At 34.7% G+C, this 116,120-nt stretch overlaps 5 protein-coding genes and 1 long non-coding RNA gene across 6 annotated transcripts; 2 read left to right on the top strand and 4 right to left on the bottom strand.

Moving 5' to 3' along the window:
• Positions 1-1,992: 1,992 nt before the first annotated feature.
• Positions 1,993-25,113, bottom strand: LOC127851144 (uracil phosphoribosyltransferase homolog). Its single transcript, XM_052384723.1, has 7 exons — positions 24,920-25,113; positions 18,802-18,844; positions 17,656-17,725; positions 16,105-16,167; positions 15,003-15,164; positions 5,036-5,134; positions 1,993-4,245 (listed from the first exon to the last, which is right to left on the bottom strand). The coding sequence occupies exons 1-7, from the start codon at positions 25,045-25,047 to the stop codon at positions 4,139-4,141; spliced, it is 672 nt and encodes a 223-aa protein (XP_052240683.1). The 5' UTR covers positions 25,048-25,113; the 3' UTR covers positions 1,993-4,138.
• Positions 25,114-25,318: 205 nt separating this feature from the next.
• On the top strand, positions 25,319-75,059 carry LOC127850661 (iron-sulfur clusters transporter ABCB7, mitochondrial-like). Its single transcript, XM_052383832.1, has 15 exons — positions 25,319-25,491; positions 27,400-27,453; positions 29,567-29,767; positions 32,095-32,224; positions 33,535-33,721; positions 48,530-48,611; positions 50,405-50,493; positions 53,196-53,283; positions 55,336-55,510; positions 55,941-56,098; positions 63,399-63,562; positions 68,906-69,035; positions 70,406-70,580; positions 72,045-72,148; positions 73,776-75,059. Exons 1-15 carry the CDS (start codon positions 25,336-25,338, stop codon positions 74,007-74,009), a joined length of 2,127 nt encoding a protein of 708 aa, XP_052239792.1. The 5' UTR covers positions 25,319-25,335; the 3' UTR covers positions 74,010-75,059.
• LOC127850660 (uncharacterized) lies at positions 57,012-61,772 on the top strand. The gene is made up of 6 exons (XM_052383831.1): positions 57,012-57,084; positions 57,735-59,627; positions 60,250-60,371; positions 60,781-60,885; positions 61,144-61,218; positions 61,325-61,772. Exons 2-6 carry the CDS (start codon positions 57,740-57,742, stop codon positions 61,622-61,624), a joined length of 2,490 nt encoding a protein of 829 aa, XP_052239791.1. The 5' UTR covers positions 57,012-57,084; positions 57,735-57,739; the 3' UTR covers positions 61,625-61,772.
• Positions 75,060-81,981: 6,922 nt separating the features above from the next.
• LOC127851642 (furin-like) lies at positions 81,982-94,591 on the bottom strand. Its single transcript, XM_052385464.1, has 13 exons — positions 94,319-94,591; positions 93,483-93,581; positions 93,198-93,311; positions 92,636-92,779; positions 92,426-92,517; positions 90,199-90,299; positions 89,230-89,414; positions 88,699-88,902; positions 85,661-85,767; positions 84,569-84,675; positions 84,215-84,329; positions 83,591-83,853; positions 81,982-83,157 (listed from the first exon to the last, which is right to left on the bottom strand). Exons 1-13 carry the CDS (start codon positions 94,484-94,486, stop codon positions 82,820-82,822), a joined length of 2,037 nt encoding a protein of 678 aa, XP_052241424.1. The 5' UTR covers positions 94,487-94,591; the 3' UTR covers positions 81,982-82,819.
• Positions 94,592-95,318: 727 nt separating this feature from the next.
• LOC127851643 (endoprotease aex-5-like) lies at positions 95,319-104,014 on the bottom strand. The gene is made up of 13 exons (XM_052385465.1): positions 103,825-104,014; positions 103,459-103,551; positions 102,856-102,957; positions 102,363-102,488; positions 102,081-102,142; positions 101,758-101,858; positions 101,303-101,481; positions 100,727-100,924; positions 100,081-100,184; positions 99,638-99,744; positions 99,429-99,543; positions 98,825-99,135; positions 95,319-98,466 (listed from the first exon to the last, which is right to left on the bottom strand). Exons 1-13 carry the CDS (start codon positions 103,978-103,980, stop codon positions 98,213-98,215), a joined length of 1,908 nt encoding a protein of 635 aa, XP_052241425.1. The 5' UTR covers positions 103,981-104,014; the 3' UTR covers positions 95,319-98,212.
• Positions 104,015-113,234: 9,220 nt separating this feature from the next.
• Positions 113,235-115,134, bottom strand: LOC127850328 (uncharacterized). Its single transcript, XR_008035210.1, has 4 exons — positions 115,040-115,134; positions 114,222-114,335; positions 113,580-113,721; positions 113,235-113,323 (listed from the first exon to the last, which is right to left on the bottom strand). It is a non-coding gene; the product is annotated as an uncharacterized LOC127850328 (long non-coding RNA).
• Between the last annotated feature and the right edge of the window lie 986 nt (positions 115,135-116,120).

The raw sequence follows: 116,120 nt of genomic DNA, 5'->3' as shown, positions 1-116,120 counted from the left end.
TTTTTATGATTGCCTCATTTATATCTACACACTTATGAGCCTTGAAAAGTTACATCATACAGAAACAACAAAGGGAAATAACTCTTATTTAAGAAAGTGAAGTGGTATGGTTATTAAGCATGGCACTTCTCATTATTATCAATACACCCATGAAGTTTCATTTTGAACACTTGCATGGTATACGAGATATGGCCCTGAAAAGTTTCTTCCTACAAAAACAAACAAACAGAGGACAATAATTCTTATTAAACAAAGTGCAGTGTTATGGTTCTTGTGCATGACACTTCTCCTCATTGATATCTATCTACCTATTAAGTTTCATGTTCATATCTTATATTGTTTCTGAGATAGAGCCCTGTTACATTTTGTGACAGACAGACGGACGGACAAAGCCAATTCTATATCCATCTGCTTTTGGCATAAAGTGTCGTCCCTGATAAGCCTGTGCAATCTGCACAAGCTAATTAGGGACGATACTTAATCCACATGCAATAAGCGCTTTTTTCCAGAGCACGGCTCATATGTTTTATAACCAGATTTATCCACAAGGTCTTGCATAATACATCTATAATTCCATCATAATCATCTACAAATGGTGAAGTAACAAATACTTTCATGATCGTACTTATTATCAGCTTAAAAATAAAAACAAACAAAGAAACAACATTATATATTTTTATTGCTTTTCATACAAAAATCTATTTTCGTAGATAGTATGAATAAAATCCTAAGACAAATTGTAAGTGAACCCTCATGTAAAAAGATCAATTTTGAAGAATAAATGACCATAAAATCTGGACATTAAAAGCACACAAACAATCTTTGAACACATTCTTTGTGTATAGCAAAAAAATACATAAATTATTTTAAACATAAAATATTTTAAACCAACACTATTTAAAATGATACCTGCACAGTTTATATCAGATCAACCAACATTCTTTTTTTAAACATTAAACACCTTGTTACCCTAAAATAAATCTTTACTTACACATGCACAGTATGAAAAAACAGAACTCTAAAAACAGCAGTTCATTTAAGCAACCTTGAATGCCCCAAAAACATTACAGCAAAAAATGTATCAATAGATACAATGTAATTTGTGTCCATCATTTACGTCATAGAATGTGTTTTTACAATAAATTGAATGTGCTACGCATCACATTTCCAAATATTCTTTCACAACAATCATTAACCAATGTTCTGCAAATTTTACGGCCCAATGACATATTTTATGTTCTATGACATTGTGGAAATACACATCATCAAAATTTAATGTTAAAAAAACAGTAGACTCATATTAAGTGTCTTTATAATTTTAAACGATGATTAATATGTTTCAGAATTACAGCCTCTTGAGAGAATTATATAAAAAAGGTGATAAAATACTTAATATGATTCCAAATTATAGCCCTGAGCGAATTGTTAACAAGGGACAAAATTGTCACAAAACCAGGTTTTCATTGTGAAAAAAAAATCTGATAAAGGGAGAAAACTCAAACTGAACTTTTGAAATGAACAAAAAAAATTAACCCCCTTTGTAAGTTTTTTTTTTTTTTTTAATCTATTTTTAGTCGTGGCGACCTTGACATTGGAGATATTGACGTGATTCTTTCGTGCGACACACCGTCCCATGATGGTGAACAAATGTGCCAAATGATTTTAAAATCTCACAATGAATGACATAGTTATGGCCAGGACAAGCTAATTTATGGCAATTTTTGACCTTTGAACTCAAAGTGTGACCTTGACCTTGGAGATATCGACGTAATTATTTCGCGCGACACACCGTCCAATGATGGTGAACAAATGTGCCAAATGATTTTAAAATCTGACAATGAACGACATAGTTATGGCCCGGACAAGCTTGTTCCGCCAGCCCGCCAGCCAGCCAGCCAGCCAGCCAGCCCGCCAGCCAGCCAGCCAGCCAGCCAGCCCGCCCGCATTCGCCAATCTAATAACCAGTTTTTTCCTTCGGAAAACCTGGTTAAAAATGTCATAAAATACTTAATATGTATTGGAATGTAAGCCTAGAGTGCATCGTACATGTAAATGAAATACAATATAGTAATATAAAACTGACTTATATGGTAGTTCACAATACATTAAAATATGTACAATATTAATATGTAATTACTTAATACTTCATAAAGTTAAAGTTTTTTAATAACAATAAAAAGCAATGCAGAAAAAGGAGAAAATCCTATTGTTATCATATTACATCCCACAAGCAGCAAGAACTAGAGACATAAAACCATCATAATACACAGTTATTTCACATTTTAAAGAACAAAAAACATATTTAAGTGCCCCATAAAATACAAAGCTCTTTGACAACACACTAGAGTAAACACAGACACTTTGTTTCCATCACAAATTGAAAGTTAAATCACAAAAAGAAAACAAGTATGGTCATTATAATTTCACAACCACCTCATATGATCATTACTTTGATTATATTACAGAAATTTAAGCACAACTGATGTTTTTGAGATTATTTCCAATGGAATACTTAAACAGGTAATGTATTTCTGGAAAAGGTTTCTTCAACAAATATTAACTCTTTTTTTATATGCAACAGTTCAATATTATGAGACAAATTACCTTGTACAGACATATTAAAACACACCAACATTCAAGCAGACATAACTTCCACAATCTTTCCCCTGAAATTCACTCATGACATCAGCTTTACAACTGCAAGCATCATTTAAATCCAATTAATTGGAATGGTCCTACCGGAACTATATACAAGATACATTGACGATATTCCAGAAGCATCTTAAGTTTTACTTAAACCAGAACTGGCACTTTCATGCCTGAAAAACCCTCTGTATCAATAATTAAGAAAATGTGAAAATTACAGAATACTGACATTGTAAGAACCAGCAGGCTAAATGTTATTGCTGTATGATGAGCAACAGTATTTAACCCTTTGCTTGCTGGGAAATTTGTCTTCTGCTAAAATGTCGTCTGCTGAATTTCTAAAATTAGCATTTTCTTCGATTTTTTTCAAACAATACTATCAGAATAGCAAACAGTTTGGATCCTGATGAGACGCCACGATCTGTGGCGTCTCATCTGGATCCAAACTGTTTGCAAAGGCCTTCAAAATTCGGTTCCCGCACTGAAAGGGTTAAGGTGGCCATTCATTTAATTCATTTGCTCATTACTTATGTGTCTGTGGTTTTAGAGGACAATTTAATGTCATAAGAAGTAAGTATGTAAAAGGCCATCTAAAAGAAGTCTCAAATATGTAAACAGAGTTGTCATTTCATAAGTTGTGTGTTCACCACAATGAATCTAAGCATTAAGTGAAGATGATACGTATCAAAACATTATTCCATGTAAGTTGTCTTGTCAGATGGCATATGCAATTAAGGTTTCCCAACAATGAAAGCTTCACACCTATGAAATTTTGACTCAATACTTCCTTATATTATAAAAATATGCCCTAGACAATATTTCATATATTGAGGCAAGTACAGGGAATTTATGAACGCATGAGATAAGGCACTCATGCAGTTCCCATATTGAGATCTATCAGTATCTAGCTATGAACTCTTAACTTGATATATTGTATCGTTAGCAAGATATGCCCCATTCACAATTTAAATGTAAAAAAATAAGAAAAGGTCATAACTCTAAAAATATTGAAGCAAGAGTTAAGGTTCTTGTGCATATCAATTCAGGAGATCTTCCTACCTATTTAGATTCAAGATCATACCCATTACAGTTTTCAAAATATGTTCCACATAAGATTTAAATTCAAAATAAATGGGAATAATTCCAAAAATATGGAAGCAAGAATAATGGGTCTTGTTAACTCCACATCCCACTCCGTCTTTTGTTTAGTTTTTGCTCCAGACAAAATTTTACAAAAATTAAATCATACATTAACATTTAACAAATGCAAGCCATAATTTCATTTAAACATGGAAGACTACAGTTGTATGTCTCAGACCAATGAAAAACTTAAATTATAATTTCAATACCGGTACTATGTTTAACATGTTTCTGGAATAGAATGAAAATGTAATTTAATTAAAACATGGAATTCATTGCCCTTAAAAAATGGCAATTTTAAGGCTACAGGTAAGATATTTCTGGATAGGAGATCCACATCGCTGCTGCAGGTCTAGGAAGTTCCAAAGTACTTCTGACCAAAATGGTGTGGTGCAATTGGATGGACTTCTGATGTTAGGATTGTCAGCTCTGGGAATGTCTCTATTAATGTCTTGGCAGCTGAAAACACGATTACCTTTTACTCTACATTTTAACAATGGGTATAATTATTAACCTTTTCTCACTTAGATACATATTTTGACGCATTTGTAGTCCCTTAGAATGTTATACAAGTGCTAATTGAAACAGTATCCAGTTTTTTGCACAAAACCATTACTTTGTATCAAATGATCATTAAAACCTCTCTGAACTCTCTAACACCAAAGCAACTAAAATTATAGAGTATATAAAATGTGTGTTTTAATGAATATTCACCTTAATACCATGTTATAAAATAGCCCTAAATACAAATGTACATCAACTTATCTTAGATATAAACTTCAAATATATTCGCACCTCATCTCAGATTAGCCTGTGCAGTCCCCTTAAGCTGATCAGGGATCACACTTTCTGCTTTTATGATATTTTTCCATTTAAAAGAAAGTCTTTTTTAAGTGAAAATCCAGTTTAGGCGGACAGTGTCATCCCTGATTAGTCCAGGTGGACAGCATTGGTTAATCTGGGACAAAACTTTTCACATGCATTAAGCACCGTTTTCCCAGAGTGTGGTAAATTAGTTTAACCATTTGCATGCTGGGAAATTTGTTGTCTTCTAAAATGTTGTCTGCTGAATTCCTAAAATTAGCCTTTTCTTCCATTTTTTTTCAAAGAATACTGTAAGAATAGCAAACAGTTTGGATCCTGATGAGACGCCACGTTCTGTGGCGTCTCATCTGGATTCAAACTGTTTGCAAAGGTCTTCAAAATTCAGTTCCAGCACTGAAAGAGTTAACACAGGTCACATACATACCTTGAGGGGTGATAAACAGGTTGAGTAGTACTACATTCTTCTCAGGTACTTTGTTCTCTTTGAGGACATGCATAGCTTTGATCACTGTGTTACCTGTGCCTAGAAAAAGGACATGCTTTCCTTTCAAATCTTTCATGTCAAATAAACTTTGAACTTTCGAAACAACAAAAAACACAGCCTTGCCATGAAACCATACTTATAGCAATCTATTTTAATAATTGTGAAATAACAAAATAATTGTGCATGTTAGCTTCCTCCACTCCAAATGTCAGCACTACACCTCCAACCAAACTTATGTTTTTGAATGGAAACATTTATTTATTTATTTTTTGATAATGATTCATATTTAATTAGAAAATATACTTATTTAATAATTTGAAAACAAATCGAAAGTATTTAAAGTCATAAGTGATTTGGATCATAGAAAGTTCACATCAAATTAAATCTTCTACCTTTACTTATCATTCATTAATCTGTAGTACTACCTACACCAAGAATTGACACCATGAGAAATATTTATCAACAATTTTATGACTTCATTTTGGCAGGCCCAAGCATAAGCTACTGTAATTGTTAAGACATATGCATTTGGATTTAAATTGATAGATAGATTTTAATTTAAAAATTCATGAAATTAACATGTGCCAGGCAAAGCAAATTGATCTTTTTAAATCACAAATAGACTTTAAAACAATATAACACTGGTAGAGTGTATGCCCAACAAATATGTTTACTGAAAAGTAAATTTTGGCTTGATGCCTCTATTCTTATAATCATAATTTTAAAAATTAAAAATTAACAAAGTCATTTACCGGTACATGAAGTCTATATGAAAGTGGTATTCGTTTTGTAGGATATTATGATACAAAAAGAATCTTTATTTCCAAAGAATCTTTGGAATTAATATGTTGGACAAAATTTAAATCACCAATTGTAACAAAGATTAATTAACATAAAATGAAATGTACCAATAAATTTCCATGTCAAACTTTGATGATAAAACTCAATAGCCTTTATTATCAACTTACAAAAAGAAAGTAGTAACCAGCCCAAAAGAAGGAGAGCACATAAATAAAATATAACGGGCAAAAGCACGCGAAGCCGGCGTTGACCGTTCATACATATGGAAATTTAGACATAAAATTACATAAGAATACCACATAGGGATGGGTCTAAAAAAATTTGCCACGCGACACATATTTTCGCGATGCTATTTATGACCTTGAACAAATCAAAAACACTTTGACATCCGCTAAATCACATGTAAATAAATACCTCAGGAAAAATTATATCAATGACATCATAATTGTGTAGCTAATTGCACTAAATATTCTCGCATTATTTGTTTTTCTTCGCAACCGTTCCAGAATTAAGTCCTTACTCATTTATCTCCCCTGAATACTCATCTTCAGTGGGTATAATAAGCAGAAGACTGGTTCACTACATATAGTAACAGTCTTTACCAAACACAATTTACGTGAACATAACCCGTCTTAAATATATTGCCGAATCTCAGATTTCTGTCAATTTATTTGCTTTGATCTTTTCAATATCTTATTGATATTATTATCCTGACAAATCACAAACGCTTATTAAACAAGCAAATTTGTTAAATTGATATCCCCCCCCAATATGCTTCTGGACACAAAAGTGTTATATTTGACACTCAAAAAAGCATTTTTTCAAGATACAAAGGGCCATAACTCCTTAATTATCCAATGGTGTACAACGCCATTTGGGGTGCATCATCCTCTTATCCATATATATATACGCATACCAAGATTCAATGAAATCCGCCAAAGCACTTCTAGGATATGGCTCCGGACACAAAAAAGCATTTTTCCAAGATACAAAGGGCCATAACTCTGTTATTAACAGATGGTGTACAATGCCATTAGGCGTGCATCATCCTTTTATCCATATATATATATACACATACCAAGTTTCATTGAAATCCGCCAAAGCACTTCCAAGATATGGCTCCGGACACAAAAGTGCCGGCCGGAGGGACGGAAAGACGGACGGACAACGCCAAAACAATATCCCTCCGCCTATAGCGGGGGATAAAAATTATTTGTTTTAAACATTATAATTGGCATCTCTATTCTTCCAGTATTCTCGCGGTATTTCAATACCGACACCCTACTGTTTATTTGTCAGAATTCGTGAGGCATTTTCCATTCGCTCTCAGAAAGAAGTTTTACGTGTGATCATGAGCAATATTCTGGTAAGTTGTCGTTGTTATCCATCAGAAACACATTTATTCACAAAATTTAAAGATATTCCAATCTAACTTTTTAGTCTTTAGCTTTAATTTGTAACGTATTTACACCTCGTCTGCTCGCACTTTACCGATATCCCGAAAGGTCACATATCACTATAATAAGTTTAGGCCACAAAATCAGATACCGTTGGATTTTCGTACCACAATCTTACGTAAAAATCGTCCAGATTCTAAATCAACAAAAAAACAAGACATTTATAAATTGTCTGCATTATTGATCAAATTTTAAGATATTTGTTGGTTTTCCGTTGTTAGAAGCTGTTCTGCCAAGGCAAGAGCTGGGCATCACACAAGCCATTCTACCCAGCAAAACTGACAGTTTTGGTTTACAGAAATCGACAAAGGAGGGATTCCTGAAATATCAAAATTTCCAAGCTATACACACAGTTATTATCTGTGGTGATGTTTATTGGTTCTGTTGGTTTACTTGGATGGAACATGTGTGAACTGTTATAGAACTTTGAAAAGTCTTTATCTGTCTATCTATAAACAACAAGGGACAAAATTGTCACAAAACCATGTTTTCATTGTGAAAAAAAAAATCTGATAAAGGGAGACAACTCAAACTGAACTTTTGAAATGAACAAACAAAATTAACCCCCTTTGTAAGTTTGTTTTAAAATAAATCTATTTTTAGTCGTGGCGACCTTGACATTGGAGATATTGACGTGATTCTTTCGTGCGACACACCGTCCCATGATGGTGAACAAATGTGCCAAATGATTTTAAAATGTCATAATGAATGACATAGTTATAGCCCAGACAAGCTCATTAATGGCTATTTTTTACCTTTGAACTCAAAGTGTGACCTTGACCTTGGAGATATTGACGTAATTTTTCGCGCGACACACCGTCTAATGATGGTTAACAAATGTGCCAAATGATTTTAAAATCTCACAATGAACGACAAAGTTATAGCCCGGACAAGCTTGTTCCGCCCGCCTGCCAGCCCACCAGCCAGCCACCAAGCCCGCATTCGCCAATCTAATAAGCAGTTTTTTCCTTCGGAAAACCTGGTTAAAAATCAGCTATGGTATAATACGATCAGATGTGCAAACAATGTCAAAGGGTTGTTAAATTAACAATATGAAGGCAAATATGCTGAAAAAATATGAAAGTTCCCATGCAATTTTAGTCTGTATATCGACAAGTGTCTGCCAATAAATGTCAAACTAGTAATACAAAACTTAATACAAGTATGTAAAACACTAAGTACCTGTTGTGATCATTTTTAGTAAGATAGTGTAATTCTAAGCAGTAGCAAATAGCTTGTTTAGTAAATGCATAATGCAATTAATATGATTTCCTTTCGATTGTGTACTGTGAAACCATTATTATTCGTCCGACATTAATTTTCGCCTTTTTCGTCCTTCAACCGATGGACGAATTCAAGATCCTAACGAACAATCATGTCCCATATTTGAAACAAATAAGACTGAATTACCGTAGGCATGAGGCATTTAAATCCAGCGTAATCCACGCATATACACAGGACTCGAAATTAACACTCACACACTCGCAAAATGCGAGAAAAAAAGATTGCAAGGTAAGTTATAAGCCACTAGTATTTTTTGCAAGTAAAGAAATAGTGAAAAAAACGAGTTATATTGCTTAATGCGTTCGACGGCACGAACGCTAAACCGTAGGTCAATTTTTTGATCGTCCGAATACCCATATGCGGAAGCGCGCACCTTGTTTGTTGACTGGTATACTTATAATACAGATACACAGATGGTAGTGATACAAAGAACATGAAACAGTCGACTATTCACACTCAAGTTAAATCCGGTTTTGACACAAAGGGGTGTTCATTATACAGTGTACTGACAACTGACATTTCCTGTACAACGCGAATGCAATAAGGCTGTATCGAATGCGTCGACTTCGTTTAGGTATAATAGTGTTGATTAGCGCCAATTGTTAACAACTTTATTACCCATTGTGTGTATTGTGTTTTTCAGGGGTGTAACAGATTATACAGCCTACAGGAGGCGAATCCGGATTAAAGACAATACTATTAAACCCAATTAAAATATGACAATGTGTGATCAACACCTGCCTGAAATATATTCTGCGCTTTGTTACAAATTAATAAAGAACATTTTGATTTGTGTTTGGTTTTAACTGCATCTACTATTTTTGTACATATACATAAAAACCCGTACCTTTGTTTTTTTTATAACAAAAACATTTTTTATAGATTTAATACGTTTTTTTTTTTCAAAACCAGAAATGGACGAATTTAAGAGCGGACGAAATAGTCATTTTTATGAAAAGGGCGAAATTTTGTGCCGACGAAAATAAATGGTTTCACAGTAATTAATAAATTGGTTGTTACTTGTTAATCCATGATAAATGTTTTATGGCTAGTACAAAACCAGCATTGTTAATTTTGTAAAAGGTTATAAACATACACCACTTTGTAATTTCATATATGTAAATATTCTTGTACTGTAGGTTGATGACAGTGTTTTAGTATTACTTATTTTGTAACTATTTATGTGCAAATAAATGATGTGAAGTGTTTTGTATCTCCAGACAATACCACATACCTTTTTATATATGTACTGTGTTATGTGTTATTTGAATGTTTAAATAAAAAAATATGGATGATATAACATGATGCATTCTAATATTTGCATTCAAATTGTAAATATAGAGCTAAATGTATGCAGTTTAGACTGTGATTTAAGAATTGCTACAAAATGGCTAGTTTTTTAGTGGCGACAAAATTTAAACTATTCAGCAATAGTTTGGGAAAGAAAATTAGAAACCTGCAAGATACCTGTATTTATTAAATATTTTAATTGCGAAACAAGTATGTTGTTATGCTGTTACACATAATTATACATTGATAATACATAAGAAGACAATTAGTGGTGTTAACGTTACCCAACAGTAGAAATCATTCTTCTGATGAAGTCAGTGATATACAGAAGAAAGCTCCAGGTATGGCTTTCAATATGTAGTGTGTGTTATTTGACAGTCTAAAACTTATTGGATTAAAAAATATCCTGTCAAATTTGTCAATCAAAATTGATTTGACACATCACATGATTTTGATTATGTTAAATCAGTGTACTGTATGCTAAATGCAACTGCTTTAGCAAACTGTCAAGTTGAATTGAGACATTTGATGAAACAAACTGTTTCCTGGGTAGGACCAGTACTTAGTGTCTATATGATGTACCATGACGTCGAAAGTCTACAAGACCTACTAGGTAGAACGAGAAATGTACTTCGACGTACAATTATCACCGACCCTTGAGTGTTAGCCAATCAGAAGACACCTTATATCTGTTGCTTTAAGAGATATTTGACATTGAACATTATTATTATTTATACCAAATTATGCAACTATCGACCGCTTACACATAGATATTGTGTGTATTTATTAAACATTATTATTATCATAATTTTTACAAAATTATGCGACTATCGACCGCTAACTCATAGATATTGTGCGTATTTATTGACCTGGCGTGGCGGAACTAACCTCTGACTTATGCAAGTTATGGTTATCACAAAATATGACCAACGGGGAGGTTATTATAAATTATTTATCCTGTTAATGTTTGGTAACTGTTTGGTTACCGTTAGGAATTTCCTACACAGTAATGCGCTGGAAGGTCGTGATACTCCGCCCTGCATGATCAATAAATACTCACAATATGCTGAATAATTTTAATTTTAAAAAGGTAACAATTGAATCCTCTTCAAATTTGTATATAATCTATTTCAATGCATTAAATACTTGAAACTTCTGTGTTGTTGTTTTTTTGCCATTCTGATATTTTTATTCATTTTGTCCTCAATCAAAAAAGAGATTTTAAACATTTATTCTGAATAAATCTGAAGGAAAAGTGGCTCTAGAGACAAGTGTTTTGATTGGCTGTTCAGAAAATGTGTACATCAAAGTACAAACATACATGTCAAAGTACAAATAGTACTTTGACGTACAAATATATACTTCGAAGTGTATTTTATATTTGTTTGTCGACGTACAATTATTGTACTTCGACGTACATTTGTCTTTTTACCTTGTAGGTCTTCTTGACTTTCAACCCAAATGGTACGCCATAGTATGTCTTTAGGGTTATCTAAAGAAAGCTCCCACTTAAGGGATCAATACAGAGACCTCCCAGTGACTAAGCCAGTTAGCAGACACCCCATCCACTATACCACAGCCACCGAACCAGCTTTAAATTCCTGTGGCTAGAAAACAAAACAAGAGTGCCGCCTTGCTCATCCATTTTTCTTTTTAAAGGTGCAGGGATCTATCTCAATTTCATTCACAAAGGATGGAGGGGTGGAGTGTAGGGGGGTGTTTGGTGTGGGGGTGTGGTCATTTATTACATTATCTTCCAAAAATGCAAAAAAAAAAGAAAAAAAATTTTTTTTTGGGGGGGGGGGGGGACTTGGGTTGGACGGTATTTCAAAGATAAAATAATAAAAATTAATATTTGTGTTTTTAAACCATGTTTGAAAAAAACAAGAGATGTGTTTGTCAGAAACACAATGCCCCCTATTGCGCCGCTTTGAAATTATTATTATTATTTATTTTTTTACCTTTGACCTTGAAGGATGACCTTGACCTTGAACTTCCACGACTCAAAATGTGCAGCTTTATGAGAAGGCCGCTTGGAATTATTTATTTTTTTGACCTTTGACCTTGAAGGATGACCTTGACCTTGAAGGATGACCTTGAACTTCCACCACTCAAAATGTGCAGCTTCATGATAACGCCACTTTGAATTTTTTTTTTTTTTACCTTTGACCTTGAAGGATGACCTTGACTTTGAAGAATGACCTTGACCTTGAACTTTCAACACTCAAAATGTGCAGATTCATGAGAACGTCGCTTTGAATGTTGTTTTTTTTACCTTTGACCTTGAAGGATGACCTTGACCTTGAAGGATGACCTTGACCTTGAACTTCCACCACTCAAAATGTGCAGCTTCATGAGAACGTTGCTTTGAATTTTTTATATTTTTTTTTTACCTTGAAGGATGACCTTGACCTTGAACTTCCACCACTAAAAATGTGCAGCTTCATGATAATGCCGCTTTGATTTTTTTTATATTTTGTTTGACCTTTTACCTTGAAGGATGACCTTGACCTTGAAGGATGACCTTGACCTTGAACCTACACCACTCAAAATGTGCAGCTTTATGATAACGCCGCTTCGAATTATTTTTTTGACCTTTGACCTTGAAGGATGACCTTGACCTTGAACAATGACCTTGAACTTCCACCACTCAAAATGTGCAGCTTTGTGATAATGCCACTTTGAAAATTTTTATTTGTTTTTTGGTCTTTGACCTTCAAGGATGACCTTGACCTTGGAGGATGACCTTGAACTTCCACCACTCAAAATGTGCAGCTTCATGAGAACGCCACTTTGAATTTATTTTATTTTTTGACCTTGAAGGATGACCTTGAAGGATGACCTTGACCTTGAACTTCCACCACTCAAAATGTGCAGCTTCATGAGATACACATGCATGCCAAATATCAAGTTGCTATCTTAAATATTAAAAAAGTTATGGCCTATGTTAAATTTTTCGGACAGACAGACGTCATATATTTGAAATTTGACCTTGAAGGATGACCTTGACCTTTCACCACTCAAAATGTTCAGCTCCATGAGATACACATGCATGCCAAATATCAAGTTGCTATCTTCAATATTGAAAAAGTTATAGCCAATGTTAAAGTTTTCGCACGGACAGACATCATAAATTTGACATTTGACCTTGAAGGATGACCTTGACGGATGACCTTGACCTTTCACCACTCAAAATGTGCAGCTCCATGAGATACACATGCATGCCAAATTTCAAGTTGCTATCTTAAAAAGTGAAAAAGTTATGGCCAATATTAAAGTTTTTTTCGGACTGAGAGACAGACTGACTGACATACTGACGGACATGTCAACTGCTATATGCCACCCTACCGGGGGCATAATAATTATTTTATTGGGGTTGGGGTGGGGGGAGGGGAAAGGTGTATAGTGTGGTGGTCATTTATTAGATGATTTGAGAGTCACGGTCATTCAAAGGTCAAGGTAAAATTCAACTTGCCAGGTACAGTACCCTCATGATAGCATGAAAGCATTTAAAGTTTAAAAGCAATGGCCTTGATACTTTACAAGTAAAGTGAATCTAAACACAAAATGTAACCGTATATTCAAAGTTACTAAGTCAAAAAAGGGCCATAATTCGGTAAAAATGACAACCAGAGTTATGCAACTTGTCCTTTACTGTCCCCTTATGATAGTTTGCGAGTGTTCCAAGTATGAAAGCAATATCTATGATACTTTAGGGGTAAAGTGGACCATAACACAAAACTTAACCAAATTTTCAATTTTCTAAGTATAAAGGGCCCATAATTCTGTCAAAATACCAGTCAGAGTTACATAACTTTGCCTGCACAGTCCCCTTACGATAGTTAGTAAGTGTTGCAAGTATGAAAGCAATGGCTTTGATACTTTAGGAAAAAAGTGGATCTAAACACAAAACTTAACAAAATTTTCAATTTTCTAAGTATAAAAAGGGCACATAATTCCGTCAAAATGCCAGTCAGAGTTACATAACTTTGCCTGCACAGTCCCCTTACGATTGTTAGTAAGTGTTGCAAGTATGACAGCAATGGCTTTGATACTTAAGGAAAGAAGTGGACCTCAACACAAAACTAAACCAAATTTTCAATCTTCTAAGTATAAAAAGGGCACATAATTCTGTCAAAATGCAAGCCAGAATTATCTTACTTTGCCTGCCCAGTCCCCTCATGATAGTAAGTGTACCAAGTTTGAATGCAATAGCATTGATACTTTATGAGAAAAGTGTACCTAAATGCAAAACTTAACCAGACGCAGATGCCGACACTGACGCTGAGGCCAAGGTGATGACAATAGCTCATAATTTTTTAAAAAAAATAGATGAGCTAAAAGTTATAAGATGCTAGATCTTTAAGCTAGGAACATGTAACTTGTTTTAAGATTAATTTTTTGGATGCATTACTTAATTATTGCAACAATTATAATATTTTGAACACAATCATGTCCATATATTTATTAAAAATAAATGGTTATCAAATAAATTAAAAAGCTTTTGCCCGTACATTAGGTAGCACCTTGATCATATTAATTCTAAACAGTGACATTCAAACTAGTCAAACAAAATGGAATAAATAATTGTTCAATATTAAGATTTTAAACGAAAATGCACTTATGTTCAATATAGCTAAGGATACATATATCAGATGGTTCCAGTGTACAATAAGCCACAGAATCTTGCAGGGAACAGAATCTTTTAAGTTCTTGGTGAAAATTGAAGAAAACATAACACAGTTGTTCTGGTACTATCCATATACCCAAGTAATTGTAAAATGTTGTTACTGTCAAGATAATCCATCACAGAAGACCATGCTTACCTATTCAGCTGACATGCCCAGATCTAATACTTGTAATTACACATTCAAAGCACAATTATAAAACTTTGTGAATTATAATTTAAATGGTATATCTTTAATTGTAAGAGGAATAACAGAGGTCTTTCCAAAATTGGACTTGTAAATAGTATGATGCAAATGTTTGAAATATATAAAACAGAAAACTAAAAACAGATTACGAAAGTCATCAACTGCATATTGCGAACGGGAAGAATGAGATCATGTACTCACTTCCAATGGGGTAGAGCAGGAGCACCTTCCTGTTGGCAATGTCAGGTGGCAGCTTGGAGTAGACGACCTTGGCATCGTGTGTGTCCTCATCACTGTAAATGAGGATCTTCCCGATACGTATTGAGCGGCAGCAGTCACGCAGGGCCTGTTCCATAGCCTCACCTAGCAACGAGATATATATATGAGCCATGTTAAGCGAAAACTTAACTATGCAAGCTCGGAAAGTGTCGTCTCAGATAACTGTGCAGTCCGCATTACCTTATCAGGGACAGCACTTTCTGCCTAGGCAAGATTTTTGTTTGTAAGAAACATCCTTTAAAAGAAAAATACAATAAAAGTGCAAAGTATTGTCCCTGATTAGCCTGTGCAGACCTCAATGGCAAACTTTCACATTTTCACCTGATCACTGGGTTATAAGTCATCGTTTAACACTGGTATAAATCTGTTATAAGTCATTTGATAACACTGGGCACGGTCTGAAGCCACATACTGACTATATCTCCCTTCACACGTAACCATTTCTTAACCTGGGTGGACAGGTGCAAGCACGGGATAAGTTTTTGCTCAGGAAAAATCAAGTGGTGTCAGCAATACATTGAAACCAGTGACCTTACGGATTCCTAGGCCAGCATTGCACCAATAAACCACAGTTAATTGTGACCATTAAAAATTAACAATCAGTCAGAAAATAATTGCTCTGCAGTTTCTCCAAAGGTTTGCAGAAAATTTAACTGGATTATGCAACCTTGTTTACTACTACAAACTTAATGGAGAGCTTTTATGCATCAATTTACCCCTGAATAACTTGTATTTTCTACTCAACTGTGTAAATCATAAAATGTCACATTTGTGTGGTATTAGAGTTTGTTTTTTTTCATTGTATTTACTTTCTTGTCTCTGTTTATATATCACATAATTAACTTTTAGGCTCAAACCTCTACACCAAAATATGTGAGACTTAATGATCAAATTTAAAACGTTACATTTGAGATTGTTAAGATTTGTCAAAAAATGTGCAACACTGGAAGCATGAATGCCGGTTGTAACTTAATGAAGCATGCAGAAATCCCCTATCTTAATCATGACTACATGTTGTACATACCACTTCTCATGATGCTAACACAGCAATTCCCTTTCTCATACATCAGACCTTTGTACTTGCAGCCTGAAATTGACATACAACAGTATACATGTACAAACATGAACACTTAAATTCTAATTAACCAATGACAAACCATTACCAGGACTATCTAAGGTACACATGTAGTCATGTGTTTAACATTCAATAAAATCAAAAGTAGACATAAATGATAATAAACTTATCATTGTTCCTGATTTAGCATTTTATACTTACAAGCCATGACTTTAAAACTCAAGAAAACTAGAGCTTTGTCACAGACGTGACGAATACCCCCACATTCACAAAAAACAGCGGACACCATGCTCAATTTTTAAAACGCACTAAGTGACCCCTTGACCTAGTTTTTGACCCAGAAAGGCCCATGTTCTAACTTGGCCTTAAGATCATCTCCATAAAACTTCTGACCAAGTTTGGTGAAATCGGATGTAAACTACTTGAATAAGAGAGCGGACACCATGCTGAATGTTAAAAAACGCACAAAGTGACCCGTGACCTTGTTTTAGGCCCGGAATGGCCCATGTTCAAACTTGTCCTAGAGATCATTTAGATAAACTTGTGACCAAGTTTGGTGAGGATTGGATGAAAACTTCTTGAATTAGAGAGCGGACAACATGGTGAGGTTTAAAACGCACTAAGATACCCAGTGACCTAGTTTTTGACCCGCCATGACCCATATTCAAACTTGACCTAGACATCATCTAGATACAACTTCTGACCAAGTTTGGTGATGATTGGATGAAAACTACTTGAATTAGAGAGCGGACAACATTGTGACGTTTAAAACGCACTAAGTGACCCTGTGACCTTGTTTTTGACCCGGCATGACCCATATTCAAACTTGCCCTAGACATATCAAGATACAACTTCTGACCAATTTTGGTGAAGATTGGATAAAAACTACTTGAATTAGAGAGCGGACAACATGGTGAGGTTTGAAACACACTAAGTGACCCAGTGACCTAGTTTTTGACCCGGCATGGCCCATGTTTGAACTTGACCTACACATCATCTAGTCACAACTTCTGACCACGTGTGGTGAAGATCGGATTTAATTTACTTGAAATAGAGAGCGGACACCATGCTCAATGTGTAAAACATACTAAGTGACCCTGTGACCTAGCTTTTGATCTGGCATGGCCCATGTTAGAACTTGGCCTTCAGATCATCTAGATAAAACTTCTCACCAAGTTTGGTGAAGATCGGATGAAAACTACTTGAATAAGAGAGGACACCATGCTGAATGTTAAAAAACGCACTCAGGTTTTCTCCAAAACAGCCGAGCTAAAAAATGAATTCCAAGCAAAGTGAATATTTGTAGAAAAGTATGGGGATTTAGCAATGTTGCCCAATAATTGTACTTAAATAACAAATGTTTAACAGTTTGACAATTACATACACAAGAATGCATGCAAGATATTTGTGATATTCAAGGCAGAATTTAGAAATGCATAATAATAGAAATATAATTCCACTACAATAGTTGGTGAGTAGACGAAACTCTTCATTATATACCTGTTGGAGTGGTGACTTCTTTTTCCCTGTATGGCAACTGATTTAAGCCATCTTCCACAACCAAGCGAATCTGAATGACAATACTTCCGTTCAACATTCTGGCTGCTTACCAGTCAATGCCCAGGCTTAACACATTTATCATGAAAGGCCCTTTATTTATTTGGTATGAAATCATAGACAAAACACTATTCCTTTTCTTGTCAATAGCAAACATACATTTTCTGTTTATTCTACATCAATTGCATAGAGTATTTTTATAATGAGAAAAAAAAACCAACCAAATTTCTATCATTTTGAAATTATTCATTTAATTATTATGCACATATTATAATATAAACAATTATTTAAAAATATACTGTGTACTGATATTATAAACTATTTCATCAATGTATGGTTTTAGTTAAATTGATATGCTTATACAATATAGTAATGTGACTTTTACACAAGTTCCAAATATTAGCTAACAAACAAAATAAAACAAATCATACATTATTTGTTGAAACTGCACCAACTTGTGAAAGTTTGAAAAAGCGGACCGGTTATTGAAAAAAAACAAAACAGAAAAACTATAAGTTCTGCCAATAATTACTTTTTATTTAATGTACAATCAATATAACTTTTGTGGAAAACAAACTATATGTACTTAATTACCAGGATTACATGTACAGTTTTGGAATAACATATATAACGGTAATACTGAAAGAGTGAAAAAAACATTATTTTACAAACATATTTTATAGCCAACTATATCATCTTTTTTCCACGATGGCTTCTTTTTACAGAGGGAAAATTGTTTTATAAAGAAGTGTTTTAGAAAGTTAATATTAAACAAAATAAAAATGAAAAGGTTAGTATGTACACTATTTTAGATTTAAAAACAACAGCTGTTAACTCTCTCACATCCCAGCTTGGACTAAATTGTTTGTCTTTTTGAAAGGTTGTTTTGTTTTAAATGTTAAATGATGTGTTTATATCCTACTAAGGTGACCTGCAGTAAACGGAAAACTGTATCACATGTATGGCAATGCATAATGATTACGTATTAATCCCGCAATATATTTCAACTTCATGAGGTGAATTGTAACATAAATTTGTTAGGCCTGTCTGTACTCAATTAGTGTTTATACTATTCACTAATTCCCTTACCAGTCTGTCTGCATAGAAGACAAAATCACTTCTTGATGTAGATCTGAAACAAAACAAGAGAACCGCATAACGGGTGCCACGCTCGGCTGCGAAAGCTTGTCAGAATTTTTTTTCTTCTTTTTTAAGAGGTCACAGTGACCTTGACCTTTGACCTAGTGACCCAAAAATGGGCGTGGCGTGTAGAACTCATCAAGGTGCATGTACATATGAAGTTTCAAAGTTGTAGGTGGAAGCACTTTGATTTTAGAGCGAATGTAGAGGTTTATGTTAAAGTTTTATATTAGAGGTCACAGTGACCTTGACCTTTGACCTAGTGACCCAAAAATGGGCGTGGCGTGTAGAACTCATCAAGATGCATCTACATATGAAGTTTCAAAGTTGTAGGTGGAAGCACTTTGATTTTAGAGCCTATGTTAAAGTTTTATATTAGAGGTCACAGTGACCTTGACCTAGTGACCCAAAAATGGGTGTGGCGAGTAGAACTCATCAAGGTGCATCTATGAAGTTTCAATGTTGTAGGTGGAAGCACTTTGATTTTAGAGGCAATGTTAAGGTTTTAGCACGACGCCTACGGCGGACGTCAGACGTCGGACGACATGCTGGCTACGACAATACCTCGGGTTTTCTCCGAAAACAGCCGAGCTAATAGAATTGAGAGATGTGAAACAAAGTAATAACTCGAAAAGTTTCTGTTGTCTTGGCAACATAAGATTGGTTGGATAAGACAATATACTTATCTAAACAATATCGTTTAGCTATGTATTATATATTATATAGCTGAAAGACATAGTTCAGATCAGTCGGACACAGATCTAGAGATCATATTTGGACAATTATGCAACAAAGCCTTGCAGCTGTTTTTCAACTTGATAGTTAACCCTTTACCATTTAGATACGTATTTTCATGCATTTGTAGTCCCTTAGAAAGTTATATTTAATTTAAGACCTTTCTTACCATATACAAGTTTTAAAGGCTTTATTTCCAACCCTTAGATACTGATGAGCAGCAAACAGCATAAAACCTGAACAGTCTGTGAGTTACTCGAAGGCTGTTCTGGGGTCATGCTGTTTGCACATTGCCATTTTCACTTTGCTTCCGAGTGGGAAAGGGTTAAGCTTAATTGTTACAACGGCTAAGCAGTATTTCCACACTGTGGTTCAGCAAGTGTTTAACACAGTAGCTCAGCTCTGCTGATATTAAATAAGGCAACTTTGAGCTTGTGTGTTAATGTGTCTTGTTTAACTTTAATACATCTACCAATTTTGCGATAACTTGACATTTATTTATTAATATACATTGTTTTTTTATACCCTATTTCAAATGTTGCATCATCTGCGTGGAAAGCATGCAATGGTATCAAATGTTGTAGATCTAACAGGCCAGAGCTCCAGATAAGGTTTTGTGAAATTCTTACCGTTACTACCAGATTTTCATAAAGAATTCTTAAATCTGAAATTTTTTTCTTAACGTTACTACTAAGTTTTGGAAAATAATTCTTAACTTTTCTAAATGACCTAAAAATGGTTATTTTCATGAAAAAAATCAAAATAAACATACTAGCAACTTTATTTATACGAGTTCAACAGTGTCTATTCAGTATTATACAACTTTATTCTTCAAATACCTTCATATGCCCAAACTGTGCTTAGATTGCATGCCTTCCATGAATGTTTACATATTTCACAATTAAAACGGGTCTCCCCTTCATTCTTTTCAACGATTAGCCACGGGAATTGTCTCTTCCACTCATTGAATGCTTTTTTTGTTTAAGTTTGGACCCGTCGTGTCGCGTTTTTTAGCTTTTGATAACGTTTAATGACATTCAGGCATTTGATCATCCACAAACAGCAAGCTACTTGTCTCAAAAACACATGACGCACACATTATTTTGTGGCATCTAAGAATACATAATATTTGAAAATCATAAAAGAACAGATAGTGGAAATAGCAAACAAAATGGAAGAAAATGGTGTTGACACAGAATAAAAGTATGTTCAATATTTTAGTTACTTGTTGATGATTTTCACATTTTTCGCGCTATGTTTATTGCTTCATTATGACGTGAAAGATTGACAGAATGTTTACTCTTCCGAAAAAATTGTACCCCCGTATCATTCCCGTGCGGTAGATGAAATTTTCTTCGTAACGGTGTCGACTTGAAAAATTACGGACAGAGCCATAACTGACCATTAAAAATTATTCTGCATATAATGCTACTAAATGTAACTGTTATTAAGTTAAAATTAAATATATTTAGCTCCACATCGTAAGTTTATTTTATTTTCGTTTAACTTTTTTTTTATATAAACAATCAAGAAAATTACCTTTTAAGAATTCGGACAACACACCATTACTAAAATACATGGGGTTAGTTGCTTCGACAAAGCATAAAACTGCTTTAAGTGTATGATCTGCTAAGAACTCTTATCTAATATTTTTAACATATTATTTAACATTGTAATAATGAAAATAATCTCCGTTAATTTCTACCATTTAGATAATTGTTGAATATGGACAGCAAATGAAACCTAATCAAATATTCACCCAAATAAGGAAAATGTTGGTTTTATACACTTCACATGTCTTATTGAATTAATGTGATTCTACTGAGCTCAGGCCTGGGATTGAACCCACGACCTCCAGAGTGGTAGTCAGACACTTTAACCACGTCGCTAAAGAGCTAGCCCAACAGCAAGGCTGTTGGAAGTGACCTTATTTCACTACACTCCTCCTCCTTTTAATGTTTCAAGGCCCAGACGCGCCCGCTACAGCATGTCTTGCATCCGCATGGCCTTCCCAGAAACCATTAAACAGCTCAGACCCATTCCCGCATTCACAGTTCTTTTTTTGCCTCGTCGCCATTAATGTGATTCTACTGAGCTCAGGCCGGGGATTGAACCCATGACCTCCAGAGTGGTAGTCAGACACTTTAACCACGTCGCTAAAGAGCTAGCCCAACAGCAGGGCTGTTGGAAGTGACCTTATTTCACTACACTGAACAGAAACCACTTATCCGTTAAGTTGCTGCAAAATATACGTAAAACTAAGATCTATGACGCAAATGTACCATTTCTCCCACAAATGTTACCAATTCTCCCTATTTTGGCTTTAGAGAGAAGTGACTTCTCCCTAAATTTTGAGCCTAGCTAGACCCCTGCTTAAGTCAACAAATAAATATTGGCGATTCCCTGAATCTTCATGACCAGTCAATAGCTGTAGCGGTCAAGCCCGACTCAGTAGATTTGACCCTCATTCGACCGAGTTATAGGTGAATATTGACAGAATAATGTACAACTCTAAACAAAGACCTATAGATAACACAGATTGGAAACTCTTGTCTTCGCGATAGCGATATGCGATAATATCTAACGGCGGACGCGGGTCACGTGACATTGATTTTGGAGATGCCGGTGTACCTGTAGATTCTTCCCTGTTCCAGCTACTGTCGGCCATTTTGTTATAAAGCAATCAATTATTCTTCGTAATTAGTCGTTAATATTTGTTGTCGTAGGATATTCTGAGCATGATCTGTTCTGTTTATATTATTTTGATATTGTTATTAACAATCTTAATGTGTTAATTAGTGTTTTTAGCGCTCGGTTGTCAGTTTGCAGAGCAACGAATGTCTGAAAGCGCAACGTTACAAACCTTACGTAGTGAGCAAAGTCGGTCGCCGAAAAAAGACATTGAATATTTTTGTGTGTGAATAAAAATAAGTATTTATTTTCTGTGTTGATAATTCTTTAGGTTTTGCAGGGTTTTTTCCCCACTTTTTGGGAAGATAGCCCATGGCTTTGGAATTGGGAATTTTATCGGCATTTCATGAAATTGGGAAAATAAAATTCATTAGCCTTTTTATTCCAAACAAAAAGTCCACTGATAAGGGAAATACTAAATTTGATATAACTTTTTATAATCATTCAAATTAAAAGAACACTATCATATAATACTTTGTTAGATGTAATTGAATTAAAATTGAGATAAAATACGCATTAGACACCTCTTTAAAAAAAAAAATTTTTTTTTTTTGAAATTGGGAATTTTTGGTCACATTTTGGGAAAAAAGTATACTTTTTGGGATTGGGAACATAGCCGAATTTCGGCTTTAAAATTGGGCCAAAAAAAACCCTGTTTTGGTAGTAATTATTCTAATTAATTATTAATTTATCGGAATTTGAAAGAGAACACTGGATTCGTTCATTTTCGATAATTTTTTAAAAATTGAAAGGCCTGAAGCATTTTTTAAAAAACATCTTCAATAAGCATCACATATTGATAACGTAAGATTTTTATGCTAGGTGAGATGTTATTCTATGTATGATTAATAAAAAGTAGACGAAAATGAGGTATTTTTAAGGATTTTGCCTTTGTACAATTTGTACTATTTTATACTGTTATTCCATTCAATCATTTTTCACACCTGTCGCCAAAGTGGTTTGTTTCTTTTTGAAAAACTTTTCTATTTCTCATCCCATATCGTTGAAGTAAGATTTTTATGCAAGGCAAATGTTAATCGAAGTATAGATTTAAACAAACTAGAAGAAAATATTCAATTTAAAGTATTTGGCCTTATACAATGTTGGTACAATTTTAAGCTCTTTTCTTCTGTTGTACAAGATTGCTGTCAAACGTGTTTTTGTTCTTTTTGATAAACTTTTTCATTTTTCATCCCAAATAGATTAAGTCAGATTTTTATGCTTGGTGATATGTTAATCTAGGTATGAATTAACTAAACTGGAGGAAAATGTTCATTTTAAAGGATTTTGGCCTTGTACAAAGATGGTACAATTTTAAGCTCTTTTACCCTATTATACACACATGTCGTCAAACATGCTTTGGTTCATTGTGAAAAACTTCGTCATTATTCACCTCAAATTGAAGAAATAAGATTTTTATTCTGGGTAATATGTTTATCTTAGTATGAATAAAAAAATTAGATGAAAGTACAATGTATGGGTTTAAATTCTCATTTAATATCTTCTTTTATTAGTATTACCAGTTTTCCTGTCAATGTTACACATGCAAGTTAATATACAAACATATTTTAACAGATAGCTGTGAGATTACTATTAAAACAAACAAAAGCTGTGAGATGACTATAATTCGCCGGCCGCGGCCACTGATCACACAATTAAAATCAATCAACAACGCAAACTGATAATTAAAGTTAGGATCCCTTCTTTTAATTAATTCTCAATAATAAAGAAAAAACACACAAAGCATCTTCTTCAGTTCGCTAATTGATACGACGATTAACACGCGCGTGAAATGTTGTTTTTTTCTTTTCGCGAAATCCTAGCCCACGATACTGAAAGCTTAATTTAATTACCAAAAGAAAAAAAAACTATGTTACAAACAAAACTTTAATAACCTATATCTCATGAATAAGATCAAAATAAAAAGAGAATTAAACAATTGAAAAAATCTACACAATCAATATTGAAATAAGTCTAACTGAAACCGTTTATGGATCGAACGATCATAGCATGTATTATACTGTAATGTTGTTTTAATCAGAGACCTAGATCTATGTGTCCACATATATCTATCCTTTTTGAAATAATAATATTTTATAAGGTTTTAACTGTTTGAAATACCAAATTATTCAATAATATTTTATCAGCAAAAGCCTTTCAAATAAACTATTCAACAGCATTCTCGCCGCGATTTGGAATTTCTTAGCGCTATTTCTTCAACGATCGCGGCATTATAAATTCTTATAGTAGGTAAATAAAATCGAGATTTTATAAAAACATAATTACTCATGTTTCTATGAAACTTTATTTTATAAAAATCGGATCATTATTGACCAAGTTACAGCTGCCTTTCTATAGCGCCGTAACATTTTCGCATAACTTTGCTCGATAATCGTAGCCATTGCTACTGACGCGTCGCTATCTGATCGCAATCGTGATACACCGGCTATCTCCGGACTACTCCGATTGATTCATGGAATAAATCGTCTGCTGATCCTAAGTGTTCTTATCGGTTTCTCGACCACGTGACCCCGCCGCGAGATAGCCCGATAAGGCCGAAGTTTCCAATCTGTGTTATCTATAGGTCTTTGCTCTAAACAATTATTTCCCAAAGTCTCGAACAACAACAACTGAAAATTACCTGTCTCTTAATACCGTTTGAAGTTCTCTGATATTGTCAGTTATCTGCATCCGTTTAAAACGAGGTCCCAAGTCTAAATCTTCATAATTATCTTTCCTTAGGGAGTCTTGAATAACATCTGGGTCCATTTGTGTGCCTTAGTTTTAACACAGCAGCCTGTCTTTAACAAAGCATGAGTTTTTAAGAGCCTTACAACACCCGGAAGTTGATTAAATGCTCAGAAATATAGTTATTAATTTACGTGAGTTTTTTTTTCATAATTTAATCTCACATATTAAAACACATATCTTTAAATTAACACATATTAATTAAACAGCAAGCGCCATTTATTTGTAAATTTATGCGACTTTTATAATTACTGCGCAACATGTTTAAAGTAGTTTCACTTCAAGGGAGGTTACTGTCAACAAACAATTATGGCACTGACATTTCTCCTGAAATATCAACGTGCACCTTTTACTTCCATTGACTTTTGCCTAATTAAAAATCAATGTTACTTGGGTAAAACATTCAGATGCATATCAACGAGTCATTTTGCTCAGAATTATGCAAAATGCTCGAGCTGTCATTGGGTAAGTATAAATGAATGACAGTGTTATTGCCTTCACTACCAATATATCAGGTGACAGTACTTGTTTGATTTCACGTCTGTGTATTCTTGTTTTCAATCATTAATATTAATGCCGCTCTTCGAAGAAGAGGGGGTATATTGTTTTGCACATTTCCGTCGGTCGGTCCGTCCACCAGATCATGGTTTGAGGATGATAACTCGCGAACGCATAGGCCTAGGATCATGAAACTTCATAGACATAGGTACATTGATCATGATTGGCAGATGACCCCTATTGATTATCAGGTGACTAGGTCAAAGGTCAAGGTCACAGTGACTCGAAGTAGTAAAATGGTTTCCGGATGATAATTCAAGAATGCTTAGGCCAAGGATCATGAAACTTCATAGGTACATTGATCATGACTGGCAGATGACCCCTATTGATTTTCATGTCACTAGGTCAAAGGTCAAGGTCACAGTGACTCGAAATAGTAAAATGGTTTCCGGATGATAATTCAAGAATGCTTACGCCTAGGATCGTGAAACTTCATAGGTAGATTGATCATGACTGGCAGATTACCCCTATTGATTTTCATGTCACTAGGTCAAAGGTCAAGGTCACAGTGACTCGAAATAGTAAAATGGTTTCCGGATGATAATTCAAGAATGCTTACGCCTAGGATCGTGAAACTTCATAGGTAGATTGATCATGACTGGCAGATGACCCCTATTAATTTTCAGATCAGTAGGTCAAAGGTCAAGATCACAGTGACTCACAACAGTAAAATGGTTTCCTGATGATAACTCAAGAATAATTAGGCCTAGGATCATGAAACTTAATAGGTACATTGATCATGACTGGCAGATGACCCCTATTGATTTTCAGGTCACTAGGTCAAAGGTCAAGGTCACAGTGACAAAAAACGTATTCACACAATGGCTGCCACTACAACTGACAGCCCATATTTTAATTTGGATAGCAACTTAGTATATATTATCGTTCTTAATATCACACTTTTTAATAATGTCATTTCAAAGATCTTACAGCAAGTTTAAGTTACAGCTGAACTCTGTAGTTTTTGAAAATAGAAACTTGTGATCAATATCATATTGTGCCTTAAAGGAAATACATCAAGAAAAATGAATACAAATTATCTAAATAACAATAGATGTTGGCGAAAATATTTTTTATAGTTATAATTCTATTGAGGAGGAGCAAGAGTTAAAAAACACAGACAACAGCTGACAATTTGCAAATTTCATAGATATAGCATGTCTATCCATAGTATCGGCCCTCTTAACGAATACATAACAATTTTGGAAGTGAACAAATACAAAAACATGCATGTCAATCTAGAGTTAAATGTGTATTCTTGGACAACAAAATTTTAATCGAAATTGTTTTGATAAAATACTAGCTAGATTTTAACCCCCGTATTAATCTGTATCATGTAGAATGGTTCTGATAATATCAGCCATTCTGATTGGTTGCTAAGATTTGTTACTATTCGCATGTGCTTGTTCTAAAAATAGTATCTTAATGGAAAAATGAAACCCTTGCTTTTGTTGTTCTTCATTTTTTTTTGTACATTTTATTCAAAAATAAGTGGCATATAAAACATTTGATAAAGCAACTATCAATTCATAAACAAACTAAATTAACATAATTGTGTGTTACTTAATTAAAAAATCAAATCATCACCCTGGAAAAAACATGACCTATTTTCCAAAGAACACCGGAAATCATGAGAATGATCTTCGTAATAGTCGTGGATAACCATCAAATAAATTACAACTTGTAAAAATTGAAAGTATTAACTTTCTGATACTATTAGAATAAGGTTTAGTCTTGTTTACAATTTCTATCCTAGATATGAGACACTCAACTATGCAATTATAAATGGTTTCTTTCATTTTTGTTTCTCTGCAGGTAAATCAAAAGAAAAATGTCAATGGACAGAGACAGTCATTGTTCTTGAACAGGGTAAGATTTTAATATCCTAAACTTACAGCCTGTTTTTTAATACGTCCCTGCAAAGCTGTTAGAGGTATTATAAGAATTATAATTGTCTTTCTGTTAGTCAGTGAGTCATTTCATCAGTCTGTCTGTAACCTTTCTTGTCCATTCCATAACTCCTATACCCTTTTGATAGATTTTTATTAAACCTGCCTCATGTTGTTGTAATTGAGATGATGTGCAGACGGGCTCATGGTCAAGGTCATACGTCATGTTCAAAGGTTTGAGCCTTCATTTTCGTTTCTTCACCATATCTCCTGTATCATTGAAGGATTGTTACATGAAACTTGGCTAAAATGTTTAGGTCTTTGAGACAATGTGCAGAAGGGAAGGGTCAGTCATGTTAAGGTCATACTTTAATTTCCAAGGTTTGAGACTCCATTTTCATGTCTGGTTTGTATCTTCTATATTGTCTGATGAATTTCCATGAAACTTGCCTGAGGTTTTAAGGGTATTGATTATGCTGGATCAATTTGAAGGTCTTACTTCAAGGTCAAAGGTTTCATCCCCCATTTTCGCGTCCGCTCCACCTCATATCCTCTAATAGATTTTGATTTTTTTTAAACCTAGGTCATTGAAATTATGTGCAAAAGGTACGAATCAGTCAAACCTGCTCAAGGTCAAGTTTACACTTTAAGGTCAAAAGTTTTAGCCTCTATTTTGTGTTCTGGTCCATATGTCATATACCCATTAAAGGATTTTCATGAAACTTGGCAACACCTCACGATTATTGAGACAAAGTGCAGAATGCATGAGTCAGTCATGCTGGATCAGTGTCAATGTCATACTTCAAGGTCAAAAGTTTGACCCTTTTTTGTGCCCATTCTGCATCTTATTTTCGAATTTGGAGGATTATCATCAATCTTTGTGACAAATTTAAACACATAAGGATAATGTGCAGACAGCATGAGTAAGTCATTCTGGCTCAAAATCATGGTCACCTCTTTAAAGTAAAAAACATCTCAGCAGGGGATATAACTAAATCATACCACCGCATTGAATATCTGCCTGATATAACGTTGTCCGATATATTTTTTTATATCATGGTCAACAGGAAGTTCTTATATCAGTCAATGTTTGGAGTAACGTCGGATTTTCAATAAAGTCAACAATTTCTATCAACATGAATCAGGTTCAACAAAACAAACAATTTGATACCAAGAACATACATATTTAATTCTAGTTTAAAGTCATAAATCACAAAAACGTTTATTTAAAAAAAAATCGCAACAGCCCGCACTGCATAATTTAAATGATGTCATCAATGGGGCAAAAAATCTTAAATATCGATATAGTCATTGCACTCTCAAATGTTGCACAGAAAGTCAAGACAAATGATAACTGTATGCTAATCCTCAACTATTTAAACAAACGATTTAACACTTTTATGTCGATATTGACACCATCATCAAAATGTCAATTTCAATACACATCTCCAAAATGGCATCTCCAAACTATTCGGTGAAGTGTGTTCTTAGATTAAATTTGTCGCTGCAGTCCATTCCTGATCTCCAATTCAAGATGTTCATAATTAAAGCGGTTGTACTCTTCCCATTCGTAGTGCAAACAATTTTTTTTCTCTTTACGATGTTTAAAATAAGCTATTATTCGTGTTGTCTTTTCGAACGCCGTTTCTACATGTATGTCAACGTGTATAAACCGGATCAGCAAAATCAGCGGGAATCCGTACATATTCAATATAAAGAAATGGATTGTTTTGCAGATTTTAAGGAAAATGTGGTATAATAAACAGAAAAACAGGTTACTGTCCCGTCGTTTTGTAATATATCAGGCTCGGCACGAATAAAATAACGGCGAGGCTTCTCTTGGACTGCCTTTTGATTTGTTTATAATTTCATTAGTATTTTTTCAAGTTCAATGACTACTCAGTCTGGATTTGTCTAAGTTTAAGTTTATGAAACACTTTGTTCCTTATTGTTAGCTAATTAATGAGTAAACAGGTATATCTTTCATCTTAATTTGTATGTTATTTCTTGCTTAAATCAGCTTATTTTAACAACAAAAATATGGACAATAACCAGACACACATAGCAGAGAATGTTGTTTGACTTAATTGAAGGTGCCGCCCCATCATGTCTTCACAAGGACCTGTCTCAACCCACCATCATCCAACCATGCCCCTACAGGTCTCAAAGGGGTCCCCCACAAAGTGGGAGATAGTGAGATCATTAAGACCATGCTCCACTACCTGTGGCCGGCAGACAAGCCTGAGACCCGTAGGAGGGTGGTGTTGGCACTGGGTTTGCTCATATCATCTAAGGTAAGGCAACATACCAGGGGTTTTTTTTAGAGAAAGGGGAAGACGCTGGACGCTGGGTGAAAGGGGAAAAAAAGAGTGCGAAAGAGAGATATTAGGGGAAAAAATAAAAACTGTTCATTTCAATGTCTATAACTCATCAAAAGAGACTTGTCTCTGTCCTTTTTGTTCTTAAACACATTTAACAGGTATTCAAGTCAAAGTCCTTAATAAAGTTGCAGGTGTAGATCTAATAATGGGAAATGTTTTCAACTATATTTTTGTACTGGGGCCGGGGGACGATGTCAATTTTGTGATTTCAATTTCATGATGAATGGGTTGACGATCTTGATTTGCTACAGTATTGGAAGGGAAAGGAGCGGCAGCTGCCGATTGTCTACTTTCACTTTCACACTGTTCGATGTTGATTACCTCGGAATCCTGCTGGGTTATAACGGTTTTCGATGATTTTTTCTTAAAAAATGCCTCGATGCGTTCAGTATCTTCCGAGTTCGAATGTTTTATTTTCTTTGTGTAAGAACGCTAATTGTGAGACATTTTTTTCTGTTTTCACGTTTATACCTCGGCTTGCAGATAGCCAGGATGAAAATTCGACTGGTTTCCGGTAATTAATTGACGAAACACCCTTCTCGCGCAATCCAGTAAAATAGTCACATGATTATTACGATTAGTTGCCCAGTTTACATGACGTTATTTAAGAGCTATATTTAGAATAACTGGGATTCCCAGATGTTGTGTGTTCGTCTGGAGAGAGAGAGCGCGAATTCGTTGTACATGGTGCAAATTGGATAATTGTCGAATGCCCCAAGGAAAAATAAACATTTCTTTGAGAGAAAATATTATATTTTGGTGAAAAATGATATTTTTGGTGGGGAAATTGTATTTTAAGGGGAAAAATTCTGGTAGGGGAAGACGCCGAATATCGGCGTCACTTTCTTAGTAAAAAAAACCCCTGCATACAGTTTTCCCTAAGTGTTACACTCTGTTTAGTATTCTAACTGAAAAACTGTGTCTGTACTTCTTTGTGTTCATCCATCCTTGTGCATGCAACTTCATTTCTCAACTACTAATGCACAGTCAATTAAACCTTTCAGAATCTTTAATTACATAGTGCAGGTGTGCATTCAACTAGGGTGCACTGATTCAATGTTTTGGTCTCATAGTCTTGGGACTTGGATGATTTCTGAAATATCATTTTATGCACAAGTCTTGACATGCTTTTTAGTCTATTTGACAGCAACAACTGACAAGTTGTCCAGACATTTTAAGGCCATAAGGAGTTGTATGTTCTACTAGTACATTACACTTCAATGAAGATTCTCAAAGTATGGGACTTTTGTGAATATTTCTACAATTAGTATGAAATTGTCTGTGCTATTTCTCTGCATCAACTGGCTGAAACACAACAAACTTTGAAGCTTCCATTACCAAGATATTTTAAGAAAGTTGTGCTGCAGTTAAATTCATAGAGTAATGGTACGTTGTCGTTTTCTGATATTAAATTAATTCAAAGTGATTTTGTCGTGTTTTTTTTTACATCTGTTCATATTAATATAACATTTGAATGGGATGAATGAAAACAGCTGCACTAACTTTAACCCTTTGCATGCTGGGTAATTTGTCTTCTGCTAAAATGTCGTCTGCAGAATTTCTAAAATTAGCATTTTCTTCGATTTTTTTCAAAGAATACTATCAGAATAGCAAACAGTTTGGATCCTGATGAGACGCCACGTTCTGTGGCGTCTCATCTGGATCCAAACTGTTTGCAAAGGCCTTTAAAATTCAGCTCCAGCGCTTTAAGGGTTAATAACAAGTATAGATTTTACCTTGACATTTTTATTTTACAATATGTATGTACATGTAGCAGTGTTTGGTATGAGGAGAATTTATACTGCCTTGCTATATCAGATAGAGTGTCTGTCTGTTTTGGAACAGGGAAGTCCAGGGTTCAATCCCTGTTGTGGTCAGGGATTTTTCTGGCTGAGTAACATTGGGGCCCAATGTAAAAAACTTGATGGAAACTTAAATTACTCGAATAAACTAATATATAATTATTAATTACTTTAATATGTTCAATATTAGTGCACCTTTTAGTTGTAACCTTTTAGTTATGTTCATACTTCTCATTGCATTATGTGTCATGACAATGTAACTTAAAAAGCAACCTTCCATCATTCCGTCTAGTATCACATTTACTTATGTGCTTTAAAAAAGTGTTGATCGTTTATTGAAATGGTTTAATTGCTGTTTAGAATCTATTTTTTATTACCCGTTATTTATTATTCATATTGTAAAATAATCCATAGATATTTTGCTTGATATTTTCATAGACTGTCACAGTGTCTGTCCCATTTATCTTCAAATATGCAGTGGACTTCCTCAATGAGTCTGAGAACTGGTTGAATCTTGATAACCCGGCCTCAACCATCATCACATCAGCCACAGCCATCCTCATTGCCTGTAAGTTTGCTTTCGAAGTTGGCATGTTTTCTTGCGCCAAAGGCGGAGGGATATAGAATTGGAGTTTTTCATCTGTCATTCAGTCCATCCTTCATTCTGTTAGTCTGTCACAAAATTTTGAAATGGGCAAGGGTTATCAATTCAACTAATATGCCTGTTTTTCTATGATTATATGCACATTTTAATACAGGGATGAAGTTTGGAAAATACTTGATCTTTATAAAATACCAAAATACCAAAATCCTCTGACTTATTTTTTTGCTTATTTATAAGAACAGTATCTTAATGTAATAAGAAAGCATTGGATTTCAAAGGGAAGATATTAAATTTCATTGACACACACAATCCACATGTACAACTGAAGAAAAGATTTTCTATATGAAGCTTTGTAAACAATGATTTTTTGACAAATCCAGCCACACTTTATGTAAACTGTCTTGTTTAAAAAATACCAAAGTGTGTTCAACTTATATAAAAACAGCTAGTGTAACAGATGCAAAGCAGAATATTGGCCATGTTTAAAATGTGTGTGTTTTGATTATTAAACTAATATCTCACTTTTAACCCTTAGCATTTGATAAAATGATTTTATCAAGGTAGATATTTGTCTATAATTGTTTTTAGCTTGTATATGTATACAATCAACCTCAGTTTTGCCTTAAAAGGTTTTACAGTGACTGTGATTTTTATGTATTTTCTCGTCTGTTGAAATGGCAAATATTATTGATAGAGCGTTATGCATTTTTTTAAAGACAACATGCCCTAATGACAATTGTTCTCAAAGAAACGACAATTATGGAATTTGTTGTTCTAACCTGTTGTTGTGAGTGTATTGCCTAGAAGGCTATTCTTATGTTTCCATCTTGGCTTGAGACCAAATTCTTTTACCATGGAAACACTAAAACTCCTGTTTAGTGATGTTAGGGTTTACAGTTGTGTACAACAGAGATTCTTTTTTTTCATTTACCATTTCATCAGAACTATCTAGCAAAAAAGACAAACAGCAGAGGCATTGCTCAGTTTGAAATATAATTTTATTTTTAATGACCCAGGAAAATGAAAAATAATGTGGTCTTGAAATAAAACTTGCTAGCGAGAAAATTTTGGCACAAATGCAAAACTATATCAATTTTGCTCCACTCCAAAAAAGATGTAACAATTAAATAGCATGGATAAATAATACTGTTGCCATGCTTATGGAAAATAAATAAATGGTGTTTAAGGATATGAACCAGTGCCCATAAAAAAATACTGATGGCCATATTTGTATGTTTAGGAATACAGATTTATAATCTTTAAATCATTTACAGATGGCATTGGCCGCACCACAGCCAATGCTTTCAACGAGTTGAAGAATGCAGTTATCGCTAAGGTCTCCCAGGACTCCATGCGACGAGTGGCCAAGAGCGTGTTCCAGCACTTGCATAACCTTGACCTATCCTTCCATCTCTCTAGACAAACTGGGGCCCTCTCAAAAGCTATTGACAGGGGAAACAGGTAAAACATGGAAATTAAATAGAAAAAAACATAGCCTTGCTAGTGCTGTGAAGCATGTCTCTTAGGTTCCATCCTTAATAGCGTTTGATACATGTAAGCAATTAAAATACTGACATCAATATGACTCATAATCAATGTTGACTTGTTTAAAAAAAATTGCTTGAAAAACACTACCTAAATAAAAATTCTTTATTTATAAAGCTGACTGAATAAAATGTCAATATTTAATGATTCAACAAATCATTAAGTTCAGCTCCTTCAAGAAGTAAAACTAACAAATATTTATGAATCTTGTACCTCATATTAATTTTTCCAACTTTATCTTTATGACCCATTTAGGTCTGTACACATACATGCCATAATTTTTCAGACCAATTCCGGGACATTGAGTTAAATTGTCCGGGACTTTTGCCGATTTTCCGGGACATGTATAAAATGTAGCGATATTTATAGACATATGCATTTTTTGGTACGTTTTTTTTTTGTTTCGCATCGTTAATTGCAAAAGTTCGAAAGCCTATCCGAAATACACTTGATCTATTAACGTCAAATTAAACATTACTACTTCCGTTACTAGATACAAGCCACGTGTTTTCAGTGTAAGCGTTCTAAACATAGATGTGACGTCACTGCGTTATTTTTATTAAGACCGGTGTGTAAAGCGTAGCTGTTGATACGCCTTTATTCATTTATAACATTTATATATTAAAAAATACAACAATACAGTACCGTTAGATCGTCAACTCAAATCAATTCACAATACATACAACCTATCACATTAAAACAAATACAACAAAACAGTACCGGTAGATCGTCAACTTAAAATCCGGACAGGATGACGTTTTTATATGCTTACTTTTTTACTCAACTTCTTTGTCGGTTTAACGTGCGAACATAAACTGCTTTTAATTTTTTAATCAGCGATGTTGGACTTCAGATGTGTGAACAACTATCCTTTGCCCTTACGCAGCGGGAAATAATGACGTAGTAGATTAAAGTCAATTAACAACCACATTAAACAATGCCGCCTTTTCGGTTTGACTGCGAACGTGAGACAATCGATATGATAACAGGACCCCTGTTAATTGATCGATTTTAACACGTAGCGTAGTCTGCCTATTCGGGTAGGCATTGTCAAGGAGACGCTGCAGATATACACAGATTCGAGGTGCAGTTAAGCCTAAGATAAGGTACATGTATATAAGGATTTTGTAAATTCCGGGACATTTGACAGATTTCCGGGACAGCGGGACAAGTTCTTCATTTCCGGGACTGTCCCGGACAATCCGGGACGTATGGCATGTATGCTGTACACATGATTGAAGCAATACATATTATAAAGGCTTGTCAATGGATAGGATGTGCTAAATATGGACAGCACATGCTCAATATTTCAAAATAAAATCAACGCTTGTATACACCCAGCTAATTGGTAGCATTGACTGTACTTCACTGTTGGAACTGGTGATTATGTAAAACTGAAAACAATCTACAAGATATTGATTATTAATAAAAAAATTTTTAAATACTTTTCAATTTATATAAGACATATTTAAAAATTATTAATATGTTCTGCCTAAAAACTTACTTTGAGTGTAATAAAAATATGTAAATGTAACAGTACTGATAAAATCGTTAATCATATACAAGTAGGTGTGAAATGGCCATGTAGTTCATCACAGGCATGTGCTAATATAGTCTCACATCAGCACACACTTGTACCAGGTCACATAAACCGTAAGTAAATGTACCAGTATCTTCCTTTATATTCAGTCTGTCTTGCTGCAAAATGGCCATGTTACCCAGCACAGACATGTGCTAATAGAGTCTCACATTAGCACAAACTTGTACCAGGTAACATAAACCATAATAAATGTACCAGTATCTTCCTTTATATTCATCTTGTATTGATGTGAAATGGACATGTTTCCCAGCACAGGCATGTGCTAATGGTCTCACATCAGCACACACTTGTACCAGGTCACATAAACCATAAGTAAATATACCAGTGTCTTCTTTTATACTCATTCTGTCTTGATGTGAAATGGCCATGTTTCCCAGCACAGACATGTGCTAATAGTGGCTTACATCAGCGCACACTTATACCAGGTCACATAAACCATAAGTAAATATACCAGTATCTTCCTTTATACTCATTCTGTCTAGATGTGAAATGGCCGTGTTTCCCAGCACAGACATGTGCTTATAGTGTCTTACATCAGCACACACTTGTACCAGGTCACATAAACCATAAGTAAATATACCAGTATCTTCCGTTATATTCATTATGTCTTGGTGTGAAATGACCATGTTTCCCAGCACAGGCATATGCTAATAGTCTCACATCAGCACACACTTGTACCAGGTCACAATAACCATAAGTAAATATACCAGTATCTTCTTTTATATTCATTATGTCTTGGTGTGAAATGACCATGTTTCCCAGCACAGGCATATGCTAATAGTCTCACATCAGCACACACTTGTACCAGGTCACAATAACCATAAGTAAATATACCAGTATCTTCTTTTATATTCATTGTGTCTTGATGTGAAATGGCCATGTTTCCCAGCACAGGCATGTGCTAATAGTCTCACATCAGCACACACTTGTACCAGGTCTCATAAACCACAAGTAAATATACCAGTATCTTCTTTTATACTCATTCTGTCTTGATGTGAAATTGCCATGTTTCCCAGGACAGGCATGTGCTAATAGTCTCACATCAGCACACACTTGTACCAGGTCACATAAACCATAAGTAAATATACCAGTATCTTCTTTTATACTCATTCTGTCTTGATGTGAAATGGCCATACACTTCAACACCGTTATTTCGAACACCGATAATCCGAAGTCACCGTTATTTCGAAGTATTTTTCGGGTCCCGATTGTGGTTCTTCTTTGTTCAATGTAAAATTTCATTGTTAATCCGAACTTCGTTAAACCGAAGAAATCGTTAATTCGAAGTGATTATGTCGGTCCCAACACTATAATTCGCACCTTATTATCAATCTTTAATCCGAAGTCAAAACTGCAAAACACTGAGCGTAATTTCACACCTATGTCGTCTGCGCGTTGTGCGTCAAAGCCGATAATTACACCTTTGTCGCCTGCGCGTAGCATGTTAATTTTATAATGTCGTCAAAAGCCGACGACGAGGCCGACAACACATGAATGAACATGATATCTAATCAACGTGTGACAACATGCATCAACGACGTAAGGCAGTTCTGCGAGCAAAACACGGGCGGAAGCCAGTTCTTCAATTTCCTTGACAAATTGGAGAAATATGTTACACGCGTCCAGTTTAGTGCTGCTAACGCCGGTGTTCAGAAAGACATCGCGTCTTATTAAAAAAAAAAGTGAATTCATTTCCGAAAATGTATTCATATGTATTTACATGTATGATGCGCTATGCATTATATTTTATAAGTTCTGTAATTAGAGAAAAATAAAAAGAAGAAAAAGAATCGTTTTAAGTAAAACAATTATTAAAAGTACAGTGTGACCCAACCATGCGAATTCCACAATCATGTTGTATTTTTTTCAGGATCAAAGAAGTCGTCTGTCAAATGTTTATTTCGAATAATCGTTAATCCGAAGTTTTTTTAACGGTCCCGACGACTTCGAAATAACGGTGTTGAAGTGTATTTCCCAGCACAGGAATGAGCTAATAGAGTCTCACATCAGCACACACTTGTACCAGGTCACATAAACCATAATAAATGTACCAGTATATTCATTTATTATGCCCCCCTTCGAAGAAGAGGGGATATATTGCTTTGCTCATGTCGGTCTGTCGGTCCGTCCACCAGGTGGTTGTCAGACGATAACTCAAGAACGCTTGGGCCTATGATCATGAAACTTCATAGATACATTGATTATGACTCGCAGATGACCCCTATTGATTTTGAGGTCACTAGGTCAAAGGTCAAGGTCACGGTGACCCGAAATAGTTAAATGGTTTCCGGATGATAACTCAAGAACGCTTAGGCCTAGGATCATGAAACTTGATAGGTAGATTGATCATGACTCGCAGAAGATGACCCCTAATGATTTTCAGGTCACTAGGTCAAAGGTCAAGGTCACAGTGACCCGAAATAGTAAAATGGTTTCCGGATGATAACTCAAGAACGCTTAGGCCTAGGATCATGAAACTTGATAGGTTGATTGATCATGACTGGCAGATGACCCCTATTGATTTTCAGGTTACTAGGTCAAAGGTCAAGGTCACAGTGACTCAAAAAAAGTAAAATGGTTTCCGGATGATAACTCAAGAACGCTTAGGCCTAGGATCATGAAACTTGATAGGTAGATTGATCATGACTCGCAGATGACCCCTATTGATTTTCAGGTCACTAGGTCAAAGGTCAAGGTCACGATGACCCGAAATAGTAAAATGGTTTCCGGATGATAACTGAAGAACGCTTATTCCTAGGATCATGAAACTTGATAGGTAGATTGATCATGACTCGCAGATGACCCCTATTGATTTTCAGGTCACTAGTATTCATCTTGTCTTGATGTGAAATGGCCATGTTTTCCAGCACAGACATGTGCTAATAGAGTCTCACATCAGCACACACTTGAACCAGGTCACATTAACCATAAGTTAATGTACCAGTATCTTCCTTTAGGCCAACATTTTTTTATTTTCTGTATTGCGGGAGATGTTTAAAAAAAATGAGTCGGGGGGGGGGTAAATAAAAAAAAAAGCATGAAAAGTGAGCAGTCAACCAAAAAAATACTAATAAAACTGTCTAAACCGATATTTTTTTTTATTTTTGGAAATTTTAAATCTCAGCCAATTTAATTTATAGATTCTTAAATACACCATTTAATCACAACCTCTTTAAGAGTATTAATTTAATTCAGCATTTTTTAAATTAAATATCAAAGGCCTATGGTGAAAACATTAACAAATATCAACAAACACGTTTTGGTGTTCTTGCGTTAATGATGTATTAAATGGAGTTAAAATAATATATGTAATGTTTTTACCTCTCAATATCTTGTACTTGACATCCTCAGTTCCATGCTATTTCAGTAAACTGTACAGCGTGACAAACATAATACAGCAGAATATGTATATGAATCTGATTATACACAGATCCACTGACATATAAATCAAATCATGTTTGTCTCTTTCCATTTTTGAACGATACTCATCTTAAATGCTTTAACTTTTTGAGTAGACTGAACTCCAATTTTCCAACACTGGTTTCGCTGAAGTACATTCACTTTGCATATTTCTAATAAATATTTGTTGTTTTTTATCTCAAACATAGTATTTTGCGTTAAATGACACACGCATTAAACTATTCCCTAATAACCGTATGATATTCGTTGTTAATTTGAATGTTATTTATTATTTCCGCCGTTCATCGCAAATTTCTCGTCTGCCATCTTGGACGTGTGTAAAAACAGGCCTTCTCAATCGGGATACATCGACTATCGTTGGTATCCTCCGCAATATAGAGAGAGATGTGTGGATAGCAACGTAAAATCGTATTCGGCTACATTCTCGAACAATACGTAAGCCAGCGACGATTCGACATGCTTGATCGGCACTCGTTCTTGGCTAATGGCAATTGTTGTCAATAAAAACGACCAATGAGAAAGCCGATACTAAGCAAGCGTCGGGTTAAGTCCATGTTTTATCCAGGCATTTCAGGGAATAGGTAAAAATCATTGACAAATTTTATTTTTCAACGTTATGAAATTGCACGGTCGGAAGGGAAAAAGGAAAATAAAATTAAGGTTATTGAATTTTATTTTTATTTCATTTTGGCAAAAATTTGGGTCGGTGGTCCCGTAAAACAGAACATACAAAAATGTTGGCTTTATATGCATATTGTCTTGATGTGAAATGGCCATGTTTCCCAGCACAGGCATGTGGTAATAGAGTCTTACATTAGCACACACTTGTACCAGGTCACATAAACCATAAGTAAATATACCAGTATCTGCCTTTATATTCATTATACCCCCACAAACGAAGTTTAGGGGGGTATATAGGAGTGAGCTTGTCTGTCGGTCTGTCTGTCGGTCCGTATTAAGTGTCCGCTCTCTAATTCAAGTTGTTTTCATCCGATCTTCACCAAACTTGGTCAGATGTTGTATCTAGATAATGTCTAGGTCAAGTTCGAATATGGGTCATGCCAGGTCAAAAACTAGGTCACGGGGTAACTTAGTGCGTTTTAAACAATTAGCATGGTGTTCGCTCTCTAATTAAAGTAGTTTTCATCCGAGCTTCACCAAACTTGGTCAGAAGTTGTATCTAGATGATGTCTAGGCCAAGTTCGAACATGGGTCATGGCAGGTCAAAAACTAGGTCACGGGGTCACTTAGTGCGTTTTAAACATTGAGCATGGTGTCCCCTCTATAATTAAAGTAGTTTTCATCCGAGCTTCACCAAACTGGGTCAGAAGTTGTATCTAGGTGATGTCTATGCCAAGTTCGAACATGGGTCATGGCAGGTCAAAAACTAGGTCACGGGGTCACTTAGTGCGTTTTAAACATTGAGCATGGTGTCCGCTCTCTAATTCAAGTAGTTTTCATCCGATCTTCACCAAACTTGGTCAGAAGTTGTATCGAGATGATGTCTAGATCAAGTTTGAATATGCGTTATGCCAGATCAAAAACTAGGTCATTGGGTCATTTAGTGCGTTTTAAACATTCAGCATGTTGTCTGCTCTCTAATTCAAGTAGTTTTCATCCAATATCTTTACCAATCTTGGTCAGAAGTTTTATGATCTCTACACCAAGTTTGAATATGGGCCATGCTGAGCCCAAAACTAGGTCACGCGGTCACTCAGTGCATTATGAAACATTCAGCATGATGTCCGCTCTCTAATTCAAGTAGTTTTCATCCGATCTTCACCATACTTGGTCAGAAGTTGTTTCTAGATGATGTTTAGGTCAAGTTCGAACATGGGCCATGCCGGGTCAAAAACTAGGTCATTGGGTCACTTAGTGCGTTTTAAACATTGAGCATGTTGTAGGCTGTTTTTTGTGAAGACAACATAAAAAAATATTTTGTGTCAATGCGGCATGTGGGAGTATTGGTCACATCTGTGACAAAGCTCTAGTTATGTCTTGGTGTGAAATGGCCATGTTTCCCAGCACAGGCATGTGCTAATAGAGTCTCACATCAGCACACACTTGTACCAGGTCACAATAACCATAAGTAAATATACCAGTATCTTCTTTTATATTCATTCTGTCTTGATGTGAAATGGCCATGTTTCCCAGCACAGGCATGTGCTTATAGTGTCTTACATCAGCACACACTTGTACTAGGTCACATAAACCAAAAGTAAATGTAACAGTATCTTCCTTTATATGCATTCTGTCTTGATGTGAAATGGCCATGTTTCCCAACACAGGCATGTGCTAATAGTCTCACATTAGCACAAACTTGTACCAGGTAACATAAACCATAAGTTAATGTTACAGTGTCTTCCTTTATATTCTTTCTGTCTTGGAGTGAAATGGACATGCTTCCCAGCACAGGCATGTGCAAATAGTCTCACTTCAGCACACACTTGTACCAGGTCACATTAACCACAAGTAAATATTCCAGTATCTTTTTTTGTATTCATTCGGTCTTGGTGTGAAATGGTAATGTTTCCTAGCACAGACATGTGCTAATAGTCTCACATCATCACACACTTGTACCAGGTAACACAAACCATAAGTAAATGTAACAGTATCCTTTATATTCAGTCTGGTTTGGTGTGAAATGGCCATGTTTCCCAGCACAGGCATGTGATAATAGTCTCACATCAGCACACACTTGTACAAGGTCACATAAGCCATAAGTAAATGTAACAGTATCTTTTTTAGCTTGACTATTATATATAAAATATATATAGTGGAGCTATCCTACTCACCCCGGCGTCGGCGTTAGCGTCTGCGTAAGCGTTAGCGTGCAAATGTTGAAGTTTTCGTACTACCCCAAATATTTTCTTTGTCCCTTGACATATTGCTTTCATATTTTGCAAACTTGTTTACCAACATGACCCCAACCTATAAACAAGAGCAGACAACTCTATCAAGTATTTTGTCATAATTATGGCCCCTTTTCCACTTAGAATATGCAGCAAATGTTAAAGTTTGCGTACTACACGAACCATTTTCAATGTCCCTTGACATATTGCTTTCATATTTTGCATACTTGTTAACCATCATGACTCCAGCCTATAAACAAGAGCAGACAACTGTATCAAGCATTTTGACAGAATTATTGCCCCTTTTATACTTAGATTTATGTTAAAGTTTGCGTACTACCCCAAATATTTCCTGTGCCCCTTGACATATTGCTTTCATATTTTGCATACTTGTTTACCAACATGACCCCAACCTATTAACAAGAGCAGACAACTGTATCAAGCATTTAGACAGAATTATGGCCCCTTTTATACTTAGATAATTGAACATTTTGCTTAAATTGCCATAACTTCTTTATTTATGATCAGATTTTATTAATACTTTTACAACACAACACTTACCTGAATACCACAATGGATTTTACCCAAACAAAACTCCACGCCCCAACCCAGAATCCCTGCTCCCCCCCACCTGCCCGGGCAGGTTTTTTTTATAAAGATCGTCTAATAAAGGACCACACCCCACATTATACCCCCTCTCAACCCCCCTACCCCCCCAAAAAAAAAATTTAAAATAAATAAATAACTTTTTTTGCTTTTTTTATTTTTTGAAAGATCGTCTAATAAATTATTGAATATGAACAATTTCCCCATGATGGCTTACATTATACTGTCAAGCACTCGAATAGTCGAGCGCGCTGTCCTCTGACAGCTCGTGTTTATATTCAGGCTGTTTTGTTGTAAAATGGCAATGTTTCCCAGCACAGGCATGTGCTAATAGATTCTCACATTAGCACACACTTGTACCAGGTAACATAAGCTATCAGTTAATGTACCGTTATCTTCTTTTATACTCATTCTGTCTTGCTGCAAAATGGCCTTGGCTCCCAGCACAGGCATGTGCTAATAATCTCACATCAGTACACACTTGTACCAGGAAACATAAACCATAAGTAAATATATCAGTATCTTCTTTTATATTCATTCTGTCTTGATGTGAAATGGCCATGTTTCCCAGCACAGACATGTGCTAATAGTGCCTCACATCAGCACACACTTCTACCAGGTCACATAAACCATAAGTAAATATGCCAGTATCTTCCTTTATATTCATTCTGTCTTGGTGTGAAATTGCCATGTTTCCCACCACAGGCATGTGCTAACAGTCTCACATCAGTACACACTTGTACCAGGTATTGTCTTGATGTGAAATGGCCATGTTTCCCAGCACAGGCATGTGGTAATAGAGTCTTACATCAGCACACACTTGTACCAGGTAACATAAACCATAAGTAAATATACCGATGCACCATAACAAAATATACCAGCATCTTCTTTTATACTCATCTTGTCTTGATGTGAAATGACCATGTTACCCAGCACAGGCATGTGCTTATAGTCTCACATCAGCATACACTTGTACCAGGTAACATAAACCATAAGTAAATATACCGATGTATTCCTTTATATTCACTCTGTCTGGGTGTGAAATTGCAATGTTTCCCAGCACAGGCATGTGCTAATAGTCTCACATCAGCACACACTTGTACCAGGCAAAATAAACCATAAGTTAATGTACCAGTAAATTCCTTTATATGCATCCTGTCTTGATGTGAAATGGCCATGTTTCCCAGCACAGGCATGTGCTAATAGTCTCACATCAGCACACACATGTACCAGGTCACATAAACCCTAAATTAATGTACCAGTATCTTCTTTTATATGCATTGTCTTGATGTGAAATTGCCATGTTTCCCAGCACAGGCATGTGCTAATAGTCTCACATCAGCACACACTTGTACCAGGTAACATAAACCATAAGTGAATGTACCAGTCTCTTTCTTTATATTCATCTCGTATTGATGTTAAATGGCCATGTTTCCCAGCACAGGCATGTGCTAATAGTCTCACATCGTCACACACTTGTACCAGGTCACATGAACCATAAGTAAATATACCAGTGTCTTCTTTTATATTCATTCTGTCTTGGTGTGAAATGGCCATGTTTCCCAGCACAGGCATGTGCTAATAGTCTCACATCAGCACACACTTGTATCAGGTAACATAAACCATAAGTAAATATACCAGTATCTTCTGTTGTACTCATTCTGTCTTGATGTGAAATGGCCATGTTTCCCAGCACAGGCATGTGCTAATAGTCTCACATCAGCACACACTTGTACCAGGTCACATAAACCATAAGTAAATATTCCAGTATCTTCTGCTGTACTCATTCTGTATTGATGTGAAATGGCCATGTTTTCCAACACAGGCATGTGCTAATAGTGTCTCACATCAGCACACACTTGTACCAGGTCACATAAACCATAAGTAAATATACCAGTATCTTCTGTTGTACTCATTCTGTATTGATGTGAAATGGCCATGTTTCCCAGCACAGGCATGTGCTAATAGTCTCACATCAGCACACACTTGTACCAGGTCACATAAACCATAAGTAAATATTCCAGTATCTTCTGCTGTACACATTCTGTCTTGATGTGAAATGGCCATGTTTTCCAACACAGGCATGTGCTAATAGTGTCTTACAACTGCACTCACTTGTACCAGGTCATATTAACCATAAGTAAATATACCAGTATCTTCCTTTATATTCATTCTGTCTTGGTGTGAAATGGCAATGTTTCCCAGCACAGGCATGTGCTAATAGTCTCACATCAGCACACACTTGTACCAGGTCACATAAACCATAAGTTAATGTACCAGTCTCTTCCTTTATATTCATCTTGTCTTGATGTGAAATGGCCATGTTTCCCAGCACAGGCATGTGCTAATAGTCTCACATCAGCACACACTTGTACCAGGTAACATAAACCATAAGTTAATGTACCAGTCTCTTTCTTTATATTCATCTCGTATTGATGTTAAATGGCCATGTTTCCCAGCACAGGCATGTGCTAATAGTCTCACATCAGCACACACTTGTACCAGGTCACATGAACCATAAGTAAATATACCAGTGTCTTCTTTTATATTCATTCTGTCTTGGTGTGGTGCTTATAGTGTCTTACATCAGCACACACTTGTACTAGGTCACATAAACCAAAAGTAAATGTAACAGTATCTTCCTTTATATGCATTCTGTCTTGATGTGAAATGGCCATGTTTCCCAGCACAGGCATGTGCTAATAGTCTCACATTAGCACAAACTTGTACCAGGTAACATAAACCATAAGTTAATGTTACAGTGTCTTCCTTTATACTCATTCTGTCTTGGTGTGAAATGACCATGTTTCCCAGCACAGGCATGTGCTAATAGTCTCACATCAGCACACACTTGTACCAGGTCACATAAACCATAAGTTAATGCTACAGTATCTTCCTTTATATTCAGTCTGTCTTGCTGCAAGATGGCCTTGTTTCCCAGCACAGGCATGTGCTAATAGTCTCACATTAGCACACACTTGTACCAGGTAACATAAACCATAAGTAAATGCACCAGTATCTTCTTTTATACTCATTATTTCTTGATATGGAATTTCCATGTTTCCCAGCACAGGCTAGTGCTAATAGTCTCACATCAGCACACACTTGTACCAGGTCACATAAACCATACGTAAATATATCAGTATCTTCTTTTATACTCATTCTGTCGTGATGTTAAATGGCCATGTTCCTAGCACAGTCATGTGCTTATAGTGTCTCACATCAGCACACACTTGTACCAGGTAACATAAACCATAATTTAATAAACAAGTATCTCCCTTTATATTATTTCTGGCTTGGTGTCAAATGGCCATGTTTCCCAGCACAGGCATGTGCTAATAGTCTCACATCAGCACACACTTGTACCAGGTCACATAAACCATGTGTAAATATTCCATTATCTTCTTTTAAACTCATTCTGTCTTGATGTGAAATGGCCATGTTTCCCAGCACAGGCATGTGCTAATAGATTCTCGCATTAGCTCACACTTGTACCAGGTCACATAAACCATAGTAAATGTAACAGTATCTTCCTTTATATTCAGTCTGTCTTGCTGCAAAAAAGGCAATGTTTCTAAGCACAGGCATGTGCTAATAATCTCACATCAGCACACACTTGTACCAGGTCACATAAACTATCAGTTAATGTACCAGTTCATTCCTTTATATTCAGTCTGTCTTGCTGCAAAATGGCCATGTTTCCCAGCACAGGCATGTGCTAATAGTCTCACATCAGCACACACTTGTACCAGGTCACATAAACCATAAGTTAATGTACCAGTATCTTCTTTTATATTCATCTTGTCTTGATTTGAAATGACCATGTTTCCCAGCACAGACATGTGCTAATAGTGTCTCACATCAGCACACACTTGTACCAGAAAACATAAACCATAAGTACATGTACCAGTTTCTTCTTTTATATTCATCTTGTCTTGATTTGAAATGGCCATGTTTCCCAGCACAGGCATGTGCTAATAGTCTCACATCAGCACACACTTGTATCAGGTAACATAAACCATAAGTTTGTGTACCTGTATTTTCCTTTATATTCCTTCTCTCTTGCTGTAAAATGGCCATGTTTCCCAGCACAGGCATGTGCTTATAGTGTCCCTCATCAACACATATTTTTATCTAAACACATCAAGCATTTGTTGATTCATCAAAATATAATTGTTTTCTCAGCTATACAAGTGAAATGGTTGTGTCCTACCTGGACATACTTTTATTAAGTCACATTGCATGTAAGGAAAAAATAAAGAATTCAAGACTAAGGCTAAACATGTTTTGGCGTTTCATTCCTGTATATTTAATATTTGTTTTCATCCATGTATGGGCATGTCAGTGGTATGCCTTTATTATAAAGAAAATGTTTATAATATTATACAAATACTTTTGCAACATAAATTTCATCATTGAAATTTATTTATTTTGATATCTGAAGATTTTTAATGAAACTAAAATACTTTAACAATTGAGATCCAAGTGAGCTTTTTTTATTAGCGAAGTGTTGTTATTAATAAAAAAATACTTTAACAATTGAGAACCAAGTGAGCTTTTTTGATTAGCAAAGTGTTGTTATTAATAAATGTAATTAATTGTTTATTTTAAATGAGTTGTAGACAGTGTTAATATTCTCTCAATAATTGTATACTTTTATGATAGTACACATTTTGTTCATACCTGTATATATTTACATGTACTGAAAGAGTATGTCTTTGTAGTCATATTTGTCCAATATATACCTTCTTTGATATCTGTCAAACAGAGTAACCCTTATTATTCTCACAATTAATATTCCTAATTATCTTAATGAGCTTAGAAGTATGTGATAATGACTGAGTATCTTGTTGTAATAAGTTGGTTAGAATATTGAGATGCCTTGTCGTTCACACATTTTTAATTAATTTGGTTATCTCCATTGTTTCAATACACATACATAATTAAGATGTATAGTCATTTTTATGTTTAGATAAGGAAGTTTGTGTAAAATAATGTTAAAATCAACACAAAAAAATAACTATTCAACTAAACACCATTTTGAAAGTGTTTTTTTAAGTATTTTTTTTTATTGTATTGGGTGATCAGATAATGTATATATTTTAATATTCAAATAAGAAAAATATTTATAAATATTTAAGTTATAATAATGAAAGAAAATAATTGAATTTAAATTATTATTGGCAAAAGTGCAGTTAATATATTATTTTTAAACTAAAGGGGACTGTTCAAAACATTTACAAAATACACATTAAAATATTTGATTTTATTGTCACATGTCCAAAATCCTCTAAATATAGTTTGTAAAAAACTAAGGTTTCTAATGATTAAATAAAAAAAAATGCTGCAAATGGCTGTATTATGGTGTGTCTTTGTTCCTATATGTTCAGGGATATATTTGGAGTGCAGTAACTGTTGTGTGCATGATATTCACCTAAAATCAAGTATGTTCAATTCATGTATTGGGAAAAGTTTACATCTTGCAGTCCATGGCACATACTTATTAAATTTACTTTGTTTTGGTTATGTGTGACTTTTGGCAATGCATATTGATTTAGTGGATAAGGTGTCCCCCAAGCAGTCAGGGGTACCCAGATTTTAACCTTTCTTCGGTAGGGATGGCAAGGTCTTCCAAAAAGACACAATTCAACAGGTCTCATAAAGTCTGACACATTTGATGCAGACAAAGTAAAATGAATATGACCCTCTTTCTAAGAAAACAGGGTTTTATGCATATAGTCCACACAGGATAATCAGGGACTGCACTTTCTCCCTAGCCTGGATTTTGTTTAGAATATTATTCATTTACAGGAAAAACCATTAAAGCAGAAAATGTCATCCTTGCATGATTAGCCTGTGCTGACTGCACAGGCAAATCTGGAACGACACTTAACAAACATGCATTAAGCTAAGCTTTCCCATAGAAAGGCTCATGTTTAAATAAATGTGTCTTGTTCTGATAAAACTGGGCATAATGCATGTGCGTTAAGTGTCGTCCAAGAGAAGCCTGAGCAGTTCGCACATGCTTATCAGGGACAACACTTTTGGCTTAAACTAGATTTTCGATAAAAAGTGACTTTCTTTAAATGAAAAATACAATTAAAGCGGAAAGTGTTGTCCCTGATTAGCCTGTGCAAACTGCACAGGCTAATCTGGGACGTCACTTTACGCAAATGCATTTTGCCAAATTTTCACAGAACAAGACACATTACATTTGTGTTCATGTCTTCGACTGCTTCATTTCAGGGGAATAGATTATGTGTTGAGGTCAGTTGTGTTCAGTGTGGTACCAACCATTCTAGAGGTGCTCATGGTAACAGGCCTCCTGGTAAGTGAAACTCTCAACTATAAATGGGCCATGCTCTGGGAAAAGGGTGTTTAATGCATGTGCCTAAAGAGTTTTCCCAGATTAGCCTGTGCACTCCGCACAGACTTATCAGGGACAACACTTTCCGCTTTTATTATATTTTTCGTTTAAAAAAGTCTCTTCATAGCAAAAATCCAATTTTGGCGGAAAGTGTTGTCCCTGATTAGCCTGTGTGGACTGCACAGGCTAATCTGGGATGACACTTTATGCACATGAATTAAACCCCCTTTTCACAGAGCATGGCCCAAATATTATCACTTCTACTGTGTGTATAATGATTGTAATATCACTTAAATTATTTAAAGATTGAAAGTTTGATATAATAATTACAAGTATCTTTCAGAAAACATAAATTGTGGGTATTCTCAACATGTGACATCTCGCAAAAATATAATAAATTAAAATGTAAATTGAAAAATAAGTTTATCTAAATAATAAAACATTAATATTTTTTGTCAAGCGAAATTCGCAATATTTCATCCACAATGGTCAAGTGTATGTTCCTGTCTTCGTTCATGCTTCTCCAGTCTTTTACATTGTCATTTAGCGTGTAATATCAAAATAACTTTCCATATATGTGCACTATCAGAAGATGACTTGTCGTGTAAACAAACTGTTTTCCCTAACTAAAAGATAAATGTCACACTTAATGGTTATACTGTTAAATTTGGCCACATAATAGGGTATGGTATCTTTGTAATTGTCCCCTACCGGTGAAACCCGAGGGGACTTATGGTTTGCGCTATGTGTGTCCGTCAGTATGTCAGTCAGTCAGTAAGTCTGTCACACTTTTCTGGATCCTGCGATAACTTTAAAAGTTCTTGATATTTTTTCATGACACTTAAAACATGGATAGATGGCAATATGGAGATTATGCACGTCATTTCATTTTGTTCCTACATCAAAAATTATGGTTGCTATGGCAACAATTAAAAAATAAATATGAAAAAAATCTGACAATGGTGGAGTTTCACCGGTAGGGGACCATATTGCTTGACAATTGTCCTGTTTATCTTGCAATTTTCCACTAACTTACCAAAATAGACCATTATGGTGAGACAATGAATTGCATGCGTATCCTTTCTTCCTATCTCAAAGGTCACAGTCAGATAATACAAAAAATTTTGCCAAACAAACAGTTCTTCTAAACCCCTAAAAAAGAGGGTGCCCGAAAATTAGTGCCAGAAAACTTAGAGTATTTACAAAGCTATGGGCCTTTGACTGTACAACTTTCTTTTTTTTTTTTTTTTTCTTTTTTTTTTTCCCGAAACGCTTTCAGATTCTTACCTGACTTTGATGTGTGAGTCTACCTGCATGACTTTTTAATTCATCAATTCAATTTTAAAACAATTAGCCACAAATAACTAACATGCTGAGACTAGCTTATGTGGCGTGTAACACCTGTCCAAGTACCTCAAAGATCAAGTTAAGAGGTCAAAAGTCAAAATTGGCCATCATTAGCTTGTGTTTGACACAAGGGGACTTTTTAGACAAAAGTGGAAACAGGGGCATCAGTTCTTTATTAACACATATCTTGCAGTCCACACAGGCTTATTTGGGATAACACTTTATGTTTTTATGGTATTTTATGTTTAAACGAAGTATTTTCTAAAGCAAAAATCCAGTTTAAGTGAAACATGTGGTTATGATAAGCCTGTGCAAACTGCACGGTCTTATCTGGGATGACACTTTACGCTCATGCATTAAGCCCTGTTAAGTGTTACTCATAAACAATGATGCTTGCAATGTTTCAGTGGTACAAGTGTGGCGCGGAGTTTGCAGAGGTCACAATGGGCTGCATCACAACCTACACCATCTTCACCTTGGTTGTCACACAATGGAGGTGGGTAGCTACTCAACAATGATCAAGTATGAGTTGCACTGTGGGAAAAAAGGCTAAATGAATGTGAGTAAAATGTCATCCCAGATAAGCCTGTGCTGCCTGCACAGGCTAATCATGGACGACACTTTATCCCTACACTGGATTTTCGTTTGGAAGAGACAACCAGGCCTGTAAATGTAAAATTCCATAAAAGTCAGAACATGGCTCAATTGTATTATAAAATGTTGTTTTCCTGTTATAAAGTAATGGTACTTTTTATATCCCCATTACCCCCATTACCAATGGTAATGGGGGCTATATAGGAGTCACTTTGTCGGTCGGTCGGTCTGTCTGTCGGTCTGTCCTGAGAGCTTGTCCGGGCAATAACTAAGTTGTTCATGGTGAGATTTTAAAATCATTCGGCACAAAATCATTGTTCATCATCATTGGACGGTGTGTCGCGCGAAAGAATTATGTCGATATCTCCAAGGTCAAGGTCACACTTTGAGTTCAAAGGTCCAAATGGCCATACATGAGCTTGTCTGGGCAATAACTATGTTGTTCATTGTGAGATTTTAAAATCATTTGGCACATTTGTTCACCATCATTGGACGGTGTGTCGCGCAAAAGAATAAGGTCGATATCTCCAAGGTCAAGGTCACACTTTGAGTTCAAAGGTCAAAAATGGCCATAAATGAGCTTGTTTGGGCCATAACTTTGTCGTTCATTGTGAGATTTTTGAAACGATTTGGCACATTTGTTCACCATCATTGGAAGGTGTGTTGCACGAAAGAATTACGTTGATATCTACAAGGTCAAAGTCACACTTTGAGTTCAAAGGTCAAAAAAGCCATAAATGATCTTGTCCGGGCCATATCTATGTTGTTAATTGTGAGATTTTAAAATCATTTGTTCACCATCATTGGATGGTGTGTCACACAAAAGAATTATGTCAATATCTTTAAGGTCAAGGTCACACTTTGAGTTCAAAGGTCAAAAATGGCCATAAATGATAATGGCATAATAATTCTTAAAAATCACCATAAATTAGCTTCTCTTTTTTGTGTGAAGACAGCATGCAAAATAGTCTGTGTCAATGCGGCATGTGGGGGTATACGTCACGTCTGTGACCAAGCTCTAGTTATTCCTATTTATGGTAGACGAACCAGTTATCGAACACCTAAGAAATTACGTTAAATAACCTTAAAATTGAAACACTTAAAGTGACAAAAACATTTTGTTTTAACAAATGACTAACAGTTCAATCATTGAATGATTTATCTATAAACTTTTCCAGCAAACTACCTTCAAGAATTAATAACAATGATTCCCTGATTATTGTCACTTCTAGCAGACAAAACAAAATGGCGGCCCATGTAAACATGACCTATTACCTGACACTTCATAAATACTACTCCAGTATATACAAAGTCACATGACTATCACGTGACCCGGACTCGGCGAAAAAACCTGCGTCTGCTGCAATCAAAATTGCAAACGGAAATATGCTTTTTGGTGTGTAAATGCCATTTTGATAAATGCATTAAAAAAGTAATGCAAAAAAAACACACAACGGTGTAAATAACAATAAATGCGTTCCTTTAACCTGTTTTCGGCGCATTTGTTTCAAGCTAAGTAGGCAAGTAGGTCATGGACTTCATGTGCGACTATTTGTTTATCAATGTGACGACATACGCACTTTTGCGCATGTGCATACAGGACCAAAACAAAACGTCCGATAATAGGTGCTGTTCGATAACAGGTACTTACACGATATATCCTTGAAATCAAAGTTTAGATGGGGTATATTGGAGAAACTATGTTGGTTGATCAGTCTTCATAAAATTAAGAAGTTAATGGAGCTGACTACTTCCACCTGCTTAAAACATCACCATTAATTGTTGGTATGCAAGAACATACACTTAATATGCCCTTACAGATTTGGAGGCATTAAGCATTGCACTTGTACATCGGTTCATCAATTTGTACATCTGTACCTCGGTATTTGAATCTATATGTCCATATGTCCAAAAGCTTGTGTTTTCCAATCCTTTTTATTTACTTTGTGGATCTCCCAGATACTTTCACAGTTGAATAACCTGAATGTGTAGATGGTAATTATATGGAATTATGGCCTTTTTATGCACCCGGATCGAATAAATGTGGGTATATTGTTTTTGGCCTGTCTGTAATTCTGTCCCAAAACTTTAACCTTGGTCATAACTTTTGCAATATTAAAGATAGCAACTTGATATTTGGCATGCATGTGTATCTCTTGGAGCTGCACATTTGAAGTGGTGAAAGGTCAAGGTCATCCTTCAAGGTCAAAGGTCGAATATATGGCTTCAAGCGGCGCAGTAGGGGGCATTGTGTTTCATAAACACAGCTCTATTTTTGTTTTTCAAGTCCTGAAGCCGAATCTGTTTTCAATTCCTAGAAGATAATATGTTTTGATGTCAGTATTTTATTTATTTGTTTGTCCACTTCTTATCATAAAAAAAGAATATTTTTACTTGTTTTTTCTTGACTCTTGAAAAGAAAGAAACTGATCTGATTGCTCTTAAATCATAATTAATATTCTGAAGAGTCCACAAATATATGTAGTATATTGGATATTAACTCGCTCATAAACTTCAAAGAATAAAAAAAAGGAATATTGGTCCCCTGAATATTAAGGGTCAGAGCCTGGATTAAGTACAAAATTCTCGTTGTCATGGCTATAGGACAAAGATTCGAGTGCAGATGAACCAGGCTGAAGGAGAGGCAGGCAACAAGGCTATAGACTCTCTCATCAACTATGAAACAGTCAAGGTAGGTATCCTTGGTTTAATGCAACAGGTTATTGGGAATATGCCATGATAAAAAAATCAAATCAAAGAATATTACTACTTTATGACATTCTATACCCTGTTTCCCATGTAATACAACCATTACATATTTTTTTTGTATTACACATGTGTCATACAACATTTTTAAGCATTTTCATTGGCAAAGTTTTCGTTTATTGACCAATCGCATTTTGTTATTTTGCTGAAATGATGTTGCAACGTCAAATGACGTCTCGAAATGTAAACAACGTTCGGGATTTAATCATTATGTTTGCGTAAATATTTATTTAATTTGCTCATTTAAAAGCATGTGATAAAAAAGATCTGACAATCGTTGTCATATCATACCATATTTTATTAAACGCGTCCAGGAAATTTGTTAGTAAGCTCGCCAAAGGCTTGCTTACTAACAACATTCCTGAACTCGTTTAATAAAATAAGGTATGATATGACAACTCGTGCCAGATCCTATATATATTTGTGTCATTGCTTGAGTAATTTTAGCTCATCTATTTTTTGAAAAAAAATTATGAGCTATTGTCATCACCTTGGCGTCGGCGTTGGCGTCGGCGTCCGGTTAAGTTTTGCGTTTAGGTCAACTTTTCTCAGAAAGTATCAATGCTATTGCATTTAAACTTGGTACAATTACTTACTATCATGAGGGGACTGGGCAGGCAAAATTAGTTAGAAAATTGAAAATTTTGGTTAAGTTTTGTGTTTAGGTCCATTTTATTCCTTAAGTATCAAAGCTATTGCTTTCATACTTGCAACACTTACTAACTATCATAAGGGGACTGTGCAGGCAAAGTTATGTAACTCTGACTGGCATTCGGACGGAATTATGGGCCCTTTATACTTAGAAAATTGAAAATTTGGTTAAGTTTTGTGTTTTGGTCCACTTAACCCCTAAAGTATCATAGATATTGCTTTCATACTTGGAACACTCACAAACTATCATAAGGGTACAGTAAAAGGACAAGTTGCATAACTCTGGTTGTCATTTTTACAACCTTTTTTTGACTTAGTAACTTTGAATATATGGTTAAATTTTGTGTTTCGATCCACTTTACTTCTAAAGTATCAAGGCTATTGCTTTCAAACTTCAAATACTTTCATGCCATCATGAGGTTACTGTACCTGGCAAGTTGAATTTTACCTTGACCTTTGAATGACCTTGACTCTCAAGGTCAAATTATTTTGCTAAAATTGCCATAACTTTTTTTTTTATGATTAGATTTGATTGATACTTTGACAAAACTACTCTTACCTGACATACCACAATAGACTCCACCCAAACCATCCCCCGTGCCCTTTTACCACACCCTCACACTATACCACCCCCACCCCACCACCCCCATTTTTTTTGAAACGGTTAAAAAACACAAATATTTATTTTTACTATTTTATTTTTGAAATACCGTCCAACCATCACACCCAAGAATCCCCCCCCCCCCCCCCCCCCCCCCCGAATTTTTTTGTTTGTTTTGTTTGCATTTTTTTTTCCGCATTTTGGGAAGATATTGTTATAAATGTCCACACCCCCACACTATACACCCCTCTTCACTCCACCCCTCCCTCCTTTGTGATTCAAATTGAGAGTCCCTTCACCTTTAAAAAGAAAATAGATGAGCGGTCTGCACCCGCAAGGCGGTGCTCTTGTTTTAAAAATGTATTTAGTGCCCTTTCCGCTGTTATTGTATTTTTCGTTTAAAGAACGTCTCTTGTTAGCAAAAAACCAGTTAATGTGGAAAGTGTTGCACCTGATTAGCCTGTGCAAATTGCTCACTATTATCTGGGACATCTAAATGCTCATGAATTAAGCCCCATTTTTCGCAGAACAAGGCTCATATTCTTTGAACAATTGATCATCATGATGTTCTGTATGTATGTTCATTTAATTCTTTCTGCAATCCACTGTTGCACCAAATATTCCTCAGCAGTTTAATTTAAATGTTTGTCAGGTCTGGCCACTTAAACAATCATTTCTTTACATATTCTAGATCTCTACTTTGGTTTTCCGTGTTTAATCTTTCAGTACTTCAATAATGAGAAGTATGAGGCAGAGAGGTACGACAAAATACTCGGTGTGTATGAGCAGAAGTCTGTGAAAACCTTGACCAGTCTTGCCTGGCTGAACTGGGGTCAGAACTTCATCTTCAGTGCAGGCCTCACTGCCATCATGGTCCTGGCCAGTCAGGGAATCATGGCAGGTAAATCTGACTAAGTCTTAGTAATGTGACAGGAAATGACCCTTTTTCTGATAAAACTGGGTTTAATGTGTTTGCAAACAAGACCTTTTGGCAAAACACAGACTACGTTATTGAATTGTTCTTGAATTAAAATCAGTGCATATGAAGATGAATTAAAAAATATTTGTCTCAAAATATGGCTTTGATTGGGTAACAGAAACTAGTGTTGTTGATGTGCATCTCTCCTGCAGGTACGATGACAGTGTGGGATTAGTGTTGTTGATGTGCATCTCTCCTGCAGGTACGATGGCAGTGGGGGATTAGTGTTGTTGATGTGCATCTCTCCTGCAGGTACGATGACAGTGGGGGATTAGTGTTGTTGATGTGCATCTCTCCTGCAGGTACAATGACAGTGGGGGATTAGTGTTGTTGATGTGCATCTCTCCTGCAGGTACAATGACAGTGGGGGATCTGGTGATGGTTAACGGGCTGCTGTTTCAGCTCTCCATTCCCCTCAATTTCATTGGCTCACTGTATCGGGAAGTGCGTCAGAGCTTGATCGACATGTCCAACATGTTTGACCTTCTGAAGATCAAGACAAATATTCCAGTATGTATCATATGAGCGGTGTTCTGCAAAAACTGGGCTTAATGCATGTGTGTAGTGTCATCCCAGGGACAACCCTTTTCACTTTATGGAATTTTTGTTTTAAAAAAGCCTTTTTTTAGATGAAATTCCAGTCTAGGCTGATAGTGTAGTCCCTGATTAGTCTGTGCTGTCTGCACAGGCTAATCTGGTATTACACTTTAGGCACATGCATTATAAGCCCAGTTTACCCATTAGCAGTTTATATGAAAAGATTTGTATTCCATAGTAAATCTTTAGTGCTAGTAAATGTTAATATTCATTTGCTTTTGATTTTCATTGGATAAGATCAAATCTGTTGCCCCTTGTTTCAAGATGGCTTTCCCAGCAGCCCACCATTTAAGCTGCATCTAACATTTACTTGAAAATTAGTTTGAACTAGAAATGTGTTTCCAAAACTTGTGTATGGGTATTTCTATAAAAATTGCCAAACTTTTGTCACTCGAGCCATGCATGGTTTTCGATGGAAGTTTTGGAGCAATTTTGAAAATATTGTTCATTTATAATTGTTAAATTAATAGTTTTAAATAGTTTGTATGTAAAGATGATCTATTCAACATTTTAAATAATACATGTAACTCACCAGTCACGACAAATACAGGAAAAAACAGTTGTCACTTCTCCAAATACCTAATTATAGAAGCATATTTTTCAAATAATGAAGCAAATTTATATAAAGGTTATGCATTTAATCCGTATACAGGGCCTTTAAAAAACAATTTTTATTCATTCAGTACTAGTCTAAAAATTATAAATGGAAAAAAAAGATTTTGTTTTGTGTCACTAGAATTGTCGTCATTACCGCAACTTAATTAATATTTTCTTCCAGTGGTATATATGGTTTATTGTAACCTTTGTTTTATGACGTATGCAAAAACTTGTTTGGGCGCGAACGTTTTAACAACAGACGAGGCCGCGAATTCATGAGCTGAAATAATTAAAAGGCATAGGTAAGCTTGCATTGTATTGTCGTATGTTTTTTACGCATCATTACCGTATGCTGATAAATAACAAAATGATATGTAAAAGCACAAACATGTTTTGTATTTATGATGAGTTGATATTCGATCTTGATATCATGCAGTGTAACGAGTGAACAAATCTCTGTCAGTCAGACGCACATGAAAAAAATGCTAAAAATAAACATTACCGAAACGCTCATTACCGAAACGTTAAAATCGTTTCGATAATGATGCAATCGTTTCGGTAATGACGGCTGCATTATAATATTCTAATATTAGCAATTATAATAAAGTGGGTTACGTAAATAAAATAATTTAATGTCAATTCGTGAATAAAATAACGTACAACTATAAGCGTAAAGATGTGAAACATGTTTTTAAAGATATTCTATAGAAATAATTTTGACGAAAGAGTTAGATCTATTATTTATTTTTTTAAATAGTTTGTAATAAATTGTCATCATAAAGAGTACATGTAAATTTTCACCCAGTTTAAAAAAGGCCCGTATATTATTTTTTTAATTGTAAAAAAAGTATATGTGTGCGACAATTGTAAAAAAAAGATAGATATGCACCGTTTCGGAAATGACGATTTTTTTGCTACATATGTTATTGTAGCAAACCCTATTCTCATTCAGGAAGTATGGCGTTGACAAGCGGCGAAAGATCGGCGCTATGGCGCAAAAGACAGAGAAATGATACAGAAAAACACGAAAAGTACAAGCAAAAAGAAAGAGAGCGATATTTGAAAAGGAAGGAAAGGGGCAATATAAAATTAGTTCACGACATGTCCGAAAGAGAAAAAAGATCAAAGCGACGTGCATGGAAGATTAGCAGTAAAACCTACAGAGATCGAACGAAAAAGATCACAGCGGCATTGAAATTAACCATGACACCCCCGAATTCCCCACCAGACAATGGACCAGGGCCAAGCCGAGAGATACAGAACAGGGACAGAGGCCGAAGAAAAAAGAATTTAAATAGATCAAAAGCATACAGAGAACAGTTTAAATTAAGAATAGCACTCAACAAAGAAAGACGCATGAAAGATATGTACAAGAAGAGGTACTACAGGTTAAAAAACAAGAACATTAAGCGCACTGAAAGTCAAATTGATAATGAAGTGGAAATAATAATGAACGATAGAGCGAAGACAAAGACCGCCATTACCATGTACTCGATACTTATAAATAACATAAGAAAGAGGTATTCAAATGCTGAAACCGCCGAAAAGAGAATGCTAAAAAAATTGATATATAGGGAAGCAGTATTACGCAAATACGGGATAGGGGATTTTGCCAAAAAAGCAACCGGGATTTCAGAGAGTAGAATACGGGTGCACGCAAACACACCACGAAGACAGAGAAGCACAGTTTTCCAGAAAAACATAACAGACTTCTTTGAAAGAGATGATAACTCGAGAATCAAGGCCGGAAAGAAATCAACCATCACAAGAAGAAAAGTGAAAAAGCAGATTCGATTAATGAATGATAGTTTAACAAACTTGCACAAGAAATTTCTTTATGAAAACAGCTCCAACATCAGTTTTAGTCTTTTTGCAAGGTTGAAGCCTTTTTGGATAAAACGAGCCACTGAGAAAGACCACGAAACTTGTTTGTGCAAAATTCATGAAAATCCCATATTAAAATTAAATAAACTTGCAAGTGAAGGTGTGTTCGAACACCGCGATCTGAACACCTTAATACAAGATATCACGTGCGATACAAACTCAATGTCCTGCATGTACCGCACGTGCACAGAGTGCAAGGACAAAGCATTTAAAACTAATGTCGTGAAGAGTAACATAAATACTGGAAAAATCATTGAATGGAAAATGTGGAAGAACAAAAGAATTGAAAGAGAAATAACCCTGAATGGCGAAAAGCAAGTTAAGAAATCAAACATGACTTTAAAAAGCCAAGAAAGTGGGACTATAGAAACGCTCATTTATGAATTGCATGAGGAGATTTCACGACTTGCAAGACATGAATTTAACATTAAGCACCAGTATATAAGGCTCCATCAACTGAAACAAAATTTAACAGATAACGAGGTTATCATACATATTGATTTCTCAGAGAACTATCAATGTAAATATGCATCTGAGATTCAGAGTGTACATTTCGGTTCGTCAAAACGCCAAATTTCTATTCACACCGGTGTCGCCTATTTCAAATCCAAGCATATATCTTTCGCAACCGTATCGGACGATTTGAAACACTCCCCTCCTGGAATATGGGCACATCTCGATCCTATCCTCTTGCACATCCGGCGGACCACTCCTGACATCGATAAAATCCATTTCGTCTCCGATGGGCCTACCACACAATACAGGTGTAAATCAAATTTCTACCTCTTTTCTACGAAAATTTTCGAGTATGGCTTTGTAAATGGCGGAAGTTGGAATTTTATGGAGGCAGGACACGGCAAGGGCGCCCCTGATGGTATTGGAGCCGTAGTCAAGCGTGAGGCGGATACACTCGTCAACACCCATGAGACGGACATAACGGGTGCTAGTGCTTTAATGAGAGGTAATTTAGCACAGACTTGATTAATGTGTTTGAAAATATTAACCCTTTGCATGCTGGGAAATTTGTCGTCTGCTAAAATGTCGGCTGCTTAATTTCTAAAATTAACATTTTCGATTTTTTTCAAAGAATATTATCAGAAATATCAGAATAGCAAACAGTTTGGATCCTGATGAGACGCCACGTTCTGTGGCGTCTCATCTGGATCCAAATTGTTTGCAAAGGCCTTCAAAATTCTCTTTCCGCACTGAAAGGGTTAACAACAGGTTACACTGATTTCACTACAGTTTTAAATTACATTTTCTAAAGATCCAATTAAATATTAATGTTTTAAGTAATGGAATGTAAATGGAAAAACTCGCAGCACAACCAAAATACATAATACTGTAGATCATTGATTCCATACTCGACTATCGGTAGTTTTAAATACATAAATTCACGTTTAAACCTATATACTGGTGTGATTTAAGAATATTTTTTTACATTTTGCTACTTGAGACTTACGCCATTAATACCATTCATGTAATTTGAATGACAGACTGTCAATAGTCGGTACTTTCTGAGTTTATTATTATTAAGATATGGAAAAAAAATCTCATATAGTACTTACGATTTTTTTCACAAGGTCTGGAGAAACTAGGAAGCCGTTTGATGATCTTCGAAGTGAAAAACGATGACATCACGCAACAGGAAGCTGCTATTCCAACAAAGATTACCGGCGTTCCAGAGACGATGAAACTCCATCAGGTGGGCAATTTTAAATAGCATTTTGTAATGTATATTTAGAGACTGGTGAGAATAACTTTCGACAAAATTTAACGATCATATCTCTATAAACTTTAGCGCCGTGACCACTAGCAAATGCGGGGTGGGGGAATGTAGTGTGCGCATCCTGCCCGCGCCCCCGAAAAATGCAAGACCGTACGTTAAATATATTGAAGCCAGTACATTTACCTCGTGAAATGACTCTATATGGATCATTTAAAAACACAATCAATATATTGTACATTTCCAATTATAAAATGACTAAATTTATCTTACAAAGTATATAACAACCATTACGTTTTTGCACAATAATTTCTACTTGACTTTTACAATTGGACGACTACGCCCAAACCCCACCTCAAATCTAAGGCACAGTCTTGTTCTGTTTCAGGTTGTTGTCAAAGAAAGCGGGACAGTTCAGTCAAGAATCCTGAGTTGTTTCTGTTCACCGGATTGTTCATGTTACCAACCGGTTACAACCAATTTCAATGTCCAGGTTAAATATATTTGTTTAACATACTAGTACCTTAAATACATGAATTATTTTTTTTAAAGATTTATATATTGAAAACATATGTCGTCAGTTTAAGTATCTGCATTGCGCCTTGCAAATAGTGCATACTGCTTATGTGATGCTCGATGTTTATTATAAAAACAGTATTGACTCATTTTGACAGCAGATAGTATTGCCTAAAGTATTGTTTCTAATTATTTTTTTTATGCAGACTGTTTTATTGTTATTTTTTAATTCCAGCCGTTTGCAAATCCCGCACCGTTGGATGACGACAGCATCGTAGGTCCACAAAACGGGGCTGATCTTCCTTGTCAGGTAATTGTTGTTTGATCAACATCGACAAAAGGGATACAACACTGACCATTTTTGAAATTATTATAGTTTCGTGAACTATTTATAATGACTATTTATTGAATTGCAGATTCTCAATGTACCAGTCAGTATTGACGAGAGTCTAGTTGACAGCTATTGTTTGGTCGAGTATGATAATAAACCATATCCAGGAAAGATTACCGAAGTAGACGACATCGGTGTGAAAGTTAGTGCAATGCATTGTGTCGGTATCAATCGATATTTCTGGCCTTTACATAAGGACGAATGCTGGTACGAAAAAGATCGTATCATTACCATGTTACCCTGTGAACCAGAGAAGTTGAGTGGCCGTCACCAGGCCCTACCTCTACCAATATGGGAGGCAGTGAAAGACAAATATGATCTTTAAACATTATCCTTTGATATGAAAATGTTTTTCGGGTTGTATTTTTGTGTTGCATGTACGTAAAAATCGGGATTAACAATCATTGAATTCATATTCTGTTACGACTATTGTGTCGAGTATTAATTGGTCATTATATCATAGTGTATAATGTGCCTATTACATACACATGTAATAGGCACAGTATGCACTTTAATTTAACGACCAATCAATACTTGACACAATAGTCGTAACAGAATATGAATTCAATGATAGTTAATCCCGATTTTTTGTGATGAATATGCTCGATTTAATAAAGTTCCGATTCCATATACATTTATAATTGCGCTTTGTGCTTTTACTATACTGTTTTATTCCGAAATTTTCTTTGTGTAACAAAACATAAATATCATCCATGTTTCTATCATTACCGCAACAGTTCGTCATTTCCGTAACGCAAACTATTTGTGATGGATTTAATGAACAACGACGTTTATATAAGTCACTTCTTTATGCATTGTGCTAAAAACTATTTAAAACAAATACTATCTGTCTAAAACTGGAAGCATAACGTTCGTAAACTTATCAAAACAGAAAAGTGTCGATATTTTTCGTTGCGGAAATGATGATTAAAGAAAGATAACTCTGAAAACTATATTTGATATGAAAATATTCTATATTTTCGCAACGGCATGTTAAGGTTGACCATACAAATCAACACAACTTTCAAATTTGCGGCAGACGCTTTGGAGTTTTTGATAGGAGTAAACTGAAGGTTAGTTGCGGAAATGACGTTGAGATGACACTTGACTTATTCAAAACGCTCTATTATGAAGAAAGGCACTTCTGATGCACGGACATATAAAAATATCGATTAAACAGAGACTATTAAATAAGACAAATTAATATTGCAACACTGAAATAACATTCTTTAATAATCGTTTGCTAGATCTTGAATGGCAAATTTTATAGAAATACCCGTATATCAGATCAAGCTATATTCTCCTATTGTCAAAAGTGCCAATGATCAATCGAGCATTTACACAGCATTTCAACTGTATTAAAAAAATAAAGAAAATTCAGTATTATTTACAATGTATTGTCTATTGTTGTTTTTGATCAAGTGAGATGCTCCATGTATTGAGATAGCATCATGCAATCTGCACAAAAATACACTTCATTTTGCATAAAAACAAATAAAAGAGGTAATAATGTATTACTTATATTTGAATGTACTTAATTTAAAAAAAGAGCCCGCTTGCTAAGTTGGTAGTAAAATACAAGTCACATGTTAAATCCTTGCCCTGCAAACAGCATGAAGCCAGAACAGCCTGTGAGTAACTCTGTTGTTTGCTGCTCATCAGTATCTTAGAGTTGGAGATGAAGCCTTTAAAACTTGAATCTAGTAAGAAAGGTCTTAAATTAAATGTATCTTTCTAAGGCACTACAAATGCGTGAAAATACGTTTCTAAATGGTAAAGGGTTAAATGTACTAAATACAAAGAACAGGGCTGGCTAGCTCAGTTGGTTTAACATTAAAATACAAGTCACATGTTTTATCCCTCACATAGCCTGATGTGTGTGGATTGATTATGAAGTCCTTGTTGCATCTATTGGCCCCAATACTCTAGCAATTGTCAGTTACTAGCATAAATATAAATACTTAGCACTGGCTATAGCTCTTCTTGGTCTATGCAGATGATGGCAGAGCTGTGACTGAAGTACTGTTAAAATGGAGGGAAATAAAACTTAACATACAGTCAAGCTTGTATATTAAAATGTATAAGTGTTGCTGTTTCAGATCAAGCCAGATGCCCAGAGTCTCCAGATTGCACCGGACCAGTCCACCATTGTGTTCGAGAATGTCAGTTTCGAGTATGTGAAGGGACAGAAGATCCTGAACAATCTCTCCTTCTCAGTCCCCTCCGGAAAGAAGGTGGCCATTGTGGGCGGCAGTGGATCCGGGTAAGATACCCGACATAAAATAGGTTTTGCTTTTGTGGAGGTATTTTGAATGTCATCTTTAAAGCTTTTTAGCCGGATTTTTTTCGAAAAAATCTCGGCTTATAGATTGATGTTGTCGGGCGGGCGGGGGGGGCGGGCGGGCGGGGTGGCGGCGTGCTCGAAAATGTTAAAGTTCTTATTTCATGGTATAACTTTGGTATGCTTGGACCTAGAGTCTTCAAACTTGACATGAAGGTTGGCCAGGATTAACAGATGACCACTGGTCATTTCAAGGTCATTCATTTGAAGGTCAAGGTCACTGTGACCTTCAATATAAAAAATGTTAAAGTTATTATAACTTTGGTATGCTTGGACCTAGAGTCTTGAAACTTGACATGAAGGTTGGCCATAACTAGTTAGTAACCACTGGTCATTTCAAGGTCATTCATTTGAAGGTCAAGGTCACTGTGACCTTGAATGTAAAAATGTTAAAGTTCTTATTTCATGGTATAACTTTGGTATGCTTGGACCTAGAGTCTTCAAACTTGACATGAAGGTTGGCCAGGATTAACAGATGACCACTGGTCATTTCAAGGTCATTCATTTGAAGGTGAAGGTCACTGTGACCTTCAATATAAAAATGTTAAAGTTGTTATAACTTTGGTATGCTTGGACCTAGAGTCTTGAAACTTGACATGAAGGTTGGCCAGAACTAGTAAGTAACCACTGGACATTTCAAGGTCATTCATTTGAAGGTCAAGGTCACTGTGACCTTGAATGTAAAAATGTTAAAGTTGTTATAACTTTGGTATGCTTGGACCTAGAGTCTTGAAATTTGACATGAAGGTTGGCCAGAACTAGTAAGTAACCACTGGACATTTCAAGGTCATTCATTTGAAGGTCAAGGTCACTGTGACCTTGAATGTAAAAATGTTAAAGTTCTTATTTCATGTTATAACTTTGGTATGCTTGTACCTAGAGTCTTCAAACTTGAAATAAAGATTGGCCAGTACTAGAAGATGACCACTGGTCATTTCAATGTCATTCATTTGAAGGTCAAGGTCACTGTGACCTTAAATGTTAAAATGTTAAAATTGTTATAACTTTGGTATGCTTGGACATAGAGTCTTCAAACTTGACATGAAGGTTTGCAAGCACACTTAGATGACCACTGGTCATTTCAAGGTCATTCATTCTAAGGTCAAGGTCACTGTGACCTTGAATGTAAAAATGTTAAAGTTCTTATAACTTTGGTAGGTAAAAATGTTAAAGTTCTTATTCCATGTTATAACTTTGGTATGCTTGTACCTAGAGTCTTCAAACTTGACATAAAGGTTGGCCAGTACTAGAAGATCACCACTGCTCATTTCAATGTCATTCATTTGAAGGTCAAGGTCACTGTGACCTTCAATGTTAAAATGTTAAAATTGTTATATGCATTCAAAACATAACACAAGGTTTGCTCATGCCTTGAAAAGTACTTACATTTCATTTTGACCTTTGAACAATATTTCAGTAATTTAAGTATTGCATTGACAAAAACATGAAAGGTACTTTCCTGTCATTTAAATCAAAAATCCGGCTTCAATGCGGTCATCTCCGACCGCGGAACTCTTGTTATCATCATTCATGTAGGACGGCTTCAATTTCCTTTTGATTGAACATCAAATGTTGTTAAAGACAAAAGGCGATGATGTTGTTTATGAAAAAATGTTTTAAATCTAATTTATTTTGTCCTTCGTTATAACATTACTCGATTCCTCCAGAAAAAGAACACAATAATTCCTAGCAATTGATAATGTCTGATGTAATCATTTCATTTTTAGCTCACCTGAGCGATAGCTCGGGTGAGCTATTGTGATCACTCAGCGTCCGTCCGTCTGTCTGTAAACAATTTGTAAACATCTTCTTCTACTAAACCATTGAGCCAATTTCAACTAAATTTCACGTGGAGCATCCCTAGGTCATGGGACAAAAGAATTGTTAAAAAAAATTTGATCACATAACCAAGTTGGCCGCCATGACCATATATGGTAAAAACCTTAAAAAATCTTCTTGTCAGAAACCGCTCATCAGATTTTCAAAAAATTTCACAGGGATGACCTTTGAAGGCTCCCCTGAAAAAGTTGTTCAAAGAAATTTGATTCGTCAAAAAACATGGCCGCAGGAGCTCGTTGAACTTTGCATGTTTATTCGTTTTTGCCTATTTTGTGAAAACTTTCAAAAATCGTCCACATTTTTTGTCCGATCCTTTCCAAATTTGCACAGTGTCTTTATATCAATGAGGACACGAACCCTACAAAAAATGAGCATTATTGGTCCATGAAGTACAGAATTACCTCCCCTTGAATTGAGAAAATGGTGTTTATGCAATAAAGTCCAAATTTTTCATCCAATTCTTTCCAAACTTGTTTATATATCAGATTAAAGAGAATAAAATTTTCTTTATTATGGTTTTTCTTTCATGAAAAGCCATAAAGGATAAGTGTTATTAATTGTTGCTTAATTAATGAACAATGCGAATTATCGGTATTGATTTTTTTCCTGACATGCCGTCCCAGATATTAACCGCTTTCAGCTGTAGACTGTGCATCAATACATCGCCGTGTTATTGACCTGAAAAATGCATACGCAGTCGGCATTAACACCGGTCATCGAGACAAATTACTGATGTGAAAACAAATCGTACATCGTAGAGGATTAAATAAACAATTACATTTGATTAAAGATTAAAGATTGCTGCCGATTTAAATCAATTTGAGTACTTTTTGCGTATATTTGATGCCGAATGGGAAGCTGTGTTTAGACTTAAGTTGAGAAAAATGGCAACGAGATACTAGCCTGTTGGTAGCTAAAGAAACTTCAGCGTACAGTTTATAATGGGTGGCCATTCCCCGCTGTAGTCTACGGGCGGGTAGTGAACTGGTTGAGAAAAGTGGAAGCTTGTGGAAAAGCGGTTTGAGAAGTTTGTAATTATCAGTCTTGTGGGAAGAAGGCATTGCGTCTCCACGCAGAGGGCCCTTATCACATAAAGAATATAAATACCATCAAGACCAACCAGGTAGGGTTTTTATTTTTTTAAACTAACACCCCGAATTTGGTCGTATTTTCTGTTGCTAAAGTTTACTGTTTATGTTGTTTTGCATCAAAAATCGGCAAGATAGATCTAGCAAATTTGCCAATTTTTTTTTATTAATAACGTATGATTCATTGATTGTGAGCTTTTAAAACATTTTGACCTTTGAATAAAGCATAAATCAGGAAAAGAATTTTAACAGTAATTGAAAATACGATCAAATACGCCATTTTTGCTGACTGGGACAGGTCTTTTTTAGTTAAATAAAATGTTTTATTGTCCCCAACATATGAGCCCAGCAGCAAGAAATGTTTTTTTTTTACTTTTTGATAAACAAATATGGGCAACCTACCGTAATCCAAATACGCCGACACCTTAATTCGACGATGTTCTATTTTTATCGATTAAATGGATGATTATTGTCTTGGAATCATTTCAAAGTAATACAGCCGAGTTTAAAATTATTATTTTGTGCTATTAAACATTCATTATTTCTTAAATTATTTGCTAAATATTGCTTCATGTAACCGTTACATCGTCAAATTTGGGTCACACCAGGATACAATTATTTAGCATTCAAACAACGATTGGGATAAAAACTAGGGGAACCCATGCTGAAATTTTCAATTTTAACTGTTTAGCAGAAGCCACCATACCCAATTTTCTTTGGTGTATGTGGAGGCTTCTGGCAGCATGATTCTGTGAATATAAATGGTGACATTTGATTCTGCATTAATTAAACATGTATTATTGACTTTTTTAAAGTATTTGTGAAAAATATAAGTTGTAACCACTGTTACAGGTTTTATCTGGTTCTTCAAAAGCAACACCTGCAGTCCAATCCATGCCAGACAGAGGGTGCATGTGAATGAATTGCCTTTTGACTAACTTTGTGTTCTTTATCAAATACATGAAGATTTTTAAATATATGTGTATGTTGTTTTTTTAAGAAAATAGAATCACCAGAACAGGTACAGGCACCCTTTAAATGTGTGGAATCCAGGAGCTTCTGGGGGCCTCTGGCCCCCTTGTCCCCTGGACCCACCGAGGGCCCTGCGGCCCCCTGGCCCCAAGCTTTAAGTTCAGGATTTTCAAAATATCCAACTTTGACCCCTGCAAATGCTTTGCTAAAACTTTGGCTACAGTTTCTAAAATTTGGCTACACAAAATTCCATTTGGCTAAAATGTTGGCCACAGAAATTTTTGGGCAAGAGGAGCCCTGTTTGGATTGTATTTGGGTCATCTGGGGTCAGCAACTAGGCACTAGGTCAAATAATAGAAAAACCTTGTGTAGACTATAGAGGTCACAGTTTTCATCAGATTTTATTGAAATATAGTCAGAATGTTTGTCTTGTTAAAATCTGGATTGGGATTGACTTTGGGTCATCTAGGGTCAAAAACTAGGTCAGATTAAAAAAACAAACTTTTGTAGACAGTAGAGGTCACAGTTTTCATTAAATCTTTATGAAATTTGGCCAGAATATTAATCTTGATGAAATCTGGGTTGGGATTGTATTAGGGTCATCTGGGGTCAAAAACTAGGTCAAATCTTAGAAAAACTTTGTGAAGACAATAGAGGTCATAGTTTTCATATGATCTTAATGAAATATGGTCAGAATGTTTATCTTGATAATATCTGATTTTGGATCGTATATGGGTCATCTGGGGTCAAAAATTAGGTCACCGGGCAAGTTCTAGTAAAACCTTGTGAAGATGAAAGAGGTCACAGTTTTCATCACGTCTTAATGAAATTTTGTCAGAATGTATTAATTAATGAAATTTGGCTTGGGATTGTATATGGGTCTAATAAAATTTAAGTTCATGAAGCAAGGTTAGTCAGGTGAGCGATTCAGGGCCATCATGGCCCTCTTGTTAACTATTTTTTTCTGAAATTTTACTTTTACTCAACTTGACTTGACCTTGGAACACAAAGTTGTTCCATTTAAACCTTAGTCTTGGCTAATTGACCAATACATGCATGCTTGTAATATTTTACCTTAATTTCCATTACTTTTATTCTGAGAGTATACCTAAGCCAAGGCTGCTGATGATTTCTTGGGTCCTTGACATTATAATCTTGATATCAACCGAACCATGACATGGGAGCCAAAAGGGAATGAAAATTAATGCATAACAAGCAATTTCATTGTTCAATATTTTAAATGGATACACAGATTGAAATGTTAGATTTTTATTGTAGTGGTTCCTAGAGAGTAAGGGCTGGGTGTTTATCAGTAAATGATGGTATTTCTATTATCTCTATTCTAACACTGTTCTCCACTGGACAGGAAGTCCACCATTGTGAGACTCCTGTTCCGTTTCTATGACCCACTGACCGGTAGAGTGCTCATCAACAACCAGGATGTACAGAGCGTGAACCTGGACAGTGTCAGGAAGGCAATAGGTGTTGTGCCACAGGTAAGATAGCAGTCTGGCTGAATTGGTGGTTGCTTGCTCAGGTACTTTTAAAAAGAACACTGGTAATTTTATGTATACTGCAATATACCTCAGGTACAGACCACACATTTAAATGCATCCAACCGTACTTTGGGTTACGTTTTAGTAGCTATGGTACTTTGTAGCATACTTTTAAGTAGTTCCTGACCTGACAATACTTTTAAGTAGTACCTGAGCTGACAATACTTTTAAGTAGTACCTGAGCTGACAATACTTTTAGGTAGTACCTGAGCTGACAATACTTTTAGGTAGTACCTGAGCTGACAATACTTTTAAGTAGTTCCTGACCTGACAATACTTTTAAGTAGTACCTGAGCTGACAATACTTTTAGGTAGTACCTGAGCTGACAATACTTTTAAGTAGTACCTGAGCTGACAATACTTTTAAGTAGTTCCTGACCTGACAATACTTTTAAGTAGTACCTGAGCTGACAATACTTTTAAGTAGTACCTGAGCTGACAATACTTTCAAGTAGTACCTGAGCTTACAATATGTTTAAGTAGTACCTGAGCTGACAAAACTTTTAAGTAGTACCTGAGCTGACAATACTTTTAAGTAGTACCTGAGCTGACAATACTTTTAATTAGTACCTTAGTTGACTATATTTTAAGTAGTGCATGAGCTGACAAATACCAAAGGATCAGCCATCAGTCATTCAACCAAATATATAACAATATGAATACAGTACCATTTTGAAAGTGATTTTCCTACTTTGAAATTGTATTATAATTTGTATAGAATTTTGTTGACAATTTCTGTTTTCTTTTTTTTCCAATATTAGCTTTTAAATTTTAAATAAAGATGTTTATATAAATAAAACACAAAACTATTTTACTTTTGATATTAAACTGACGTTTGGATTGTTTCCAATTCTTTTATTAACTATTTGCTCCTATAACCGGTATTTAAATTGGTCACAAAGTAAATGGGCTGAATTGGCCGTTTAAAGTTTTTAGCAACTGGGTTCTGAACTTCAGTTATGCGAGTGCCCCACATTTAAGAAGTTTTATAACATAATTATGATCAGAACCAAGTGAAATGTAACTCGCAGTCTGTTGAGGTTTTAAGCTGTTTGCTGCTCTTCAGTATCTAAGGATTGGAAATAAAGCCTTTACAAACAGAGCAAAAATACGTATCTGAGTGGTAAAGTGTTAAGAAGGTCGGTTGTCACTATCTGGAATATATATGTGCACTAAGTTAACCAGAGAACAGTGTTCTGGTTAAATGACTGCACTTATATGACATCAACAAGTCCAATAATAAACAAACAAATAGTAACATGCAGAAAAACATCAATAACTGGTTTACAATTTTTTCATGTATTTCCCAGGACTGTGTGCTGTTCCACGACACAGTCCACAACAATATCCTCTATGGGGACCTCCTGAAGTCAAAAGAAGACGTCATAAATGCGGCCAAAATGGCTGAAATCCACAACACAATCATCACTCGATTTCCCCAGCAGTATGAGACTCAGGTTGGGGAGAGAGGACTAAAGCTGTCTGGTCAGTAATTTACACCCATTTTTCATAATTAACCCTTTTCCCCATATGAAGCAAAGTGAAAATGGCTTTTGCAACCAGCATAAAACCAGAACAGCCTGGGAGTAATTCGCAGGCTGTTCAGGTTTTATGCTGTTTGCTGTTCATCAGTATCTTTTTAACTTTCTAAGGGACTACAAATGTGTCAAAATATGTATCTGAGTTGTAAAGGGTTAAATAAGGCTCTTGAATAGAATGAAAGTATTGCTTTAAGCTGAACGTACCAAACACAGTTTGCTAAGATGAAAAGTTTAAGTGTTAAAGCCACTGCAAATCAAGTATAATAAAACAGTTTATCTAGAAGACTCATTCATACATATTGGGATATAATGTTTGAGATGACACAATGAAATGGAATATGATATTTATTTAGTACTCAAGCTTTTTGTCTTGTCTTCTTGCTTGATATAGCAGTCACAATGTTTAGTTGTTTGTGCATGTGGATCTGAGCTTGTCTGGACTGTAACTTCATTGTGCAAGTAAAAAAAAACACATGATTATGTGATTGTAGACCTGTCCCCCTACCTCAAAGCACAAGGTTACTTTTTTAGGTTTAAATTCAACTTTGGCAATATAACAGCTGGTCTGGACTGTTACTTTTTATTTCATCATGCAATTTTAAAATAACTTAAAACAAATGACCACCATGAAGAGAGGGCGTGTCATGTATAATGCCTGTCTTCTGACCTCAAATATCGATGTCACACAAGAGTAAAGTTAGATTTGTCCATTAAACAGCATGTTAGACAGTAATTTTGTCATTCATCATGTGTTTATCAAATACTTACCCACCATTGTCTCCATAAGAAGATGATTCGGTGCCTATAAAATTCATCTCCAAACCTCATAAACGAATTTTGCTATAAAACAGGACTGTAAAACTTCATCATTCAGCAATCCACTGATGTGGTGAGATTGCATGTCATGTGAAACAACTGTCTCCAGTAAGGCACACACATTAGGGTCAAAGGTTATATTGGCCCATAAAACAGCTTGTTTAGGCGTTAAATAAATCATTCATCAATTATACAATCAGTTACAAAAATGTTCACATTATAGAAAAGATGTTCACTTTTTTGGCAAATGTCAATGTCTCACTAAATGCCAAAGGTCAGACATGTGTATGGTTTAGCTTATGAAAAATAGTTTCAAGCCTTATTAAGAAGGGGCTCGACATCTTGCCAAAAGGCATCTATCAGTCTTAGTTCTGGTACATCACAAAATGATGTTGTTTTCTAGCAAGTTTAAAAAAATAAATTGTTTTTCATAATACCAAATAGGCTAATCCAAGGTGAAACTTTTATCTTTTGTTATTTTTAGTTTCAATTATGTCTTTTCTTTACTTCAGACGTAAGTACATGTATTGCTTTACTGCATTAGCATGTGTGAACAATATTCTCCTCACAACACACATAATTTGTATTTTAGGTGGTGAAAAGCAAAGGGTTGCCATTGCCCGTGCTATAATGAAAGATCCTCCCATATTTGTGTATGATGAAGCTACCTCCTCCTTAGATACAATAACAGAACAGGTGAGAACAAACGTACTGTTAAATAAATATAAATGACTAGAAAACTTGCAAGTTCTTGCAATAAACCACTGCGTTTGTCTGAAGGGTCCATGGAAGGTGAGTGGCAGCAACTTTCTTATGGAATAATCAATACTGTTTAACATGGGACAAATGCAAGTCTGTCATTTTAGCTGCATAGTTTGAAAATGGGTCTCATGGCCCATGCGACCAGTGTAGCTCCAGACAAGCCTGCGCATCCATGCAGTCTAGTCTGGAGCTATCCTGTCCAAAAATAAGACTTTACAGCAAACAAGGTAGCACATGACCAGACTTCGCAACACTGCAAGCTGGTCTGGAGCCACCCTGGCCGCATGTGGCATAAACATAATTTTTTAGCTCTGCTGTTTCGGAGAAAACCCGAGGTATTGTCATAGCCAGCTTGTCGTGTCCGTGTCCGTCGTCGTGTCGTCCGCGTTGTGCTAAAACCTTAACATTTAATGAAGGTTTTTAACATTGGCTCTAAAATCAAAGTGCTTCTACCTACAACTTTGAAACTTCACATGTAGCTTCACCTCGATGAGTTCTACACGCCACACCCATTTTTGGGTCTCCAGGTCAAAAGTCCAGGTCACTGTGACCTCTAAAAAAAATATAAAAAATCTCAAGCTTTCGCAGCCGAGCGTGGCACCCGTTATGCGGTGCTCTTGTTGCAAGATGCGGTCTATTTAATTAAGATTTTCCTGCATTGCCTGTGTGTCAACATTATTGCTTATTAGTGCTCAAACGGGTACCTGAAAAATCCGAATCTGTGGGTCAAAAAAATACCCGCAGATTCTGGTCAAAGTTTTTTGCGAACGATACCGGTTCGGATCGCAAGCTACAAAGTACAAGATATCTGTTGGACGTGTAGTCAAATCATCTCTTTTAAACAACTTAAAACAAGTGAAGTAAATCACACCCTTTATCAGTTAAAGAAGTGTTGTTATTACAAATAGTTATAAATGAATAGAAGTGACGCACCAAAAGCGTAAATGTCGAGTTTAGTTTGTTATTCAGATCCCAAAATGGCAACATTAAAAAAAACGAAACTTGTATTATAAAATAAATTGACTTCAAATTATAAAATGCAGTTAGAGTTGACAGTGAAAGTTATTTTGTCTTCTCTCCTCAAAATAAGACAAGCTTTATTTTTGCATTACAGATTGTTTTTCCTGTACATGCACTTTGATCCTTATTCCAAGTAATACTTTAAAAAATGTTGTGTAAACTTAATAAATACTTTTATTATCTGACCTGACCCGACCATAATTTTCTCGGGTATTTTAATTTTGACCCGCTGACCTGACACGAAGAATATTTTTGATCCGTGTGAGTCCTATTGCTTATCATATGCTGGAGCTTTTCAGCTGATATTGATTTGACGGAAGGCAAACTTAACAAACAATGATAGACCTAGTGAAATATATGCAGGGAATCAGCATTACTACTATATATGTAATATTTTCTGAAAGCACTTTTTTTGTTTGATTCTACCTTTTTATTAATTCTTTAATGTCACATAATACAAAATCAATCAGATAGCTTCGAAAGCAATTGAGATTCCTTTTACAAATGGCTAGATCTGGAATATGTTTCTATATTTTTGCAGAACATATTGAATGCTCTTCGAAGTGTGACCAAAGGTAGGACCACCCTTGTGATAGCTCATCGCCTTTCAACAGTTGTTGATGCTGATGAGATCATCGTGTTGGACTGTGGGACAGTGGCAGAAAGAGGCACCCATTTGGAACTCTTGGAGAAACCAGACAGCATTTACAAAAATTTATGGGAAAAACAGAGTTATGTTAATGCCAAAAATGATATCGCAATTAATATTAAGTAATTATATTACCATGAATATTAAGTTATGATTTTAGACCAATTTGTTTTCTCACATAATCTAAATTGTTCGGCTGGGAAAAAAAATCAAATTTGTTGTTATCCTCTGCCAATGGCGGAGGGCTATAGAATTGGTATTGTCGGTCAGTCTGTCTGTCAATTTGTCCATCAGTCTGTCACACATTTTTTATGGTTAAATCTCTGAACCTATAAAGGTAAAGGTAAAAGATAAAGGCATGCTTTTATAGTCTGATTACTCACTATGATTAAATCGACTTTGACATTTACCCCCTGATCACTGGAATTTAAGTCGTCCGTTTACATATGGCGCCAAAGGCAGCCACAGCACATTGACTTATTTTCCTCACAGGTACCCATTTATACACCTGGGTGGAGAGGAGCAAGCGTGGGATTAATTTTTTGCTCAGAAAAATCCAGTGCCCTGAGCGGGATTCGAACCAGGGACCTTCCGATCCCTATACCAGCATCCTACCACTAGACCACTGTCCCCACAAAGTATACAAGTAGTCATATATATGTCAATATGGAGAAGTGCTATGCACAAGAACCATAAGCATTCGCTTTTTCCCATTGTTATATCTTTCATATGACTTAGTTCATTAACATAATGGATAACTTAATTTACACATTTATAATTAAGGAATATATTTTTCCTTTTACAATTAAACAGAATTAAAGTTAAGAAGAACTTAACAAAATACTTTAGTGTTTATGAGAAGTTAAAGGGACCTATTATTTTCTAATACATGTAGTTTAATCGCAAAGATTAAGGCAGATTTCATTCTTTCAAATCACATTGATAGAAATTGATATTTATTCAAGCTCATCATGGCTGATGCTTTAAAGTTACAAGTGATGACATTGGATTGAAATTAAAAAAGTAAGATATGTGAATATTTTCCTCTAAAGGTGAATCCAGCCGCTCAACTCTCCTCATGCTCATTTGCATTAACAATAAGTTAGTAATCTTTATGAGGGAATATTTTGATATTGCATTGATTGTATTGTAAAGCAATAAAAAATATATTATGTATCGGTATTCTTCTTTTTGCTATTAGCTTTTGCTCAGTAATAAACTACATAGCTTTGGAATTTGCTGTTTTTCTCTACTACATGTGAAGACTTTGTGAGCACAAAAAGTATTACCGGTGAAAGAAGGGACAAAATGAGCTGCATAATGTGGTCTTTTTCCATATATGGCAACTGAAGCTCCAGACCAGCCTGCGCATAAGCACAGTCTGGTCAGGAGCTACCCTGTCCGCTATACAGTCACACATGTGTTTGTGGTCTAAATAAACAATAGTGCAGCTCCTGACTAAACTATGAGCAAGCTGGTACGGAGCTACATTGGCAGCATATGGCATAAGACACATATTCACATGACTTGACTCATAAGTCTCTGTATTGCTCATCTGAGTTCTCTGCATCAACTCAGCTTAAAAAAGAAATTGCAAATTCTAAAGTTAGGAGGTGAACTGGACCCCAAGTCGTCAATTATGGACCTTGCATCCATGTGTTTTGCTGGGTGATTACTAAATTAGGATAATTAAATTAATAAATACCGCTGTGATTGTTTCAATGTAAACTTATTATCAGGCATGGTTTTAAACCTGAAAAAAATGCACGTTGTATTCCACACATGAAAATAACACCAAAGGCCAAGTTTGAAAATTGTGTTGTATGGATCTGTCAAAATTTGAAGCAATTTTATGCTTTAAAGTTTACATATGAACTAAATAGGGAGATACAAAAATTTGGGTCAGTTCAGACATACACATCGTCGTTGATAAGTTAGAATTTTCTAAAGCTTGTGAAACTAAACTAATGGAAAATATAATAGTTTCTACGCTCTAAGTTTATTAGATACTTTATATATTGTTTGCAAATACGCATAACAAATAATAAGATACAATGTAAGAAATGTAAGGGTAACACATATTTTGACATAAACAAACTAGAAGATTCACTGACATTAATATGCTTGATTCAATATTTAAGGCTTACAATACCTAAATAGGGCCTATGCCAGCAGAAAAGAGCTTTAGTCCAAATTATTTCATGTGAAAATATGCAATAATACTTCTAGAGAAAACAAAACAGCTGAGCCCTCCCATCTTACGCTTAAAACAGCCAAAACGAAAACAAAATGTCTAAAAAGGAGTTAAATGGCCTTGAAATGTATACTGATATGTCAGTTTTGCCCCCTTTAGTCAAATGATCAGTTATGATTCGGCTAAATAAAATAGTTGTTTAATTGTGTTGGACAACTTTATGAACATGTGCCTATGATGTGCATTAAGACCTGGTAACGTCTTTAGGGGCAGTTAGAGCATATTTCAATAATATATCTGTGAACAAGATAATATTTTTGAACAATGCAATACTTAATTGTTGATGTTTTAATTTGGATTCACGCCTTTAGTACAAAAAGCGTATTTAATAGATATGTCAATAAACTTTATTAAAAAAAGTTGCATACAACATAAAAGTAAAAATGCTGTCATTTACACATTTATTTACATTATTCATCAATCCAGAATGCAAGCTTGTTGTTTAATTTTTACATATACAATGAAGTTACCGTGTGGAATGCCAACGTCATTACAAAGAACAATAGATGTTTGGAAATAAAGTGATTTATGAAAAATGCTTAAACAAGGGATAAAAGTATATAAATGTAACAAAAATCTCACTGAGGCGTGTAGTTCTCTATAACATAAACATCTAGCAAAATAACTGTAAGAATTTTAATTATAGTACATTTGTAAAAAGGTAATAAGTCACTGTATTGTGCAATTTTGTAAAAAAGAACAGTATAGCAGCATTGAGTCTGTCTTGCATTTATTTATAAGAGTGAAAATCTTTTTTTTACGACGAAAATCGTGTTTAAACAAATAGAGGCAATTAACAACTACTGTTCATGACTATTAAAAACTTAAATGCAGCCTTGGTAGGTATGTTAGCTGTGTAAGTGCAAATGCGTTTATTTTAAGTAATCATTTTTTCTTCATTTATTATTTCTTTTTATAAACTGTTTAATGCACTTACTTGTTATTGTTTGTATTGCATGCAAGTCGCATTCAATTTATATAAATATTGACTGAATCAAAATAAGAGTAGTGGTTTCAGGCCATCAACTGATTCCTATATTGTCCTATATTTTTGAGAATTTTCCTATATTTTTCAAAACCTATATTTCCTATATTTTCCTTTATTTTTGATTTTTTTCCTATATTTTGTTCTGAAAATTTCTTCTTGTAAAAAAATACTTTTGAGAAGTAATACCGCTTTTAGATATTTTAATTTACAGCTTAAAAAGCTGTTCCTCCTTTTCCAAAGCATCACCATCTTGCAGGAGTGCTGTTGTACACCATTGTGACATCTATATGGACACCTTTTATGAAGAAAAATAAAACCATTTCAAAGATGAGAACAAATCCTAGCAGATAGTTGTAACAGATCTTTCCCTAGGGATGCTCTGCTGAGGGGATGTTTAATGCTCTTCCTGATCTAAGATGAAATTCAGCTACAGGGTTCCAATTCTTTTGAATATTGGAAATTATTTTAGGGCATTGGAAGTCTTGAAGAATAATTTAGATTATTGAGATGTTTTATTGCATTTTGTCATGTATACCATAGCATCTTATTCTTGTTTTAATCCCCACGCTTTTCGTAGAAAGCATGGGGATTATATGGTTATCTCCGCCGTCTGTACGTCCGTCCTACTGTCCGTCCTGGCCCCTATCTCCTTCACTTTTGGCAATAGAACCTTGAAATGTACACGCATGGTAGCTATGAGCAAATGTGCAACAGTGCATTATTTGGAATTTTGATCTGACCCCTGGGTCAAAAGTAATGGGGGTTGGGGTGGGGCCAGGTCAGAGATTTTCACTAATTTAACTAACAACATGCATTGGCGTGGTGATACTCGTCAGCCTCTGCCGCGCCACTTCTAGTTAAGATATGCATCTACCATTGTGTGTCTGATACCGATGAGATGAGATTGTTTTACAATTGGTATTAATAACACAGTGCAATTTTGTTCAATTAAATATGTTGATGTTCAATTTCAAATATTTTTATATGCAGAAGCTGCCAGAAAAATCTTATATTCTGTATGTAAATTTTATCATAAAGGATGTTTTGGTGTTTTTTGATGTTTTGGTGTTTTTTTAATGTCCAAAAAATGTTTGCTGGAAGAGTGTATAGAAATTTTAATGTGCATAGAATACAGAATTTATATTATATACCATGATATGATACTACATGTATGTGATTCATGTTTTTGGTTTCAATAATTTCATTATTAATGTGATGTTGCACTCTATGTTAGGTTGTAAAACTATGTTTAATAATGCTTTGTGTTTTGTTGATTGTTAACTTTTTTAAATAAAAAAATTCAGGTGTCCACATTGATGACCACAGTGTGTTGCTGCATCAGCATATCTGCCTTGGTGGTGAAGATAAGGGACTGTTTAGTTAAGTTAAACATGAATCTAATGATTATTGACAGAAAACAAGTAAGTAATAAGTTCTCTTCATATCTCTAGAAAATTACTTTTTACCATAAAATTCCTATATTTTAACCCTAAACAAGCCCAAACCTCCTATATTTTGATGCAAAAATTCTTAAGTTAATTACTTTATTTTCAACTTAAGTCAGTTGACGGCCTGTGGTTTCTTTAAGACGGTTATGATTCGTAAATAAATCAGCGGAACTGTTGAGCAATAACAATATCTTTTGATTTAAGGTATTCACACAAAAAAAACCTGTAAACAAAGTTCATATAACAGCAGTATGAGGATTCAATCTTATCAGATGTGATGTCTATTTCTATTTTGTTACAATAAAAAGTCCTGTGCTTTTACAAAAGTGAAGAATCATATCCTATAAAGTGTGTATTATGTAAAGTAAAGCGATGGGTATTAATAGCTAGACACTGAAATGTCATGGATGCTGATACGAGACGGTGGACATGACCCAAACGGGTGCTGGAGGTTTCGGTAAATGACAAGTTCGGTAAATTGGATTTATATAGTAAAAGCCCTGGAGTTTTCGGTAAATTGCTTTTTTATAGAGGTGGTATACCTACAATGAGGTGTTTATGACACTTTTTATTGGCTTCCAATAACATCAGGGGCATGTATTTGCAAACTGTGGATTAATTTTGAGTTGAGTAATTAATGCTATGCCTACGGTAAAGAGTTTTTTTATTGGAAAATCGGCAAAACGCCTTTGACCATTTACAAACAAATAAACACAATATAGTCAAAGTGCAAAGAATTAAGGGGCATGAATGAGCTACCTCTGAACTTTTTAAAACGATTTCTTTTAGGAAATTGTAGGTACCAAACCAAAAAAGTTTAGATTGAATTTAAAATGTAACTCTATTGAAAGTAAATTTAAGATTTAAATTACTCACTAAACTATTTTTTTTTAATAATTGGTCCTTTTATTTAAATAACATAATTGTAATAATAAATGATGATTTACGACGGAATCAATGTAAGATCTTCAATTAAGTTTGATGCTATTAAAAAGGTTCTTGTAAAATATTGTAGACATGATCTATAAAGAAAACATAACAAACAAAAACCATAAACAAATATGAAATAATTCGTTAGATATTGATTTAAGTTTAAATATAAAGCACAATAGTATTTTAGAAAAGCACTCAATTTCTCAATATACACGAGGTAGTTTGCCAACATAATGCATATGTTGCCCAGCTCTTGCCACGTGGAGCCCACCTCTTGTAAGAGCCAAGTGTTGAATTTTATATTACATATTACAACATACAACAACAACAACAACAACAACAACAACAACCTTTATTAGCATATAAGCATAATACAATGCTTTTTTGCCACAAAACAGAAAGTTACGTAGTATGTGTGTTAAACATACATTGATTCAATATTCAATAAGAGAACTTTACAAAAAACAGTAGTACGTACAGCAGTAATCAATATAATTATATCATCAACTGTAATACGAGGAACATGTAGAATTATTTTAGTTATACAAACATATTCAATGAAAAAAATAAAATAAAAAATAACATGGCTATGTCTTGTAGAAGTAAACAATTATAACTGATTGTCTATATTATTACGCATTTCATTAGCATTGAAAGTATATTTAGCAAGGCTTATTATGTCTCTTTTATTTGCCGACTGCATTAGAAAGTCAAATTTATTGAACGTTGGCCACCTTTGAAAATATGATTTTAAATGTTTCTTTCTAATTTCTCTATATAAAGGACAAACAAGTAGAAAGTGATACTCGTTTTCTATAGCGTGTCCGTTGCAAAACTTACATTTTCTATTATCGCGTAGTATGTTATTATAACGACCACTTTCGATTTCTAATCTATGTGACGATAATCGAAATCGTGTAAGTGATGTTTTGTATTTCTTATTTGTTATAAAATCAAGATATGGCTCTAACTCAAAAGTGTGTTTAAATCTACAATAGCTCATGAGTCTAGGGGAATTATTTATTTCACTATACCAGCTTTGTTTGTAATTATCTAATAAACGTTGTTTAATTGTATTGTAGATGAATGTTTGATCGGTTTGATTTATGATAGTTGTTTGATCCGCCCATATATTGCTTAACCCAAGCTCGTCAAGAGTGTTTCTTATGTGTGACGCCCAATTTCGATGGTTGTATGTGATATTTTGTTGTGCATCGTTAAATATCACAGAGTATATTGTTTTTGTGATACTGTTATCACTTGATTTAAGTATTTTTAACCAATAGCGGAATATTTGTAATTTGCGTATTATGTATAGCGGGTATCGTCCTAATTCTCCGTACATACCAGCTAGATTTGTAGATTTGTTTACTTTTAAGATTTTTCGAAGTAGTTTTGTATGTATTATTTCGATTTCTTTACTTTTCGTAAATCCCCATACTTCTGCTGAATAGTGTAGGGCTGGGGTGGCTAGTTTATCAAATAGGTTTAATTGTTCGCGTGTTGAGAATTCGTATTGATTAATAATAGTGAAAAGTTTATGTAGAGATCTATTTCCACGTTCTGCTAGTGTTTGGGCTGTTTTATACCAGTTACCATTCTTAAATAGTGTTATACCTAAGTACTTGAAAGATGTCACTATTTCTAATGATTCCCCGTAGAGGTAAAAGTTATAATTTGTATGGCGATTACTTTTTTCAAAGATCAAGACCTTTGTTTTACGTGTATTAATTTTAAGTTGAGATACTATGCAGTAATTTTCAATGTCATTCAACATTGATTGTAATGATGTTGGTGATGTCGAAAATAGAACTTGATCATCTGCGTATGATAACAAGAAAAACTTAATGTCGTTAATCGTTATAATTCCTTCTATGTTTGAGTTTATGTTCTCTACCATATCATTGACGAACATTAAAAAAAGTATGCTTGTATATTACAACATACCATCAGCTGCTGAGCGCAGAATACTTCGCTTGGCAGGTACAAAAATTGTTGATTGCTTCAAGTTAAAGGTCAAATTCCGAGTGCGCTTTATATATAACAATGTTTTATTATTTCTTTCTGGTTGAGAAAAACACAAGAAAAAAATAAAAATATAACATATAATACGTGTACGTAATTTATAAAAAGAAATATAATGATACGCGTTATGTTTTATAATTTTGTTAAGTGCGCGTGTCATTGAACGTTGAGTCCAGCGAAGAGATGCGAACTAAATTACACATAATTAAAAACTGATAAAAATGACATCTAACATAACGCCAGCCGACCGGAATGAATAAACCAGCTGTGGTGATCACTATCTTATCAGCTCAATACACAGGCACCTGGCTACTGTATTGGAACAATGCGATGTACGACCAAAATAACTAATTTTATTTTTTGCCAGAACGAATCCGTTGAATAAAAAAATACTAACTGATTAACTTTGTAATCTGTTTTATTTACCATATATTATAAATAAAACACATTTAAAACATGAATACAATATATATAGGACATAATTTGAATCTTTCATTTAGTTTTATTTACAGGTCTTTTTCTTTTTCATACCTTATGTGCTGACCTGCTTGTAGGAAAAAGAAGCGAAAATTGTATAAAAAACAAATATATTGGACACAATTATTATTATTTTTATCTGATACACTTAAATTAAGGTGTTTCCAACTAATTGTATAAAACATATATTAAAAACAAAAACAATCATGACCTAAAGATAAAATTTTAATATATAAATTACCTCCCTTGTTTAGAATATTAATAGGTTGCAAGCCTGGATATTTAATATCAACACTTGTAAACATCTGTATTTTGATATCATCAACTCCGTACATTTTAATCAGATAATTACATTAGTGCCAAACAACTAAATTAGTGTATACGCTTATCGACTAAAGGTGCGACAATCCCTATTTATACCAAATTATCGAAACCTCCGCGGCATTTACTATATAAATCCAATTTACCGAACATGTCATTTACCGAAACCTCCATAACTCACCCAACCACCGAAGCTTCGTTGTTTCCAGTTGAAATCATACGCATTTAGAGTCGTGCCACATTTTTCATTCAGTCAGTACTTGACCGTCGTGGTCGGCGATATCGAATGTCGTGGTCGGCGGTATCGAATGCGGCGATGAAATCAAACGAAATAAAAGTGGTCCTGATTTTCCATGAAGTCTAATATGATGCTGACTAGTATCAGTGGTGCTGTTTTGCAAGAATGAACGCATGTTTGCAAACTGGTTTTTGGGAAGGCGACCATGGTCACATTTAGTACGAGCTCAGTTTTACAAAAATAACTAAGCTTCTAACGTTGCGTTGTGTTCAGTGCTTTTAATTCCTCTTCATGGATTTCTGGTTGAGGTGCTCTCGTTTGTCTTGTTTTATAACAATAAATCCCAACAACAACAACAACAACAACAACAGCGCAAGCAAAAACGAAAACAAGAGGTATAATAATCTCACAATAATAATTTTTAGACGATTTGGCTGGACTTTCGGTAGACTCATCGGCACGTCGTGTTACGTTGGGCATATTTAGATCGTTAACAAGTTGCATGCAGTTATCGTTGTTTTCAGCATTTGATATGAAATCTGTCCCAGTTCCATGAAGTTGAATCTGTGCTGAAGTCACAGTTGCGATTGCTGAAAATAACTACATCAGTTATATGTGTCGCGTTTGCCAAGCCTTTGTTCATACAAGAAAAGCGTATGTCGTCACCACTTTTAGGTTTAAATCTATTACGGTTAAGCAAAAAGTATAAAAGTCAGAAATATACTTAATTTGTCATAAGTATTATTTGTGCAGTTTAAATTCTTTAGTTGTGCGGTTGCGTGAAATCAACAAGCTGTAAAGAGGAGTTGAGTCCATCTATGTTGAAGTTAATTTTTGTAAAATCAGGTCATACAGCGGGACAAATATGGTGTTAAATGTTTCACACTTTAATGCAGTTTGTTGATGTTAAGCATTCAATTTCAATTTATTCATTATTTACGCTCTAAAAAACTTATACGTAATAATTGACTATTTAATATGTAATGTAAAACATTTATGTGAAAACTTAACTTGTCTATTTACCAGATTGAGTCTCGTGAAGACTGTAGATTTTTATCATCCAGTCTCCATTTGGGGTTTCGCCAAAGAAGTGGTTTGATAGAAGAGTAAGCTGCGTTAAGTTCTTGGGTATCGTGATATTGTAAAATAAAACGGAAGTCGTATTATGAGGCGAAATAACTTCCATCGATACTTGTGTGCGCTTTGAAAAAGAGACTGTCATGTTTATGAGGACTTGCTCCAGCTTGTTGATGCAGGTGGAATGAACTGGAAATGATGCATTATTCCTGAAAAGTAGGTTAATTTTTATATTAACTTAGATTGCCGCTGTGGTAATCTTTCACGCACTTATGTGAGAAACGAAAACATTTAAACAAATATTAAGATTCAACACCAACAAAAACAACATATATGTCGAACAACTTTGTGTTAGAATTTCGACTTATACGACCGTTTCAATTGACAAAATGTAAAACGGTAGCAACAAAGTATTAATAGAATGCAGCGTATTAAATTTTGATGCTGTACACAAATCTATCAGTACCTTTTTTCCATTGGGGACATACGTTCACATTGCGTATATATGTTTAGGAATGTTAACATAACCAAAAAGTAATGACACCTGAACGTGGTAAAATAAAAGCATACCCACGCATGTTGAAAACAATGGCATCGGTTCGTAAGGGTGGCAGTAGTGTCCAGTTTTGTGCTAGAGAGATCATTTTGTTCCCGTCTGGATATCCGAATCCAAGCACGTTATGATCTGCAAGGTACAACAGCTATTATTCAACCACAGCCGACAGTACTCGAGGTTCTTTATATTGTAACTTTAATAACGTTGAGAGAATTTTCATAATAACACAATCCAAAACAATGTGTGTGAGTTTGTTTTATTTATCAATGATTCACAAATATTATTATATATGATCGTGCCAATAAAAATATTAAAATAATCATTAATATAAACACATACTTACTAATGGTCATATTCTATTAACTTACATTTATACCCTGCAGCGTTCGTTTTGAAAGACGACTCTTCCGCGATGTCTCTGGTTGATGCAGATTTGACCATGATATATCTGATGTCACGAACCTTTAGCGATGGACTGGAATGTATTGAATAGAACTTTAAACCGCCCCATGCACCACAAAGACAATCGAGAGACGGACGACGCGTTAGGTTTCGCGAATATTTGCCTATTTGCTGGTGCAAATATGGCAATAAATTTCAACTAATAGTCACTACTCTGAACAAACGTAATGAAACAACGGGATCCGTGAAAGACACACCACATATGTGTACTATAAGGCGAGAATAAACATATACACATTTATTTTCAACCTGTAGTCGTGGATTTCGTGATACATTCAGTTCTGGTTCGTGGTCAATCCGCGAATTCCTGATTACCTTTACGTGTAAAACTATCAATGTAATGCTTAATACTTTAAAATGGTCCTGTAACCATCCATTATAATACATCATATACAAATCAATTACGATGTTTAAGATAAGAGAAATTGGTGAAAAAAAATAATCGTTTCAATCTTCAACATGTGAATACGAATTTATGTCGAACATAACATATGAATCTTGAATAATATGATTCTTATGCAAGTCATTTTTTATTTTTGGTGATTTGTGAGTTACGTGCAAACTGGGTATTAGATTGAAACAATCAAGATACTTATTTATATATTGATATCTTTAAAACGTGTATGAGATAAATTGATGCAGGACGATCAGGTCTTAACAGTTTTTAATTTCAAGCCGACCGACCCTAATTATTGATGCCAATTCTCAACTTTTTTATATTCCTGATTGAGATTCGATCATGTTTTTTTTAAGATCGAAATTACCATAATTAACTTTAACATATAAAAGAATGTATTTTGAAAAGAAATGTGAAATATTTTTGCAATGGATTAACCTTTATAAAAGTGTGGAGAATAACAAAAGTTTCGCACATCAACCTACATTTTTTGGGGACTTATCGGACACTGAGAACTTACTTTTTGCTCCTTTTTATGTTGAAGATTCTAATGTGCCTATTGAGCGCTCTATTACGAAATGAATAACTTCTTTAAACCTACTTGACTTGAAGAGCAAGGGCAATTACTCCTGCAGCCATTGCGCACGTAGCGGACTGCCCTCCAAACTCTGTCGAGCACGATCCACGTTCTATGTGTACATCTACCACCTGCGAAAACAAGGAAAACTAATTACATACCTTAATTTGAACGCAGAATGCAATTCTTTGATGTCTGAACTAGTTGTTTTAAAATGTTATATCGCGGCTGGCTTTTCATATAATGGAGTACTTATCTTGCGTACTTGATTTATTGTATAGGCTTTGGCGAACAATCAAAACAGCTGTTCACGTGTTCAAGAATGTGTATATGTGAAAGTGAATGCTTAACGTATGTTTTTATTGGATCGCGATAGCGAAATTCAGTATTATTTCAATTGTATTTATAACATGGTTATATGGTTTACAACTGTTTAACGTCTTTGCGTTTTTAACAGTAAGCAGAGCAAATAATAACACAAAAATGATCAACGCCTCGGTCTACGCATTAGAACAGCTATTGCAAAACATAAGGTGGAATACCTGTTAAAAAGCTAACAAAACCTCACATGTAGCCGAAAAGCTAGCTACTAATGACATGAATGCCAAGATAGGGAAATACAACACAGACAATTAATGTATACAAGGAACCCAGACCCTTGGAGGTATGAACGAAATGGCAAGCTGTTCACAGACTTTTGCGCCTTTAAAGACCTGGTCATTAACGCAACACTTTCTAACACAAAGACATCCATGAAGAATTCTGTATCTCACCATATTGCAAAACAAGAAACCAGATAGACTACATCACTATTTTAATGCATTTGAGACGCAGTCTGCAGGACAAAATACCGAATAGAGAAAATTCAGACCATCAGCTAGTGATGCGAGTCATTCAGATCAAGTTAGAAACACAGAAGTTAGACCTAGAGCCAGATTCAACATCCAACGACTAACAGAAACAGGGTTCAAGTATATATTCCCAGTTTCTATTCAGAACAGCTTTGGGGCCTTAGGGATGATGGCATAACAAATGCCATTTGAAAAACATTGGAGCGGCGTGACTGACACATGGAACGACACACATCAAGGAGTCCTCGGAAAGGAAAAAGAGACAACATAGTATACGAATTGCATTCCGGCAACACCTGGAACCTCATACAGAACAGGCGAGGCGGAAAATCAAACAACGAAAATACTGACGACGAAAAGAAAATGCTCCAGGAAAGATTCACCAATATCAACGAACAAGTGAAGAAAAGTACCATGATAGATAAGAGAGTCTTTTACGACACTCTGGCAGCAGAAGCAGAACCGATAGCTGAAAAGAGATACATCAGAACTCTGTTTACGATCACAGTATTCCTCTCTACCAAGAAGTCCAACCAAAATATACCAGTACCAGACAGCGAGGGACATACCAAGGACAAAACCCAGAAGCAACGAATGACCGAATATTTCAAGGACTTTTTCAACCGATCCAATCATAAGAGAGACTTGATATCCCTCCTGCGTTCACTATACTCAGAATCAACACCAACCCCTTAAACTTAAGCTGGGATTGAGAAGGTACTGAAGGCGCTGAAAAAAGCAGCTAGACCGGATGGAATTCCACCAGAAGCGTTGTAGACAGACTTTTCCACCGCGTAACCCATGCCGCTGCTCTTTCTGCAGAAAGTCTTGGCAGAAGAAAAAGCCCCATGCAAATTTGAGAAAAAAACAGACACCAGGTGAAACGTTCAAATAAAAGAGACCTGTGGCTAAGCCAAAATAGGCGAGGCTGCTGTCAGTGCAAAGCAAAGTAGTAACCAGTATCATCCCAGAACGACTTAAAAATGCAGTCGACAAAAGACTCAGAACAAGCTGACTTCAGGAAAGACTTGTGAACGGACCAGATTGCCACGCTCCGAGTCATCATTAAACATACAATTGAGTTGTAGTCAATGCTGTGCCTGAACATTGTTGACTTCCACCAAGCGTTCGACAGTGTTGACAGAGCGACCATTTGGAGACTCCTTTATCACTATTGAGTCGCGCCAACATTTGTCAATCTGATCCAGCAACTGTCCGAGTGTGCAGCATGCCAGTTTATCCAAAACGGCAAACTGACAGAGGATTTGGAGGTTAATACAGGAGTCCGTCAAGAATGCTTGCTGTTACCGATGATCTTACTGCTCGTGGTGGATTGGATGATGAGGGAGACACCTTAAACGATAAGACTGGAATCCAGTGGACCCTGAAACAGACACTGGATGACCTCGACTTTGCGAATGACTTGAGCCTGATGTCACAATGCTTTCAACACATGAAACAAAAAGAAGAGACCATGGGCGTGAACGAGAAACATCAATGCCCTATTATCCCGGAAGACAAAAAATCAATGAGGTGGACTGCTATCTGAGCAGCGTTGTGACAGCAACATGTGGTTTTACTTAAGACATCAAGGCTAGCCGCGGGTAAGCCATATATGCCTTTAACACTCTAAGGTCATTCAGAAAACCTGCATTCCTCCTTATCTGCGGAACTGCGGATTTGTACAGCAAATTTAGGTATGTTCCTCTCTACGGCCCTGAGATCTGGAGAGTCACCAACACTCTGACAAACAAGCTCCAAGTCTTCATGAGTAGGTGAAACTTCCTCAAGATCAGACGGATTAATAAAGTCAAGAACACCGACTTATGGAAACAGGCAAACCAGTATTTAATCAGACAGCTGATCACAAAGCGGAAATGGAGGTGGGTTGGTTACGCCTTGCGATAACCAAATAAATTCAATTAAATATCAAACGACATGCCTTACAGTTGAATCCCCTGGGCAAGAGACAACTCAGACGCCCTAAGCAAACGACAGTACACTGAAGTACAAATGCACGCATATATTATTAGTATATGTATTCTGAATGAAATGCAATAAAGTACAGAAGACTGTCTTAATGTAGACAGGCCTTTAACATTAATCGCAAGATACGATGCGTCGATGTGGGTTTTTTTCAACGAAAACACTATTGGTTTTGGAAAATAGTTATGACATGTAACGCAATATATTTAAGTACTGATTTCTTACCAATCTAGTATCGCTTTTCCTAGTTCCAGACGAAAACATACACACTAGGACTGCCGAGTTCACTTGATAGCTATTTGACAGAGTGCCATTCGTCCCCATATTTCCAATCGCTAGTGTGTAAATGTTGTTGACAAAGCCATTTCCAGGAGGGTCAGCTGGAAACACGTATATGCTTCCCTTGCCATGTCTGCCTTCTGTATAGCCCTGAATGAATGATATAAAACACATATTATTTTATTTTAATACTTAAATAATTGGGAATGTATATGAATTAAGGGCTATGCTATTATTATAAGGCATTTCTTTTAAAATCAATTAAATGTAAAACCATAAATATCAAAACATAACTATGCACATTTTTGTCAGAAACGAAGTCGAAACTCTACATTTGGAAAAATCAAGTACTCAATTGAAACACGTGAGTTTTGTAGAGTCAGCTATCAAAATATTACAATATTTTCAACTTCAGGTAAATGTTAAGAATAAATAATGTTTTGATTAATGTTGTTAAGTTAACCAACGTTGAAATACCTTTTGCATAATGCCATGAACGCACTTGTCGTTATGGAAAGAAATATCGAAGTTCCATGAGTTAGAATAGATGTCAATATCGTTGATGCGATGAGCTAAACTTGCACACAATGTCTCAACATTGATAATAGCGTGGTGCCCTACACCTGGCTTTGTTTGCTCGGGAACTTTGCCCACTTTAAGTACTATAAAATTAGAAAACCAATTATTCAGATAAAGTATAGTTTTTTTATTACAGAAGACAGTTAACGTTATTTGGCTTTATACATCTACAGAAACCATTTAAACCGCAGACATGACCAGTTGATACCACAAGGGGATAATTTTTAACAAAATTAGTAAAACAACAATACAATATAACGTTGCAACTTTTATTCTTTAGAGATTTGTTCAACACTGTTTCTGTAAATAAAGTTAATGTTAACCGTATGCCTCGAGGGACAGTCAGTTTGTTCATTATTTGAAAACATTAAATGAAAGACCATTAACATATCGAAAGCGATACATGTGGGGGCTTACGGTTTCAGAGATGAAGTTTTGTTTTTATATATGTCTAGCTAAAAATTTGGAATCACAATGACTTGATCGATTTTGAAATAAGTGTCATGATTGGAACAAACTTAGAAGGAAACCGCTATATGATGTCACATACTCCGATTAATATCGGTTAAGTAGATGCCTTTCAGGCTTTCACGCAATTTGCTGAGTATAAAACATATGATATACAACACACGATGACATACACCGGACAGGCATTTACCTTATAGATGTTTTAACCTTAAAATTCAATGCTATACAAATAAAATCATATTTGTTCATTAATAAATAATTCATATTTCGATTGTTGATTGACTTAGTAACTTAGGCTGGATGTTATCATTTCTTCATAATGCAGATTGTACAATGTTTGAACTTTTTTTTTTTTTTTTAAACACACCTCATTATTGTTTAAGTCATTAAATAACATACTGGCAAGCGAGGCATCCGGAGCGGTTCCGCATCCACATGGTTGGCACCTCGCACTGCTGTCTCTAATGCCAGCAGCCAATCCTGCGCATGCGTTCCCATGACTGAAACATATGTAAATAAATTATCGCGAATAAAAGAATATATACGTTTTGAAGGAAACAAAAATGACACGCTAAAACACCAAAATAACAAATACCAGTATAATATTTTACTTAAACTATACGTTTACATTAAGTAACTTCCATTGCAGCTCATCATAATGCTTACTAAATATCAGATTAAGTACATACACAATACCAATACTAAGATAAACAATGCCACGTCATAAACAGTGTAAACAAGAAGGGCTTATTTGATGAGATTTGTATAAACTTAATTTCATCTTGCCTTAGAAGTTGGTATTATGGTTTTCCGATGTATATTACGCAATCGACTAAATACATTTCAATTAAAGAAAATATTATTTATATAAAATGTGTCACTTCAGGAAAAGAGAAATTATTGTCCCTGGACTTACATTTAAGGCAAATGACCAATGGCCGATAGAATACAATAAAATACATACAATGCGACCTTTAACATGAAATCATCATTAAAGCGTTGGTCATCGCCTTTGAACGGTAAATGGATAGGTATTATGCTTGTAAAACGGTTAAAGAAATGCACATGTGTAACTAAACATTGATCTCATAAAGTTGTAATTGAAATTAAAACGTAATACACTTGAATATTAACTTTATTGAATTAATATGTAAACACTCAATGGTTATAACTCTCTGCTATTACATTTCAGTTTTCATAATACTGCTATGAGATTGATGTTTTTTACACGGTGTGTTATTGATTATTTATGGACTAAGTGTTCAGTGTAAAGGTTTAAAATTAATTTATATCGTAGACAATTCAGAATATAAAGACTAGTAGATTGAATAGTTTAATGAGGAGTTAGACCGCATAATAGCAAAAAATGTGCGATGGAGACATCCTAATTGTCCAAACGCCGACCATGAATGGGCATGTACAGAAGGTAAATTGGGCATACGGGGGACCAATGGTAGATGGCTGAGACTCATTGAGTTCGCTAGAAGCAACAAACTCACCCTGACCAACACGCTGCACCCGCACACACCGACCAAACAGCGACGTGGTAAATTCAACCGGGCAAATACACATCCAAAATACACATTCATACTGGCACCTCGACGGTTCAAGTCTAGCATCACCAATTCGAAAACACAATAATGTTTCACGGCAAACACAATTACTGGCAAAGATGAACAAGAAGATGAAATATGCAATGAAAAGAGTTTTCAGCAGTAAAACGGCATACAACACCCTAAATAATTTTCACAAAGACCAGTCAGCCCAATGCCAGTTATAGCAGACGCATACTGTAAGTGCCGCAGTCCTAAACTGTGGGGCCGAATACTGAAGCGACCTCTTTACCTGCGCGCTTAATCCAGACAAACGATCCGGAAGGAGAAGTTGCCTAAGAAGTTCTCTGGTAATCCTCCTAAAAGGGCAACCTCAAACTGTGCGAGAATAACCGCACCATCAGCTTCTTCTGCCATCAAAGCAAATTCATGCTACCCATCATCCATAACCGACTTAAAAGAAAAGAGGAGGAACTGCTGGCGGAAGAGCGCCCTGGATTTAGAGCTGGACGGAGAACAGTTGAACAAATCTTCAACTGATTGAGAGTTATCATTACAAATCATATGAAACAACAACGGGAGCTCTTCCACATTGTCACCAATTTTAAGAAAGATTTCGACCAGGTGTGGCATGATGGCATAAGGCAGTTTTTAAGAGGATTCAACATCGACGAAGTTGTGATGAAGGTTATCCAAGAACTCTACGGAAACGCCAGCAGCGCAGTACTTCTCAACGGACAGATGGGCGAACTTTTCAGTGGGCGTCCGTCATGGATGTCTACTCTCCCCAGTCCTGTTTAACATTTTCCATGAGGAGCTCAAACAAAACCACACCTTTATCTCCATCGGATGCAGAGCGATCTCCAACTTGAGATTCGCTGATAGGCAGTGAACTACAATACCTCATAGACAGACTCAACGAGAGAGAATAATCATATGGGATGGAGATCAACAAGTAGGAGTTGAAGATCATGGTTATCAACACCAGTGCAGACATCACCTAAAAATTGGGGGAAGTTCCCAGCTAAAATAAATACATTTCTAAATATTACTTGAGATACATAAATACTCACTTTGTCACTGGAATAGACTCTTTATAGCTAGAGAAATATTCTGGAGCTATATTTGTATTTTTATCGACAAAATTCCAGCTAAGATTGTTATTCTGAAATATAAAAAATATACGACATGTGCATTTATGTTTAAAGGTTATTTTAAGTTAAGGTGGATACTGCCAATCGGTGCGTTTACGTAAAGTCACTATGTATATAAATGTTTCTCACAATATTTGGTTTCAGTTTAGGATGATCTAGATTAGCTCCCACGTCGGTGATTGCTATGACGACATTCTTGCCAGTGATGTTTCTCTGCCATGCAGCATCGATCCCAAACATGGGGTCATATACGGGTGAACAGATTTTGTAATCCTAAAGGCAGGGTATAAGTGTAGCATCTGGTAATTTTGTGCTTCTTAAATGACACATTTTTGTGTTTAATGCAATTAACTATATCCGTATAGCAGGACTTAAGATTTCATATCATAAACCACTAGCGAAATAAAGATTTCAAATAAAGAACTAAAGCTGGAATACATTCTTTTTGAAGATAAAGTGTTTGACAGGTTGAACATTTTTTACCGCATATATTTTCTAAAACTACAATTATATTAAGCATTGTAAAATTCTAATGCAAAACTTTAACTTTCACAAACCTAGACCGCATTAAGTTGTGAAAAGAAAGGTAACTTAACGTCAGATATTTCCTGGTTGTTGTAAGGTTGACAAAATTCAAACCGTTCAAACTAATATGAGATGTAAAAAATATGTGCTTTCACAAGTTACGAACCTCTCCTACTTGCAAAAAGATTTTCCTGACCTCACCACCAGAGCCTGTTGACACTGCTTGTGCCGCGACTGGTGAAGGGCGAAATAGGTTGTAGCTTTTGTATAAGAAATCAACCTTGAAAGGAAACAACATGTGGCATTCAATGCAAACGACACTCGACGTGTACTTAATTATTGTGCGATAAAACAAAAACAAAAAACACCATGCAATTTACTTTTATCAGCAATAAATGTCTACACTAACATTTATTAAACTATTATGGAAAAATGTGTTTAAAAATCCGACCTTTCCATTTAGTTTTGACTGCAAGTCATCGGTTGTAAAATCCTCCTCAAAAACATCATCTGAACTTTTTGTTGCATATACATATATATCATCGGTTATCTAAAACAAAGCACACTTCTATGTACAAATACCAAATTAACTATTAAAAATTTTGTTAGGGAAACTAAAAAACTAATAAATCGATGCGAATAGTAAATTGGTGGTCGCTTTGTTGTTCTGGCAAACGCCAATTTGTGTCGATTTGACGTATAACGAATGTAGTTCAACTAGTGACAAACAATCACTCAACGTTACGGGTCACGTTGGGACAATCTTTCGATTATCTTATCAGTTGATTTCAAGTTTTTGAAAAAGAAATTCGTTGGGATCCCAAATAGAAGTTTATGTTTAAAAACCCAGTTTAACATACTATGTAGGTCATTATAATTGTAGATCTGATAAGAACGAAATTTTAGTTATTCCTCTTGACATACAAGATACATGTTTATTCAAATATTTATAAGTATCCCTTTTATCTAACGGTTAATAGACGGAACAGTTTTTGAAATTTATTTGGAAAAATGACAGAGAATGGAAGTTGTTTGCACTTTAGTCTAGCATTGACATCTTAAAAAGTATTTAACTTTAATGCAGCTATTACTCATTATGATCTTGAAAGTACATCTCTCTTAAAGTCATCTGGCTTTAACATTTTCAAAAATAAGCGAATTTAAAGTTCAAGTACGTTCAGTCTTTAACATTTAATTTCATCCTAGAAGAATTTTTTAGACAATAAACAGAGACATACGAACTACTCTAATGTTAAAAAACCATAATTTATAATAAAGACTACCTACCTTTCTGTACAATGAAAAGTTGCTCTCATGAAATGTCTCTTCAACCAACGGAATTAGGCCTCTGTGTATTTTTACGATAATTTTTGTTAGTGATCCGTCGATTCGGTTTATATTAACGCATGCCGATATAACAAACAAAATTCCACAAACTATGTTTTTGAATATCATGTTGCATTTAAACAAAAGCGTGTTTAAATCTATCTTTGTACACCCTAATTATAGGTTATTTGTAAGTTGAATCTTATCGGATAAAATATAATACACGAGCTTGATGTGATGTACTCCACTGCTATGAAACTAGGTTTATTTAACCCTGCCAGTTACGAATTGGATTCAGATATCAGACATGATAAAATCTACCCGGGATTCTAAACATTCTTTATTTATAAAGCAGGTAAAATGATTAGATCACTGTATATTTAAAGATTTCATTGCACATTAAACTCTTTTCAATATTACAACTACAAAGTGAGTATCGAGTTTTGTAAAAAGCGAACTGGGTAATATTACAATCGTGCAATTGTTGCATTTTGTTAACATTCGCCCTTTACAATAAACATAATACTTATGATCATACAATGCGACGAAATACCCGAATTATAAACCGAAATATACAAATGTTCTAATTCAGTGGTATTGGTGCAACTAAATTCAAACTATTCATTAACTTACACTTTAAAATATTGATATTCATTGAACTGATTATAAATTATATATTACACAACTTTATTCAAGTATCAATATAATTTACAACGTAGAAATTCAATATAATTTGTAAATTAAAAACGTTTGAATAAGCTGTAACAATTACAATGATATCATCTAGGATTAGTATTTTGTATGGCGTAATGCGGTTAAAACTGACAAAAAACTTATCGTAACAAAACGTGTGTTTATTGTGTAAAGTTTGGCCAAAATACGCATTCCGTTGATTTAAACACACACACCACACCATTACGTACTGCTTTATTTTAAAATCTGATTTCATAGTAAAACCCAATTGGGATTCTTAAATTTCTTTATTAAGAGCTCATGTCATATTGATTACATCACGGTCTACATTTATTATCTGTACACAAGTAACAAGTATTTGAAGTAAAGCTGTCAGTGATTTGTTTTTTTATAGCAAATACTAAAGGTTCTTTTACATGTATTTCCTCGTTTGCATTTGAATAATAGTTGAAATGTGACCACAGACATAAATACAGATAAGTTTAGACAGCATGTACACTTGCATATAAAGACATATAAATGTCTGCAAAATACAAATATTGCGCAACAAATAATACAATAGTTTATAATAACACATGCGTCTTTTGTTAAGGATTCTTATGAAATGTAATAAAAATAAATACGATAACAGAGCTTTTACGTTTAAAACTAGCAATACTTGAGACTTTGCTTTACATGGAAATTATGCAAAATCATTATAGAAAAAGCAAAAACTGACAAAAGAGTAATTTCTTGAATATAATGGGATATGTCTATAAACTGACTGTGTAAATTATGCATTGTTATATAAAGTTATGTATGAAAATTTACAAAATATTTCGGCAAACGAAAACACACTCTTCAATATGATAGGTAAGACTTAAGTTGATAAGTTTTTTTTTAAACACAGTTCCTTTCAAGATTGCAGACAGGTACACGTACAATACGAATTATAAACATAATGTTTCGCAATCAGACACAGGAAAGCATCAACAGAAAACATGTAATGCAATGACATGTAATTGTGTGTTGAAAACAACATATACGAACTTCATAAAAACAAGAAAAAAACATTTTCTAGTGTTCATAGATAAAAAAAATAGAGAGACAATAGCAATATAACGTTACGCTTTAAAAAATATATGTAACTCGTACTTAAACTACAACAATCTTCATCAGTCATCAAATTTGAATCCCAAATTTATGAAAAAAATAGAATTAAACAATTCCCACTCACTCTCAAAATATTTTACATTATTTTTTTAAATTGATATTTTTCTCAAATTATAATATTTATACTTAAGCGTATTATACATGTAGCGTAATAAACAAAATAATATTATCTATGTCTCTAGAAGACGTATTTGAATATCCAAGTAAAGGGTTTGTCATGTTAATATGTTATAAAAGGAAAAGATGGGTAAGGTGGGTAAATTTCGTCAATAATTGCTTTAGGTATCTGACATTCCCAGAATAAATTTTCTAACTTTTCCTCACTTTGTTTGCAAAATATATACAATGGATCATCAGAAATTTTCATTTTATTCAAAATACTATTTATTCCAAGAATCCTGTGAATGTGTCTATATTGGATCCATTAAACCTTTATTGGTTATTAAAAAGGGTAGCTCAAATAAGCATTTCCATTCTTTTTCATTAATTATGGTATTGCGTTTTATACACCGTTTTACTTCAACTGATGGTTGTTCATTATTTTTTTGTTATAAAAATGGTGCATAGTCTTTTTGCACCAGATTCGTTTAGTACAAGTTGTAAAGCGGGGGCAAAAAGGGTTTGATAATATTTTGGGTAGGACAAAATATATAATATTTTGTAAAAAAATTGTCTATTGCACAGGTTTAAATTGTACATCTGTTTAATTTATCAAGAAAGATACAGGTTCCATTTTTAAAACATCATCTACACAAAGAATTCCAGCTACGAACCATGACTTAAAGAAAAAACTTTTACTTACTATCAATATATTTTGATTATAAACGAGCGGATAATACAAGAATTCTTCTGTGTCTTCATCTAGTTTACCACAAAATAGTGAGAAACTTTTAAAAACATCTATACAAAAAGGATTTGAAATTCTGTTAGAAATATTTAAAAAATAATGATAACTGCAATTTAAGAGCTCATATGTATCAAAATAAAGGTTTTTGAGTTATATCCAATTTCCCCTAAAGGATGGGATTTGTTGTAAACAAGTTAATTTAAAAGCTAGAATAAAAGCATCCAGACTTATCATGTTTAAACCACTTTCACTATACTCCTTTACTATTGTCGAAAACTTTTTTTTACTATGTCCGTCTCAAATAAAATTCAGAATAGAAGACTTTATTGAGTTTAGAATGGTATCGGGTGGGTCAGGCAATACAATGAACAATTGATTTAATAATGACGCAATTAGTGTATTCGCAACTAAAATATCTCCAATCGGCGTTTAAGGGATCTTTTCACGTTTTGCTAAATTGACAAAATTGAAAAAAGTTGTTTCAGATTCGCAAATTTTCGTTTTAGTTATGATATTTGTCAGGAAACGGTAATACTGAACATTCACCATGGTCTAATATAGCCATTATATGCATCTTTTGATGATTTAAAAACCTTCAAATTATAAAGCGTTGCAACGCGAAACGATTGAAAAATTTGGAGAGTTCTGTTGTTGTCGTTTTTATTTTGTGAAACTACGAAGATTGCTTATGTAAGGTATAAAATGCGTCTCTTATACATACTTGTCAGGATAGCCGAGCGGTCTAATTTGTTTTTACTCCAGGACTCCGGCGGTCAGTGATTCGAACCCTGCTGCCGGCTACTTTTTTTCCTTTTTTAAATTTTATTCTTGATTTTTTACTGGAGCTTTTTAGATCCAATGATTACATTTATCAATATAAAGCTTTTAATGACAAACTTCAAAACATGCCAGAATCTGTGAAAAGGCCCCTTGAAAATTCTTCTTTTCCAGTTATATTTAGTTATATTCAGAATATTTTCCATTTTGACGATTTGTTCCTCATAGTTTATTTTAACATTTTTTTAATAAAATGAAAGTTATTCCTATCATTTAGCTGTGTTTCATCCAATTTTGTTTGTATGGTATAACAACTATATTTGTGCATTATTTGAGAAGTTAACCAATACCTTAAATATATTATAAATTGTTTGCCTCATTCCGTTTTAGCTATAAATTACCTGTTTTTCATCATTTCTTCTTGTTCTTGACCTGTTCCATCCCGTTTTGTAATGTTCAAGCTCGATTTTCCAGCTTTTTTTCCATATTTTGTTGGACCATAAACATAAAATTGCAATACAAATAATGCAAATTGCAAAAAATAGTATGGGTGGTAATTCAGATTTTCTTATTTCTGTTAGTCTGCAATCCGATCCAGTGGCATCAAACGTTATTTCCAAAACATCCACATAATATCGACCTGAAAATACAAATACATTTCAACAAACAACTAATTTAACCCCTTAATTTGTTTTATCAGGTATTAACTATACTTTTCCTGAATAAGACTTGATCTGTGAACTTGAGTTAATGGGCATTGTTGATAAATGTAAGAATTGATAAAAGTGTCTTTACTTTAATCAAGGTTTCGTTTTAAAATAAAAGCCTAATATTTATTTAAAATGTTATTTAACATCCTAATATCGTCGATAACAGGCAGAAACACTACGCACAGTCGTGCATGTTGCAATTCTGTAATAATTGTTACTGTTTATTGGTAAAATAATGCGTTATAAAGATGTTTTATAAAGCGTTGAACAGCCTAATCATATACTAACTTGGCACAGTGTCTTCGGAATATGTAACAAGTTTGATAGTCCACAATCCAACTGGGTCCTCTCCCCAAAAATGATTAGTCAAAAATACCATTTGGACTGTTTCTCGCTCTTGAATGTCGCCAGGAATATACGTTTGTTCAAACAATATAGACGAAGTTCGTTTGGGAGACGTCGCTATAATGGATACTATATTTCCTTGAGATGAGTTTGGCAAATCAGTTTGGATTTTTACTTGAACCTGCTCCAATCGGTGATTGCATTGTTCAGAATCTTCGCAGCCGATTTTTATATGTCTTTCCGACGATTTTAACCTAAAAGAAATTATATTTCATATAAAGGTACATTTCTAGAGAGTGAATATGCGCCAATATTGGACAAATGAATCTCCAGAGCAGAGAACTACTTGTAAACCACAGGTTTTCTATTTTTTAATTTACCTGCGTAATACAGGACAATACATAACCACACACAAACATCACATGAAACAATAATTAAAGGATTGGTCTTCCCCTTGAAACGGTATATAGTTCATTAAATCAGTTCATTTCGTGTTCATGAAGATAAATTTGACAGCGTGTTTAATTATGACCCATTTCATTCTTACCAGCTACTTCCACCTTTTATTGTAAATGACTGTAACTTGGCTAGATCCTTCCATGTATTGGCAAGTTCGAGCATTCTATTAACATCCGGATATCCAAAGCCAAGAAATTTATGATCTGTAAGTGGACATTGATATTAGTATCATGCACAGATATACAAAATAAAGTCTTAACATTGCCACTTAAAATTAAGAATGCCGTTTTTACATACATCGATACCCAGCGTGATTCTGTTTGAAGTCTTGCGTTTCCAGTAGGCCTTTTTGAGAAGCAGATTCGACAAGAAGATGTTTTACGTCACGTGCAGTTAGACTTGGTCTGGAAACACATTTTGTATGTAGTAATACTACTTGTGTGCGCGAAGTAATATAAATAACTATAAAATTATATACATAATACACAGTAAAATATAATTGCTGACATTCGTGATACAATTAAATACACACTTTCTCTTGAGATTTTGTATCATATCAATTATAACTTTACATAAAATGTATTATTACGGATGACAGTATCAATCATCGTTTCATTATATCTTTATAATGAACTTATCAGAGACACGTGCTTTGCAAACGTTTTAAATAAATTTGTTGAATCTTAATAGTTATATTGATTGTATGTTTATGAAAAGAAGTTTTTTAAATACACAATTACTTTGCTTGTAATGCCAAAGCTAAAATTCCAGACAGTACAGCTGTTGCTGTTGAGGATTTGTCAAGGCGTTGCGTTCTCGTGGCTTTGAATTGGTCTTGTTTTGACTGTCGGAAATGATACAAAGACATACATATTTTAATCAACAACAAAACCAAAGTATACATGAAATTTGAATTTTTGCTTTGTGATTAAAAATATTTTTACATCCATATCTGAACAATTTAAACAAAATCCTTGATCTAGTGTGTAAGTTAAAACAATACTGTCACATTTTATGTCCCATAGGTTTTGTTAATTAAAATCAGTGTATCAGTATATGATTTCATAAAGAGCTTGTAATTGTTCGGCTTGGTTTATACCCACTTATTTGTGGGGTCTATATTGCCGTTATGTGTAAGAAATAGTTTTTCTCTGACTCACCACATAAAAAATAACAACCACAACATTTACATTAAATTAATCATTAAAAATAAAACTTAGGCCATTTTATAAGACAATGATTGTTTTAGTTACAATAATTAAAGTTGATACGGTATGTGATTTTGAAAGCATTTAATGGGTCGTATTTGTTTGTACCCGCTTATTAGTGGGGTTTCCAAAAATATCACATTTCGGATAAAGTTTATTAAACTGCGTATGCCTTTACCAACGTAGAGCTGCTTGTGTTCGATTTCGTAAACACCGATACGAGAGTCGCAGCATTTGGAACCCTATTTGAGTGTTGTGTTACTTCGGATTCTATCCATCCAACAGTTATAGTATATTTGTTGGCGATGCCATGGCCAGGGTTTTCAGAGGGGAATACAAATATATTTCCCTTTCCTTTGCGACCGTTGTAGAAACCCTGAAAAATATCAGTTTGATACATAATAATGCAGAGGGAAAATGGTATAGAACACAAGAAATTCATTTTTTTCATTACTGAAAATATACCGGTATGCCGTTAAAGCATTGTGTTATTTTCTTGATTTAATTAAAAATACTCGATTATTTGTCTGTTGATTTGCAACCATGAAAAACAATTCATTTAACATAGCTTATAATTTAAATAAAAACATGTAAATAGTTCTCCTGATATTTTTATATTTTGACAACATTTGTTCAACGTTTTCATTTTGTTTATATCATATACTACAACCTCACGCGGGCTCATTGATAACCAAAGAAATCATAATATGATTATATAATTAGATTACCGGTTTTTATTTTTTAACCTGTTTACCTTTTGAAGAATGTCCACAGTGTAACTTTGCACGTCGACAGACGCGGGACCCAATTCCCAGGTATTACAATATATATCAATAATATCCTGTCGAGCAGCAAGACCTCGAGATAATATTTCGCCATCAACCATTAGAAAATGTTGTTTTGTTGTTTCTACCAATGACCCAACCTTTAAATCTGCAAACAATGAAATCGACATGATACTATTTATATAATCAATTATATAGTATTATTTTATATGTTTTATCAAACGAGTACACTTTACGCACATGCTCAGATGACATATATTTAAGTTGGTAAGTGTTTATACGTATTGGTAAATGTTAATAACACATAGTCATCTAATTGTATAACCTGATTCAAAGCATTCACGTTCTTTACATTTACCATTTGCCTTTTGTTAATGCCTAGCTGGCGTTATCAATAATTTTGGATAATGTTTCATGTATATACCAGCAAAAGTTACGTCCGGTGAAATTCCACAATCACATGACGGACTTGTATCATCCGGCTCATGTTCCCCCGCGATTAAATTTGCAACAAAGGTACCATGTCTGTAAGGTAGCATGATTCAGGAAATGAGTATCAAACGCTTAAGTAATATGTTTGTTATTAAAATGCGCCTAAAAGTTATAAGAATATGGTTTGAACTGATAATCATAACGTAAGAAATTTTATAGTACTAACATGTTTATTCTACTGAAAATATCACAGGTTTTAAATAATAAATTACTTAGAACGTACCTTCGCATCAATTGGAGTTTAATAGTTTTTACCTTGAAAACGGCGGCGTGTGAGAACGGAAATCATTTACAAAATTGTATGATAATATTTTGCTCTGAAAATCAAATAAACCCTTGTATAAGTTTCACTTAAAAATGGTTGCGCCATACGTTCCTTTAAAAAGGAACTTAAATAATAAATAATGAAAGCATCATATAAGGACATAAAATTTAAACGTTTGAGGACATTATTCACAGCAAAGTAGAGGACTTTGTTGAACATAATTGATTTGCTATTTCAACGTGTTTAAAAATATGTGCTCTTATGGTAATTACAATCTTTGTACGTATCACTGGATCTCTGTCATCGATTCCACTGTCAACTATTGCAACAACCACCCCACGTCCGGTGTGCTTCCAATGGTCCTGTATGTCAACATACCTTTGGACACATTCTTTACCCTTCAAATTGCAGATTTAAAGTTTATAGTTGGTGACATGCAAGGATTAAGCAAAGACATTTTGCAATAAATCGTAGAAAATGCATGAAAAGGCGACTCTCCAAATTTGACTTATAAAAACAATTCATAATTAATATTGCTGCATTTTGACCATTGTGACCATTTTAGTGTCAAACATGACAATCGATATATACTGTTAATGTAAAGTTATAGTAACTAAAATAAAATATACTAATTATTGGCATTTAACGTTAATCTTTTATACTCAACATTAAAAATTGAAAAGTCATATCAGCACATCCTAACGGATGAATGCCTATAAGCCATTCTTGATTTAACAAAGTTGATATAGGTCATATTGTTCTCACATTCGTAGAAGGTGCCTCCACTGGGTCCTCATAATGCAAACGCATTCCTTCTATGGGTGATACGGTTGTATACAAGTTTCTACTACGTTCAATATATTCCACCTTTAAATAACATATAATTGGTAAATATTTTGTTGTCTAACAAACATTGCTTACCAAGCAGAAAAGTAACATACCAAATAATCGGAAAATATTTAGAATGGCTACTAGTACTGACATATATCGGTTTCAGAGAGAAAAGAAATGTCCTTAATAAAGACAACCGACTCTTGATGTCGCTCTGTATCGGATTATCACTCTCAAACACACACGCACGAGCACAAAAACTTGAATATTAAGATCTAGACTTTTTTACAAAGTAAATGTGTTCATAACTTCGTTTTTACAACTTTTTAAAACATTAGTAAATGTTAATCCCCAAATGTATGAAACTTATATTGTTGATTATTGAAGAAATTTTGGATTCCCAAAAAGTAAAAAATGTATAATTCTATTTACCATAAAATTCATTTTCGCTGCATTATTATTTACATAAATCTAGGTCAATGGTGATATGTGTGAGCTATGCATCCAAACCAACATATAAAAAAGAGCAACACTCACTTTACCATCAAGCAGGAGATGTACGTGTCTTATGTTGTTGTCCGTACAGTTGTCTGGATTTTCGTTTGCATATGTATATATTCCTTCAATTATCTGCCAATTACAAACAATTATTAAAAACAACAACAATAAAAGCCTTATTTACTTGATATTTTTAACATTTGAGCAGTAATTAAAATATTGATAACGTCAAAAAGCTCATTAACATGTAAGGAAGTCAATTATTTGGCAAATGCCAACGCTAATCAAACATAAACAAGAATAGCCGTATTGCCCTTTTTATCCGTTCAAACTGTTTGCAGTTGTTGAAATTGTCGATCTACTATCGATGAGCTAATTTAATACAATTTTATTTAGTTTACGTACCTGTCTGTAGAATTTGAACCCGAAGTAATTCATCACTGTGTCAACGTGACCTCTAAATTCGTCTTTTACCTTCACAATAAGTTTAACCATGTCACTGTCACTCACATTACAGCAACATAGCATGAGTAGCAGTACAATTATTTCTTTGGGAATCATCTCGGTTTTGTTTACATCATCTTATGCACGTATACCTGACTACAGCTAGTTATGTTATATTAAAACAAAATCTTTAATTGGTTGATATTAAAATTTTATACGAAATGTCGGTTTCCCAGATTGAACCAAATATAGAAGTTCTATTTTTGATATTTCTGTTGTATATTTTTGAGAAAAGGCTCTGTTGGTTTAATTCTATACATAGATGGTGACGTCACTATGTTGTCACCTCTATACTAAGACGCATCACATTCCATGGTTTGGGGAATAATGCTTCCGCCAAAGTAGTTCTGCGTAGGAATGAAAATGTTAATAATGAAAGAATACTCGTATTCTATTGTGTGTTTAAAACGGAATGTTGTTTAAAGGAATGTTATTTAATAATGTTTAAATGTGATTTTGAAACTCTATTAAGACTGATAGCGATTATCAGAAGCACGATTACCTGTCAGTGACCTACTTTCGCTTTCACTTTTCACTCGTAAAAGAAGTGCTTTCGACAATTCCTTTCGCGTTAGTACACAGGTAAGTAAGACCGGTGTGTACACAATGCTGTTGGTTTCCTTTAAAAATAAATAAGTTAAATATTACGCGTTCCTCTTTTTAGCGATTGATTGAAATATGAAATAATTAATAATATTGATTATCGTATGCTAGTTGGTAATTGAACATGAATAAACATAAAATATTGCTTCCATATTCAGAGTTTAAATTGAAAATGAATTGTTTCTCTTTAGTGTGTTACACAGTTTGCCATAAACATTATACTAAAAGACATAATATACATGTATGTATATACATGTATTTATATACAATGTTTTTAAGATTGATAAAACATATTCCTTGTATCACCGAATTCTAAATAAATATATATGCATGAAGGTGGATTTACTAACATTATGCCACTGATGATATTGGGAAAACTTGTTAACTTATACTTCACTTTAGAGAAAGGGTAACTCGTCATTGAGTCGAACGGGTTAACGGTACACTTCCCAACAACAAGCTCATGGTTCAAAGCCGGGCCTCAGCCGTAGCAGTTAGTTAGTATTATGTATAATGCATCTATTTATTAATTAGCGATTCGGTTTCTAGCATAACAATCATTATCTAAAAGCAAGGAATTTGCCCACGATTCGAACACATTCCCATTAATTAGAAGACACATAAGTCATTATCAATTATTGGGTTATGCATTCCCTAGACTTGGTAACAATTCAAACAATCATAGTTGCAGTCGTGTGTTAAATTGAAGCATACTTTCTTTGTCAATATATTGACTGAAATAATTTTACAACGAAGACAAATGACATGATCACTCCAAGTGTTTATTCGAGCATAACAACTATGTTACCATTTGTAGCACTGGGTAAACACAGACAAAATGCAAATTCAACGATAAAACATCATGTTCGTCGTGTTGTTTGTTAAGTTAATGCTTCTTTATAGATTTAGTCATGTTCGTTCATCCGTATACATATGTCCGTATCTGAACGAAGCACTGAACACATCTGTTTATAATTTCACAATAAGGTAAAGTTTTTAATATTTACCGCATACTTTTTTCAATACATCTGGCCGATGTATCAATGGCATCAAGAGGATCGTCAATTGAAAATTGTTAAATTACCTACACCATAGCGTATTAATACAGATTAACGATTCCATTGCGAGAATAACATGATTACATTTTATTTTGAATTTTTAATAACCTTGAGTACAAAAGGTAAAGTATTGTTACAATATAAGATCACTTGAAACTACAGAACTGTTAAAAAACAAAACAAATGCCCGACTTAACGAAAAGATCAACTAAATGTTTACGAAGTCACACACCAGATAAACAAAAGCACAACAAATGTTATGATTGTCCCTATTGCGCCCCTTTAGTCGTACTTATTGGTGTATGTGTCGTTTTCTTGTATTACTGTTGTTTTGGGTTTTAAAGTTCTCAACACGTCCACGATTCCCGCATGAAAAAAAAAAGGGAAAAAATCAAATATTTGTCTCATGGGCTCCTTTTTATCGTTCTAGCGCGCACATGTGTTGTTCTTTTGTGGCGTGGTGAAAATATCTTTCAAACCAACCAACGCCAGAGCTATGAGGCATAAAACAAATACAAACATACACAAGACGTACGAATCTGAGAACGCCGCCTTGTAATGGTAAATGTAAAGCATTCAGGGTTGAACACGGTTTTAAGGACCTCCAAACCTCACACTTGGTCTAGAATTGTCCATGTAACAAATAAGTGTCAATCACACGCTTTTTCTGTATGAATGTTGTCCATCTTTCAAACAGTCACCTTTTGACAGAATTTTCTTCCTGGGCAAAAACGGTAAATATTTGAAATTATATCTGCGGACGTGCTTTTCTTTCAATATGATATGATACACTTGTATACATAATTTTTTAAACTTTTTACATTTAGGACACATCAGTAAATAATTTATAGTTTCTTCGAGTACAACCGTGTATATGACATGGTTTACGAGTATTCCTGAAGATCTACTTTTTTATACACAGTAATGTGAGAGAGCAGCTACATTTGTATATATATTTAGGTCAATTATAGATACATAAGCTATGTAAGTGGCGTACTTATCCATTTTTGACATTGTTCTTGTGGAAAATATTATCCTGTTTCTTTCTTAAATGTTACAAAGACGATTCAGTATATTTTAATTGCTTGCTAACCAATATGCTAGAACTGAGTATCATCTTCTGCGTTGTCTTACAGTTCCTCTTCTGATTTTTCAGCGGTGTATCCCTTTTGGAGTCTCCCATAACGTATATAACGAACTTTCAGAACAATAACAATAATACTACTAATAATAATAATAACGACTGCACCCACAACGACACCAATTATAATATTCCTGTTAACGTCTGTTTTGTTTTCAGTCGCATTCAATATATGGTTGACGTGCTGTGAACCAACATTATCAACAGTGCCACTGGTGTTACCTCCATCAATGTAATGCTCTGCATCAGTTGTCGACCCTGTACAATTCCCAGTTCCGTAAATTAGTACATGCGCCTCCTTAACTTTAATCGTCGCTGCAAAAAAGATCGCAGTTTAACAAACTATAGCAAAACGTTGACAAACTATATTGATCATAAATACAAAATACATATTACATCAATATCTTTCAATACAGTTTTTGAAATAAGTTTCAATAACAATACAGCTAATGCATATTGTCATCTGTTTTGTTTGAGCGTAAGAATAAAACACTTCGAATACCATAAAGTGTGCCGTGTTGACTGAAGACGCGTAATGTCCAGTTCCCTGTCGGATCTTCGCCCCAAAAATGATTTTGTAATAAGTTTGATTTTCATTGTGTTTTTGTCAGCTGGCAATTATTACATTCTCGAATAGCATCGAAGAAGTAAGGTCAGGTGACGTTGCTTCCATTGATACATTATCATTCCTTTCGAAGTCAAAAGTAAGGATGAATTCAACCTGTTCCACTTTGTTGATATTTTCAGACGGAATAACCCCAGTTGCGGTGTTTCTACAAGTGTTATAGAACGATATTTGAATAAATTACGACTTTCGGAGCTCATTTACACAAAAAATGAAAATACAAGCTAGAGATAATACTAGTATTATATTATATTCCGTTGTTGTTGATTTTATAACTTGTAATGCACAATTTCAGCCGCATAATCGACTTAATGATATAATCAAAACGGAGTAAGTATAAGTAATATTAGTTTTCCATAAATATTTCACTCTTTGTACTTGAAAACAGTTGTACAACCTCATCGAACTTGTTATTTGAAAACCATACATACCCGGCAACATCGAGCTTAAATTGCTTAGATAGTAAGGGCCGCAATGCAGTAAAGTTTTGTGATAACATAATCATCTTTTTTGACGTTCGGGTATCCGAACCCAAGTACTTTGTGGTCTGAAACAAAGTAATATTTAGGCGTTGAGTATTTCATCAAAATGTTTAAATATATAATTTTAGTTTTTAGTACGTATTTTTGCCATTAGAGAGACTTCGCTCCGTTTGGCCGTCTTTCTGCTGTCCAAAACAGCTAGATGAGTTGATATCTGAATAAGATTTTCACTATTGACATGTCATTAGGTATGCATTTGATGTAAATATATGCACGGTGTCGCTTATATTTTTCATCCGATGCCAAAGATTGAAGGAATAATAAACTAAATAAATCAAATATTTTGCTAACTGATATGTTTAATTGTAGAAACACTATTTATACGCGGCCTTTTAAAAAGCGATTGTAACTTAAAAGAACATAAACTTACACACTGTTCACGCGCAATCTTCATAAGTATTCCAGATAGTTATAGATATATAGTTTTGACACGTTGTTTTATCCTAGGTCATTTAAATCGTATTTATGTGTGTAAGCTCGATGCGATACGAGTTGTTTTCATCACAAGAAGGTAGATGCACTTACAGTACTTTCCCGCACCATTCATTTAAAAGCCGACGCTTGTTCAATACCAATGTGTGAGGCAGACTCGACCAAAACATGCTTCACCTCTCGAGTCGTAAAGTTGGACTGTAAATAATACTTTATGTGAATGATTCGACGTTTATATCGTATAACACACATGGTTACGGCTGATATATTATTTATTTATTATGACACATGAATCATGATTAAGGATTATCTACAAAAACGAAATAAGTTATAAACAAATATTAACTTTTTGAAATTGTTAATCGAAATAAGAAAAATAGAGGGTTGTTTTAGTTAATACTCGCTTTCAAAACTCTATTTAAATGTTTGTCATAATGCCATACCATTCATTTATTTAGTAATAAATAATGTCGTAAAATGTCAACACATAATAAATTATTATTATTAAATTATTCTAAGACTGAATGTACTTGTTTGAAGCAGAAGAGCAATAACCACCGGCCCACCATGGCGTTAGCGGCAGACTGTCCACGAAAATTCCGTTGACAAGGACTGAAGCGGTTCCGAATACACCGGTGTGCGTTTCTGTCAACTTTATAAAAGAGATAATACTTGTATCAAGCTGGTGTAATATATATAATTCAGTTTTTAAAAGAAATTCGGGCATGTGTATAACTTGAAAAATAATAATTCAACCACAAGGTATACAGGGTATTTATTTTCGATATATAAAGTAATTGACGGTGCTTTTGCATTAAGATGAATTATTGATTAATAAAGAATTATATAAAATATACTATACACCCCTGTAAAGAGTGAAAAATAAGCTATATAAACAAAAAGGCAAACACCAAAAGAAACAAACAAAACCTGCATGTAGAAACAGCGGAGAAAATGGTATTGAGCTTGTGCTAGTGACATGAAGGGATATGGAAGAAAATTACTTTACCGCTTATTCCTTAAGCTGTAGCAGAAAGATATGAAAATATTTAGCATAAGAACGTATAATAAAGTCATATATTTATGTTTCAGAAACTGCGTAAACTAGTAGACCAAAAACTTGGTATCATCAGGACAATGCTAGAAAAACAGTTTTGCCAATCTCGAAGCTACATTTATGACTCAATATTGATGCAATGTTGAATGTATATCGTAACAGTTATCAGTGAAATGTTTGAATCCTGATTAAGTGGATATAAGCTTAATCATCGCGTCAAACACGCATGTCCTTTCTTAACATTCTTAGATTTAAAAACGTTTATGTGCTTTCTTTGTGTCATTGTAATGATGTAGCTAATAGGCCTAGTTTAAAACTGGGTAACATGTAATCAAACAAAGGTATTCATGCAGGTCAATTTCATTGGCAATTGTTTTAACCGGTGAATTTATTTACGCGCCTTTAGATCACCAAGGTCCTGTTGTTTATACGTTGGAATACGTAGCTGTATTAAATACAGCAAACATAAAACTTCATAAACTATATAGCGAGGACAGTCTTGTTCTATCAACTGCTTATATATAGAAAACGCCATCTATTAATATTTCAAACATCAATGCAAAGCATTTGGTGTTTAAATCGGTTTTAAGGTTAGCAAAACCCGACACTAACCCAGAATTAAGGCACAAACCAAACGCGCGTCTAAAACAACCAAATAAAATGTTACCTATGCAGACAGAACATTACATCATGCATTGCCGAATCGTGACGCGCAAATCGAAATATTGACCATTTTATTGCACAAGTGTCGTAAGTTTCTTACAACGTTGTTTACGTTGGAAGACAGTTTTGTTGTTCGACTTTTTGAGTTACACGCGTAATTTTTAGTATAAAGGAATTAACGTCAATATCAACAAAGATATTTAATTACCATGTTACTAGTACATGGATTATTTGTTGTTTATGTTAAATGCATATGTACATGCGAATATTTTTGCATCTGCTTATCTGCTCAGATATTATATGATTTTTTTTATGATGCACGATTTCACAGTTAAACGCATTAATAAAGCTTTTGTGAACTAAAGATGTGAACCGTATTTCAGAGAGGGTAATCACGTGACAAACAAGATGGAGACGTCCATGCCGAAGCAGGTATTTTTCGTCGATGTATACCCTTTATTTCTTGTATATTGTTTTTAATTCCGCTCACTTTCCAGCCATATTAGGGAGAAAGTTACTGGCTTTTATTTCATAGTAATATTCGCTCTATATCTCGACTTACTCCTTGCGAAATTTCTTAGCAGAATGACATAATCAGGACTCCACTAAGAAAATTTGCAGGGAGTAAAGTCAAGATATAAAGCGCATTTATATACGAAATAAACGCTCATCACCTTTTTACTGATATGGCTAAAGTGAATAAAATAACAAAAGTAATAAAGGGTATAAAACGGCGAAAAATAACTGTCTCTGCATGGACGTCGCCATTTTGACTATCACGTGATTGCCTCCTCTTATTTACTCCAACGACATCCTATAGACATATGACTGTATATTTAACTAGAAAACATAGTGATTCATAAAATTACTGTTTATAATACTACATGTAGAATCTAACAATACTGCTCAATATAGCAAAATATTCGTAATTTTCATTATAATAAGTACTACAAAACAAGGCTATTTAAAGGCGTGATTTTAATCTTGTTGATACATTTGTTTGTAAATGGAATTACTTATAATACTTCATATAACAATAATTCATACCAGGCGCGTATCATTTATTTTTCTTCCCGAGGCAAACATAGACACTATGACGGCCGAGTTGACTTGTGGATTATCCGGAAGTGTTCCGCCCACTCCCATATCTCCAACAGCTATCGTGTAGATATTGTTTACGAGACCGTTCCCAGGGGGGTCCGCGGGGAACACATATATGCTTCCTTTACCGTTTCTGCCGTGTAATAACGCTGTAATGACACTTTAAAAAGTGAGTCAATAAAAACTCTTTCTCTCAAGACTATCCACCATACCTTTACCGATCGTTAATTAAAGTGTATTGATTGTAATCACGCGGATAAAGGGGTTATACTGTATATGGTTTAAAGTAAAAGCTTCTGTAACCTTAACCGCAGATAATTTTAATTTATTATCAACGAATTTCTTTATTGCCATAATATAACATAAAGTTTCGCAGGTCAAAGTTTTTGTCTAGATATCTCGTGGCATGCCATGGTCTACTGTTTGACCATATGTTCACTGACAAACCTACGAACAGCTTCAAATCAGTAGAACATCTTAAAAGGAGCACATTGTTTACAGAAATGGGACTATCTGTATAAAGAATAAGTATCAACGTGATGTATTACCTTTTTTATTACATCGTGTAGACAACTGTCGTTGTGAAACTGTTTCTCAAAGTTCCACGAGTTGCTGTATATGTGAATGTCGTCCCCACGGTGTGCTAGAGCGGTGCATAGGGACTCGGGTTCATCTCCGATTGTGGTCTTGTTGTTGAAAAGGTCTTTTCCGGAACCGTACCAACTTTTAAAACTTTGTATAGAAAAACAAGAAATGACTCAACGTGAAATGTTGGATCGCTTTGAATATAAACTGTACGTGCCCTATACAGTCACAAAATTACATCAAACGTTAATATACATATTGATTACTTAACTTCACCTCAGATTTTGTAACATCAAACACAGGCTACCCTTAATCGCGTCTTATAATTTTTTCAGTTGTAAAAACAATTTTTGTTTAAAGTCTTAACACCTCAGACACTGTTTTCAGATATTCATATTTAAAAATGCGTACCCGCAATACTGGCGTCTGGTGCAACCCCGCAACCACATGGTTGACAGTCGATGCTTGTGTTCCTGCTACCAGCCGCAAGTCCAGCACAACGCATTGCCATGACTGTAAATATATGAGATTAGTCACAGTTGATTAGTCTTGATGTGGTGTTAATGTGTGGAAAGAGATTGTTTACTGCCCTAGTGCAGAGCGAGATAATAATATCACAACTTATATAAGAGGAATGCGGATTTTGTGCTCAGGACTATTTTGTGCCATTTTGTGTGGGTAGCCAAAAAGGCGATATATCGTGTTAAATATATCGTGCGTCGCCGGGACTGTCAAGAAAAAGATCAAGTATCGCCGCGACTGTCACAAAAAAAGATCAAGTATCGCCGCGACTGTCAAGAAAAAAATCAAGTATCGCCGCGAATGTCAAGAAAAAGATCAAGTATCGCTGTGTCTAGTGTCGCCCTTGATAAAAGAATTGCGAGATTATAGATCGTAATATTCCGTAATGCAGAGGTACACGTGGCGAAACGTAGCGCCGTTAATAGTTCGATAACGATACGTCAAGAGTTTATGCATATAAGGAGTATATGAGCGGAGAAATGCACGTCACGTCAACTATTGTGATAATTTCTCAAACCTTGTAACTAACAATCGATTTTATATTTGTGGTTATTTACGTTCATCGTGCCAAAGAAAGTCGTTATGCTGTTTCTTTGATGCATATAAAATGAGTTATTGAATTACAATTTAATCGAATTCAAATTCCCCTTTTATTTCTTTTTAATTTGAATAACAAAGCAATGAGGGTTGATATTTTTTACACTTGTATGCTAGTGACTGTTAAATGGCGTTTGTCCCAGCTTGAATCCTTGTTATCTTGTTTGTCGTGTTGAGTGTATTGACCTGTATTGTATATGCAAAAATTAATTGATCCCTTGCCTTAAATTAAAAAAATCTAGCATGGGTTAAGAACAATTTCCTTAAACATTTTCTGGAATTTCACTATTCTTATATGTTGGTTATATATGCACAGGTTATAAACTCAAATAATGAAAGGACAAGCAAACCATATTATACATTTTTAATTGTTACCACTTACGTTGTTAAGTTCGTCGAATCCTGTCGAGTAGGATAATTTTCCGGGCCGTAATTAGTGTTTTTTCCAACGAAATTATAGCTAAGTGCATGCATCTGAAATAATCCTTTTATTATTAAAAATATATAAATTATTGTGTTTTTTTCAATATTCAACCATGGCTCAATCCATTGACACACATTTCTATTAAAATGAAATCAACGAAAATAGTATCAAAACGAAACTAAAACCACTTATTATATGTATAAATATTAAATTATCTTCAAAGCGATCAAAGCAATTAATAAGCTTCCGTTAAAAAAAAACATTGTTGAAAAATATATATGCTAAAAAAAACATATATTATCTTACAATTTTGTCGTGGAATTTCGGATGATCGGCATCTACGCCTACGTCGGCGATTGCTATGACAACCCCTTTGCCAGTGATGTTTTTGCCAGCATTCGTCGATACCGAACAAGGGGTCATATACGGGTGTGCAAACCTTAAAAGTCTAAAAAAGCGCAAAAAAGTTAATTGCCATTATTATGTATAATCAATTCGATACTGTTTTTGCGAAAATCATGATTTCTGACAAAGGAAAAAGAAAATGTGTATACATGCGCACTGCATGCTGCAGATTATACATATTATGCATTGATATTTGCTATGCCTAAAATTTAATATTGATATATGATAGTGTGGACATCATAAAACGATTGCCAATTTTTTATCGATTTCTGTCACACGGATTGTTGTAACATCTCTTTTTTCACAAACAAAGTCATAAAATATGTCTTATTATTATGTAAGGTTTCATTTTATTGTTAAATGTTATCTGATCCATTTTATTCACTATTTTACCTTAATTATATCTTTATTAAAAGTATATATGTTTTTGTACATAATAAGTTACCCGCATAAAGCGTGTATTGTTATTCTCATGTTTGTCCACGAAAAGATATTCAGAATACCAGAAAAAAACAACACTAAAAAAATTATATTTATACGTACATCATCAGCTAGTAGCGGTGTAATAGTCGTGCTATACGGAGAATGACCCGCAACATTTCCAACCGCTTCTGCCGATTCACTGTATATGTTGTAGCTTTGGTAAATGTATTCCACCTTAAACGAAACCAAGACACAACCGCATAAGAGTTAAGTATTAACTATTCAGACAGTCTCCTGCTAGATGTAAAAAACGGCTTAGATTCAAAACTTCTTGACTTGGCCGTTTTACAGTAACTGATATTATGAATAACGACCCCAATAAACAATTATCGATTAAGAATCACATTACAACGACAGCGATTGATTTCTTTACTATTATAGCATACTTCCATGTATATAAAACCATTTTGTAAACCGTTATTTGACATGAAAGCTATAGTTTTAACAGAAACCACTCTTAATGCCAAACCATTGTAAGCATTCCCTTCGGAATGAAACAAATAAAAGGATGGCTTGGTTCATATTATTCAGAGTGTATGTATGCTTCAGGTTTGCGGACAGATATTGATTTAAATTGTACCACAATGCATAGTAAAAAGCGTGTGATATTCTCGTTTTAATTGGTATTATTGTAGATATATTATTTAAAACAGAATGACAAAAAGGTAACTCGAAAACCATTGCATCGTTGTGTATTTAATTTTCAAAAAAATAATAACATTGTTTTAAATATACCAATACTTTATATTCTGCATCGACCCTCACACAATGTCTTTAATGCCGCATATTTATATTAGTAGTAGTGGTTTTTTTTTTGCAATTTTCAATAAACAAGCTTTGAATGCAAGAGGTGTAAATCTTAAATAATTTTAACACACCTCATTTTCCAGTCGAAGTTGAGCAATGTTCAATTCATCATCACCGTATGCATCCGAACGATTTCTTGCAAAAGAATAAATACCCTCAATGACCTGAAAAAACCGAAATGGCTGATTGTGTTTTACAAAAGTTCAATATCAAATAATGTTTTATTTGAAACTAGCTTGCGAAATTGCTGTATAAAATTAGTGCAAGATAATTGTGTAAAGTACCTATAAATTCTACCACTGTAATAGTAATCTAATTTATTCGCTCTGCACGTAAACAGATGTCTCTACTTTCTGACTAATGTTCATGTACAACACATTTGGATATAAGTCTAATTTTTTAACTCTTGCATATGGTCAAAAAAGAAATAAGACCCTTACTACGTATTTTAGGAGTATACGGACATCGAACGTACTTGTACTAACTACTTGTATTTGAGCTACCCCAGTATACATTGTTCAAACACTGTTCACGCATATTGCAGAGGCGATTGCACTGTGATGTTACATAACGAGATACATTTTCTTAAAAGTATACATACGTTAATGCGTGTGTGGTAATTTTGCCTTGATGAACAAGGACAGTCAATACATGTTAAAAGAATAGCTTATCTCACTCAACTATTATACCTCGAAGACAAATGCATTGCCTATTGAAACGTGATAGCGGGTTTTAAATTTCCACTAAATAATACTGTTTTCATGGCGTGTTTCAGTGTACACATTTTCAGTCGTTATCGGATAATATTGTTCTTTATTAGACAACTGGTTTTAAGTGTCAGGTCTTGCATCAAGCTATATCCTAATAGGCCATAGCGCGGGTATTTAACCTAATGTTGGTTTTGATTATTCTCCCATCATGCTCGACATTATTTGTACTAAAGAAAATTAAATGCACTGGAAATGTTTCGTCATTACTTTTTTTTTAATCTGAAGGAAGGGACTGAGATGTATTCCAACAATTCTATTCTAATAAATTTGAGATAAAGATCCAGAATCGTGAGATCATTGAGGTTTAATAGAAAGACGTGATTGGCATAAGAAATATGATAAATCACAGAGAATCATTTATACGCATCACAGATACCGGTAA

This window comes from Dreissena polymorpha, chromosome 11, assembly GCF_020536995.1.
Source record: "Dreissena polymorpha isolate Duluth1 chromosome 11, UMN_Dpol_1.0, whole genome shotgun sequence".
Classification (NCBI taxonomy): Eukaryota; Metazoa; Mollusca; class Bivalvia; order Myida; family Dreissenidae; genus Dreissena; species Dreissena polymorpha.
This window is presented reverse-complemented; position numbering and strand designations above follow the sequence as displayed.

Bases quoted from the DNA above. Each gene is read 5' to 3' on its own strand.
- LOC127851643 (XM_052385465.1), bottom strand. From the start codon at position 103,980: ATGATTCCCAAAGAAATAATTGTACTGCTACTCATGCTATGTTGCTGT. The intron at 102,958-103,458 runs GTGAGTGTTGCT...TGTTATTTAAAG, and splicing joins ATCTCCTGCTTGATGGTAAA to GTGGAATATATTGAACGTAG. The intron at 99,745-100,080 runs GTAATTGTGTAT...ATGTGTTTCCAG, and splicing joins GCTTTGGCATTACAAGCAAA to ACCAAGTCTAACTGCACGTG.
- LOC127851642 (XM_052385464.1), bottom strand. From the start codon at position 94,486: ATGATATTCAAAAACATAGTTTGTGGAATTTTGTTTGTTATATCGGCA. The intron at 92,518-92,635 runs GTGAGAAACATT...TTTATATTTCAG, and splicing joins CTAAACTGAAACCAAATATT to AATAACAATCTTAGCTGGAA. The intron at 88,903-89,229 runs GTATTTCAACGT...TCATTCATTCAG, and splicing joins TTCATGGCATTATGCAAAAG to GGCTATACAGAAGGCAGACA.
- LOC127850660 (XM_052383831.1), top strand. From the start codon at position 57,740: ATGGCGTTGACAAGCGGCGAAAGATCGGCGCTATGGCGCAAAAGACAG. The intron at 60,372-60,780 runs GTGGGCAATTTT...GTTCTGTTTCAG, and splicing joins AGACGATGAAACTCCATCAG to GTTGTTGTCAAAGAAAGCGG. The intron at 61,219-61,324 runs GTAATTGTTGTT...ATTGAATTGCAG, and splicing joins GGGCTGATCTTCCTTGTCAG to ATTCTCAATGTACCAGTCAG.
- LOC127851144 (XM_052384723.1), bottom strand. From the start codon at position 25,047: ATGGACCCAGATGTTATTCAAGACTCCCTAAGGAAAGATAATTATGAA. The intron at 17,726-18,801 runs GTAAGGGAATTA...ATTGTCATTCAG, and splicing joins TCTTCTATGCAGACAGACTG to ATTCGCTTGGTTGTGGAAGA. The intron at 4,246-5,035 runs GTATGTATGTGA...TCGTGTTTTCAG, and splicing joins CCTGTTTATCACCCCTCAAG to CTGCCAAGACATTAATAGAG.
- LOC127850661 (XM_052383832.1), top strand. From the start codon at position 25,336: ATGGCACTGACATTTCTCCTGAAATATCAACGTGCACCTTTTACTTCC. The intron at 69,036-70,405 runs GTAAGATAGCAG...TGTATTTCCCAG, and splicing joins CAATAGGTGTTGTGCCACAG to GACTGTGTGCTGTTCCACGA. The intron at 72,149-73,775 runs GTGAGAACAAAC...ATATTTTTGCAG, and splicing joins TAGATACAATAACAGAACAG to AACATATTGAATGCTCTTCG.